The 144,179-nt window shown below is 44.1% G+C and overlaps 2 protein-coding genes across 7 annotated transcripts; both read right to left on the bottom strand.

Annotated features, from left to right (window-relative positions):
- Positions 1–37,528: 37,528 nt before the first annotated feature.
- Positions 37,529–47,327, bottom strand: LOC122931128 (cocaine- and amphetamine-regulated transcript protein-like). The gene is made up of 3 exons (XM_044285083.1): positions 47,196–47,327; positions 42,018–42,101; positions 37,529–37,875 (listed from the first exon to the last, which is right to left on the bottom strand). The coding sequence occupies exons 1-3, from the start codon at positions 47,325–47,327 to the stop codon at positions 37,768–37,770; spliced, it is 324 nt and encodes a 107-aa protein (XP_044141018.1). The 3' UTR covers positions 37,529–37,767.
- A 24,759-nt stretch (positions 47,328–72,086) lies between these two features.
- LOC122931096 (survival motor neuron protein-like) lies at positions 72,087–142,140 on the bottom strand. 6 transcript variants are annotated; one of them, XM_044285064.1, is made up of 10 exons: positions 141,991–142,103; positions 131,919–131,950; positions 119,200–119,271; positions 117,037–117,273; positions 100,201–100,395; positions 87,290–87,472; positions 83,582–83,650; positions 83,340–83,489; positions 74,059–74,133; positions 72,087–72,252 (listed from the first exon to the last, which is right to left on the bottom strand). In XM_044285064.1, the coding sequence occupies exons 4-9, from the start codon at positions 117,268–117,270 to the stop codon at positions 74,068–74,070; spliced, it is 897 nt and encodes a 298-aa protein (XP_044140999.1). In that variant the 5' UTR covers positions 117,271–117,273; positions 119,200–119,271; positions 131,919–131,950; positions 141,991–142,103; the 3' UTR covers positions 72,087–72,252; positions 74,059–74,067. The 6 variants fall into 6 exon arrangements, with proteins under 6 accessions (XP_044140999.1, XP_044140966.1, XP_044141007.1 ...); XM_044285031.1 differs by lacking the exon at positions 131,919–131,950 and having other exon boundaries at positions 141,991–142,140; XM_044285072.1 differs by lacking the exon at positions 119,200–119,271.
- Between the last annotated feature and the right edge of the window lie 2,039 nt (positions 142,141–144,179).

Genomic DNA, 144,179 nt, shown 5'->3' with positions numbered 1-144,179 from the left:
GATCCTGGGTAATCTCCGTCTAGGTGGCATCCTTTTTATAGCGGTCCTGGTACTCCGCAGCCCGAAGATCCCAGATGCAGGGCCTCTCCTGCACCAGGACAATAAGCTTTTCGACGTCAATGACGTGTGGTGATTTTGGCATTTTTGTGCTCCGCAAGGGCTGAAAAGTTTAGGCAGCCAACTTTCTCCCTCTTCTCAGACACCAAACTGACGCAGACAGACGCAGAAAAACGCCTACTTCCTGTCTTTAAATTCCCTGAGTGTTGCTTAGTTAAAAGCGTGAAAAACGCAACGCATGGTATCCGGATGTATTGCGTTTTTCTGGCAGCCCCATTCACTTCTATTGGGCCTGCGTCGCGTGAAAAACGCAAAATATAGAGCATGCTGCGATTTTCACTCAACGCACAAGTGATGCGTGAAAATCACCGCTCATGTGCACAGCCCCATAGAAATGAATGGGTCAGGATTCAGTGCGGGTGCCACGCGTTCACTTCACGCTTCGCACCCACACGGAAAACTCGCCCGTGTGAAAGGGGCCTAAGAAAATCCCTGAGGTATGTTTATACTGGTTTCCTGGTCACTTGTTTAGCACCTGCTCAAAACCTCTGACAGATTCCATTTAAAATGAACATTCCACTAGATCCGTTTTTTGATTTTTAGGTAAAAGTTCTCTGCCGATTAATTTCATACTATATGTTGAGAGGCCAAGGTGATTTGATCGACTTAAAGGGACAGAAGGGCCGACTTAAACAGTTATCAAAGAAGAATTTATTCTCAATAATTATTAGATTTAGCGGCTCATCCCTTTGTTGCTATGGATAAAGGTGCTCTGACTTATGACTCACCCTGTCAATCTTGAAAATCTTACACTCTAAATGTAGACAGGCACCCTTCACTTAGAATTTCTATCACAGTTATCTATAGTCACATTTATCAATAAAAATATATAAACATTTATTTACATTTAGAATGTCTGTCTTGCAGTTATCTGTATTTTTATAGATTTTACATACATGCTGTATTTTTATATATTTTTTATATATTTTTATTGATAAATAAATGTGAATATAGATAACTGCGATAGACCTATTCTAAGTGAAGTGTGCCTGTCTACATTTAGAGTGTTCTCAATAATTGCCTATGGTTATGCCAAGGGCAGAGCTGCATTTACATGTGGTGATCCTCTTCCCTGCATCGGGACCAGTGATTGCTACTTCAATCTCCTAATAAGGAATCATTGTTTGCTGGCAGCAGATTCCCATTTACTCAAGGGCATCTGTTGCAAGCAAATGATTTAATATGCCACAGGAAAGATGCTATCACACGATTGCTTGTCCATTGGGTAAACAGTAACACATTTACGCAAGGCGATTATCGGGAATGAGCGTTTCTAGAAATGATAGTTCCCGATAATTGCTCTGAATGTTGCAAAAGGGCCTTAAGACCAGCCTTAGACGAGCAAGTTGACTGCAGGAAATACACACCGTATGGGAGCGGATGGGATCTCATGACATTATAACGTTTTGTATTGATGTGTGTCCCTGCCAGATGTCGGATCTCCTGAATTGTACTGACTGCATTATGTCAGTACAATTTATTACAGCTGATGTCAGGCATTACCGTACACAAATCATTATAATGCCTTGAGATCCCATCACAAGGGCAGAGTACAGGACTGGAAATCGCGCTCCCACACATTGCATATTTCCTGTAGACAATGCGCTCATCTAATACTCGCCTAAGTCTGTAAATCAGGAATATCGGCCAAAAATATTGTATCGTGTATATATATATGATTTTTGTGAATTCATTGTACTCTCTGATGTCTGTGAGATGAAGAAATATCTTCCGCCATCCATTAAAAATAATATGCCTATGTAGGCTACAGACAAGCTTGAAAGTACCACACACACAAATTATAGGGACAGTGAAATATTAGATATTATACCGTTTTATCAGATCTAAAAAAAAAAAATAGCTGTTGTGGAACTACAATTCTCAGCATGGTCCATGCATTTCTAAAAGTTCCTAGAAGAGTAGAGGAAGTATGCATGCTGGGAGTTGTAGTTTCACAACAGCTGGAGTGCTGGAGGTTGCCTACCCCTGACCTACAGCATAGAAATTATACATAATTATTATTTTTTTTACATAAAATACTAACCTGGCTGGCAAAGAACATTTGCCACAAAAGGGATATCGACCACCCACATCAATTCCTGAAATCATGTAAGAGTTTTCTCACAGATACAAATGTTGCAGATTTCTCAGCACTATTTTTGAAGTTTGGAAAAAATGCATAATAACTGCAATGTGTGAATAACCCTGTTTAAAATAAGGACCTGCTGGTGATCTGCTGATCACTGTAAGTTTGAGGCTGGGTTCACACCTGAGCGTTTTACAGTGCGTTCCTACGCGCTGTAAAACGCTCAATAAGGAGAAACCAATGATTCCCTATGGGAATGGTTCTCACCTGGGTGTTTTACAGCGCGACGCCCCAAGAAGTTACAGGAGCTTCTTTGGGGCGTCTTGTCGCGCGTTCCCGTACATAGACTTTCGGGAATGCGCGACAATGGGCGTTCGCTTGTCTCTGTATGCGCGATTGCAAACGCCAGTACAATCACGCATACAGAGCTCTCCTTTCAGAACGCTCAGGTCTGAACCCAGCGTCACAGCCAAAACCTCGGGTTACTGGCGTTATCACTAGGGAAAGCTTCAGGTATTACATGACTGCTGTGATTAGATGCCACCTATGCAAATGAATGTGGCTCTTTCTAATAAAGGAGGTCCATCCGAAAGGCCCCTTGCAGACGGGCATCATGGATTTTGTCCAGATGCGTTGCGGCAAACCCGTGCGAGTAGGCACGCAATTTCAGTCAGTTTTGTCTGCGATTGCGTTCCGTTGCTCTGTTTTTTCCGCGCGAGTGCAATGGGTTTTGCGCACGCGTGATAAAAAACTGACTGTGGTACCCAGACCCGAACTCGGACTTCTTCACTGAAGTTCGGGTTTGGGTTAGGTGTTCTGTATATTTTATTATTTTCACTTCTAACATGGTTATAAAGGAAAATAATAGCATTCTTAATACAGAATGCTAAGTAAAATGTCCATTGAGGGGTTAAAAAATAAAAAAAATAAACTCACTTGATCGCGCAGCTGGTATCATCTTCTTTCTTCTTCCTGCAAGAACTGCAAAAGGACCTGTGCTGACGTCATCGCGCTCACTACGATCAAGTGGATAAGGTGAGTTTTATTTAAATACATTTTTTTTAACCCCTCAATGGACATTTTAGTTAGCATTCTGTATTAAGAATGCTATCATTTTCCCTTATTACCATGTCAGAAGGGAAAATAATACAGTGAATAGACTTTAATGGGGTCCGGGGTTGCTCATCCCTATTTACTAACATTATTTCCTAGCAACCATGCGTGAAAATCGCACCGCATCTGCACTTTCTTGCGGATGCTATGTGATTTTCACTCACCCCCATTCATTTCTATGGGGCCTACGTTGCGTGAAAAAAACAATATAGAACCTGCTGTGATTTTCACGCAACGCATAAGTGCTGCGTGAAAAACAACGCTCATGTGCACAGCCCCATTGAAAAAAATGGGTCAGAATTTAGTGCGGGTGCAATGCGTCCACGTCACGCATTGCACCCGTGCGGAATACTCGCCTGTGTGAAAGGGGCCAAAGGGTTATGGACAGGCTTCAGCGTATGAGTTTTTTATTTTTCCAAACCATTTTTATTGGATTTTAAGTGCAACAGGCGACTGCATTCTGCCCAAAAACTTCTAGGAGGGGGGTAAATATGAACAAAGGTATATAACGTAAAAGCATACCGTAAGTATACAAATGGAAGAGTAACAATAAAAGCATAGTAATAGGATTTATACAGGCATTTTCTACAAGGGCCAATACTACAGCATAAAGAAGCATAGTAGTATTACAACCATACATAATAGTTGGGTACATTGGACATGTGAAATCCTGAGGGTCCATATCTTTTTAAAATGCACAACCCAATCTAAGCAAATAACTGTTATTTTATCTCTGAGCACCATTATAATCACTGTAGCAACTACCAGCTTAAACATGGGTTTAGCTTTCTCCATTTCTACTCTACATGAATACGAGCTGCCAGAGTAATGTACTGCACGAGTTTAAATGCTGCATTCATAATTCTAGGGGTTTTGTCGGGAAGACTAGAAGGCGAACAAGTAATGGATGCAAAAGGCTGGCTTAGCTTACACCAAAATTTCTTAATTGGGCACAGGCATCAAATATGTAGGTGAGTGCCACCATTAGTACACCCCCTTAAACGTAAATCTAAAAAATCCGAATGTATTGTATGCAGTCTCACTTGTACCATATTTAAAGGGGGTATCCCATGATTAATGAAAATCAGATATCATATAGCACATTACAACTAACAGACCTAGAACCAGCCCTCTAACTAACATGGATCCAGAGATCTCCACATGTGACTTTTCAGCTGAGGCTTAGGAGGTGTGTCCATTCTGCTACAGCTCTCCCTATTACAGCTCAGGGGGCGTGTCCCTGCTTCACCTATCACAGCACAGGGGGCGTGTCCATGCTCTCCCTATCACAGCTCAGGAGGAAGTTGAAGGATGAAACTGGGCATGTGCGACCTTCTCAGTGAGCAGGACAAAGAAAGAAGAAAAATACCGAGTAGGTGGCGCTATACAGATACATTTTATTGAATAACTCAATGGCTATACAACATTTTTAATCACACACAATTACAAAAGTGTTCAGATCCAGGTGCTGGTTTCAAAACGATAGAATATTTTTTGTGGGACAACCCCTTTAAGTGATGTCTCAGTGAGACCTGGCAACTATTTTTTAATTGTACAGCACATGCTGCAATGATGCCAGTGCTAAAAAAAATTAGGTGAAAATAATATCAGATTACAAGTGTAACATAAATGGGTGTTTATCATTCTGTTTAACCCTGTTGAATGGAGCTTATTAAAAGCAATCTGTCAGCACACGTAAGACTACCTGCATACTGCACTGACAAGACCTGCTAATTTCAGCGTTATATATTATATGTGAAGCTCTCTCCATCCTCCAGCAACCTATTAATAGGGAGAGAGCTTATCAATCAGCTGCAGGGGGCCCCAGCAGCTCATGAACATATTAGAATCCTAGGTCACAGTACACTGCAACTATTAACCTGTGACTTTAACTGCTTGCCGACCGCCTGTTGACTATATACATCTGGGCAGTTGTACTTTGCTGCAGGGATGTTTCTGAACATCCTTGCAAAGATGACAGCTGCATCAGTGACCTAGACAAAGCAGGAATAGTTTTTTTTACCGTCCTTGCCTTCATCATCACTATATGCACAGCACTCAGTTTTTAAGTAAGGGCTCATTCACAAGGCCGTTGTTCAGCCGTTCTGTGCATGGGGGGCCGCAATTTGTGGTCCCCAATGCACGGGCACCATCCGTGCGGCAGCCACGATGGATCCAGACCCATTCAACTTGAATGAGTCCGTGATCCCACCATGCCACAAAATAATTGTTCTGTTTTTTGGCGATGCTGAGGCACGGAGAGAAACCCTCACCGAAGCACTCCCTAGTGCTTCCATGGGGCTCCGTGCCTCTGTTCCGCACTGACCTTCCGGAATTTGGACCCCTTCAAGTGAATAGGTCTGCATCCGTGATGCGGGGTGCACATGGCCGGTGCCTGCATATTGCAGACCCACTGTTTGCGGGCTGCAATACGGGCACAGCCCGGGCAACGGCCGTATGCATGAGCCCTAAGGCTAGAACCTCTCTAGGAGCTGTAGTTCCCCTGTAATTGGGCGTAATATGTCAGCCCCAGTTACAGGAAAAACCAGCAAGAAGTAATGCTAAATGAGCCCTAAATATCTTCTAGGACCTTATGAGGGTGCACAAATGTAAAATACAAAAATAATTTAAAAAAATCTACTGGCCCCTCCTCTGCGACTATAACCCCATACATTTGCTATATTAAAACAACCAATATTATTTTATTTTTTTTTTTTAGTATTTTAGTTGTACATTTTTCTATAAACATAAAAAAAAAAAAAAAAAAAAATTCCTGGGTCTAAAAAATTAAAACAAATATACTAAAATAGGGTAAAAATAAAGCCCTATATTTCACCAAAACAAAAGAAGCAAAAATTATTTACCCTAACAGAAAAAAAAAAAATTATGGCTTTCAAAGACACAAGTAATTTAAAAGAAAAAGAAAATGTGCCTGGTAAGGAAGGTGAGCAAATGGCCTTGTCTTCATGTGGTTAACAAAACTACAGCATATTTATATATAGAGAATACCGTGCTAAAATCATAGTGTCTGTATGTCTGTCACTGCCTTCAGATGAGGCATGCAGAAACATGGTGAAAGACTGTCTTTAAAGGGGTTGTTCACCCCTGGGGACTTTTTCTGCAGAGCCCAAAAGCATGACTGGACCCGCAGTGGGCATCATACCTGATTACCATTGCTGGCTTCCCACTTCTTCTTACCCCTGGCTCTCCCATAGCTCCTGGGTCTCCCCATGTCAACACACGTTTTGCCGTGGGTCATGTGTCATTAATTTTGTGGTACTACCGATTATCGGATTTACCGATATTCCTGATTTTCAAAGTTATATGCATCTAACCTTGCCGATATGCCGATAATGCGTCCAGCACTGCTCGCTTATGAGAAAACATGGTGCTTGGTGCACGCCGCCATGTTCAGTGGCCAGAGTCAGTGGAGAAGGAGGGAGGGAGCTACGGAGGGAGGAAATTCCTCCCTCCTATGATGTGGCCGCCGCAGAGTCCAATAAAATGAGCAGGCTCTCAAGCTGCCTGCACCACTACCACCAATGACTGTCTGGCTAATATTAAAGCAGGGACAGGGGAAGGTTTACCGCTGTGCCATCTCAGCTAGTGTGCTCGGCGAATGGCAGCAGCCTCCTCCTCCGGAGTGTCCTCCCCAGAGTCAAGCAGCCAGCATAGCAGGTACCTGGCTACTGTGCCACCAATGGTAATTTTAATACAAATACAGGAGGAGAGTGCCGGCTATACCGACCTCCTGTATCTGCATTAAAGGTCAATTATCATTGGTGGCACAGTGCACCAACCCCCCAGTATTAAAGTCCTTGGTGGCAGTGGCCACAGGGTCCCCCGCCCAACCTAAGTAATTTCATTAGTGGCAGTGGCAGTTCTGATCTGAACCCCAGCAGTGTAATCGCGGGGCTCCGATCGGTTACCATGGCAGCCAGGATGCTACTGAAGCCCTGGCTGCCATGGTGAGCTCCCTGCTGCTGTGTGTACTATGCACAGGGCAGCAGGGACAGTGTAAGATCCTATTCACCCTAATAGAGCTCTATAAGGGTGAATAGAGAATATCGGTGGTCGAGCTTTACCTAGTACTAATAAAAACCTTAGTTTTAGATACAGTATTTGTAACTTTTGGTGTGCTCCATTTTGCATGTGTACTTTTATTGTGAGTTATTACTGAGTTGTTGATCAGCTGCTTCAAGACCCCGTGGCCTCTTTCTATGCCTGTGATGTCATGTTCATGTCACATGGCCTAGGCACAACTCAGTCCCATTCAAGTGAATGGGGCTGAGCTGCAATACCAAGCACAGCCTCTATACAATGTACGGCGCTGTGCTTGGTGAGCTGTGAGGAGGCCACAAAGCTCACCAGCGCACTGTGGCCTCTTGAAACAACTAATTGTCAAACCCCGACCAATTCGTTTTTTCTGACCTATCCTGAAGATAGGTAATTAAAAATGAACGCCCAGAAAACACTTTATATTAGAAAATACAGGTATATGCATCTTATACAAAGTAATCTTACCATCACATGATGCATAATGTAAACTAGCAAGAGTAAACACAATTATTGTGGCTGAAGTTTGTGAATTGTAGCCAAAGTCCCTGCCACTGCCACAGGACGTGTTTCGGCCTGTCCAGCCTTCTTCAACTGATCAGTTAATAAAGGCTGGATGGGCCTAAATGCGTCCTGTGTATGTTTCTTGCATGATATAATAAAAGCATAAACCTTTGAAGCATTCAGCATTTGCCGGGATTCTTCTCTACATGATTATTGGGGACTGCCCCTTCCGGCTGCAGCGATTCCATGGACTGAGTGCTGACCAGATTACTATTATCACTTTAAAGATGGCGCCTGCTCGCAAGTGCAGTGGGCACCATAGCCGCCAGGTTTTTTGCTGTTTTAAATAGCAGAGGCCCGGGGGCTAATGTCTGCCATCAGCTATAAGGCCAATCACAGACATTTAAAGGCTATGTACAACTTTTTTATGATTGCGTTTTACTCATTTTAGAATAAAAATTATCTTTTTAAATTGGTCTTTATAAAAAAATATTAAGCAGTTCTGTCACAAAGGTTTAACCCTCATGCACACGACCGTTGTGTGCATCCGTGGCCGTTGTGCCGTTTTCAGGGTTTTTTCGCGGACCCATTGACTTTAAATGGGTCCGTGGAAAAATCGGAAAATGCTCCGTTTTGCAGCCGAGACCGTGATCCGTGTATCCTGTCCGTCCAAAACATAGGACCTGTCCTATTTTTTTGACGGACAACGGTTCACGGACCCATTCAAGTCAATGGGTCCGTGAATGAACACGGATGCACACAAGATTGGCATCCGTGTCCGTGATCCGTGGCCGTAGGTTGCTTTCATACAGACGGATCCGAAGATCCGTCTGCATAAAAGCTTTTTCATAGCTGAGTTTCGATCGGAGTCCCAGTTTAATCGCTGAGGCTCCGATCGGTAACCATGGCAACGAGGATGCTACTGCAGTCCTGGTTTCCATGGTTACTTAGCCTTAGCAATAGTAGAAGATTCATACTTACCTGCTGGCTGCTGCGATGTCTGCATCCGGCCGGGAGCTCCTCCTACTGGTAAGTGACAGCAATGCGCCGCACAGACCTGTCACCAGTAGGAGGAGCTCCCGGCCGGACACAGAGATCGCAGCAGCCAGCAGCCAGGTAAGTATGATGCTTCTACTCCGCTGCCACCAATGATGGGGGGGGGGGCGCACACTGCCACCAATGCTATTACAATAGAGGGAGGGAGGGAGGGGGGCGGGGGCGCACACTGCCACCAATGCTATTACAATAGAGGGAGGGAGGGGGGGGGCGGGGGCGCACACTGCCACCAATGCTATTATTACAATAGAGGGAGGGAGGGGGGGGGGGGCGGGGGCGCACACTGCCACCAATGCTATTACAATAGTTAAAAACGGGGGGGGGGGGGGGCGCAGTCATGTACACAGTTTTTTTGTATATTCTAACCTGGAGCGTCCCCATCACCATGGGAACGCCTCTGTGTTAGAATATACTGTTGGATCTGAGTTTCACGATGTAGCTCATATCCGACAGGATATTCTAACATAGAGGCGTTCCCATGGTGATGGGGACGCTTCAAGTTAAAATATACCATCGGATTGGAGAAAACTCCAATCCGATGGTATAAAAGAACTCCAGACTTTACATTGAAAGTCAATGGGGACGGATCCGTTTGAAATTGCACCATATTGTGTCAACGTCAAACGGATCCGTCCCCATTGACTTGCATTGTAATTCAGGACGGATCCGTTTGGCTCCGCACGGCCAGACGGACACCAAAACGACTTTTTTTTTCATGTCCGTGGATCCTCCAAAAATCAAGGAAGACCCACGGACGAAAAAACGGATCACAGACCTACAGACCCCGTTTTTGCGGACCGTGAAAAAATACTGTCGTGTGCATGAGGCCTAACTGTTTTCTAGCTGTGTGGATCTTGATTTCACTTTCACTTTGTGCCAGTCATCTACTAACCTTTATCTCTAAATTACTATGAGGTCATAAACACTTATTTAAGGGCCCTTTACACAGGACAAGAATCGCACAGATTATCGCTAACGAGCGTTCATAGTCTTATCCGGCATAGAGTTCCGTCACAGGGGCTCTATACCGGAAAATAACTGATCAGTTTTATCCCCATGCATTCTGAATGGAGAGTAATCCGTTCAGTTTGCATCAGGATGTCTCCAGTTCAGTCGTTTTGACTGATCAGGCAAAAGAGAAAACCGCAGCATGCTACGGTTTTATCTCTGGCGAAAAAAAACTGAAGACTTGCCTGAACGCCGGATCCGGCATTTTTTCCCATAGGGATGTATTAGTGCCGGATCCGGCGTTCAGAATACCAGAATGCCGGATCCTGATCAGTCTTACTAATGCCATCAGTTAGCATACATTTTGCCTGATCCGGCAGGCAGCTCCGGTGACGGAACTGCTTGCCGGATCTCTCTGCCGCAAGTGTGAAAGTAGCCTAACGCTCGTTAGCGATGGTTGGGTGGTGAAAATGTACCGCTGATTACCCGATGAACGAGTAAAACGCTCGTTCATTTGGTAATTGGATTAGTTGTGTTAACACAAACATCCTCGTTTCTCGGATTGTGCTGTGTAAACATGATCTGCTGCGGGGAAACAACAAATCAGTATGGGGAAAAGCAATGGCATTAGTGATCACTCCTCCCCATCTCTGAAAGAGATCGCTGCATGTAAATGCAGTGGTCTCCTCCACCAGCTATCAGCAGATTGTCGGGAAGGAATGCTTCCTTTCTGACAATCTGCTGTAATATCGTCCTGTGTAAAGTAAGATAAGAATTGAGGGATAATGAGTGTTTATAAGGTTAGAGAACAGAGATAAGGTGATCAGGTGAGCTGGCTGATGGGGCAATATGAAAATTTAGATCTTGCTTCTAGAGCATCTTAGCTCTGTACAGAAAAAAGGGTTCCATATTTTTAATAAAGACCATTTAAAAAATTACCTCCAAAGGTGTAAATAGCCTTTACACCCTCAGATGCCGTGGTCAAATGTACGGCAAGTAAGCGGCGAAGATGCTGGAGCCATGTGCTCCCGTGCCCATAACAGCCTTCTCCGGATGAGATAGGGGAAGCTTTTATGTTACAATGATAGCCCGGAGTCTCGCAGCACTGTATATTGGAATACAGTGAATGTTGTGTTCTGTGATGGATAAATAACCATCACAGAATACAATTGGCAATGTAATGATTGCTAGTTATAGTATAGTTATATACAGACGTGGACAAAATTGTTGGTACCCTTTGGTCAATGAAAGAAAAAGTCACAATGGTCACAGAAATAACTTTAATCTGACAAAAGTAATAATAAATTAAAATTCTATAAATGTTAACCAATGAAAGTCAGACATTGTTTTTCAACCATGCTTCAACAGAATTATGTAAAAAAATAAACTCATGAAACAGGCATGGACAAAAATGATGGTACCCCTAACTTAATATTTTGTTGCGCAACCTTTTGAGGCAATCACTGCAATCAAACGCTTCCTGTAACTGTCAATGAGACATCTGCACCTCTCAGCAGGTATTTTGGCCCACTCCTCATGAGCAAACTGCTCCAGTTGTGTCCGGTTTGAAGGGTGCCTTTTCCAGACTGCATGTTTCAGCTCCTTCCAAAGATGCTCAATAGGATTGAGGTCAGGGCTCATAGAAGGCCACTTTAGAATAGTCCAATTTTTTCCTCTTAGCCATTCTTGGGTGTTTTTAGCGGTGTGTTTTGGGTCATTGTCCTGTTGCAAGACCCATGACCTGCGACTGAGACCAAGCTTTCTGACACTGGCTAGTACATTTCTCTCTAGAATTCCTTGATAGTCTTGAGATTTCATTGTACCCTGCACAGATTCAAGACACCCTGTGCCAGACGCAGCAAAGCAGCCCCAGAACATAACAGAGCCTCCTCCATGTTTCACAGTAGGGACAGTGTTCTTTTCTTGATATGCTTCATTTTTTCGTCTGTGAACATACAGCTGATGTGCCTTGGCAAAAACTTCGATTTTTGTCTCATCTGTCCACAGGACATTCTCCCAGAAGCTTTGTGGCTTGTCAACATGTAGTTTGGCATATTCCAGTCTTGCTTTTTTATGATTCGTTTTCAACAATGGTGTCCTCCTTGGTCGTCTCCCATGTAGTCCACTTTGGCTCAAACAACGACGGATGGTGCGATCTGACACTGATGTTCCTTGAGCATGAAGTTCACCTTGAATCTCTTTAGAAGTCTTTCTAGGCTCTTTTGTTACCATTCGGATTATCCGTCTCTTAGATTTGTCATCAATTTTCCTCCTGCGGCCACGTCCAGGGAGGTTGGCTACAGTCCCATGGATCTTAAACTTATGAATAATATGTGCAACTGTACTCACAGGAACATCTAGTTGCTTGGAGATGGTCTTATAGCCTTTACCTTTAACATGCTTGTCTATAATTTTCTTTCTGATCTCTTGAGACAGCTCTTTCCTTTGCTTCCTCTGGTCCATGTCGAGTGTGGTACACACCATATCACCAAACAACACAGTGATTACCTGGAGCCATATATATAGGCCCAATGGCTGATTACAAGGTTGTAGACACCTGTGATGCTAATTAGTGGACACACCTTGAATTAACATGTCCCTTTGGTCACATTATGTTCTGTGTTTTCTAGGGGTACCATCATTTTTGTCCATGCCTGTTTCATGAGTTTATTTTTTTACATAATTCTGTTGAAGCATGGTTGAAAAACAATGTCTGACTTTCATTGGTTAACATTTATAGAATTTTAATTTATTATTACTTTTGTCAGATTAAAGTTATTTCTGTGACCATTGTGACTTTTTCTTTCATTGACCAAAGGGTACCAACAATTTTGTCCACGTCTGTAGGACTACAGGCCTCAGCCTCCCGGACCACGTGCCTAAGGGACATAGAGCCCAACTAAGAGCAGCGTATCCTGCCACCCACCGAGGGAATTCACCCCCACTCAGCTTTGCACACCTTGCGGCCACAATCCGGTTACACTGAAGAAGGCTATTCAGCCGAAAACGTTTTTTTGACTGGAACCGCACTAAATAAAGCTTTATACTGAAACTCAAAGTAGAGTACAGGAGTCCTTCTATATTGCAAATATCTGGTTTGGGAACCATCTCCTAATACCCACGCTATCCAATTGGAGAACCATCCAACCTTATAACGCCACAATTCCATGTGTGACACAGTGAGGGGTTGTGTCTGGCAAGGCAGGTATTTTCCTCCCAGAATGTGCGGCTGGGCTGGTTTCCAGCCAGGTGAGGTCAAATACCGTACCGGAGTTACAGTGCCGGTCCAGGTTTTGGCAGCACCTGGCTGTCCTTAAATAAGCAGCTGGGCTCATCAGAGATGTCTCTGTTTTGGGGATCTGAGGCTTTATGCCGTGCTGGAGGGCTGAGAGCCACATGCTGGGGAAACAGGCCCCCTAAAGCCTGCTATGGACTACTGGAGGCAGAACTGCCAGCAAGGTGACTTGTGTTATGTGAACTTTCCATTGTGTGTGAATTAACACCAAGACTGCAAAGTTACGTGCTGTTTTGTGCAATTGCCTCACGTGTGAGTAAACTCTGACGTTTTGAGTTAAGAACTTGTATTTTGCCTCTGTACTGCGCCCGCTTACCCTATCTACCAGAGCGAAACCCCACAATTGGTGGAGAATGCGGGCAAGAGCAGTGTGGTTAGCTTTAACGACAATATTTTTGGTTTTGGTTTCTGCATTTTTTCAGGCACGGTTGTATGTCGTACATTAAACCAGCTGTGTTACAACCAGTGCCCCATGACAAAATGGAGGCTGTTGTGAAGGTCCTCATGGAGGCTAATCTGCAGCAGCGAGAGACAAACCTGCATCAACGCGAGGCTAATAAGCAGCAGCAGGAGACTATCCAGTTGCTGCTACAATACGTGATGGCTTTGCAGACAGCAGGAGCAACCCCGAGCAGTCCACGATGCCTCGAAAGTAGTCCGTGCCGCGATTCCTAAGACGACCTCCGCAGACGACATCGAAACCTACCTGATGATGTACGAGAAAGTGGCCATCAGGGAAAAGCTACCCGGTGAGCAGTGGGCTGAGGTCGTCGTTCCATTCCTGACATCCAATTCTCAGCGGGGTATTTCGAGTTGCCGGGTGATCAAGCGGCCGACTGCGAAAAAGTAAAAGGTAAGATTTTGGCAAGACTGGGAGTGAATGTGTTGGTCCGGGCCCAGCGGGTACATCAGTGGGGATTTTAGCCAACTGAGGCTCCGAGGACACAGTATTATGACCTACTCCACCTCTTGCAAAAGTGGCTACAGCCTGATGTGCTGAGACCTACGGCTATGCTGGATAGACTATTGGCTGATATGTTCTGGAGGGCTCTGCCACCCCCTCTCCAGCACTGGATCGGCTAGGTGTCTCCTGGCAACGCCCTAGAAATGGTGGACCTGGTGGAGCGCTACAAGGCTACTAAGACTGTTACAGGGTTTTTTTTGGGGGAGGGGGGCAGTCAAACACCGTAAATCTTCATCCCAGACCCGGCGACTTGTACCCACCAAACCCATCCGGGGTGTACCCTCTACAGACCTGGCTCCGATAGTGTTCTGGTGGAGTCAGGAGCTGGGCCATGTAAGAGCTGACTGTCCCCATCAGCTGGAACCCATGGATACTAACTATGGCTACCGTCAGTCGCTATATGCCAGGAAGCTGTGTGCAGCAGGTACCCCAAAAATTCTAAACCACCTGTGCCAGGTGGAGGTAGGAGACACTCCAGCGGAGTCCGCTGGGCTCAGGGAGACTGGTGTCCCTAGTAAGGGCTCCCCTGGTACGGTCAGCGGAGTATACTGGCCGGAAAGTCAGGGTCATGTGCATCCATGGAGACTTAAAAGACTATCCCACCGCCCTGGTGTCTCTAACCACAGGGGCTGGCAGATGGACTCACGAAGTGGCAGTTGCCCCAAATTTACACTACGAACTTATAATAGGGAGAGACTTCCCGGGCTTCCCAGCACTGTGGCCTGCTATGAGAGTGACTGATACCCATGAGACAGGGTTAACCCTAGCAGAGTGGCCTGGCTCAGAAGGGGAGACCAGAACCCTAGATTGGTGTAATCTAGAATCTGTATGAATTTGGGGGCTAATCTTGGGTGTAGTCTGGGGTCTTTATAAATTTGAGGTCTGGTCTGGGGTCTATATGAATTTGGGGTGTAATCTGTGTAATTTTGGGAGCTAATCTGGTTTCTGTATCAATTTGACAGGTGATTGGTGTAATCTAATCTTTTTATTTATTTGGGGTGTAATCTGGTGTCTGTATAAATTTGTGGGCTGTTTTGGGGGTCTAACTAAGGGTCTGGAAGTCTATTAATTTTTGGGTCTGCGTTAATAAGGTTGTCCAGCGATGTGAAATATATTTTTGAAAACTGATAAGAATGCCACAAAAAAGTAGTAATAACTCTGTTAACGCTGCAACACTGTTCTCACCACTAGGGGAGCCCTTGGTGTCATTGCTGGGTGTAGCCAGCTGAGGTGAAGCTCAGGGACAGTGACAGTCACACAGATGTATTGTGTCGTATTTGAAATGCAACTGGAAATTTTTTCTTTGTGCAGACCATATACAGTTGCAAGAAAAAGTATGTGAACCCTTTGGAATTATATGGATTTCTGCGCAAATTGGTCATAAAATGTGATCTGATCTTCATCTAAGTCACAACAATAGACAATCACAGCCTGCTTAAACTAATAACACACAAAGAATTAAATGCTACCATGTTTTCATTGAACACACCATGTAAACATTCACAGTGCAGGTGGAAAAAGTATGTGAACCCCTAGACTAATGACATCTCCAAGAGCTAATTGTAGTGAGGTGTCAGCCAACTGGAGTCCAATCAATGAGATGAGATTGGAGGTGTTGGTTACAGCTGCCCTGCCCAATAAAAAAAACCACACACCAGTTCTGGGTTTGCTTTTCACAAGAATCATTGCCTGATGTGAATGATGCCTCGCACAAAAGAGCTCTCAGAAGACCTACGATTAAGAATTGTTGACTTGCATAAAGCTGGAAAGGGTTATAAAAGTTTCTCCAAAAGAGTTGCTCTTCATCAGTCCACGGTAAGACAAATTGTCTATAAATGGAGAAAGTTCAGCACTGCTTCTACTCTCCCTAGGAGTGGCCGTCCTGTTAAGATGACTGCAAGAGCACAGAGCAGACTGCTCAATGAGATGAAGAAGAATCCTAGAGTGTCAGCTAAAGACTTACAAAAGTCTCTGGCATATGCTAACATCCCTGTTAGAGAATCTACGATACGTAAAACACTAAACAAGAATGGATTTCATGGGAGGATACCACAGAGGAAGCCACTGCTGTCTAAAAAAAACATTGCTGCACATTTACAGTTTGCACAAGAGCACCTGGATGTTCCACAGCAGTACTGGCAAAATATTCTGTGGACAGATGAAACCAAAGTTGAGTTGTTTGGAAGAAACACACAACACTATGTGTGGAGAAAAAGAGGCACAGCACACCATCATCAAAACCTCATCCCAACTGTGAAGTATGGTGGTGGGGGCATCATGGTTTGGGGCTGCTTTGCTGCATCAGGGCCTGGACGGATTGCTATCATCGAAGGAAAAATGAATTCCCAAGTTTATCAAGACATTTTGCAGGAGAACCTAAGACCATCTGTCCACCAACTGAAGCTCAACAGAAGATGGGTGTTGCAACAGGACAATGACCCAAAGCATAGAAATAAAGCAACAACAGAATGGCTTAAACAGAAGAAAATACGCATTCTGGAGTGGCCCAGTCAGAGTCCTGACCTCAACCTGATTGAGATGCTGTGGCATGACCTCAAGAAAGCGATTGACAGCAGACATCCCAAGAATAATGCTGAACTGAAACAGTTCTGTAAAGAGGAATGGTCAAGAATTACTCCTGACCGTTGTGCACGTCTGATCTGCAACTACAGGAAACGTTTGGTTGAAGTTATTGCTGCCAAAGGAGGTTCAACTGCCTTGTTTGAGACCCCTAGTCTAAGTGGTAGGTACAGTTACCACCATTCTTGGTATACATTGTATTTACACTATTGTCTAATATAGACAGTTGGGGAATCCAAAATAAAAACTATCCTCAGCACCTTGGCTCTACAGTAATGACTTTCCGTTATGCAGGGGAGGACTCCAGCATAGGTCTTATGGGCACAATAATGATGCCTGTCTACTGCCTGACTACCTTGCAAGTGGTGTTATTTTGTGAAATGGATACAGAAATAATTTTGTAGTCTATTTTGAGTTCCCATCTTGTGGATTATGAGCAAGAAGAAAGAGTTGGGCTTTGAAGGGACACACTTGGGTACATCCTCTAAACCAGTGATGGCGAACCTATGGCACGGGTGCCAGAGGCGGCACTCAGAGCCCTCTCTGTGGGCACCCGCACTGTGAAAAAAGTCTATGGTGTACCAATATGCCTTAGACTTTTCCTGCCATTCATCAGCGGAGGGCGCACTATGAACAGCACAGGCAGCGCACTGAATGTAGGCAGGCATAGCTAAATGATAAAGTACATGGAATATATACTATATTGAACTATAGTATTCAGGATAAATTGCCGTGTTGGCACTTTACGATAAATAAGTGGGTTTTGGGTTGCAGTTTGGGCACTCGGCCTCTAAAAGGTTCAACATCACTGCTCTAAACTATCAAGCTATATTAGCTGAAGGGCATTTTGGGTTGCTGTTTAGTGATTTACGCCGTTATCCACCAAAATTTCTAAATTATTATTGTATGCACATTACACGCTTTGATTATTTTCTGGATATTCTCCGTGTTCATTTGACATGGCAAGAGACTAATATGAGGCTGTCTATTTCTCCTCAGGAAAGAATCAGTATTAGGGCTCTTTCACACCTGCGTTCTTTTCTTCCGGCATAGAGTTCCGTCATCGGGGCTCTATGCCGGAAGAATCCTGATCAGTTTTATCCTAATGCATTCTGAATGGAGAGAAATCCATCATCAGGATGTCTTCAGTTCCGGACCGGAACGTTTTTTGGCCGGAGAAAATACCGCAGCATGCTGAGCTTTTTGCTCCGGCCAAAAATCCTGAACACTTGCCGCAAGGCCGGATCCGTAATTCCGGCAAATGGACTACACGCCGGATCCGGACAACGCAAGTGTGAAAGAGGCCTTACTTTGAGGTGATTTTTTTTTATTATTTCAGTTTATTTATGCATTTGAATTCAGAAATATGATAGTGTTTTGTTCAACCAACAGGTATTTAGCTACTGGAATGAGTTTCTCTTCATTACATTTTAAGTATCTCTGTGGCAAATCCACAATTCGTGTTATTGTAAAGGAAACGTGTGAGGCTATATGGCAGAACTTGAAAGATGTTGTTATGCCCGAGCCCCCTGAAGCAATGTGGTTGGAAAAAGCTGCTGGATTTTAGTCAACAACTAATTTTTCGAATTGTCATTGGGAAACACATTAGACTTCAAAAACTGCCTTTAAGTGGTTCTCGATTCTATAATTTGAAAAAAAGTATTTTTCAATTGTTCTTCTGGCCCTGGTGGACAGCAACTACTGTTTTACAGTGATAGAAGTTGGGGAATATGGGATCTTCTGAGTCTATCTGCATTTGGAAGTCGCCTCCAGGAAGGTTCCCTTAACATTCCGCCAAATGCTGCTCTACCAGGGACTTTGGGGCCACCAATGCCTTTTTTTTGTTGTTGGGGATGAGGCGTTTGCACTATCCGAAACATAATGTGCCCATACCAACAAAGGAATCTCTTTGTGGTAAAGCGTGTATTTAATTATAGGTTATGTCGTGCACTTAGGGTTGTTGAATGTGCATTTGGGATATTAGCCGCTAAATGGCGGATTTTTCACACTGCCATGAATGTTTATGTTGTTACTGCTGAAAATATTGTGAAATGTGCTTGTGTTTTGCATAGTTTGTTGCGCCTTCATGATAAAGGCCAGGATTCAGACACTTTGACTATTCCCTTCCCGGGATTGCATCACCCTTACCATTCTACACGATGTTCAATGTTGATTCGTGATGAATTTGCTGCCTATTTTATGCCGCCAGAAGGCTCTGTACCCTGGCAGCTTGATTCTATATAAGATGTGATTGACATTTATTTCATCTTGTGGTCTACTGTACCAATGTGTCTTTTTAGCAGCAATAATGCTCATACACTTTTTTGAGATGCAAACACATTTATTCAGAAGAGATAGAAGCGGTCACTTTTGACCAATTTCCTTTTAACATCAAATGAACAAAAGGATTTTGACAGTTAAACATTATGTAATCAGCGTGTCAACTAAGCACTTTATGTGCTGTAAGCTCTATTTTTGTTAAAAAAAAACCAGTCCCTTTTTTTGGGTTTTCTTTGGTGTTTTCTGTTTTGCATACTTTGTAACTTGAGGTATTGAACCTGTTCAACGTTATATCTGGCCAAATGGCTCTTTCAACAAAGTCTTTACCTTGTGTTAACCACCTCCGGACGCCTAACGCAGGATCGCTATGCAGGGGGTGGTCCGCGGATGCGGAGCAAGACAGATCCGTCATGACTCACAATGTAAGTCAATAGAGACAGATCCGTTTTCTCTGACAAAAAGAAAACGGATCCGTCCCCCATTGACTACGTCTTGGCTATGTTAAAGATAATACAACCAGATCCGTTTATAACGGATGCATGCGGTTGTATTATCTGAACGAATCCGTCATTGCTATGTTAAAGATAATACAACCGGATCCGTTTATAACGGATGCATGCGGTTGTATTATCTGAACGGATCCGTCATTGCTATGTTAAAGATAATACAACCGGATCCGTTCATAACGGATGCAGATGTATTATTATCAGTAATGGAAGAGTTTTTGCTTATCCATGACGGATCCGTCTTGGCTATTTTAGAGATAATAAAACCAGATCCATTCATAACGGATGCAGGCGGTTATATGATCGTGACAGAAGCGTTTTTGCTGATCCATGACGGATCCAGCAAAAACACTGGTGTAAAATTAGCCTTAGGCAGTTCAATGTTTTGATACAATGCCCCCCCCCCCCCCCCCCCCCCAGGTTTCAATCGTGAATGCATCCAAGTGTGCCACAGTCATTTCTCCAAACAACCCAGTCTCAATTTTACTTTAATCAACCTTTTGCGGTTGCTGCCTTCTTCAAAGATGAGAACATATTTATGTATTTGGCACATGCAGTGTCGGACTGAGGTGCCTAGTGCTGCCAGTAAAATTTACTTTGGGGGCCCGTAGTACGGACACATTGAAATATTCCCTGCTCACACAGCAGCAAGATGCTACCAGATGATTGAATATGGGGGTCCCTGCAGCACCTTTGAGAAGGTAGGTCCTGGGGATAAGAGGATAATGGAAGCTTTCCTCTATACCTAGAAGTCATCTCAGCTCTGATCCTGTCTAGAACAATAAACTGGGGAGTTTCTTTAATAATCCTATAAGGTTTTTTTATATGGACATAGGCTGGTTGTGGTGCTGTACATTGAATATATGTATGTAGTGCAGTAAGTCTACTGTGTTATGTGCCACTTGTGCAGGGGGTGGGAGACTAGGGGCCCAACTTGCAAAGGGGACCACTGGGGGATTCACCTGTTCCCCTGTGGGCCTGTCCGCATATCCTAAATCTGACCATTAATTTGGCATTTTAAAGTGTTTCTCTTGTAGACATTCAGCTAACCAAGAAAGTGCAGATGGAAACAACACAATTATAGAAATGATTACCATGGATTGTGGAGCTGGTTCCCTCTGGAGACAGCGCTCTACCTTTCATTGAGGCAGATCACGTGATTCCAATTAACTCAATAGTAGCTGCATTTCTGCGCAATAATGAGCTCCCCCTAGTGGTGCCTGCAGGTAATGTTTACTTAATGAAGGGGAAAAAAATAAAATCTGGGGCATAATGGCTACATTTGTGTGTGGAATACTTAAGCGACATTATTATTTAAGGTGCACTTATGGGCATTATTCCTTTTTAAGGGGCAATTCAGGGCATTAATACTTTTTATAGGGGAAGCACCGGGGCATTATTGCTTTTTGGGGGGCCCTGGGGCCCTATTACCTTGTGGGAACACAAAAGGAGCATTATTACTGTGTAGGGCACAGAAAAAAATCTGTGGCAAATCATATGGTACTATTGCTAGGTGGTATAATGTGTGGTATACTATAATCATCTGGAGCACTATATGGGGGGCACTGTTATATTCGAGACACTATTTGTCTATGTGACACTATTTTTTAGGAGGTAATAGTTACGAATCGATGCTACTTAAGAACAGTATTTGGGGGTATCGTGCCACACTGGAGTTACAGTAACAGGGGCAGCAATAGAAACAGAATTAAGAGTATCATCAGGATGAGGAGTTTGTGTATGGGAAAGATAGGGTGGATGATGGAAAAGCGATAGGCCAAAGATGTGGGTTTGCATCTTAGTCTTCTTCTCCCTGTTTGAATCTGTCTTGTCTTGATACCAATTCAGCTCTTCTCAGTTTGGCTTTATTTTCTCTAGGTGCTAGTGTCCTCCTGTTAGGGTAAGTATTGCAGATGACGGTTTTCAGTAGGGGTATCTGTTGAGGGAAGAGTCATATTTAAATATATATGTATATATGCCGTGACATATATACATATATATTTAAATATATATGTGTGTATGCCGTGACATATATACATATATATAGTAGCCCTTGTATATGGGCTCCTCCAGGTGGGTTCTGTGGATATGCACAGAGATGTATGTAGGCCCCCTTGGCGACACGCATCTCTGTGTATACGTATTGATGGAATATATATATGTGTGTGCCCCTTTGATATGTGCCCCTTTAATATATATGCCTCTTGATATATATGGTCCCCCTTGTTAATGCCCCCCCGGAGGTAAGCGTCCGCTTCACAGGCGGGAGGATCAAAGGATCCCCCCCCCCCTGGAAGCGCGCTCCGAGATCCTCGGGCCGGCGCGGTGACGTCATATCACCGCGCCGGCCCACGTATTGAGGCCGGCGGTGCGCATGCGCACGGCGCGAATAGAAAGACTGCGAGCGGGCGCCGCCAAGTTTAAATAGACCGGCGGCGCCCCGCTCAGCAGTCAGGTAAGTACACCAGCAAGTAACATCATCCCCTGGACTGACGAGCCCCCCTGGACGGACGAGCCTCCCCTGGACAACGAGCATTAACCCTAAGTATCCTGCTCTATACCCCCCTGCTACTCTATACCCCCCTGCTGCTCTATACCCCCCTGCTGCTCTATACCCCCCTGCTGCTCTATACCCCCCTGCTGCCATATACCCCCCTGCATTCCCCTAATTAACCCCTTATACCACCAACGATCCCCTGCATTCCCCTGGTTATCACAAAGGAGCCCCTAACCCTCTGTGTTCCCCAAGGATCCCTCCTATTTCCCGCTTCCCTGGTATAGTGCTACCCCTGATACCCTTTTCCGGCTGCCCTGCTTACCCCAGCAGCAGCAGTGTCTGTATTTATCCCTTGTTATTCCCCATAGGGAAAGTATATTGACAGGATTGGGTGGGCCTCTGGTAAAGGGTATGTATGTGTATTATAGTTAGATACTGGGGAGGAATTGGGACTGTGCTAGCGTAGTCAGAACCGTGTTAGTATATTGTATTAGTGTGTGTATTTGTATTGTAGTGCGCGGTTATAACAATATATATCTATCCACTTGTTATAGATATATATAGTTATAAACATAATAATTCCTTTAATGTTGTAAAGCATCGCCTCAATAGTTAGTGTGTTGTTGGCATTGTATTACTAATGTATTATTAATAAATACTGTGTCATTTATACCAATTGTGTAATGTGTGATTACTAGGGGTAGTCAGTAAGGCGCGTGCAGCTAGTTTAGTGATTAGTGTAGGGCAATCAGTAGTGATTTGTTATTCATTAAGGCTTAAATAGGCGGAGTCATCATAAGACGATTACGCCTATTTATGAATATTAATTATTGAGATTTGCATAAATATCAATAATTAATATCCCCTTTAACATTGGCGAGCCAGGCCCACTGCTGTGAGTTTGTATGTGTGGTTTGGTTTTGGAACGGAAAAATCGCTTACGCTGTGAACTAATCAGGTGGGAAGGACGCGGTCAGTGGATCTGAGCGTCCATAGCCTGCAAGTTCAGACAGGTAGAGCGGGTTTTTCTCGATCAAAACCAGACACAGAGCAAACTCTACAGCAGAGAATCTAAAATCTTTCCTGATCTTTGTGTACTAATATTTTCTGATTCCCTTACACGCCAACTGGAGAGAAGTCTTCACAACACCACTGAAGAGAGAACCATCATCGTTGAAACAGAAGTCGTCTAGCTGAACGGGAGAAGGCGTTCCGAATATTGAAGGACCTCCTCCACGCAGCAACACAGTATCAACGACACCAATGAAGATGGCCTCTCGTCAAAAAGTGAGTATGAACTTCACCACACTGCAACACCTCAGCAAACATAGCACATACAACCCCATCATCCCCACCACTTACAAATCCACTGAGCTGCTATGGTCCACTTTATTGGACCAGGCATACGCTCACGATAAACTGTGCATTAATCGTAGTGTGTTCAAAAAAACAAAAAAACGACTCCAAATGCTAGCCAAATTGGTTCATACCTTTGAGGATATCATTTGGAAGCCAGAACATCTAGAAACACTTAACAGCACAACAAAGGCAGAGGAAGTTTCCAACATGGCAAACTTTCACTGCAATTGTTGTGTTGAGAACATTAAACAGTTACACACATTACAAACACAACTACAAGAGAAGTCCCAGTGTACGGCCGAGAGGGGCAGGGAGATCTGCGTGTTAGAGTCTAGACTCTCGGACAAGGAGAGTTTCTACTCTGACATGGACAAGGAACTGCTCAGACTGTACACTGAGATAAATCAGTTCAGGAACAATACGGTATCTATGGATAGCATGATTGTTCAACTTCGAGAGGACCTGGCTGCAAAAACGCAAACCATTGCGGATTTGCAGCAGGTCATCTCGAACCTGTCACGGCCTGGTACTAACAGCATGTTGCCCACGAAACAGGTTTGTGTTTCGGGAACGGCACATGGGGAGACAGCGGCGACAGCGCCAATATCTTCCACGGATCAAACACCCGAGGCAGTAGACACCAGGGGACAGGTGGAACGGACGCTACCTTTTACCCAAACACCCAGGGAGAATAGGGGTAGCAACCGATTCCAGGAACAGGACAACGATTGGAGAGAGGAAAGTGGTTGGCCATTTACCACTTCCAATCCGCCAACGCGTCCGGAAAGACAGGAAGATTTTTATCCTAACCATTTCAGTATGGAAAGGATAAACTTCCTGTTACGGATTTGCAAGGAGATCCCAAAATATGATCCCATTGTAGATCCGTTTACTTCATGTGATATCTTCGAGGGTCACTGTAACAAGTATTCAGTGGCTCATGAATATCGCATGGAGTTATTCAAGTTATGGTTACCTACACACCTAAACCAAAGGTATGAGGTAACGGGGAGGACACAACCCATGAATGGACAGTTTTATGACAAGGAGGAACGTCTCTCCATACTCATGAGACTGGCAACGGGCCATTGGGACGTCACTCCAGATATCCTGTCCAAGTTCAAACCCACTATACATGACAAACCTTTGTCTATGTGTAGTCGGTTTGAAGCCATGTATAGAAGAGTTACAAAGGATCACGGTGTCGGAATTCCACAGGGTATGATACGTATGTTTGTGGAGAAATTCCCATACCTTGATACCGCAATCCGGTTAAGCGCAGCTAGGGAACCATCCCTCACGGATGCTGCTATGATTATTGAGCAGTGCAGACAGGATACACTGCTCAATAAGAAATTCGTCAAAGTGACGGAGCGTGCGCCTGTACCTGATATATCTCAAGATGATCGGGTACAGCACACAAAGGGTAATTCAACTATTCGCCCTACGGCCCCGCCATTGGAAAGGATAGGAAGCATTCGATGCTTCCTATGTTTACAATACGGGCACATAAAGAGGAATTGTCCACAATGGTCACGTAATAACCGGACAAATCCTGAGAGAACGGGCAATAATAACAAGATGAAACCTAATTATGCCAAACTAGTGGGGGAATATCTGGGACATTCACAGGTCCAGACACCAAAACATGTGGCTGTTGTGAATGACCCTGCGCGTTCGGTAAGGAGTGTGGAATCCCTGGAATCCACACTAAGGGTCCATAACAAGAACCCACAAGTGGCAGTATGTACCTCACAGGTACCTACTGGGAGTCTGGTAGAAATTGATTGAAGATCAGGGATCCCTAAAGAACTGGCGCCAGTATGTCCTATCATACTGGATTCTTCAGGGAGACCCCACATAAAAGCCAAAATCAAAAATCAGGACGCAGAAATCATGCTTGACACTGGTGCGGAATTTTCCATTACCAATGTCAAACATGATTTACATCCCAACAGCCCTCAGTGTGTGGTGATCGGATTTGATCACCAACAAGGGGGGGTGAAGGCCCACAGAATAGAAGAAGTAATTGTCCAGATTACCACTCACACGACCCTTAGGATCCCCATGTGGTATTACCCCGGTTCCAACGTTATTGGAACCGACGTAATGACACAAAATGGGTGGATCCTAGATCTGGCAAATAGTATTGTATGGAAGGGTCCCAGACAATCCAAGGTGTTTGCCATCCAACGCCAGTTTCTGGGACCACCATTGCCAACAGTAGATGACTCTACTGAAGTACTTGAACACAAATGGCCTGAGATCTCGCATAATCCAGATCTTGAGCCTATTGTGTATGAGTACCCCGATCTGTGGGCCCAGGGAAAAAACGATTGTGGCAGACTGATTGGAGTTCAGGTGGACATACAAGGTCCCGACCCTCCACCTCAACGCCAATACCGCTTTCCGCCAGAAGCCACCCATTCAATTTTGGACACTGTCCAAGAATTGAAAACTAAGGGGGTGGTCATAGAGGGCAATTCTAAATGCAACAATATCCCTCTGGCCAGTAAAGAAAAAGGACACCAATGCATGGAGGCTCACCATAGATCTCCGGGTCCTCAACAAGTACACCCCAATGTCCGCTCCAGTGGTGGCACAGACTCCCGACATCATGGCCAGAATAAGCGGCAAAAGTCGCATATTCTCAACCATAGATGTTGCCAATGGGTTCTTCTCTATTGAACTCACTGAAAACTGTAGGTACAAATTTGCCTTTACAGTAGGGGACAAACAGTACATGTTCGGTGTACTCCCCCAGGGATTCCACAGTAGTCCCACGTATTTTCACCAGGCATTGGCGGCCGTTCTGAGTGTATTTTCACGGCCAGGATGCCTTCTGCAATACGTGGATGACCTGCTCTTACAAACAGAAACCATAGAAGAACACTTGGTTCTGTTAAAAGAGCTATTGGGACTCCTGGCCAAGTCAGGACTCAAGCTGAGTCCCCACAAGGCAAATTTGGCCAGAACGGAGGTGACTTTTCTTGGAGTCCAAATTTCTTTTGGAGCCAAAGGGATCGTGGCAGCCAGAGTGGAAGCCATGGTAAGGTTACCTAGGCCGGGCACTCTACAGGATTTAAGAAAATTCCTGGGAGTTGCTAATTTCATGAGGGAGTTCATAGAGGATTTTGCTGCCAAAGCAAAACCCCTCTATGAACTCCTCAGAGGAGAAGACCCTTCAATCAAAGGTTGGTCTGATGCACAGGAAGAGGCCTTTTCTACTTTGAAAAGGGACCTCTCCTCTGCCCCTGTATTGGCTACCCCCCATCCTGAAGGGGAAATAGCCATACAGGCGCATGCAGGGACGGAGTCTATCTCAGCGGTCCTCCTACAGCAGATAGGGTATGACACTAGACCGCTGGGATACTTCTCCAGGTTACTTTCGCCTGTTGAACGAGGGTTCGATGAGTGTGCCAAACAACTGGCAGCCATACACTATGCCGTCAAAACCACTGAGCATATTGTAGGCTTCAGGCCCCTCACTTTGCAGACTCCACACTCTCCATTGGCCCTCCTGCTCCGTGATACACTCCCTGGAGTCTCCCAACAGAGATTTGGGAGGTGGATTATGGATCTCAGTGGCCGGAGTCTACAGGTGAACCACAAAGCCAAGTATGTTCTGTCCCAGTTACTGAACCTAACTGGCACCGAACATGACTGTGGCCAACCAGCGCACATCAACGCGCCACAAATTTTCAGGACCGATAAACATCCAGAAGACAGAGTCATCTTTGTTGATGATGGGACATATGTCACAGGTTTTGCTGTGCTGGATGAGACCACAGGTACCCAGAATCTTGTCAAGTTACCAGGTCACATGTCGGCACAGCGGGCGGAACTGGAGGCAGTCAAGAAAGCCTTACTTCTTCAACCCCCAGGGAAACGAACTATATATAGCGACAGTTCATATGTAGTTCGTTCTCTCACCCTGCACCTGGACACATGGAAAAGACGAGGATTTGTGGATAGCCAAAACAAACCTCTGGCTCATTTGTCGGTCCTGAAAGAACTTTGGGAATGGGGCATGGCACACCCGGCGGAAGCAGCCATCATAAAAATCCCTGCGCATCAGAAAGGGGATGAGCCTTTGACGCTAGGTAACAACAAGGCGGATGAATTGGCCAAACTAGCGGCAGTATCTGGGATCCTTCAGGAAACAGACACTGAGCCGCTACCGGCCTACCACATTGCAGTTCGTACCAACCTGAGTAAAGGCCCGGTGTCATTTGAGGAGGAACAAGCAAAAGACCCTCTTCTAATGACACACCTCACATCTCCTCAGCATCCCTGGTCAAGACAGCAAGGGATCCTGTGTTATGATACCGGTACACAACAACTTCCTCTTCCCGTGGTTCCACAGCATCTGCAAGCAGAACTGACCCGATTGAACCACCAACTGTTCGGACACCTGGGCCGGGATAAACTCTTGTCTCTCCTGAGAGACAAATTATACTGGCCGGGAATGTCCAACACAGTAGAGGAAGTAACACAACAGTGCCTGGTATGTGCTCAGGTTAACCCAAGGGCGTCAGCCCTGAAGCGGGTGTTGCAGCGAGTCCCTCCGGCAGATGGTCCATGGTCCGCACTACAAATAGATTTTATAGGACCTTTACCAACAGGAAGTCGTAACTATCGTTACGCACTGGTGGTAGTGGATGTTTTCTCTAAATGGGTAGAGGCCATCCCCACGGTTAACGATTCGGCTACAACCACTGCCCGTGTTCTCTGGGAACAAGTTCTGTCACGATGGGGTATCCCCAGATTGATAGAGTCAGACAGAGGGACCCATTTCATGGGTAAGGTAATGAAAGCGCTTTGTGGTCTTTTAGACATAAAGCAAAGATTTCATGTGCCTTACCACCCTCAGTCAGCGGGCATCGTGGAGCGGATGAACCGGACCATAAAAACACGACTTTCTAAAGCACTACTGGAGAAAGGTTCCTCATGGGTAACCTCTCTGCCAGCCGTGCTAATGGGAATCCGAGCTACCGAGGCTACCAGTACCGGTATCACCCCGTTCGAACTAATGACCGGACGCAAAATGCCCCTATGCCTGCCCAATGAACCCCTGGTGTCAGAACCGGTGAAGAACGCCATCGCCAGAGACCTATTTCTCCAACAGGTACAACTAAACCTGAAGGAGTTATTGCCTCATGCAGCAATACGGCTACACAGACCGTATCTACAGGGGGAAACACCAATGCCCTCTGTAGGAGAGCTGGTGATGGTGAAAATCTTCAGTCGGGCCGGCCCCTGGGATGCAAACTGGGAAGGACCCTATCAGGTCCTTGAAGTAATGGGTGACACCATGCTAAAGGTGCAAAGGCCGATGACGACCAAGAAAAAGTCACGTAGGCGGCAGGGAGTTCTATGGATCCATATCGACCAGGCCAAGGCCACCCGAGCCTCCCCAACTCAATAACAGGAACCCTCACAGAGTTGGGTGACCGGGGGGGGGGGGGTGTATTGGTGGGTCGAGGATGGATCCATGAAACTAATTACACACACATTGAATTAACAGATCACAGGAGGGAGACTCACCAAGGCTACGACTAGCCTGAAAAGATATAGAGATCCTCTGAACATGGCATATCCCCAACTTGTGGCACTGGTGGTAAGCATGATGATGGCGGGCTCAACCTCTTCGGGGGAGGGCCTGGGAGTTAATAAACCCGGCCTTTTAATGGTGGAATGTTTGGAGGGCAAAATCTTGAAACCATACGAGAACTTTTCCTTTATACCAGGACAGTGGTATCTGTATGGTTTCCAGAGGGAGAGTTTTGCCCAAGGTGTAATTCAACATTATACCCCTGTGGAGAATGTGTCTGCCATACAACATGATTTACATGCCCTCTGCCTCAAAGAATTCAGACATTTTCGGGACTCTGACCCTACTCCTATGAGATCCTTAAGATGGGTGTCTAGGGACCCTCACTTGCATCCTTACAAACAAGTGGAAGCCAACACTACCACAGTGTTGTGTACCAAGGAGGGGGTTCTGAGTCCCGAGGATGTCACGGGTGCAGAATATAGTGGCTGGTATATCCTTAAAGCTACCTTCATAAGGAGGGATAGCCAAGATGGGCTGAGGGTAAGGACATATTTTGACAGACCCATTCCGGTAAAGGGCACCCTAAAAGCTTATTGTATGTTAAGAGATTCCCAAATGATTATCACTAGGGAATCCAGTTATGTTCAGGGACATGTGTCCACAGAATACATACGAACCAGTATAATGATGCTAAAGTTAAACTGCAGTAACTCTGGCCAGGTCCTATGTAATGACCAGAGTGGTCCGGTAAAACTGGAAGGCTTTTACCGAGCCACCATTTTAAAAGTACGGACAGATGCCAAGGATCTCAGGTATGCTCAGTTAAAGGGATCTCCATCCATACAGTCTTTTATGATCACCATCATGAGAGACAATTGTGTTCAGGAGGTGACTGGATATTATTTCATCACCTATGCCCACTGGGAACAAGATACCCAGATGGTAACCTTGGACACTAATCCCTGGAGATGGGATTTGGTGTGCAATGGAGTGGATACCCCTACAGTGGATGTATGGATGGACGGTACCCCTATGAATGAGGAATACCGGGGTAGGTATGTGTCTTCCGATTGGAAAGACCCCAGTAGCAGGGATATTAACTTTGACATCAATATAGATGGTTCGTTTAGATGGCCTTTTTGCGAGGCAGTAGATGAAGGGTGCTGGACCTTTACACAATGGGTCTATCTGTCTAAATCCAAACCCGTAGGAAAACTAGTGCTACAGGTTGGAGAAAGTGACCAATGGTATCCGTTCAAAGGTAGAGGGCAAGTTTGTGTAACCGTGGTGAGGATCCCCTATGAAGCAACAGGTCTCCAACCTGTAAAAATGCATTTAGACTCTTGCAACGCCCCTATCCATCAATTGGCAGATCCTATAGCTCCTCAACTGTCATCCCCATGGAAGATCATCACGGGGACAAAATTCGTCCTATTTACTTGGAGAATTTCCGTAGATGACTTCCGAGTCGACCAATGGGATCACAGATGTGGGGAGTTTGTGAGGAACCAAATTGACATGATAAGAGGTTGGATAGAGGCAGGGCAAGAGGTAAGAAAGGATGGTCTCATACACAGGAATCAAAGGGGAAGAAGAGATCTGATAGCCATGGGACTAGGCGGAGGTGCATTGGGAGTGGGCGCCCTGAACACTATGGACATGGAAGTCCTGAGAGGTAAACTTGGGGATGTTGCGCGACACGCCGGAGAAGGATTCGAGACCCAGCTTGATGTAAACCACGTCTTAGAGGGTTTGCAGCATTCGCACATAGATGCCACTACCTCTCTATCTTCTGCTTTACGAGAGAAGTTTAGAAGGTTAGTTGTGGGTCTCTTGGAAGAACAGGATAGAGCTCAGCTCGCTCTGGCGTGTACGCAAGTCCAGAGTGAACTCTCAGGCAACCTTAAACATATTGTATCATCGTTGTACGGCGGCCACTTTCCATTTAACCTCCGCCAACGGATAAGTCCTCTTATATCTCCTTTTGCAGCCAATCACACCAACTGGTGGGTAGTACAGTGGCACGGCTGTAGGAATCTCACTTGCACTGCTTCGTCATTGGCTCCTGTATCTGGCCATCTTAGACAAGGTTACAGTGCAATTAACTTAGGGATTGTCATAAATAACCGGACGGTGCTTCATCCTCAGCTCCCCGCGGGCGTTCTAACCTATGAGAGAGGCCATCCTTATCTGTTAGACACAGAGGGATGTTGGAAGAAAGAGGATGCTATCCTCTGTCAAGGTAGTCAGGATCGGGTGTTAAGACACCAATGTTGGAGCACCGAGGGGTCCTGTGAGATGAAGGCCAGCCCAATACCCTCTTCCCTTAAATACTTGGGACAGGGGTATTGGTGCTGGTACCAAAGGCAAAACATGTCTTATACAATCTATGGAACTAACTGCACTGAGAGAGGAGTACTCCTCCCTGGAGCGTATTGCACCCTTAGCCCCGTCCTAGGTTTAGATGTCGCAGAGATACAAGGAAGAACACCAATCACCCCGGAGAAAAGACTCGACATCCGCCCCGACGTACCCGTGAGACTCCAGAAAATTCCTCTTGGCTTTGGGGTAGAACTCAAACATCTCCTGCTGGACTTCAGCCAAGAAGACAAAATACTTAAGAATCTTCGAGAAACAGAGAAACAGGCCACCATCCAACTGACGCACGACAAGAATAAAATTACGGCAATCACAACCGCGTTGGACAAAGACTCCAAGATCTCCTGGTGGGAAAGTCTGTTCGGCTACAGTCCAAAGGCAACATCCTTCTTCAACCTATTGATTCACCCGGTGATAGTTCTTCTGGTTCTGGTAATAGTCATGTACACGGGACTGTGTCTAATCTACAGGAGGGTCAAGAGACTTGCGGACCAGCTAAACCAGAACCAGACAGAACTTCACGAAGTTAATCGCAGGAGGCTCAGGACTTAGCTCCAACAAAGTCCTGAAGCCAGAGATCGCATGGACATACGGTTTCCTATGAAGGTCGGGATGAAAATCCAAAAGCCATCCTGTGACCTCATAACATTGTGTGTATGCATACACGTATTGTAGTAGATTTTCGTAGGAGGATTCGGGGTATAATCATAGACCACCCTGTGACCTCATATATTGTGTATAGATTTACATTGATTATTTGCATGTGAGTTCCTATGTACCCATGGACACTCTAGGTGCAAATGGGCGACAGCCATACTACAATATGGCTGGACGCACACGTGCATCCTATAGTCATTTCCCCAAGGACACAAGGGTCTGTTAACTACCAGTGTCTTGGGAGGTATAGAGAGTAAGGCCAGGTGGCATGAGTCTCTATGGGTACACACTGAATTGTATTGGACTGTATTGGGAGGGATATGACATGTTTGTGTGAGTGGGGTAGAGTAGATTCCCTAGGGTCAGGCCCCTCATCACTAAGGTATTTGCCGCTTCAATATCGACAATGGTGATTTTTTGTAAGGGTTGGACTGAATGATTGTAGTGCGGGGTTCCTTCCCGCAGGAAAAATTTGGGTACTATGACATCACCTCTCACCAGAAAATCTGACCTGCCTTGTAAAAACCTATGTATCTGTCCCGGAGAGAACCTCTCCAACAACTGAGTCTTCAATTAAAATGAAAGTCATTAAAAGGTCAGCCTACGGCCATCCGTACCCCATAAGGAGGTGCTACATTTATTACCGGCACTAACATTGGGGGTAACGGACGCCAGAAGAACAACACTGGCAAAGAGAGAGAATACGGTCGCTGAATGGAGTGATCTAAAGACTGCAAGGGTGAAGCCATTCCGGAGTCAGGAATAGACTACGTTGGGAGTGGCTGACACCTGAAGATCATAGGATACCAAGAAAGTTATCCAAGGAGAAGGACATGGGGTACTCGGGGGATGGAGACGTTTTAATGAGAGGCAGGATGGAGCACGATGGGTGATGTCTAGGTACCTAAGAGTCAGATCACTTTAGTCCTCCCGGAAATGTCACCAAGGGTAGATAGAAGAGGCAAATGCAGCCCAACCCTTCCCCCAAAATGTTTATTGTCGTATTCCCGACAACAGGGGGATTGTTGAGGGAAGAGTCATATTTAAATATATATGTATATATGCCGTGACATATATATTTAAATATATATGTGTGTATGCCGTGACATATATACATATATATAGTAGCCCTTGTATATGGGCTCCTCCAGGTGGGTTCTGTGGATATGCACAGAGATGTATGTAGGCCCCCTTGGCGACACGCATCTCTGTGTATACGTATTGATGGAATATATATATGTGTGTGCCCCTTTGATATGTGCCCCTTTAATATATATGCCTCTTGATATATATGGTCCCCCTTGTTAATGCCCCCTGTATATATAATATGCCCCCATATGTAATGTCCGTTCCTATATGCCTATGGATGTGCCCCAAGCATCTATAGGCATATATGGCCGGAATCATGCCGCTTGCTGGAGGGGGGAGGAGACCGACAGTTGGACAATCGTGTCCAGCGTCGGCCTCTACAAAGGACAGAGGATCAATAGATCCTCTGCCCTTTGTCACCATCTCCGGCCGCGCCGGAGATGATGCTCCTAACAGAGACATGGGAACAAAGAGTTCCCATGCCCCTGCGAGTGGCTGACCTCCGGCGCTGTAATTACAGCGCCGGAGGTAAGCGTCCGCTTCACAGGCGGGAGGATCAAAGGATCCCCCCCCCCTGGAAGCGCACTCCGAGATCCTCGGGCCGGCGCGGTGACGTCATATCACCGCGCCGGCCCACGTATTGAGGCCGGCGGTGCACATGCGCACGGCGCGAATAGAAAGACTGCGAGCGGGCGCCGCCAAGTTTAAATAGACCGGCGGCGCCCCGCTCAGCAGTCAGGTAAGTACACCAGCAAGTAACATCATCCCCTGGACTGACGAGCCCCCCTGGACGGACGAGCCTCCCCTGGACAACGAGCATTAACCCTAAGTATCCTGCTCTATACCCCCCTGCTGCTCTATACCCCCCTGCTGCTCTATACCCCCCTGCTGCCATATACCCCCCTGCATTCCCCTAATTAACCCCTTATACCACCAACGATCCCCTGCATTCCCCTGGTTATCACAAACGAGCCCCTAACCCTCTGTGTTCCCAAAGGATCCCTCCTATTCCCCGCTTCCCTGGTATAGTGCTACCCCTGATACCCTTTTCCGGCTGCCCTGCTTACCCCAGCAGCAGCAGTGTCTGTATTTATCCCTTGTTATTCCCCATAGGGAAAGTATATTGACAGGATTGGGTGGGCCTCTGGTAAAGGGTATGTATGTGTATTATAGTTAGATACTGGGGAGGAATTGGGACTGTGCTAGCGTAGTCAGAACCGTGTTAGTATATTGTATTAGTGTGTGTATTTGTATTGTAGTGCGCGGTTATAACAATATATATCTATCCACTTGTTATAGATATATATAGTTATAAACATAATAATTCCTTTAATGTTGTAAAGCATCGCCTCAATAGTTAGTGTGTTGTTGGCATTGTATTACTAATGTATTATTAATAAATACTGTGTCATTTATACCAATTGTGTAATGTGTGATTACTAGGGGTAGTCAGTAAGGCGCGTGCAGCTAGTTTAGTGATTAGTGTAGGGCAATCAGTAGTGATTTGTTATTCATTAAGGCTTAAATAGGCGGAGTCATCATAAGACGATTACGCCTATTTATGAATATTAATTATTGAGATTTGCATAAATATCAATAATTAATATCCCCTTTAACAGTATCTTATAGGGGAATGAGGGTCAGTCATGTTGGTATTAGGGTGAGTATTCAGAAATAGATCTATGGAAAGATTCAGGGAGAATTATGCCTTGTTTACACTGCCCAATTTTTTGGCAGATTTTCCGGAATGAATGTTCCACCGACCACTCGATGAAAGAGTGAAACCACAATGAGATGCAGACAGACACTACTTTAATCATCATTTCTGACCAGCAGATTCTGAACAGCTCTCTGCTGCGCATAAACAATGATTCTGTAAGGTGACAAGCGATAGCTGTAACAGTTGCTCGTCCTCATACCGTGGAGGTGATCCCTGCATGTAAATTCTGAGCTTCACCTCCACCCACATGCAGGCAATTGCTGGAAAGGAACGCTTTCTTCCCAACACTCATCTGCTCATCGGTGCAGTGTACATGCGCCTTTCGGGTCAGTTGTTTGTTCATGTCTAGTTATCATCATCCATCTACTCCATTAGCTGACTATCATTACCATCATCCATTTGGGCTATCACCCATTACTGTCATAATATAGCTCCTGTCATCTCTTGGTGAGTTCCACTTTTGTTGGATTCTTGTAGCCTGCTCTTGTTGATATGTGCTTCTTATTATTGCTCATGTGATGGCCTGGTTGTTATACAATTCAGGGCTACTGTAAGTCTTGGGAGAACCTGAGTACTGGTGGAAACTGAGTACCTAGAAAAGGCAACTGCTATAGGTTAAGTCCAGTTCTGACGTCTAGTGTGCTGCAGACGTTTTGTTCTGTGTGGGGGGCTTTTTAGTTGATTAAACAGGACCATGAAAATAACAGCTCCATAATGCAAGTGCTCCACCTCCCTTGCTATATGTCCTTTCCTGTTTTCTCCCTTCAATTCAGAGCTGTGATGTACTGTCAATGGAGGCAGACTATGTGGTTGCTGTGGGGACCCATGGAGTTTGAGGCCTAGCTGGGACACTGTAAAGAGTCCTTGCTCTTCTATATGGAGTTACTGTTTGTTCCCTCCCCCTTTCCTGCACTAGTCCTGGCACTCTGATATGAAGAGGGATATAAATATATAAACACTTCTCACAAAAAGTATTTGGCTTGTGGGTGAAGTTTCAGGTTGAACCTAAAATGCACTCTAACCTTTATAGGTGAATTTAATGTGACCTTCTCTAAACTTTTGAATATACTCTTTGCACAACTTGCTGTTCTCTAACAAGTTGCTCACTAATCACAAAAAGTTAGGGATATTTGGCTTGTGGGTGATATTTGAGGATGAACCTAAAATGCACTCTAGCCTTTACAGGTGAAATTAATGTGACCTTCTCTAAACTTTTTAATGCACATGTTCAGCTGTTCAGTGTTTCAGTACTTTTTGCACAACTTGCTGTTCTCTAACAAGGAGCTCAACCGCAAAATTCACAACAGGTCTTTGATCTATGAATTGCCCAATACATTTCCTGATTCAATTAGAATTGGTATTTAAACAGTCCTATTTAAGGGAGGTGAGAGGCACCTGACCACACCACCAAGCACAGGCGTCATCATCTTGCATGGGCCAGGGAGCATCTACGCTGGACAAGGGACCAGTGGGCCTCCGTGCTCTTTACTGATGAAAGTCAATGCATTCTGAGCAGAAATGATGGCCGCCAACTATGTTGGAGACGTCAAGGAGAGCGCTATGCATCAGCCACTGTTTTCACCAGACAAGCCTTTAGTGGTGGTGGTGTAAGGGTCCATTCACACGTCCGTTGTTACTTTCCTGATCTGTTCCGTTTTTTGCGGAACAGATCTGGACCAGATCTGTACCCATTCATTTTCAATGGGTCCTGAAAAAAAATCTGACATTGTGCTGTCCGATTTTTTTCAGGACCCATTGAAAATGAATGGGTCCAGATCTGGTCCAGATCTGTTCCGCAAAAAACGGAACAGATCAGGAAAGAAACAACGGACGTGTGAATGGACCCTTAGTGTGGGCAGATGTGTCTACTCAATACAGAACTGCTCTACACTTTGTGAATGGTACAGTGACAAGCCCATACTACTTGAATAACATCATTAATCCAGTCATTGTGCCTCTGCATGAACAACACAGGCCTAATTTCATCTTCATGTATGACAATGCGCCAGCTCATCAGGTACCTCAAATGGAGTGGCCTGCACTTTCTCCAGACCTGAATTCCACTGAAAACCTATGGGATCAGCTGAGTCACCATGTAGAGGCTCATAACTCTGTACCCCAGAACCTCAATGACCTGAGGGCCACCCTTCAAGAAGAGTGGGATGCCATGCCTCAGCAGACAATAAGTCAACTTTTGAACAGCATGAGACCTCATTGTCAAACTGTAATTGATGCTCAACGCCACATAACAAGTTTTTGAGACATTGACATCTGTTGGCTATTGTTTCAATAAATTGTTTGAGATGAGGAAATCAACATTGCATGCTTCTACTTAAATTCCCTACTTTCATGATATAATATCACTGTAGCGTGAACTTTTTACGTTTTCCATAAATTTCACCCAAAAGCCAAATATCCCTTACTTTTTTTTTTAGAAGTGTAACAGTAATTTCAATAGGGTTGCACTTTTCCATTTTTTATGGGCTATGAAACATTTTTTCTGGAGTAAATGTGCGTTCCTGCTACCTTATGCCTTTATTTCTCACTAGAAGTAGCACTTCAAGTACATGTCATTTTGCTGTGTATTGTCCTTCAATACTTTAAATTAAGCGTGTGGGTATTATCTAGGCACAGTGCAAACACAGTTTTAAATAAGAACTCATCAAATGTTATACAGTAATTATATTTATTTTAAAAATCTTTTAGCGCATATCCATGACATGTTCTTCCTGCACTATTCCAAGATCACTAGGAAAAAAATTACAATACAGTGACATGTACAGTAAGGTGGAGGAGGTTTGAAATGTGAGGACAAGTCTTTACTGTGTATCTTTCAGGGTTTAAGGTAGAGATGGCAATCCACTAAATTGATTCTTTTTTTTCTTTACCAGACAGAGCTAAGGGGTAACAATGGAAATTGAACCTGGGACAAATCAGAACGCCTCTTCTTGCTTCTCCTTCTTTAATGAAGTATCTCAGTCTTCATCTCATCTGCTTTGGCTGCTTACAAACATTTGAGGATATAGAAATTACAAGAAGTCCCCCTTGGACAATTACACAGCTTCCCAATTCGTGCTCCTTTTCTTACTGCACATTGCTCCCCAGCATCACACTAAAGGAAACCGAGAGATTAACCAGGAGAACAAGAGCAATAAATGTTAAAGCCAACATAAAAGAGTTCTAAAGTCTGTTTACCAGTAACCAAGATCTTACAGGATGAGCGGATGAAAAAAGAGCTCCATCCTGTGAAATATTCACCCCCAGGTTATGAGCTGGATGCTTGAAAGGCCTTTCGTTAAAAGAAAAAATCTCTTTGTACTCTGCTAGTCAGTAGAATGAAAAGATAAAAACTGAGAGTCCTCAGTTGTCGATACCATTTAATGGCTATCTGAAGTAGTCAATGTAATAAATTTGGTGAAACAAATTCATACAAAAAAAAAACTTCTCACTATCCTGTGTATAACAATACCAAATATGTGTGCTTTGTTTGAAGACTTTGGACACCTTCTTCTTCTTATCTTTGATCTCCTGACCTCATAAACACTCATTATAGCTCAAGTCTTGTCAAACTGATAAGAATATGAGAGATCGGTCATGTCAAACTAATTTAATCAGTTTCTATGAGGAGGTAAGTTCTAGACTTGACAGCGGCGAATCAATGGATGTCGTGTATCTGGACTTCTCCAAAGCATTTGACACTGTACCACATAAAAGGTTAGTATATAAAATGAGAATGCTCGGACTGGGAGAAAACATCTGTAAGTGGGTAAGTAACTGGCTAAATTTTTTTATTAGATGTGGGGGGGGCGCCCTAATAACTTTATTTAAACATATCTGGGGGTCATATTGCAAGTGTGAAAGAGCGGGTCTGCAATACACGGGCCCTGGCCGTTTTTGCACCGCATCATGTTTACGGAGCCATTCACTTGAATAGGTCTGCAATTAGGAAGGTGCAGTGCGGAACGGAGGCACGGAACCCCACGGAAGCACTACGGAGTGCTTCGTAGGGTTTCTGTCCATGACTCCGCACCCAAAAAAATAGGACATGCTGTGGCATACTAAGGGCCAGCTCTCAGGGGGGTGCCAGAAGCAATGAGCACTTCCATCAATACAGATGGGAGCGCTGGGAGCTGCAGTCCTGTCGGTTCCTAGCGCTCCTCCCCTTCTTCAGGCTGGCGGCGCTCTGAATGGTGAAGTAGGAAGACTTCTCCCCGCTCCACCATTCAGCCTGCAGACACAGATCGCGCTGCCAGCATGTGTGGGCGGAGCCCGAAGCCCGGAAATCTGCATAAGCTCTGCCCACACAGTGCTGCAGAGCGATCATAGGATAAATGCGCCATTCATTTTCCTATCTAGTGCCCTAGGGCTCCATTTTACTATGATTTTCATGTGATAAAAGGCATTGTCCAACTAAAGGTAAAATCCTAGGGGGAGATTTATCAAACTGGTGTAAAGTAGAACTGGTATAGTTGTCCGTGGAGCTCTGAAAAATCAAAGGGTAAATCTGATTGGTTACTATTAGAGATGAGCGAATGTCATGTTATGAAATTCGTTCACACTTTGTTTGGTGCTAAAAGCAGAATTGCAATATGGATTCCATTACCACGGACCAAAACGCAATTCTATGACAGAATGCCTTTAGAGGCATTCCGTTATTCATTTAGCTTCAATAGAAGTCTATGGCCTGCATAACGGATCTGTCCCGTTTCCGTTATACAGGAGAGGACTCCCCTGCATAAGGGAAACAGGAAGGATCCGTTTTGCAGCCTATAGACTTCTTTTATGACGGACTGAATAACGGAATACCTCTAAAGGCATTCCGTTATGCATTCTGTCATAGAATTGCGTTATGGTCAATGGTAATGGAATCCATAGCGCAATTCTGCTTTTACTACCAAACGAAGCGTGAACTAATTTCAAAATATGGAATTCGCTCATCTCTAGTATCTCAAATTTTCCTTTACAAAAGTTTGATAAGTCTCCCATATATACTCTATCATAGACCTTGTAATTGTCTGTATATATTAATTAGTTATTCTGTGGGACAGTGATGATTTTGCAATCTCCTGCTAAAATTTCATAAATTGTATTATTTTAAACGGGTGAAATTAGAACAGTTTTCAAACTTCGTATGTTCTTTAGAAAAAATGCTATAAAAAATACACCTAGGATTGTATGTGAAACCTAAGGGCTTATGCACACGACCGTAGCTTGTTTTGTGGTGCGCAAATTGCAGACCACAAAACACGGACACCGGCCATGTGCATTCTGCATTTTGCGTAACGGAAGGGCCGGCCCCCAATAGAACTGTCCTACCCTTTTCCGTAATGTGGACAATAATAGGACATGTTCGATTTTTTGCGGATTGGCCATGCGGACATACGGACACGGAATGCATTCTTCTAAACCAGGGATGCTTAACCTGCAGCTCTCTAGCTGTTGCAAAAATACAACTCCCAGCATGCCCTAATAGCTGTAGGCTGCACAGGCATACTGTGAGTTGTAGTTTTTCATCAGCTGGAGGGCCGCAGATTGGGTATCCCTGAACTAAGGGGATTCCCAGCATTAGCGCCAACTGCACCAAATTTATCACAGTACTTCATGCTGGATGATAAACACTCCTGTTTAATGTTATACACCCTATTGGTTGCCTACTTTGTGGCAAAACTATGGCGCACATTTGGGCATCTTAAAGGGAATCTGTCCCCACGATCTTAAAGTATTATCTCACTCAAAGCTGTGCTGAAATACACAGCCCGGACTGCTATGCCATGCTGACATAATGGAATCAAGGCGAAAATTGCTGTGAAAACAACAGAGGCACAACATACAGTAGGGTAAGTATGTCTAAGGCTCAGTGCCGAAGAGTACAACTCCAATTGGAGGCTTACCTTGTGAAATTGTGCTAGATATAGGCACCGACCTAAAAACCAGCATTTCGGGGATATAAATTTCTCCTTCCTTAGGTAAGCAATTTTTAACCTGAGGAAGGGGAAATTTATATCTTCGAAACGTGTTGTATATATTGCTAATTATCTAAACAATAAAAGAAGGTTTCCGACATACCCTGGTCACGCAGTTTGCTTTCGCTAAGCAGTAATGCTCTTTGTGATGCTGACAAAATGGACAGGACCCCTGTGCGCATGCACAGCAGTCTTGACGATATATTTCAGTTCCGCTTTGAGCACTGCCGATGGGTGGAATAGAGGGCAGTAGTAAAAAAAAAACCAAGAGATCTAGGCTCTTGTAGTACTGCAGATAAGGGTGCATTCATATGAACTGGGTACAGCTGTCCTACAGTCATGTGAACGTGGCTAATAGTCCAAAATCCTGGTGACAAATTCCCTTTAAGGCCTCTTTCACACTTGCGTTGTCCGGATCCGTTGTGTACTCCATTTGCCGGAATTACACGCCGGATCCGGAAAAACGCAAGTGAACTGAAAGCATTTGAAGACGGATCTATCTTCAAAATGCGTTCAGTGTTACTATGGCAGCCAGGACGCTATTAAAGTCCTGGTTGCCATAGTAGTAGTGGGGAGCGGTATACTTACAGTCCGTGCGGCTCCCGGGGTGCTCCAGAATGACGTCAGAGCGCCCCATGCACATGGATGACGTGCCATGCGATCACGTCATCCATGCGCGTGGGGCGCCCTGACATCACTCTGGAGCGCCCCGGGAGCCGCACGGACGGTAAGTATACTGCTCCCCCGTTCCCCATTACACTTCACCATGGCAAACAGGCCTTTAGCGTCCTGGCAGCCATGGTAACCATTCAGAAAAAGCTAAACGTCGGATCCGGTAATGCGCCGAAACGACGTTTAGCTTAAGGCCGGATCCGGATTAATGCCTTTCAATGGGCATTAATTCCGGATCCGGCCTTGCGGCAAGTGTTCAGGATTTTTGGCCGGAGCAAAAAGCGCAGCATGCTGCGGTATTTTCTCCGGCCAAAAAACTTTCCGGTCCAGAACTGAAGACATCCTGATGCATCCTGAACGGATTTCTCTCCATTCAGAATGCATTAGGATAATCCTGATCAGGATTCTTCCGGCATAGAGCCCCGACGACGGAACTCTATGCCGGAACAAAAGAACGCAGGTGTGAAAGAGCCCTTAGCCATGCTTTTTATTTGTTGCTAAACCACACCCCTTTTCCACTAAGCCACACCCACTTGTTGCACAAACCCAAACCGTTTTTGCATATGTCTTAGGAATATTAAATGCCACATCAATGAAGTTTGTCATAATCACCACTTACGGAAGGTACCCATCCTAGCTTCTTGTCCAGAGGAAGGATCTTTTTGCTTTTGAGTTTCTCCAGAACTTCCTGCAAAGCTTCTATCTGAAAAGAGAAGTATACACATATTATTTGCATGCTGCTATTTTGTTAAGGGGTTTTCCAGATATGCCAGAGGAAGTCCACCTTCACGGACAGCCATTCAGATCAATTCAAGTGAATGCTCTGTACTCTTACTGCAAATGGATAGACGTAGTACTGTGCAGGGAACATCTATAAGGAACTGCAGTATGGCAGCTCCTTTTTTCTAGCAATTAGAGGGGAATCTAGTGGTCAGTCCCCTACAACAGGAAAGTGATGGCATGTCCTTGTCATATGCTGGCTTTTGCCAAGACAGGAGAACCCACTGAAGTGGACCTGATTTGAGTTGCAAATGCCCCAAATTAATTTTTTTATTGGATGATAACTGTGCTTAAAAATGCACAACAAATGGATAATTAAAAGGCCATCGATTTTACTCAAGACAAAGAGTCAGCACATTGTCATGAATAAAGAGGAGCGAATTTCCCAAAATTCATCTGATTTCATCGATTTGGCTGCCAGATCAGATTTGGTCCAAATAAATTCGATCCAAACTGAAAAAGTGCCCCGATTGCCTTAAAAAGTTGCGTGTCACTCTCTGAGGTCTCCTAGTACTGTCTCCAGACCCTTTCAAGCTTAATGCCAAGATAGCATTAATAGTGTCAAAGTGACAGCAGCAAACGGATGATAGTGGTAACAAACAACCTGTTTGAAAACACTGGTGCCAATAGTGCTGCTGCTCATGCTTCCTTCTCACTGGCGCATGATGCGGAACAGTTGTTTCGTTTTACATTCCACCATTCACTGTCACTACCAGAAGTTTTATTTTTAAGTCCATAGTTATAAAGAAAAACAATCCGAATTCACACAGACTATCGACTAAAAGTGCACTGTATTGCTGGACAGAGTCCGGTATAATAGCTGTGATGTGGAACAGTACGATAGGCACACTATGAGCAACAGAATTTAGTACATTTGAAAAAATATTTGAAGGAAAAAGGCTCACTTGGATGATTATTACCCAGTATAACTGGTGAATAACTGTGATGCAGAACAATATATCAGGCACACTATCAGCACTAGGATTACTATATTGTAGACGTTTCCTGATTGTGTATAATGTGATGAAGATTGGGGTGATTCACATTAATAAGAAATTGAATTGTATAAAGTTACCTGTGCAGCACTCACAGCAATGGCTCCCAGCCTGCCTTAGTCTAAGTAACACAAGCACACGGACTGATTCTGACTACTATATCTCTATAAATTATTTGTAAATTATAAATTATAATTGTAAATCTAGCTATTGTCTTCTCCTTGCTGAGAAACACACTAACTGACACTAAACTCGCTATAGTCTCAGTTTTAACATCTCCCTCTCTCAGATGTCCTATCTCTCCTATGTCTAACCCCAGAAAACACATGCCACATTTCCTGGTCGGCATCTCACCTATAATCCCTCTGTCTTTTGATCTACAGTATAAAGTGGTGGATGCTACTTTGAGCAAATCTTGTAGGACAAATCCAAAAAGTTTTTAATTAAAAAAAGCTGAAGCTTTTGGGAATTTTTTTTAACAAATTTGATTTATGTGTAATAGATTTGTTCATCTCTAGTCATGAGCCATTCCATTATATTACATAACCTTTATCTGAGTAGCACTAAAACACATAAATCTGTTTATTTTATGCACTTATATAGCGCTGACATATTCCACAGCGCTTTACAGACTTTTGCATCACTCTGTCCCCAATGGGGCTCACTATCTAAGTTCCCTATTATTATGTATTTGGAGTGTGGGAGGAAACCGGAGTACCCGGAGGAAACCCACACAAACACGGGGACCCCAGTGCTGCAAGGCACCAGTGATAACCACCTAGCCACCGTTATATTGTTGCTACATTAAAAGAATTTAGACAGGGTTAAATATTTGGTTCCTAACAAATGGGGATGGCGGGGTCGCTATTCAGCCCTATTACTGTCTATTTGCTGAGGTGTCCGCTAAAAGGTCTGCCCTAATGTTGGCTCTGCAGAGCACTCACCCTGACAAGGGCGACCCCAACCAACACTGGAACCTATTCTCTAACCTCTCTATGTAACCCTGTTCTTAATGAAGCCCCTAATCATACATGCTTTACCATGGAGATAACCTGGCTCATCAAGGATCAATCGGGCAGCATGTTCACTCAAGTAGGAAAAAGTGGTGGAATTAACAAGTATTCCATTAAATTACTACACATTGATGAGCAGCACATAAAATTATAAAGAGGTCTCTTACATTGACTCTCAACATTTTGTAGTAAATGAACTTAAAATAAATTTGTCACCAGGAAGATCACTGTTAAGGTCTATTCACACGTCCGTGGTGTGTTGCGGACGAGCAAATTGCGGATCCACAACACACCCGGCCGGCACCCCCTATAGAAATGCCTATTCTTGTCCGCAGCTGCGGAAAAGAATAGGACATGTTCTATCTTTTGCGGAGCTGCGGACCGGAAGATCTGGGCCGCGCTCCGCAAATGCTGATGCAAACAGCACACTGTGTGCTGTCCGCATCCATTCCGTCCCCATGGAAAATGAATGGGTCCGCACCCATTCCGCAAAATTGCAGAACGGATGCGGACCCATTTGTGGACGTGTGAATGGAGCCTTAGACCAAATGCATATACAGGTCCTTCTAAAATAAAATTAGCATATTGTGATAAAGTTCATTATTTTCTGTAATGTACTGATAAACATTAGACTTTCATATATTTTAGATTCATTACACACAACTGAAGTAGTTCAAGCCTTTTATTGTTTTAATATTGATGATTTTGGCATACAGCTCATGAAAACCCCAAATTCCTATCTAAAAAAATTAGCATATCATGAAAAGGTTCTCTAAACGAGCTATTAACCTAATCATCTGAATCAACTAATTAACTCTAAACACCTGCAAAAGATTCCTGAGGCTTTTAAAAACTCCCAGCCTGGTTCATTACTCAAAACCGCAATCATGGGTAAGACTGCCGACCTGACTGCTGTCCAGAAGGCCATCATTGACACCCTCAAGCAAGAGGGTAAGACACAGAAAGAAATTTCTGAACGAATAGGCTGTTCCCAGAGTGCTGTATCAAGGCACCTCAGTGGGAAGTCTGCGGGAAGGAAAAAGTGTGGCAGAAAACGCTGCACAACGAGAATAGGTGACCGGACCCTGAGGAAGATTGTGGAGAAGGACCGATTCCAGACCTTGGGGGACCTGCGGAAGCAGTGGACTGAGTCTGGAGTAGAAACATTCAGAGCCACCGTGTACAGGCGTGTGCAGGAAATGGGCTACAGGTGCCGCATTCCCCAGGTCAAGCCACTTTTGAACCAGAAACAGCGGCAGAAGCGCCTGACCTGGGCCACAGAGAAGCAGCACTGGACTGTTGCTCAGTGGTCCAAAGTACTTTTTTCGGATGGAAGCAAATTTTGCATGTCATTCGGAAATCAAGGTGCCAGAGTCTGGAGGAAGACTGGGGAGAGGGAAATGCCAAAATGCCTGAAGTCCAGTGTCAAGTACCCACAGTCAGTGATGGTCTGGGGTGCCATGTCAGCTGCTGGTGTTGGTCCACTGTGTTTTATCAAGGGCAGGGTCAATGCAGCTAGCTATCAGGAGATTTTGGAGCACTTCATGCTTCCATCTGCTGAAAAGCTTTATGGAGATGAAGATTTCATTTTTCAGCACGACCTGGCACCTGCTCACAGTGCCAAAACCACTGGTAAATGGTTTACTGACCATGGTATTACTGTGCTCAATTGGCCTGCCAACTCTCCTGACCTGAACCCCATAGAGAATCTGTGGGATATTGGGAAGAGAAAGTGGAGAGACGCAAGACCCAACACTCTGGATGAGCTTAAGGCCGCTATCGAAGCATCCTGGGCCTCCATAACACCTCAGCAGTGCCACAGGCTGATTGCCTCCATGCCACGCCGCATTGAAGCAGTCATTTCTGCAAAAGGATTCCCAACCAAGTATTGAGTGCATAACTGAACATAATTATTTGAAGGTTGACTTTTTTTGTATTAAAAACACTTTTCTTTTATTGGTCGAATGAAATATGCTAATTTTTTTAGATAGGAAATTTGGGTTTTCATGAGCTGTATGCCAAAATCATCAATATTAAAACAATAAAAGGCTTGAACTACTTCAGTTGTGTGTAATGAATCTAAAATATATGAAAGTCTAATGTTTATCAGTACATTACAGAAAATAATGAACTTTATCACAATATGCAATTTTTTTTAGAAGGACCTGTATGTAAGGGTGGGTTCACATCACCGTTTTATCTTCCGTTCTTCGGATCTGTTAGAAGAACAGGAAGAAAAAAAAAGATCCTGGAAAAAAACAGGCCTGTAAAAAACGGATCCTGTATAAAAAAGATCGTGAACATCCGTTATGCCCATTTTGCATCCATTTTAGCAATTCCTGTCTGAGATTTGTATATTTTAGACAGAAAAGAAAGGCCTGCATGTAAATGGCAAAAATGGATGCAAAATGTGCATAACGGATGCTTAAAATACAGAATCCATATTTGGTTTTTGTTCTTCTGAAGGATGTACTGGTAATGATGTAAATTAAACGATGATGTAAAAGTAGGCTTAGTGCTATATCAATTAATAAGCTAAATACAAAAATAATTAAAATTGTAAATGGGGAACAAAAAACTTTCTAACCATAGTGCACACTATGGGGCAGACTTACTAAGATTGGTGTTTTCTACACCAGTCTTAGTAAAAAAAAAAAACTGCTGGAGGATGATGGGCCAAATACGGCACAGGCCCCGTAAAAACTGTGAATCGGACGCGGACCCAAAATACGGCCATGAGCATGAGCCCTAAATCTGATGGCCCATGAAAAGTGGTGAGAGAAGTGAAAGGTCGCAAATTGTGCTGTAAATATGGCATGTGCCATACTCTGCATAAAATGTGCTCCTATGAGCCTAGGCAGACGTCAACTTTTAAAACAAGGGAATTTGCTAAATTACAGTTATGATATAACTAGTTATGATATAAGTAAAAGTTCATCATAACTGGACAGCTATACAGGTGGGGTTAAATTCATTAAGTGTCTAAATCGGTAGCATTCATAATCTTACCAGCTCCTTTTCTTCCTGGCTATTGTTGTCCGAGACTTCTGATGATCTGACCCCAACTGTCTCCTCGCTGCATACCAGCAGCATTAACAGGGACAAAGAGACATAGATGAGCGACAGGCGGCAGCTCAACATGGTGCAGGTCCAGTGGATTCCTTTTTCCTGGGCAGTCTATGGTCTACTTTTATACCTCATCTCTACACAACTATTAATAAAATAACGTCAGTCTAATTTCTCCTCCACCGGATTTCTTCATGTTTGTTGTTTGCAGATACATCACCTCTCTTCCTGGCACTCACGTTTCCTATTAACCCATTGACTTAAACAGAAACATATTTCATGTCATTGAATATGAGGCATTGTAGTCATACCCAAGGGAGCCTAGATGGATTAAGAGGTGGGAGGTTTTGTAAGCATTGTATAATTAGAATCAATTTCCTGATGCAAGACGTGTTAACCCTTCTTAGTGTTATTTATTGACTGAAGTTGTAGTTATAATATACTATACATATGAAATATATGATTTACTTTATTCTGAAAGGGAATTTGATAAAATATGAGTTTTCTGTTGTTAGATGATTTTTCTTTCTTCTTGAGGGTTGTGGAAATCATCAATAGACATTTATGTTATATTGATATATACTACTCACAGAAAGTTAGGGATATTTGGCTTGTGGGTGAAATTTGAGGATGAACCTAAAATGCACTCTAACCTTTACAGGTGAACTTAATGTGACCTTCTCTGAAGTTTTGAATGCACATGTCCAACTGTTCAGTGTTTCAGTACTTTTTGCACAACTTGCTGCTCTCTAACAAGGAGCTCAACGGCAAAATTCACAACAGGTGTTTGATCCATGAATCGCCCAATACATTTTCTGGTTCAATTATAATTGGTATTTGAACAGCCCTCCTCATCATGTTGTTCACATTTTGACATCATGAGACCAAGACGACACCTAACAATTGATCAACAGTACCTCGCCATTGCGAGGCTTCAAGCAGGATGTTCTCAGATGGAATTGGCCACTGAGCTTCGAGTGTCACAGAGTGTTACCAGCAGGTTGCAACACAGATACAAAGAGACTGGAAGAGTCACAGAAAGGCATAGAAGTGGACATCCTTTGGCTAAATCCCACACCGATGACTGTTGCAATGCAAACAATGCCCTGCGGAACCGGATGATGAATGCCACACGACTCCAGGCACATTTAAGGGAGGTAAGAGGCACCCAAATGTCACATCAGACCATTTGAAGCAGTTTACATCAGTGTGGCCTGCGTGCTTAACGACCTGCAAGGATACCTAACCACAGATGTCATCATCTTCCATGGGCCAGGGAGCATCTATGCTGGATGAGGGACCAGTGGTCCTCAGTGTTGTTCACTGATAAAAGTCGATTCACACTATGCAGAAATGATGGCTGCCAATGATGTTGGAGACGTCAAGGAGAGCGCTATGCATCAGCCATTGTTGTCACCAGACGAGCGTTTGGTGGTGGTGGTGTTACAGTGTGGGCAGGTGTATCTAATCAATACAGAACTGCCCTACACTTTGTGAATGGTACAGTGACAATCCCATACTACTTGAATAACATCATGAATCAATTGTGCCTCTGCATGAACAGCACAGGTCTAATTTCGTCTCCATGGACGACAAGGCCCCAGCTCATCGAGGTCGCATCATTAGGGAAGGCTGCTGGAGACTGGGTTACCTCAAATGGAGTGACCTGCACTTTCTCCAGACCTGAATCCCATTGAAAACTTATGAACCTCAATGACTTGAGGGCCACCCTTCTAGAAGAGTGGGATGCTATGCCTCAGCAGAACTTTACGTTTTTCATAAATTTTACCCAAAAGCCAAATATCCCTAATTTTTTGTGAGTAGTGTATATAGTTTTTCTTGTGCTTTAATACTTAAAAAAATTAAAACTGAAAAAGAAATTTATTTTGTTTTCCTTATATCACCAGATTCTGACCTTCATAATATTTTTTATATTCATGTCTATGGAGCTACCTGTGTATGTGGGGACTCATTTATATGGGGTGAGCTGTAGTTTTTATTGACACAATTTTGCATTGTGTATGACTTTATGACCACTTTTTATTTAATTCTTTTTGAGAGACGAAATGATGGAAAAACAGCGAATTGGCCATTTAGATTTTTTGCATTGGATAAATATATTTCAATAGTTCAGGATATGGCAATGGCAATTATCTTTTTTTCTTTAAACTTATTTATTTTTAATTTTAATTGGTTTGACTTTTTATAATTGTTTATTTTTTTAAAGTATTTTTAAAGGGGTTGTCTAACTTAAGTAAGTGGCATTTATCATGTACAGAAAGTTAATACAAGCCACTTACTAATATATTGTTATTATCGATATTGCTTCCTTTGTTGGCTGGATTAATTTTCCCATCACATTATACATTGCTTGTTTCAATGGTTACATACGACCCTGCAATTCATCCGTGGTGTTTGTGCTTGCCCAATATACGGAAAAACACTAGCCTATGTGCGCTCCCATGGTCCCGGCCACCAGAGAGGCTGACGCTTTTTCCTATAGTGTGCAAGCACGACCACCACTGATGGATTGAAGTGAGACAACCTTTTTAACCACTTCCCTACTGCCTACCATAGCTCCTGACACCTGGAGGCAATGTCTGTAATTGCTAATAATGTTGATCGCAGACATTTAACCCCTCAGATGCTGCCTCTCTGGGGCATATTCAAATCACCTAGGGCAGGGGTGGCCAACCTTACAGACACAAAAAGAAAAAAAATATATATATGACTACCAGGAGCCACAAGCTATAGATTTACACACGAGTAACCGTATTTTTCGCCCTACAAGATGCACCTAGGTTTTAACAAAGAAAAATAAGAGAGAAAAAAAATATTTTTCATCTGATCTGAGGTCTTATTTTTCATTAGCAGAGAAAAAAATAAAACAAATATTTTTCATCAGACCTCTGATCAGACTCCTAAATCAAATCCCCAATCCTCATCTGACCTAAAATAAGATCCCCAAACCTCATCAGGCCTTCAAATCAGACCCCTAAAATAAGCCCCCCAATGCTCGGAACAGACAACACAAATCAGACTCCCAGTGTCAGACCCTCAGTGCTCAGATTTCCCCCCAATGCTCAGATCTTACTCCCCATACTCAGACCTGGCCAAGCTATGCTCAAATAAGACCCCCACATGCTCAGATCTGCCTCCCATGCTCACATCAGTCCCCCATTGCTCAGATCAGGACCCCCATGTTCAGATCAGCCCCCCATTGCCCAGATCAGAACCTCCCCTCCCCATGACCAGATCAGAACCTCCCATGCTTAGATCAGACCCCCATGCTCAGTTCTATAATTTAAAAAAAATCTCTTCCCTCTCCTGATCAGGCACTGAGCTCCTGCTCGGGCACCTGCTACTCTGCAGGTCTGACACACTCTCCACTATGACCTGATGAGCACAACGTCAGGTCATAGTGCGTGTCTCCACGTACTACGTTCTCACACTGTGTGCATCAGGAGTGGAGAGGGAGCTGGAGCTGCAAAGTAGCAACAGTGCCCGATCAGAAAAAGAGATCTGAGCATAGCGTGGAGAGTGAGCCAGCCTGACTGCTTCCCCGCTCACTTGAAGCCGCACTTGAAGAAGCAAAGAGCCGCATGCGGCTCAAGAGCCACAGGTGTCACGATCAGTGTGGGGGTAAACTCCACTCTGAACACAGGAGGGAAGGGGAACAGTAACTGGGCCTGGAAACTAGGGAACAAACAGGTCACCTCCTAGACAACCCTAATCCGGGCCCTAACTATCTATCAATATGAATAGACCTTGAAGGTAGGAATATTCCTATGCAGGATACCTAGACCTTTATATCCCTATAAGGCCCTAGAAAAGGTTAGGACCAGAAACAACCCATTCCTCCCCAGATGGACAAATGGAAGTCTCTGTCTCAGGCCCAGATACAAACAACAGGGAATATAACAAACACAAACAAACGCGACACTTAACTTCTGTGGAGACGGATGAGCATGAACACCAGAGACAAACTCACACCAGCTCAGCCAAACCCAAATGAAGCTATCTACCGCATAGTCAGAAGGGTGGGGTCAGACTATAAAGGGTAGAAGTGATGACCACTGAGCAACAGCTGAGAAAAGGGAAGTGGTCATTACCCCTATCAACACTGAATCAAGAGAAATCAAGGAGGCTGTTTTATTCCTCCACGCTCTGCCAGTCACCTTGATTTCCTGACATCAATCACCTGAGGGACGGTGACAACAGGTTGGCCACCCCTGCCCTAGGGGAGTTTTAAAGTGAAAAAATGTGTATAATATTGTTTTAAAAAATCTAAACATTAAAATTACCTTCCTTTCCCTATTTTAAAAATAATAAAAAATAAAGATCATTGTTATCGCCATATGCCAAAATGTACATACTATTAAAATATAAATGTATATAAATGTATAATATAATGTAATAAATGTATAGTATAAATGTATTTATATGGTGAATGACCTAACGGAACCCCCCCCCCCCCCCAAAAAAAAATGGCCAGTTCAGCATTTTTTTTCGCCTCTTCTCCTCCCCAAAGAACTGAATAAAAAAAGAACTGAATAAAAAGTGATCAACAAGTCATACACACTGAAAAACGGTACCAATAAAAACTACAGACTACCCCATAAAAAATTAGCTTTATTAAAACACAAGAAAATTATACAAGAGTCATATTGCTGTAATCTTACTAACCTGTAGAATGGAGTGTACATATCATTTTTACCGCATAGGGAACACCATAAATAACCATAAATAACAAAAAGCTGCAGCGTAATCAGGGATTTTTTTTCAATTTCATTCCATTTATATATTTCAGCTTACCACTACATCGTATGTAATACTAAATGATGTCATTAGAAAGTACAACTTGTCCGTCAAAAAACAAGCCCTGATATATCTATGTGAATGGAAATGGAATGAAAAATAAAAGGCTATGGCTTTAGGACAGCTGGGAGCAAAAAATTAAAAGGCAAATTTGGAAAATCTCCTGGTAATGAAGTGGTTATGGTTACCGTATTTTCCAGCGTATAAGACGACTGGACGTATAAGACGACCCCCAACTGTTCCAGTTAAAATATAGGGTTTGGACTATACTCGCCGTATAAGACTACCCCTCCAACACTATTTACTTTGGAATTGTTGTGCGATTTTCAACTTTTGCCTCGGTACCATATTATGCCTTTCCAAGAATCTAGTACAGCAGGATACAGTGGCATTAAATCTGTTGCTGTGATCTGGGCTAGATTTGGCCCACTGAATGCAAACGTATTTTATTTTGTGTCACTACATAACCGTTTTTCAAGTTCAGGACAATGTGGGGTGCCTCTTCTTAATGCACACTTACCCCTTGGCATGCTCTTTAATGTTTTTCATTTGCTTTCCAGTCCCGAACCATCTTTTCTGTTACTCCATATTGTCTTGCAGAAGCGCAGTTATTATGTTCCATGGCAAAGTTTACAACTTTAAGTTTGAAACTGGCTTCATATTTCTTTCTTCTTGCTGGTAGAGCCATGATGGGGTCTTGACTGTTAGCCATTTGTATACTGTACTGTATGTACTGGTGCTGTACTGTATGAACCGGTACAGATACTGGTGCTGTACTGTATGTACAGATACTGGTGCTGTACTGTATGTACAGATACTGGTGCTGTACTGTATGTACCGGTACAGATACTGGTGCTCTACTGTATGTACAGATACTGGTGCTGTACTGTATGTACAGATACTGGTGCTGTACTGTATGTACAGATACTGGTGCTGCACTGTATTCACCACCACATGTATCTGCTCCCCAGATAGACTCTGTTTTTTCACCACAGATAAGATACACACCAAACTTCATTAGAGAGCCGCCGTTCCAATATTAGAATTGGCTGAAGTGCAGATGCTCCTGCTTCGCCCTGCCTTCCCTCAGAATTTCCAATCCAACCCAGTATACAACAACCAGCCAATCACGGCAAGCGATGTACCAGTATTTTCTGTGTACACTGCATATAAAGCCTGCTTGGATTGGGTGGGTCAGCTCTCCCTGCCTGCCCTGCCATAGCAACTGAACAGCTCCCTCGATTACCACGCGAGGGAGCTGTTCAGACCCTGGGAGTCAGCACTACCACAGAAAGCTCTTAGATGCAGCAAATGACCATGGCATCTAAGGGGTTAGATTGCCTCCGAGTGTCTGCTGTGTAAAACAGCAAGCACCCGGTGGCTATGGCTTTAAAGAGACGAGCGCTATTCATACACAGCGTTTGTGCGTTTTGTATGTGGTTTTCTTAAGCCACTGGAAGGACATGCTCGGGAAATCATCTTTTCAGCCTAGCAGTACTCATGGTAAACAGAAGACACAAGGAGGGTGAAAAACAGACATGCGGACCAAATATGGACCCATCACCAGAGAAAGTCTGGATGCAATTACAACTGCTCATTCCTTTCACTGAAGGCACTAGGCCTGTAGCTTATCAGAGGAATGGGCAAGGGTGATGCCACTCCCCTGCTCCTCCGCACAATTCATCTGTATCACTGTCCTGAGGACAGCGATACAGATGAATATGGAGATGAGTGCTTCCACAATGGAAGCACTCATCTCCACTCCTGCTACATCCGGACAGAAAGGGCCCCCCTCCGGTGCTGGGCCCTGTGACGGCGCCTCTTCTGTCCTGAGGCACCCCTTGCCTGGCTGTAGAAACGGCCCTGTTAGTAAGGACGGTCAGAGATGTATACTCCCTATGAATACCCTAGACCAGTGATGGCGAAACTTTTAGAGACCGAGTGCCCAAACTGCAACCCAAAACTCACTTATTTATCGCAAAGTGCCAACATGGCAATTTACCCTAAATACAAATATAGTATATCTTCCATGTACTTCCATGTATCATTTAGCTATAATAACCTGCCTACATTCAATGCGCTGCCTGTGCCGCTCATAGTGCATCCTGCGCTGATGAATGGCAGGAAATGTCTAAGGCATATTGGTTGTCACGGTCCCGCCTGTGACAGGGACTAGAAGATCGAGGAGACTGGCTGCATGTGATTGACAGCCTCTTTGGTTTCACTTTTCTGTGTTGATGCTGGGGATGACCACACCTCTTGTCTCAGGTGTAGCTTAAGTGGTCATTCCATTTCCTCTATTTAGTCTTGCCTCACCCATCATGCTATGCTGTTGATAGCTCCTTTTGGATGTTGGAAGAGCTGGTGTTGGTTCTCCTGCTTGTCCGTATACTTTGGAGTTAAGTGTCTTTCCTTTATTTCTTGTTTGTTGTATTTCCCCTACCTTTTTGGCATTAGGCCTGAGGGAGTCTCCTATTCCTTTAGCTGGGAAGGAACAGGCCATCCGTTGTCCTTACACTATCTCCAGGGCCCTGTTAGGGTGAGATAGGGCTTAGGTTCCTGTGTATGAATATTCCTACCATCAAGGTCTGTTCATACTGTCAGTAGTCAGGGCTCGGATTAAGGACTAACTAGGTGTGACCATTCCCCAATCCCTAGTTTCTAGGCCAAATACCTTTCCCCTCCCCCCTCTGCGTTCGGTGTGGAGTTAGTTCCCACACCACGCTGTGACATTGGTACACCATAGACTTTTTACAGGGTGCGGGTGCCCACAGAGAGGGCTCTGAGTGTCGCCTCTGGCACCCGTGCCATAGGTTCGCCACCACTGCCTTAGACACCTAAGCGGGAGCCCATGGTATACTTTGCATAGTCTATTACACACACAGCACTGTACAAGGGCAGTATAGTGACAAGTTTACTGAAGATGACCTGTCAGCTCTCCCCATAAACTAACACTTCTAGAGCAATTGTTCTTAGAACACAATGGGGGAGACGTATTAAACTGGTGTAAAGAAGAACTAGCTTATTTGCCCCTAGCAACCAATCAGATTCCAGCTTTTTCACAGCTCCTTTGGAAAATGAAAGATAGAATCTGAGCCAGTTCTACTTTACACCAGTTTGATAAATCTCCCCCATTGTGTATTTCCTCTACATCTCCTGGAAAAGTGTTACTATTCTCCATCTGTAGGATGTTTTTCCCCCTACATGGTGTGACAATGAGTAGGGATGAGCGAATTGATTCGTGACCATTCATGCTTCTCTGGCAAACTGATGGACGAGTCTGGGTTTGGTGAATATCAGAGCATTACCTGCCTGACTGTATTGGGCCAACTATAAAGTTTGGTGGAGGAGGGATAATACTGTGGGTTTGTTTCTCAGGGGTTGTCTTTGGTCCCTTAGTTCCAGTGATAGGAAACCTTAATGTTTCAGCATACCAAGATATTTTTGACACTGTATGACCTTTTATGTTCCAGCATGGCATGTCTTCACAGAAGAGTGAAAGCTGCTATAGCTGCAAAGGAGGGACCAACTCCATAATAAACTTTTCCATTCATACATTAAAAGTTGCCTACCTGGCCACTGTTGCAGTCCCCGGTCAAATGCTCCTGGTGTTCCTGGATCACGTGCCGTACATTGTGCACATGATCCTAGCCTGGTTACAGCACACAATAAATGTGTCAATCATCACTGATGGCCTGCCCCCCATTATCACAGTGCATGTGTGAGAATGAATCTCTCGCTAGTGCTGTCAGGCGTCATGACATCAGTCCTCCAGGCTGCCTGAGTGTGCAGGTACTAGGGTTGTAGTGGGTATCGAATTATCGATATCCAATCAATACTTTTATAGCGGTATTGATTTGATACCGGGATTTGACATGTTCTCACGCTTCATGTTCCCCTCAGCAGCACAGGGGAGTGTCACACCTGTAGGTGGGTATGAAAGGTATGACTGCATATGAGTGATCTGACAGCCTCTTTTTGTTTCACTTTGTCTGTGTGTTGCTGGTATGTCCACACCTCCTGTTCAGGTGTAGATCATGAGACCTTTACCTCTCCCTATTTAGTCTGACTTTACCCATCACTCCTTGCTCTGGATAGCTTAATTTGGTTTTGAAAGAGCTGGAGTGTGGTTCTTGTTAAAGTCCTGTTCTTACATCATCCTCAGAAGTTAAGTGTTCCGCTTGTTGTGTTTTGTATTCCCCCCTTCCTGGTTGTTTACTAGGCCTCAGAAAGATGCTGGTTCCTTCACCAGGAAAGGAACGGGTTGTCTCTACCCTGTCATTACATTTACGGCATCCGAGGGTCACCAGGGTTTTCTAGGTTCCTGTTTATGGGCATCTCTACCATCAAGAGTTGCCCATACGGATAGGAGTTATGGCCGAGAGCAGGGTTTTATAGGTGGTGACCCTTTTTCTTCCCTAGCGGTGAGGCCTAGTGTCTTTCCCCTTCCTTCTGGTTGTCTTTTGGTGTTCTCCCCTACTACATCTGTGACAGGGAGAAGGAGAGAGTCTCTCCTCCCCACTGTGCCGCCGCTGCTGCCAATAAGAAGAGAGAGGGGCAGAGGAGGGGAGGGGCTGTGGCCACTAATGATGATAACTTACTCATTAATACAAATATAGGCGGAGGGTGCCGGCGGCAGAATCACATAGCCGGCACCTGGCCTCTATAACAGGGTGCTGCGATCCGCAGAAGTTAACCCTTCAGGTGCGGCACCTGAGGGGTTAACTGCCGCGGATTGCAGCGCCCTGTCATAGAGGTCGGGTGAAGGCTATGTGATTCTGCTGTCGGCACCCGCCTCCTATATTTGAATTGAAAAGTTACTTATCTTCATTGGTGGCGCAGTGTGCCCCCCTTCCCCCAGTACTAAAAACATTGGTGGTGCAGTGTGCCCCCCAACCCCCCCAGTATTATAATCATTGGTGGCAGTGGCCACAGGGTCCCCTCCCCTCCTCTTTATTCATTGGTGGTGCAGTTGCAGCTTCTGATCGGAGCCCCAGCAGTGTAATCCTGGGGCTCTGATCGGTTACCATGGCAGTCAGGATGCTACTGAAGCCCTGGCTGCCATGGCAATCTCCCTGCTGCTGTGTGCACTATGCATAGGGCAGCAGGGAGAGTGTGAAATTCTATTCACCCTAATAGATCTCTATTAGGGTGAATAAGACAAGGGATGAAAAGATTCCAGGTTCTAGCCCCTAAGTGGGCTAATAGTTAGTAAATAAAAAGTAAAAAAAACAACACACAAATTATTAAGTTTAAATCACTCACTTTCCTAATTTTATATATAAAATATATAAACAATAAGTAAATCCATTTTTAACAGATGCGTTTTTCCATTTTTTGTTTCAGTAGTGTTTCCGGTTCCATTCCGTTTTTCGTTTTATTTTTCTGTATGGCATATACAGTATACAGTAATTACGTAGTAAAAATTGGGCTGGGCACAACATTTTTAATAGATGGTTCCGTGTTGAGGAAGGGTTGAGACGTATGCATATATATCCATGCATGCCTGCAACCACGTGCGGGCATGTATGGTATATATATGCATACATTAACCACCGCATCATGGGGTGATGTGCGCAGATGTGCCCAGCATCTGCACACGTCTGCCCATGGTGATCCCCAGGGGCTCATTGTGGCCCCTGTGGGAAATATGTGGTCCCTGGAAGCTGATCCCCCTTATATTAGTATATATGTGCCCCCTTATATGTGTCCCCTTATAGTTAGTATATATTTACCGTGTATATATTGGCCCTGTATGGCAAGTGGGGACATATGCATGTCCCCTGTATGTGATGCCCCAGATATATGCGAGGGTGTGTGTATATATAGATATGTGTGTATGTATTTGCACACGTGTCTATGTATATACACTTATGTCAGCATGACAGTATGTATGTGGGCTTATTGCTGCCCATTCATACCCCCGGTTCAATTCCAACTGTTATCAACAGAGTTGTTTAGAGAAAAACTTGTGCTGATAGCCTGTAGGATTACAGCTGATTAGCATCTAGTCCCCTTTTGTTCAGGCCCAAAGCAATCACACTCTTTGGCACCATTTGTGAGGGGACCTTCTAACCAGAGACATCAAAAACCACACTATGATGTCACATGCCTGAGGAAGGGGCTGTTTTGGGGCTATAATAACCCAAACCGAACAGAGGTGGGCCTCTTGCAACCAGACTAGATTCAGAGACACATGGGAGAGAGCGGCTCCATGATGACCGCCTGGAAGAGGCCTACTAACGCTGGAAGGATTAAGTATATCCCCTGACCCCCGACCGCTATATCTCTCCCCTGGTTAACCCACACCCCTGGTCCTGTAACCCCTATATTTGTGTCCCTGATGTGCACCTTGGGCCCTGCCTTATAACCCTTGCCCCTGATGTGCACCTTGGGCCCTGCCTTATTACCCTTGCCCCTGATGTGTACCCTGGGCCCTGATTACTGGACACCCTGACCCCCCAAAGCCTTGCCTTATTGTATCCTTGTTTGTACCCCTGATCCCACTGGTTCCCCTAATTGTATTTGTGGTTACACCCCCCTGATGACCCCCACTGTATCACACCCCATTGTTAACCCTTTGTGTTTGTGGTCGGCTTACACCCCTGTAAGGCCACCGTTAACCCTCGACGTACCCCATAGGGATAGTATATAGTGCCAGGTGGGTGGGCTGTTGATATTGAATGTGTGAACTGTATAGTTAGTTGATGGGTGGAATTGGGAACGTGTAGTGTAGTTTAGTATTGTATATGTATAGTGCTGTGTATTGTTAGTGTATTGCGTGCTTAGTGTATTTAATAAATACCGTTATATTTGTACCCTTTGTGTAGCGTGTACTTGTTAGCGGTAGCGAGTTAGTAAGGCGCATGCAGCTAGTGTAGCGATCAGTGTAAGCATAGCGAAAGTATTGTGTATTTATTATATAAAGGCATAAATAGGCGGAGTCATCACTAGACGATTCCTCCTATTTAGGAATATTAATTATAGATATTCGCATAATATTGGTGATTAATATTCCCCCTTTACATTCCGCAAAAACGGAACGGATACGGAAGACATATGGAGTACATTCCGTATGTGTTTTTGTTTTGTTTTGGGGACCCATTGCCTTGAATGGAGCTATGGAACGTGATTTGCGGGCAAAATAGGACATGTTCTATCTTTGAACGGAATGGAAATGGAATGCAAACATTCAGTTTTTTTTGTGGAACCATTGAAATGCATGGTTCCGTATACAGACCGTATACGGAACAAAAAAAACGGCCTGTATGCAGAAAGCAATAAACGTTTGTGTGAAGGAGTCCTTAGAAAGAAAAGAGGGTACAAAGAGCAGGACAAATGGTCATTACTCTATGGGGGAGGTTGGGATTTTGAACAAAAAGGGATTCTCCATAGTGGATGATCCTTTTAGAAAAATGCATGGGCATTATGGGGGAGATTGATCAAACTAGTGTAAAAGAAAACTGTCTTAGTTGTCCATAGCAACTAATCAGATTTCACCTTTCATTTTCCTGATAAGCAGCAGCAGGAGACCAACCAGTTGCTGCTACAACACAATGGTTTTGCAGACAGCAGGAGCAACACCGAGCGTCCACGATGCCCGGAAAGCAGTCCGTGCCACAATTCCTAAGCCTGACCCCCGCAGACGACATTGAAACCTACCTGGCGATGTACGACAAAAGCTACCCCGTGACCAGTAGGCTGAGGTCGTCGCTCTGTTCCTGGCATCCGATTCCCAGTGGGTGTATTTCGACTTGCTGGACGATCAAGCGGCCAACTACCAGAAAGTCAAGGGTTCAGATTCTGACAAGACTGGGGGTGAATGTCTTGGTCCGGGCCCAGCGGGTGCATCAGTGGGGGTTCAACCTGGCTGAGCCTGCAAGACCCCAGTATTATAACTTACTTCAACTTTAGCAAAAATAGCTACAGCCTGACGTGCTGAGTCCCACTGCTATGCTGGATCATCTGTTAGCCGTTCGGAGGGCTTTGCCATACCCTCTCCAGCACTGGATAGGTCAGATGTCTCCTGGCAATGCCCTTGAGATGGTGGATCTGGTGGAACGCTTTGAAGCTACCAGGACATGTCCCACAGTCTGTGGCTCTCCATAATTCATTTGCAGCACTTTCAGAGTGCAAGAGCAACATGGAGGAAGGCTCAAGCACAGTGGGTGAGGATTGATAGTAAGCAGCTGTTGGTGGGCGATTCCATCATAAGAGGTGTGAAGTTTGAGGAGAATGGTGTTGGGAGATGTCTATCTGGTGCTACCACTAGTAGGGATAGACGACGGATCCTTAATATTGTTAGGCAAGCAAAGCAGGAAAGGGAGGTGGATGTTATTGTCCATCTTGGGACAAACAATCTGGTTTGCAATGAGGTTTCAAAGGTGAAAGAAGCTTTTCACACACTTGGAAAGGATATATGGGAGGTTGCACCAACAGTTTCATTCTCTGCAGTTTTGCCTGTGCATAAACTTCAGCATGCACATTAAGGAATTCAATGTATGGCTTGGTGAATGGTGTCTGAACCAAGGGTTTGGCTTTGTGTCTCATGTTAGCTCTTGTTGGAATGGAAAAGAACTGTACAAGAAAGATGGTTTGCATCTTTTTCTCAAGGGAACGAATGTCCTTGGTGAACAGTTCCAAGTATTTGCTAAGCAGCATTTAAACCAGGAGAGGGGGGCAAAAGAGTGATAATCCAGCAGTCCAACTTCCCCCCGGAACAATGCCAGAAGATGCCAGTAGCACAAAGGTTAAGAAATGACAAGCTCAGATTCTTGTCTACAAATGCTCGTAGTTTAGGGAATAAGATCAATGAACTTGAGGCTATAATGGCATCTGAGAATATAGAGACGTGGCTGTTATTGAGACGTGGTTCAATGGGAGTAATGACTGGGATATAACAATACCAGGGTTCTCTCTATACAGGAAAGACAGAGAAGGCAAGAAGGGGGGAGGGGTGGCCCTGTATGTGAAAGACAGCATAAAATCTAATTTGATACAAGTTAGCGAGAACAATTTAGAGTCAGTTTGGGTAACCTTGCAGCTTGATAATCATAAGGTAACTCGTGTAGGTGTGATATATAGACCACCTAGCCAAGTCAAAGAATTAGATAATCTACTAGTTGAGGAAATAGCTAAAATGACCTTGAAGGGGGAAGTTATCATTATGGAAGACTTCAATCTTCTTGATGCAAACTGGAAAACCAAAATAGCTAGTGCTGCCAGGAGTACAGATATTCAAAATTCCCTACTGGGATTATCTCTACAGCAAGTAGTTGAGGAGCCAACCCGGAAGGAGGCCATTTTAGATTTAGTATTCACAAATGGGAATTTGGTATATGATATTACTGTAGGAGAAAGCTTTGGATCTAGTGATCACCAGTCAGTGTCCTTTACTAGTCACACCACACAAAAACAAAAGTTTTAGATTTTAGAAAAACTGACTTTTCTAAAATTAGATTAGTGGTATACGAGTCCCTCTCAGATTGGAACAGTTTCATTGGAGTCCAGGAGAAATGGGACTACTTAAAAGTGGCACTATTGAAGGCAACAGAAAATTGCATTAGGTGGTACTCAGCAGAAGTGGCCAAAATCATTAAAAACAAAAAGATAGCATTTAGGAATAAAAAAAAAATGAGGATGACAGGCTAATTTACAAGATTAGGCAGAGAGAGGCCAAATAAGTTATAAGAGCTTCTAAAGCACAGGAAGAAGAGAAATTAGCTCAGTCAGGGGAAAAAAGGCGATAAGGCATTCTTCAGATAGATAAATGAAAAAAGGAAACTAAAACAAGGAATTACCAAATTTAAAACAAAAGAAGGAAGGTATATGGAAGAAGATAAAGAACTAGCTGAAGGAAAAGGAGTTAGGAAAGAAGACTAAATAATCTTTTGATGCATGTGTCTTTACAGAGGAAGAGGTTCTAAGTCAGCTGTCTAAAATGAATACAAATAAGTCACAGGGGCCTGATGGGATACACCCAAAGCTATTAAAAGAGCTCAGTGGTGAACTAGCAAAACCATTAACAGATTTATTTAACCAATCACTGGCAACAGGAGTCGTCCCAGAAGATTGGAAATTAGCAAATGTTGTGCCTATTCACAAGAAAGGTAGTAGGGAGGAATCGGGCAACTATAGGCCAGTAAGCCTGACATCAATAGTGGGGAAATTAATGGAAACCATACTTAAGGAGGATTGTGGAACATCTAAAATCCCATGGATTGAAAGATGAAAAACAGCATGGGTTTACTTCAGGGAGATCATGTCAAACTAATCTTATTGATTTTTTTGATTGGGTGACTAAAATAATAGATGGAGGAGGTGCAGTAGACATCGCTTATCTAGACTTTAGTAAGGCTTTTGATACTGTCCCACATAGAAGGCTTATCAATAAATTGCAGTCTTTGGGCTTGGAATCCCATATTGTTGAATGGATTAGGCAGTGGCTGAGGGATAGACAACAGAGGGTTGTAGTCAATGGAGTATATTCAGACCATGGTATTGTTACCAGTGGGGTACCTCAGGGATCTGTTCTGGGACCCATATTGTTTAATATCTTTATCAGCGAAATTGCAGAAGGCCTCGATGGTAAGGTGTGTCCTTTTGCTGATGACACAGACATTTGTAACATGGTTGATGTTCCTGGAGGGATACACCAAATGGAAAAGGATTTAGGAAAACTAGAGGAATGGTCAAAAATCTGGCAACTAAAATTGAATGTTGATAAGTGCAAGATAATGCACCTGGGGCGTAAAAACCCAAGAGCAGAATATAAAATCAGTGATACAGTGCTAACCTCAGTATCTGAGGAAAGGGATTTAGGGGTCATTATTTTAGAAGACTTAAAGGTAGGCTGACAAATGCTAGCAGAATGCTTGGGTGTATAGGGAGAGGAATTACCAGTAGAAAGAGGGAGGTGCTCATGCCGCTCTACAGAGCACTAGTGAGACCTCATTTGGAGTATTGTGCTCAGTACTGGAGACCATATCTCCAGAAGAATATTGATACTTTGGAGAGAGTTCAGAGAAGAACTACTAAACTGGTATATGGATTGCAGGATAAAACTTACCAGGAAAGATTAAAGGACCTTAACATGTATAGCTTGGAATAAAGATGAGACAGAGGTGATATGATAGAAACGTTTAAATACATAAAGGGAATCAACAAGGTAAAAGAGGAGAGAATTTTTAAAAGAAGAAAAACTGCTACAAGAGGACATAGTTTTAAATTAGAGGGGCAAAGGGTTAAAAGTAATATCAGTAAGAGAAAGTAGTGGATGCATGGAATAGCCTTCTTGCAGAAGTGATAGCTGCAAATACAGTGAAGGAGTTTAAGCATGCATGGGATAGGCATAAGGCCATCCTTCATATAAGATAGGGCCAGGGGATATCCATAGTAATCAGTATATTGGGCAGACTAGATGGGCCAAATGGTTCTTATCTGCCGACACATTCTATGTTTCTGTGTTCTATGAATCTAAAGGAGGGTTCTGTCAGGGTTCTCAGTCCCCAGCAGCCTCTCCATCAGTCCCTAGTGCCTCTCATCTGCCCCCATTGTCTCTCATCTGCCCCCAGTGCCTCTCATCTGCCCCCAGTGCCTCTCATCAGCTCCCAGCAGCCTCTCCATCAGCCCCCAGTAGCTTCTCAGCTCCCAGCAGCCTCTCTATTAGCCCCCAGTAGCTTCTAAGTCTCCAGCAGCCCCCAGTGCCTCTCATCTGCCCCCAGTGCATTTCATCAGCCCCCAGCAGCCTCTCCATGAGCCCCCAGTAGCTTCTCAGCCCCCAACCTCTCCATCAGCCCCCAGTGCCTCTTATCAGCCCTCAGTGCATCTCATCAGCCTCCAGAAGCCTCTTCATCAGTCCCCAGTAGCTTATCAGCCCCCAGCAGCCTCTCCATCAGCCCCCAGTGCCTCTCATTTGCCCCAGTGCCTTTCATCAGCCCCCAGCAGCCTCTCCATCAGCCCCCAGTGCCTCTCATCTGCCCCCAGTGCCTCTTATCAGCCCCCAGCAGCCTCTCCATCAGCCCCCAGTAGCTTCTCAGCCCCCAGTGCTCTCATCAGCCGTCAACAGCCTCTCCATTAGCTCCTAGTAGCTTCTCAATCCCCAGCAGCCTCTCCATCAGCCCCCAGTGCCTCTCATCAGCTTCTCCATCAGTCCCCAGTAGCTTCTCAGCCCCCAGCAACCTCTCCATCAACCCCCAGTGCCCTCACCAGCCCACAGAAGTGTCCATCAGCCTCATAAATATAAAATAAAAACTTTCTGCTCCTGGATCCGGCGGCTCCTTTCCTCCAACGCGATCTGCATCCTCCTGCTGTCGGTTGTGCTGTGAAGGCTGACGTCACAAAGCGCCTTACGCCTGTGCGCAGCACAGCTGACAGCCAGGGCCGGTGCACAGATTTTTGCCAACACAAGCAAAGCTACATTTTGGCGCCACCACCACCACCAGAACTTGGTGGGGGTGATGTAACATGGAGGGGGTGATGTAACATGGAGGGGGTGATGTGACATGGAGGGGGGAGAAATGTGACATGGGGAGGGATGAGAAATGTGACACGGAGAAGAAGAAATGTGACACGGAGGGGGGAGAAATGTGACATGGAGGGGGGAGAAATGTGACATGGAGGGGGGAGAAATGTGACACGGAGGGGGGAGAAATGTGACACGGAGGGGGGAGAAATGTGACACGGAGGGGGGAGAAATGTGACACGGAGGGGGGAGAAATGTCACATTTCTCCCCCTCCATGTCACATCTCTCCCCCTCCATGTCACATCATGGGGAGGGATGAGAATTGTGACATGGGGAGGGATAGGGATGAGAAATGTTACATGGGGAGGGATGAGAAATGTGACATGGGGAGGGATGAGAAATGTGACATGGGGAGGGATGAGAAATGTGACATGGGGAGGGATGAGAAATGTGACACGGAGGGGGAGAAATGTGACACGGAGGGGGGAGAAATGTGACACGGAGGGGGGAGAAATGTGACATTGAGGGGGAGATGTCACATTTCTCCCCCTCCATGTCACATCACCCCCTCCATTTTACATCACCCCCTTAGTGTCCCATTTCCCCCCATGTCCCATTTCTCCCCCTCCATGTCCCATTTCACCCCCTCTATGTCACATTTTACCCCCTCCATGTCACATTTCACCCCCTCCATGTCACATTTCTCCCCCTCCATGTCACATTTTACACCCACCATGTCACATTTCCCCCCCATGTCACATTTCCCCCCTCCCCTCTATTAATTTTGTGTAAAAAACATTATGCTCACCTGGCCCTGGTCCTGTCTGCAGCAGCTCCCCTTCTCCTCTGAGTGGTCCTGGTATCTTCTCTCTGGCCTCCCGACAAGTTGTTGAGGACCTATCACACTCAGCCAATCAGTGGCCGCAGCTGTGTCATGTGTCAGGCCAGTGATTGGCTCAGCATGAAATCACTGGCCTGACACGTGACAGAGCTGCAGCCACTGATTGCCTGAGTGGGAAAGGTCCTTAACAACTTGTCGGGAGCCCAGAGAGAAGATACCAGGATCATACCGGCGGTGTGCAAGTCATTTCACCGCTTCCTGGTCCTCTGCAGCCGTTTTTAACATGCTTTAGGGCAGCCTGGGGGCAATTGCATCCCTGCCGCCCGTTTCAGCCCACCCCTGGCTATGGACCTCATAGGCCCAGTACCGAAGTCCACCAGAGGGCATCAACACATCTTAATCATTCTAGACTACGTCACTCGGTATCACTTCAGCCAAACTCATAGCTAAGGAGTTAATGGAGATGTTTTCCCGAGTGGGACTACCTAAAGAGGTTCTGACTGACCAAGGGACTCCTTTTATAGCCAAAGTGATGAGGGTAAGTTGCTGGACATAAAACAACTACGGACGTCCATTTACCATCCGCAAAAGGATGGTCTGGTAGAACAGTTTAACCAAACATTAAAAAAAGGCAGTGTCTAAAGATGGGAAGGTACAAGGTACTCGAGAAAATTGGAGATGTAAACTACAAGGTACACCAGCCAGGATGGCGAAAGACGGAGCAGGTTTACCATGTGAATTTACTCAAACCGTGGAAAGTTAGGGAAACCTGTACAGAAGACAGCCAATGGCCTGGTTTTCCAGGAGAAGAGGTACCGGCCCCTCTTTCGGATTCAAGAGTGGCTGCTTCCACAGTAAAAATTGCTGACAGCCTCCCCTCTAAACAGACTCAGGAGGCCAGGGAGTTCGTTAGTCGTAACACGGATGTGTTCTCGGACCTCCCTGAACGCACTTCCATAATCCAGCATGATATTGACACTGAGCCTCAGGCAAAAGTCTGATTTTAACAATACCGGGTACCCGAGGCCAGACGACAAGCCATATCGGAGGAGGTGCAGCTAATGTTGCAGCTAGACGTCATTAAGGAGTCAAAAAGTGAGTGGGCCAGTCCTATAGTATTGATACCAAAGCCGGTCGGGACGTTGCGGTTTTTAACGACTTTCAAAAACTTAACAAGGTTTCCAAGTTTGATGCGTATCCCATGCCCCGGTTGCATGAGCTCATCAAGAGGATAGGACAAGCTCAGTAATTTTCTGTTTTGGACCTCATGAAAGGGTACTGGCAGGTGCCCTTAACGGAGGCTTCCAAAAGAGAAAACTGCCTTCATCACGCCTGAGGGGCTGTATCAATATAATGTCTTACCCTTTGGTCTGCATGGCGCCCCCGCCACTTTTCAGCGACTAATGCACATTGTGCTTTGTCCACATCGTCTGTACTCTTCAGCTTACCTGGACGATATTGTCATCCACAGTACTGACTGGGAAAGTCACCTACCCAAAGCGCAGGCTGTAGTGGACTCCGTTCGGAAAGCTGGCCTAACCGCTAACCCAAAAAATGTGCAATAGGGTTGGAGGAGACTAAGTACCTGGGGTATGTCATTGGGCGCGGAGTCATCAAACCGCAAGTGAACAAAATAGAGGCGATACGGAATTGGCCCCGACCTGTCACCACTAGGCAAATAAAGTGATTCCTGGGGATGGTGGGCTATTACATGAGGTTTGTTCCCCACTTTGCTACTCCAGCCTTGACAGGACTATTGAAGGGACACAAGTCAATGATAGTTCGCTGGGATGATCGGACGGAAGAGGCTTTCTCTGCTTTGAAGTCGGCCCTGTGCGGGTCCCTGATTTTGGTGACGCCCGACTTCAAAAGGGAGTTTATAGTACAGACCGATGCCTTTCACACTTGCGTTTTTCTTTTCCGGTACTGATTTCCATCAAAGGAGCTCAATGCCAGAAAAGAACTGATCAGTTTCATCCCTATGCATTCTGAATGAAGAGAAATCCGTTCAGGATGTCTTCAGTTCAGTCACTGTCAGGCGTTTTGGATGGAAAAAATACTGCAGCATGCTGCGGTATTATCTTCGTCCAAAAGGCCTGATCAGTTGCCGGAATGCCGGATCCGCCATTAATTTACATTGACATGTATTAGTGCCGTATCCGGCATTGAGAAACACCTGAAGGACTGATTCGTCCTTCCGGTCTGCGCATGCGCATACCAGGAAAACTGTGAAAAAAAATACAAGACGGATCCGTCTATCCGCATGACAAGCGGAGACGGATCTGTTCTTGCAATGCATTTGTGAGACGGATACGCATCCATCTCACAAATGCTTTCAGTCACATCCAGATCGGCGGATCCGGCAGGCAGTTCCGACGACGTAACTGCTTGCCGGATCACACTGCCGCAAGTTGGTCCGGATGCGTCCCAGTGTATTGCGGCAAACCCGCGTGATTAGGTACGCAATTGCAGTCAGTTTTGACTGCGATTGCGTTCCGATGTTCAGTTTTTATCGCGCGGATGCAATGTGCTTTGCACGCGCGTGATAAAAAACCGACTGTGGTACCCAGACCCGAACTTCTTCACAGAAGTTCAGGTTTGGGTTCGGTGTTGTGTAGATGTTATTATTTTCCCTTATAACATGGTTATAAGGGAAAATAATAGCATTCTGAATACAGAATGCTTAGTAGGTGATCAATTGAGGGTTAAAAAAAAAAAATAATAATAACTCACCTCCTCTTGATGGACGGTGGTGGACCATGTGATTGGAGCATGTGATCTGACGTCACCACAGGTCCTTTAGCCGGTAGTTCATCATTAAAGAAGTAAAGAAGAGACCGGGAACTACGCGATCAAGAGGAGAAGGTGAGTTAATTTTTTTATTTTTTTTAACCCTCAATTGATCACCTACTAAGCATTCTGTATTCAGAATGCTATTATTTTCCCTTATAACCATGTTATAAGGGAAAATAACATCTACACAACACGAACCCAAACCTGAACTTCTGTGAAGAAGTTCGGGTCTGGGTACCACAGTCGGTTTTTTATCACACGCGTGCAAAACAAATTGCACCCGCGCGATAAAAACTGAACATCGGAACGCAATCGCAGTCAAAACTGACTGCAATTGCATACCTAATCGCGCGGGTTTGCCGCAATACGCCGGGACGCATCCGGACCTAATCCGGACACGCCCCTGTGAACCCAGCCTTAGCCGTAAGCTCACCCCAGCCGAGACCCGGTATAGTATAGTGGAGAGAGAGTGCTGATGGTTTCTCTCCCCACAAAACTTAACATTTTCGGTGGAACACAGGGCAGGCCGGTTACAGGGAAACGCGGATGCCCTGTCCCGAGTACACTGTCTGGCGTGTGTTCACCCCCTCAGTATGTGACACAGTGAGAGGTTTTGTCTGGGAAAACAGGTATTTTCCTTCCAGCATGTGCTGCTGGGCTGATTTACAGCCAGGTGAGGTCAAATTCCGGTCCGGACTTTAAGTGCCGGTCCGGGTTTTGGCAGCACCTATCTGTCCTTAAATTGGCAACTGGGCTCAGAAGCCATTTCTCTGTGTTGGGATCTGGGAGCCTTGTGTCTGGATGAAGGCTTGCTACCTGTTTGGCGTGAAAACAGGTTGGTGCTGCTGTGCTCAAAGACTCTTTGAGGCAGAATTGCCGCATGGTGTGAATTACCACCAACACCGCAAGGTGAGTTTTTGCTGGATTATGACTGCTTGATTTGTCACTTGCCTAAAGTGTGAATAAAACACTGAACTGTTTGAGTCAAAGAACTTGTTGTTGCCTTTATACTGCATCCGCTAATCCTGTGTACCAGAGCGAAACCCCACAATATATATATATATATATATATATATATATACATACAAAACAAAATTACTGCATTACTCTTTAAGTCATAAAAATGTGAGGTTCCTTTAGATCAGGGGTGCATAACCTTTTCTGGTCGGGGGCCACACTGAAAGACTGAAGGAATCCCAAGGGCCGAAAAATAAAAGTTAAAGGGGTATTACCAACTGATATACTGTATTTATTGCATATTGTACATACAGTATATACTATAAATGTCTGGTTACACCTCCAGGATTCACATCTAATGGGAGAATACATGAAAAATGCATGTGAGCAGCCACAAGACATAGTCATACATGTCTGTCAACAGATGGTTGGGGGCCACACAGAATGATATCGAGGGCCGCATGTGGCCCTCGGGCCGCAGGTTGTGCACCCCTGCTTTAGATCAATATTGTGTGGGCACAACTGCCAAAAACAAGGGCAACCTACAGTTATCAGACTTTCCTCTCCTGGCCGTAGGCCCAGTCACACTACAGGTGTCACCTTGTCTCTGGTAGATGGTTTACACAATTTTTATCACAACTGTGCAAACAACCTACATTTTTTTAATGATTAGTAACTAGCAATGCAATTTAGAATAATTCATATTTACAATGTTTTCATGTCTTAGCACATACAAGTGCTCTGCCTCATGTACTACTTAACGTATTTTTCATCATATAAGACACACTTTTTTTCCCCTCATGGTGGGGGGAAAATGTCAGTGCGTCTTATGAGGCAAATACTAATGAGTGCTTCTATTATGGAAGTGCTCATTAGTACAGGAGGGCTGGAGAGTGGTGAATGCAGGTCTCCGCATGCTGTGCTGTGTGAACAGCGTGAGGACATAGGCGTGCTCTGGGACCTCAGGTCACAGCGCAGCATGGCAGGAAGACCACTGAATCTCAGGAGTAGGAGAGGTGAGTTGATTTATCTGCTCTGATTAACATCGGGCTCTGATCTGAAGTATGAATGGGGGTCATCCACATCAGGGGCCTGATCTGAGGTCTGAATGGGGGTCTTATGAACATTGGTTTGAGCTGTGGTCTGATTGCGGTCTAATCCGAGGTCTGATTGACATTGGGGGTCTGAACTGAGGTCTGAATAGGGGTTTTATTAACATTGGGGGTCTGATCTGATGTCTGATTAAGGCCTCTTTCACACTTGCGTTGTCCGGATCCGGCGTGTACTCCACTTGCCGGAATTACACGCCAGATCCGGAAAAACGCAAGTGTACTGAAAGCATTTGAAGACGGATCCGCCTTCAAAATGCTTTCAGTGTTACTATGGCACCCAGGACGCTATTAAAGTCCTGGTTGCCATAGTAGGAGCGGGGAGCGGGGGAGAGGTATACTTACCGTCCGCGGGGCGCTCCAGAGTGACGTCAGAGCGCCCCATGCGCATGGATGACGTGCCATGCGATCACGTCATCCATGCGTGTGGGGCGCCCTGACGGCACTCTGGAGCGCCCCGGGAGCCGCACGGACGGTAAGTATGCTGCCCCCCCGCTCCCCGCAACACTTTACCATGGCTGCCAGGACTTTAGCGTCCCGGCAGCCATGGTAACCACTCTAAAAAAGCTAAACGTCGGACCCGGCAATGCGCCGAAACAACGTTTAGCTTAAGGCCGGATCCGGATCAATGCCTTTCAATGGGCATTCATTCCGGATCCGGCCTTGCGGCAAGTCTTCAGGATTTGGCCGGAGCAAAAAGCGCAGCATGCTGCGGTATTTTATCCGGCCAAAAAACGTTCCGGTCCGGAACTGAAGACATCCTGATGCATCCTGAACGGATTTCTCTCCATTCAGAATGCATTAGGATAAAACTGATCAGGATTCTTCCGGCATAGAGCCCCGACGACGGAACTCTATGCCGGAAGACAAGAATGCAGGTGTGAAAGAGCCCCAACAGGGGGTTTGACTGGGGATCTAAGCTAAGGTCTGATTAACATTGGTGGTCTGATCTGAGGTCTAATGAAAAAAAATGATTTTCTTATTTTCGTCCTCTAAAACCTAGGTGCATTTTATAGGGCAAAAATACAATATATATTTGTATATACTGAACAATTTATACCTGTGCACATACCATACAGTGTTAATTGAAATACCATTATGAAAAAATGGCTTCCTTATGGTCATATCTGCCAACCTAATCCCTCAGTATAAACAAGCACATGCCTGATTTATCATTTATGTTGTTTGCTAATGTAGAAAATAAAAAATGGAAAATGGAAAAGATGCATGTTTACATAATCTGGCTGTATCTATGGGGAAAGACACAGGGTCACTGACAATACGTCAATGCTAGTCATATTACTTCCGATTTTTGTTTGCCCCATTATTGACAAATCTCAGACTCTGTATCCATTCAGATTGTGAAAAAAACATAATCACATTCATCTTGGCAATAATCTATTAAAGGGAACCTGTCACAGTGAACACTGTGTCTGGGCTGCAGGCAACATGTTATAGAGCAGGAAGAGCTGAGCAGATTAAACATTTTCAAGGAAAAGATTCAGTATAACTTGTAATTTATACATTTATGCCCTTTCTAGGCTTTGAAGTCAAGGAGGCGGTACTATCAGTGATTGACAGCTATGTCTCCATGCACAGTCATAGGGGGAAGGCTGTCAATCACTGATAGGACCACCTACCTGACTTCAAAGTTCAGAATGAGCAGGCATTTAAATAAATGAAATACATGTTATACTGCATCTTTTCCCACAAAATGATGTATTAATCTGCTCAGCTCCTCCTGCTCTATAACATGCTGCCTGCTGAATATTTCGCATGGCCATGGTGACAGGTTCCCTATAAACTGTACATACACCAAAAGAATAAGCAAATATTTGGAAATAATTTTTATTATAGCACTTGATTTTTTTATATATTTTTGAATATCTGGGTTTCTCAACATCTGTGAGCATTTATACGGAGCTGGGTAAAGGGAGGCGGAGGAGGCTGTCCATAGGGGCAAAGAGGAACTTAGTGAAGCATCCTGCCTTCTCCATGGGAGAGATAATCATTTTGTCCTGAAAGCAAAACAAAAAAAATACAAAGATTTAATAAACTAAGCATTTAGCTTCTTGTACAATTGTAAAATGGTGCAATATTTCTACAAATTACAATGTACTGCGGAGACACTAGTAGCACTGCTCAGTCTTTTTAAGTATAAAGAGGATGTGTAATTGAAGAATAGGTCATCAATATCTGATCGGTGGGGGTTCAGCACCCGGCACCCCGCCAATCAGCTGGTTAAAGAAAAGGCCGCGCTCTGGTTGTCATCAATATTAAAATCCTGGAGAACCCCTTTTATTATAAATCTTAGACAAGCGGTGCGGTCCAGTTCTCCTTTTTGTTTACAAACAGCAGTGGTGACGTAGACTGCTGAGGACAATGAGTGGCTGCAGTGGTCACATGCCTTATCCAGGATTAATAACGCTGTTTGTAAAAACAGTGACAGAAGAACCAGACCAAAGCTGCCGATAATGGTGCTAGAGATGCTTTTTATTTTAATTCATTTTAGGGTTTGTAGATAGGTGGGCAGTTAAGTCTCATGGAGGAGCAAACAATTTTTTACACTAGTAAGCCTTGGAGGACCATGGGGAGCTCACTCTGTGCCTCACTCTGGGAGGCACAGTGCTATGTGGGACAGGGTGCATGGTCCAGAGTGTGGGAGATCATAGCTGTAGTGCCTAAGGCTACTTTCACACTAGCGTTTTAGTTTTCCGGTATTGGGCTCAATATTGAAAAAAAACGATTCAGTTTTGTCCCCATTCATTGTCAATGGGGACAAAACTGAACTGAACAGAACGGAATGCTCCAAAATGCATTCCATTCCATTTAATTGCGTTTCCATACCGGAGAGCAAACCGCAACATGTTGTAGTTTGCTTTCCGTTCTGGGATGCGGAGCAAGATGGATCCGGCATGACCCCCAATGCAAGTCAATGGGGATGGATCCGTCCTCTATTGACTTTCAATGGAGTTCCTGACGGGTCCGTCTTGGCTATGTTACAGATCATACTGTTCAGCGTTTTGCTGAACCCTTCAGGATCCAGTAAAAACGCTAGTGTGACAGTAGCCTAAGCCTTCTGGAGCTGAACTCATTTAACACTCAATTAAAGATGCAGTCTGCAAAGGAGAACACAAGTGATAACATTTTTGTCAACAATACAGATTTTATGCCCATACACAAAATGGCTTATTCTGGAAACAGACCTGCTATGATAAGAATGCTTTAACTTTAAAGGGGTTTTCCTATCCTCTGGATGGGTCATCAGTATCTGACCAGTGGGGGTCCGACACCCAGGACTCCTGCCGATCAGCTGTTTGAGAAGGCAGTGACGCTCCTGTGAGCACCATTGCCTTCTCACTGCTCACCAAAAATAGTGCCATACATTGTACAGCGGCTGTGCTAGGTACTGCAACTCAGCTCCAATCACTTGAATGGGGATGAGCTGCTCCTAGGCCATGTAATCGACGAATGTGCCGTCACTCGGCCTAAGAAAAAGCAGAGAGAAGGCGGTGATACTGCAAGCGCTGCTCCCTTCTCAAACAGCTGATCGGCAAGTGTCCCAGGTGTCCGCCCTATTAGGTCAGGTCATAGGTCATGAGTAAAAAATAAATTTGGGAAAACCTAAGATCACTGCTCTGTTATGGTTTTATGTGCCTAAAACACAGTCCTTTCTAAACTATATTTTTCTATAGTTCTATAAATTACACAGATAGGATCCTCAAGTTCTTAATTCCATATGTCCATGACACAATGAGAAAAACGACGCTGCTTCAGTCAGACTATACATAAAACCCATTCCTGGAAGAGAAAAAAATGCTCACCTGATCACGCTATTTTCTTCTGGATCCTTTTTTAAGGTTGGGTCTCAAAGCTTCAGCGCGACCCTGTTTTAGCCCCTAAACAGCAAACAAATTGGTAATACTATTAAATTAGTAAAATGACCAGCGAAATATTCTCCAAATAGAGAACAATGTAAAAGTTAAAGGTAACTTTTAATTAAAAATGTATCCAGTATAAAAAGACTAAGGGGCACATTTATTAAGACTGGCGTTTTAGACGCCGGTCTTACTATCCCCTATAGCCGGCAGTGGCACCGGCCTCTACATAACTTCGGCGCATCCAGCTCCACTTCTAAATGTAAGACAGCTTCCAAGCTGTCTTACATTTAGACCATTTTCTACGCCTAAACCAGGCGGAGAAAATGTCGAATGAGACGGGCCTACCGGCCCATCCCCTTCCCCACTTTTTTAGACCTTGCATGAGCAGGGAAGAAGTCGCAGATTCTGCCGCACCATGGCGTACGACAGATATATCTGGTCATAAATGACCCCAAAAATCTTCACTGGTTGGGGTGCCATGGTCATCAAAACAACCAATGGTAGGCAAAAAGTGATGATTAAAACCAGCATATGTATAGATGAAAGGAATGGTCTTACCAGGTCCTGTGGATCTGAATCATGAATGAACCAGATGGTATGTCCAGAGAGGGAAAAAATAAATACATCAGTTTTCTAGGCATGTTCTGTGACCTTTGCATAGGTCATTTTAAAAGGTAAGAATAAATAAGCTCTGACAATCACCTATTGTGAATGTGTATAGATAAGACAGGATACACCAAAGGTGATATCATTACATGCAGGATTAGAAAGACAGATAAGCAGATAACTGCCTATTATTAGGTTTAGTGGTCAGTGTGAAAATTGCAGGAGTTTATGGTTTTTGTTTTAATATAGATATTGACATGGGAAATTAAAGAAAGTCACAAAAAAGTCACGATCTCACTCCAAGAAGAGGGTGGAGTAGGAAAACTGGAGTAGATTCTCTAGACAGAAGGGTTAGGTTTAAGATCAAGCCAAATTTATCAAGTAACATAAGACATTTGATAAATGTGGCACAAAGTACTCCAATGCAGACTCAAGCAAATATTCCTCTCATGATAAATTCCCCCCATAGTGTGCTGCTAATTGTTACCTCTGTGTGCAATCAAGCATCCAATTAGAGTAAGAACAGGGACAGCTATATGCATCACCTAATGAAAAGCAGCCTGTGGAATAAGTGGGATAATAAAAAGTGCATTGGAGACAGCCACTCCTTAGGTGGAATAATAGTGCAATCAGACTTGGAGGTGTGGTGACAGGTATCAAATAGAGTAGGTTCCTGACTGACTGAGATTACCTTGCTGTGGAAGGATGGCACAGATGTGTTTTGATCAAAATATATTGGCCAATAACCTGAAATATATTGGCCAATAAACTCAGATTTTATAATATCAGGTAAGGTCTAAATCCTATCATCCCATCTAAGGAGTGGCTGTCTCCAATGCACTTCTATTCCACAGGCTGCTTTTGATTAGGTGATACATATAGCTGAGTTTGCTCTTCCGCTCAAAGTGTCATATCTTCAGTGCTGTCCTATTAAGAGATAAGAAAAAATATTTACAAAAATGTGAGGGGGTTGTACTCACTTTTTGCTATATACAGTCAGGTCCATAAATATTGGGACATCAACACAATGGTAACATTTTTGGCTCTATACACCACCACAATGGATTTGAAATGAAACAAACAAGATGTGCTTTAACTGCAGACTGTCAGCTTTAATTTGAGGGTATTTACATCCAAATCAGTTGAACAGTGTTAGGAATTACAACAGTTTGCATATGTGCCTCCCACTTGTTAAGGGACCAAAAGTAATGGGACAATTGGCTTCTCAGCTGTTCCATGGTCAGGTGTGTGTTATTCCCTCATTATCCCAATTACAATGAGCAGATAAAAGGTCAAGAGTTAATTTCAAGTGTGTTATTTGCATTTGGAATCTGTTGCTGTCAACTCTCAAGATGAGATCCAAAGAGCTGTCACTATCAGTGAAGCAAGCCATCATTAGGCTGAAAAAACAAAACAAACCCATCAGAGAGATAGCAAAAACATTAGGCGTGGCCAAAACAACTGTTTGGAACATTCTTAAAAAGAAGGAACGCACCAGTGAACTCAGCAACACCAAAAGACCCGGAAGACCACGGAAAACAACTGTGGTGGATGACCGAAGAATTATTTCCCTGGTGAAGAAAACACCCTTCACAACAGTTGGCCAGATCAAGAACACTCTCCAGGAGGTAGGTGTATGTGTGTCAAAGTCAACAATCAAGAGAAGACTTCACCAGAGTGAATACAGAGGGTTCACCACAAGATGTAAACCATTGGTGAGCCTCAAAAACAGGAACACCAGATTAGAGTTTGCCAAAAGACATCTAAAAAAGCCTTCACAGTTCTGGAACAACATCCTATGGAAAGATGAGACCAAGATCAACTTGTACCAGAGTGATGGGAAGAGAAGAGTATGGAGAAGGAAAGGAACTTCTCATGATCCTAAGCATACCACCTCATCAGTGAAGCATGGTGGTGGTAGTGTCATGGCGTGGGAAAGTATGGCTGCCAATGGAACTGGTTCTCTTGTATTTATTGATGATGTGACTGCTGACAAAAGCAGCAGGATGAATTCTGAAGTGTTTCGGGCAATATTATCTGCTCATATTCCGCCAAATGCTTCAGAACTTATTGGACAGCGTTTCACAGTGCAGATGGACAATGACCCAAAGCATACTGGAAAAGCAACCAAGGGAAAGATGTGGAATGTTATGCAATGGCCAAGTCAATCACCTGACCTGAATCGGATTGATCATGCATTTCCCTTGCTGAAGACAAAAATGAAGGGAAAATGCCCCAAGAACAAGCAGGAACTAAAGACGGTTGCAGTAGAGGCTTGGCAGAGCATCACCAGGGATGAAACCCAGCGTCTGGTGATGTCTATGAGTTCCAGACTTCAGGCTGTAATTGACTGCAAAGGATTTGCAACCAAGTATTAAAAAGTGAATTCTATTCTGTCCATTACTTTTGGTCCCTTAACAAGTGGGAGGCACATATGCAAACTGTTGTAATTCCTACACCGTTCACCTGATTTGGATGTAAATACCCTCAAATTAAAGTTGACAGTCTGCAGTTAAAGCACATCTTGTTCGTTTCATTTCAAATCCACTGTGGTGGTGTATAGAGCCAAAAATGTTAGAATAGTGTTGATGTCCCAATATTTATGGATCTGACTATATATATATATATATATATATATATATATATATATATATATATATATATATATATATATATATATATTGGGTAGGACTTAGCCAGGCTGATTGGGTAGGAGTTAGCCAGGCTGATTGACTGCATCTGGCTACCACTGATTTTGGATGCTAACACAAAGCAGCCAGTCATAGGTGTATTTGTAGGGTTTTGTCTCCTGGTGAGATAAGATGCCATAGTCCAATTAAAACACATTAGGGACACATTATTTTTGTTTACTGGCTACTTTGCCCTATAGCCTTCCCAGTATATTATGTGAGTGGGATTGGTACCACCTACTTAGGATTGGAACTAGGGCATCCTAGCCAGCTGCTAGGGATGGTCCAGAGGGGTTTCTCTTTTCAGGACATGTGCTCCACCTACCTGGATGTAAAGGTTAGAAAAGGCCAAGTAGGGACAACTAGGGGAAGCTACCTAGCCCTGCCTTGACCCTCTCTGGACATATACTACTTTTCATTTATGCTTTTGATCTACAAGACAATGGTCTGGTAAGACCATTCCTTTCAACCATATGTGAGCTGGTTTAATCATCATTTTTTGGCTACTGTTGGTTGTTTTGTTGACATTGGCAACCCTGTCAGAAGGTATACTTTTTATACAGGATAGATTTTAGTATTTTCTTATGAAAAGTTAGGTTTTACTTTTACATTGTTCTTTATTTGAAGGAGATTTCTCTGGTCAATTTGCAATCTAGCTGTCAACATTTATTTTTTTTGCAATTTACGTGGTCACCACCACTTTATTGTAGTTGTGTTTTTTGCTTTGCTATCACGGTAAGTTAAAAAGCATTTTTTGCTGCATAAACAAGAGGGACACCCTCATACTTCAAAAACCTTACCATCTTCTATATACTTAACTTTCTCACTCCATCTTCCACTGATGAAATACATAAGAAAAAATTGGGCTCCTAGCCTTGATTTTCTGCTGCTGCACCAATCCACTTTTTTCAAGGTGCGTGCAAGACTATCTACTGTATTACAGCAAATCAGGTATAACGGAGAATATTGCTGGATAGTGATACATTAACAGATTTCCAAGCCGATAAAACACAATGGACATTTTGACATTGCAGCCTTGTGTTTTTGATACTGAATACATCTCTCTTTTCTATTTTAACTGTGAAATGAAAGGTTACTTTTCACACTAGGTTAGTGATAGCATGAATATAAATTCCCTGCTCTGACAAGTTACTGATCTCTGTTTACAGCAGTCAAATCCCTGACCAGTGATTACAGATTACAGTCCAGTGACTCCTGACCACTGGAGAGATCACGAATCTTCCCATACTGTTCGCCGTGAGTGCCAGTCATGTGATGAATGCCATTTGCCACAGACTACATTGTGTGTGAGGATATGCGCCGTTTTTGTAAAGCTTAACTAAAAATGGGAAGAGAAGTCACGGCAGTTACCGGTTTTCATAAAATAGCGGTATTTATTGGCTCCAAAGCAGGTAAAAATATGGGATGAATCCCAATGGCCGTTTCATGAGAACAGACTTTCTCATGGCCAATAGGGGAGGTGCAACCACCTTTTTATCCCCCACCCTTGATACACATATGCAACATGTAAAACACTATAAAAAGACATACGATTGCTACAATGTCATTTAATAACTACAACAAACATATAACAAAAAGGAGGATAAATCATTATTTTCATTTACATCCATTTGACCTAAAGACCCAGATTTAGTGATACACAGTGCTTCACACTGGAGTATAGTTTGGTATGTTGATCCAAACTACTACTAGGTGCAAACGGTATCTGTAATCCTGCAAACCTCAATGTAGTACAATCCCCTCCATGTTCATCTCTCACATTCACTAGCGGTATTCACAGAGCACCAGCGGTATTGCGGCACTAGGGGTCTCAGCATAAACATTACACTGGCGTGGTTTATGATTGTGATAACTAAAAATGGTTCACTGTTTGTTATTTCTAATTCCAGTAAGCCTATATTCCTGTTTACAATGCAGATTTAGTGTGGATATATGTACTCTATATGTAAACCAGTGATCTTCAACAGCTGGAGTGTTACAGGTTAAAGATATTTAATATTATACCTTCATACAGTAGTTAGTTATCATAACAGGACCAAAAAAACACTAATGTCAACTAGGGTTGTTGTGGGTATCGAAATATCGATACCCAATTGATACTTTTGTCCCGGTATCGATACGATACTCCAGAAGGTGTGTTTTTCTCCATTATAGTTTAAGGGAGTTGCTGAAACATCTAAGTGCTTCACTATTCTCATGAATGACCATGAAGATAACAGCATACCATACATGGCCCCTTCTCCACTTCCATTACTCCTTTCTGGAATGCCACATAGGGATCACACCTCCATTATAGCAATGTAGATGGGTCCAAGAGATGACTACACAGTGCGACATTAAAGGGGTTGTCAGGGTTCACAGCAGAACCCTTCTTCACCCATGCAGCTCGAGTTGAGCATTGGAGCTTTTTATGCTCCGATGCTCTCCATTGACCTGTTCTGAAACGTGCAGGGCAAGGGCTTTTTCAGCAGATCCGATGAAGTTACAGACCTCACTATGGGAATGCTAGGCATAGTCTTCTGTCTACCAGTGAGCCCAATGATGTCACCGGCACTAATGGGTGAGCTTTAGTGCTGCCCTAGTGCCGGTGTCAACACCAGGAACACTGCTAGGCGGAAGCCTCTGCCTGGCAGTGTAAAAATAAAAACAAAACAGCCCTTGCCTTGCTCCAATGCTCCACTCAGAGGGGCTGCCTGGGTGAAGAAGGGGATCAACCCTTTTAATACCTGTTATTGTCCTCTCACGTGTAAAATACATATGAGCAACCAACAGACACAAAGAAGCATGTTAGCGAACAGATGGTTGGGGGACGCATATGAACATCATCGCAGGCTGGATATGGCCCCCAAGCTGCAGGTTGAGCACCCCTAAACTAAAGTAATATAGAGTGCTGTGAAAAAGTATTTGCCCCTTCCGAATTTCTTCTATTTTTACATATGTGTCACAACTGAATGTTTCAGATCATCAAGCTACTGTGATACCCCAAGTAAACATATAATGCTGTTCTTAAATGATTAATTTATTTAAGGAAAAATACTGTTTAGCTCTACCTAGTCCTATGTAAAAATCTGAATGCCTCCTTAGCTTAATGAAGCAAGCTAGAAGCCTCAAAAAGCAGCACATAATTCCATGTTCTAAAGATATTCAAATACAGATGTGATTTTTTTTTTTTTTTTTTTTTATCTACCAGTCTAGAAAAGGTTACAAAGCATTTGGCTCTGGGATTACAGCAAAATAGTAAAAGCCATTATCCACAAATAGTGAAAACCTGGCTGGAACAATGGTGAACCTTACAAGGAATGGCCAGCCTACCAAAATTTCACCAAGAGGGCACAGACGAGTCATAGTAACATAGTTTATAAGGCTGAAAGAAGACTTCTGTACATACAGTTCGACCTGTTATCCTGCAAGTTGATCCAGAGGAAGGCAAAAAAAATAAATCTGTGAGGGAGAAGCCAATATTCCTCACTTAAGGGAAAATATTCCTCCCCAACTCCAATCAGGCAATCAGATAACTCCCTGGATCAACGACCCCTCTCTAGTAGCTATAGCCTGTAATCTGAAAATCTAGAAGACTGCATGTCTCACTTGATTCAAAGTCAATGTTCATGATTCCACAATACTGTAAGAAAGACACTAGTCTGAAGGTGCCATCTTTTAGAAGACATGTCCTGTTACATCTGGTGTAAAGCTAACACCACATTTCACTATATGAACCTGATACCAACAGTCAAATGTGGTGCTAGTGTGAAGGTCTGGATTTCCTTTGGCAGAACCTAGATAACTTGTCATAACTGATGGAACCATGAATTCTGCTCTATATCAGAAAATCACGAAGCAGAATGTCCGCCTGTCTATTCGCCCACCTCCAAATGGCTCAAAAGAAACAAAGACCTTGCAATAAATCTGAGGTAACAGTACAGTGGAAACCCTAATAACCCCATTTTTGAAACTACATCCCCAAGGAATTCTGCTAGGGGTGTAGAAATAGTGATGTAGTGTAGTGATTGACCCCACAGGTATGTCAAAGAAGTACTGTGCTTTAACCCCAAATTTACACAACAGCGCTTAGAATGGAAGCATCTGAATTTTGTAAGTGGTTTTTAAGAGCTGGAATTTTTATTTTTTGCTGACTGAGCTGTGTGAGGGCTTATTTTTTACAAGACAAGCTGTCGTTTTTATTGGTACTCTTTTGCGGTACATTTGGCTTTTTGATCACTTTTTATTTCATTTTTTGGGACATGAGGTGGGTGGGCAGAATTGCAATTGGATATATATATATGTTTATGGGAAATGATTCAGTAAAATTTTTAAGTTGTTCATTTGAATCTCTGCTCATTCTGAGCTCAGTAGTCGTGTAGGCAGCCGCACTGGTCTCCTAGGCATAGAAAGTGTAGAGATTTAAATGAATAAATTACAAGAGATATCAAGTTATACTGAATCTCCAGTACTGTTAGCGTACTTTCACACTTGCGGCAGAAAAATCCGTTGCCGGAACTGCCTGCCGGATCCATCAAAACATATGCCAACTGATGGCATTTGTAAGACTGATCAGGATCCTGATCCGTCAAACAAATGAATTGAAATGCCGGATCCATCTTTCCGGTGTCATCTGGAAAAACGGATCTGGCATTTAGTTTTTTCTCTTTTTTTCGGATCCGGCATTGCGGTATTTTGAATGCTGGATCCGGCACTAATACACTCCTATAGAAAAAAATGCCGGATCCAGCAAGTGTTCAGGATTTTTGGCTGGAGATAAAACCATAGCATGCTGCGGTATTATCTCCGTCCTGAACAGTCAAAAAGACTGAACATCCTGATGCATAGTGAACGGATTGCTCTCTCTATTCAGAATGCATTAGGATAAAACTGATCCGTTCTTTTCTGGTATAGAGCCCCTAGGACGGAACTCTATGCCGGATAAAAAAATGATAGTGTGAAAGTACCCTTAGGGTACTTTCACACTTGCGTTGTTTGATTCCGTCAGACAGTTCCGTTGCCTGATCAGGCAAACTGTATGCAAACGCATGTAATTTTTTCTGACTGATCAGGCATTTTTCAGATGTATCAGGATCCTGATCAGTCAGAAAAATGCCTGATCAGTCAGAAAAATGCATTGCAATACCGGATCTGTTTTCCCGGTGTCATCAGGCAAAACAGATCCGGTATTTATTTTTTTCACATTTTTAAAGATCTGAGCATGCGCAGATCGGAATACCGGATCCGTCAATGCGGCAATTTGAACTAATACTACGGCACTAATATATCCCTATGGAAAAAAATGCCGTATCCGGCATTCAGGCAAGTGTTCAGTTTTTTTTCGCCGGAGATAAAACCGTGGCATGCCACGGTTTTCTCTTTTGCCTGATCAGTCAAAATGACTGAACTGAAGACATCCTGAACAGATTACAGGCGCCAACTACTTTACAGTGAGGAACGCGATGGGCGGCTGAAATGGTTAGTGGACGGAGCCCTCTAGGTGCTAATGACGCCCACATAGCACCTAGGGGCTCATTAGCATATCTATAAAAGTACGTTTTTAAGGTGAACGGCAGCAGACAGATGATAAGTAAGAACACTGTTATGGACTGCTGACACTAGCACATCGCTAGTGTCAGTCAGCTAAATAGGACCAAATCTGGTGGTAGAAACCCTTTAAAATTCTCATATGTTCATTCAATCTGCATCTTGTTACTTGATAAAAAATAAACGATTAACCCTTCTTTTTTTGAATAATAATACTTTTTCCATAACTCCCTAAAGCTTTTGTACTGTATGTATCAGTCTGTTCAGCTTCTCCACTGCACATTTTCATGGTGACAGTTTTTTTTTTTTAACGTTAACATGAAATACAGTGTGGGTAACAGTTATGCTACAATTCCAGAAAATACTTTTTGAAGCTATTACCTTGTAAAATCCAGTGTGATATCCAGTCATGTACCAAGCCATAAGCATACAAGCTAATACATCTTCATCCTCTTGTTCCTCTTCATCATAATCCTCCCACTCTGTGCTGAAGAAAGGGGGTGGTGGTGGAGGTGGGGGAAGGGGTGCTGACTAGGGGGAAGAAAATAAAAACAAGCAACATTTACAAATGGGTCTGAAAGAACACTGGGAAAATTACAGGGTATGAGGTGACAGTGACATACAGGGGGCCAATTGTGCCAGGCAGGAAGATGAGCTCTCACAGGAGGTGGCGGTGGTGGCCAAAAGCAGCCCTGTAATGACAAAAATGAAAACCAGTAAAAAATAGGACCTTGTTTTCCCAAATTTTCTTGGACTTTCTGCTCCGTATCTTTATAGGGCTCTATGTATAGTTATAGTGTCTCACTACCGGACTAAGTAATGACTAGGCTCCACATTTATTTTTTATTTATTTGACTCAGTTATATAGTGCTGACATATTCTGCAGCGCTTTACAGACATTATCATCAGTGATGGCCAGTTCGCATTGTTCGCCCGCGAACATATGCGCGCTGCCATCTTTTTTCACAAGTCCGGCGAGGCACAGGTAAGCCCTTGCCTGTGCGCGAGCCAGTCTGAAAACAAGTGCGGTAAGCGGGAGCAGGCAGTTTTGAGAACAGCCACCGGGGGCCTTCATCGGGCTGTTCTCAGAACTGCCTGCTCCCGCTGTTTTCAGACCGGCTCGCGGCTGTCACGAGGGTGTCAAGAGCCACGTCTGACTCCGTTATACCCGGGGTCAGGAAGTCGCAGCGGGTGGCTGCGCGCTCTATGTCTAAAGATCACGTTGTTTCTTAGTGATTGTTTTCTGTGTTTGCCTTGCTATCCTTTCTGTCTCACTCAGGGATCCGTAGCTTCTCCTCCTCAGCTGTTTCTTGTCTGCCACTCCCCACCTCCTTATATTCTCCTCTCACACTTCTCTAGTTGCCAGTTATAGAGCTTCCTGCCTGGACTTCTATACTGACCCACTGGAGCTGTGAATCCTGGTTGTTGTTCCAGAGTGCTACCCTCCGGATCCCTGTTGGGCTTTTTGTTGTCTCCTGTTGTCGCCCACCTGGGATTATATGTTGAGTCTGTATTGTCTGTCCTCCCCTTGGTGTTTTCCTTTAGGGCCGCTTCACACGAGCGGATGCCGTGCGTGGCATCCGCTCCGTGAAAGAGTGCCAAGACCCGCTGCAGACTGCAGAGGCACGGAGCGGTAACATGACTGTTAATGCTCCGTGCCTCTCTGTGATCTCTTTACTACGAAATCACAGTTGTCACTGTGATTTCGTAGTAAAGAGATCACAGAGAGGCACGGAGCATTAACAGTCATGTTACCGCTCCGTGCCTCTGCAGTCTGCAGCGGGTCTTGGCACTCTTTCACGGAGCGGATGCCACGCACGGCATCCGCTCGTGTGAAGCGGCCCTTAGAGCTAGTGGTGCGGACTAGTGTTCCCACCGCCCTGTTCACTATCTAGGGCTCATCTTAGGGAAAGCCAGGGTTTTAGGCACGTGATCGGCGTACGGGTGAGGAACCCGTCTAGGGACGTCAGGGCAGCCAGGTGCCAGCCGCAAGGTGAGTCAGGGGTCACCACCTTCCCTCTCACTTGGGCAGGGCCTTCCTCTTTCCCTCCCTCTGTGTCACGTATGTGATAGTCACGCCGATCGTGATAGCGGCACAGGTAAGGGCTTACCTGTGCCTCGCTGGACTTGTGAAAAAAGATGGCAGCCTGCATATGTTCGGGGGCGAACAATGCGAACTGGCCATCACTGATTATCATTACTCACTGTCCACAGTGGAGTTCACAATCTAAATTTCCTATCAGTATGTCTTTGGAGTGTGGGGGGAAACCAGAGTACACGGAGAAAATCCGCACACAGGGAGAACATACAAACTCCATGGTTGGATTTGGACATCAGTGCTAACCACTGTGCTACCATGCTGCCCACATGTCACTATAGGGCTGAATATAACATGATGGTCCTCCATATTTGACTACAGAGCTGTCTATAATGGTTGGTGGGCTAGGTCCAATTTTTTTTTTAAGTGCATCTCATTGTGTTTTTACACTGGCACACATATGGCACAAACATCATATGAGGCCACTTTCATATTTTTCAGGGCCACAGTTCCAAATCAGCCTCTGAATAATACAAATACTACATATATTACTTCCCCTGTTTGACGACAGTTGTAACCATACAATTCTGTGCATTTGCAGCAGTAAAGTTTAAAAGCAACTTGTACAAAATGCCTTTTTTATAAAAATAACTAAAAGCCATAAAATATGTGAGTATACTAAAGAGATCTCAAATACTGGGCTTGACTGGTTACTGAAAAGATCAGATGCATAGAACTATTAATGTGTAGGAACAGAAATGTCTCAAGTATTTCATTAGATGTAAGACTGTAGAAATAGTGGATTTGTTCTTTAAGCCCTTCCCGAACTGTGCCATACATTTCTAGCACTTCAGGGATTTAATTCCCGCATGGCACCTGTTATCAGACGTAACACACTGCTGGCTCAGCTGGCATCCTGCTGAAACAGCTAGGATAAGGCCTCATGCACACAAACGTATTTTCTTTCCATGTCCGTTAAGTTTTCTTTGCGGACCGTATAAGGAACCATTCATTTCAATAGGTCCGCCAAAAAAACTGGTTACTCTGTGTGCATTCCGTTTCCGCATGTCCTTATTTACGTTCTGCAATTAAATAGAACATGTTCTATTATTGTCCGCATTACGGACAAGGGTAGGACTGATCTATTAGTGGCCAGCTGTTCCGTTCTGCAAAATACGGAATGCACACGGACGTCATCCGTATTTTTTGCGGACCGCAAATTACATATGGTCATGTGCATAAGGCCTAACTCTTTGTCACGACCATGTTTATGGCCGTGACTCCTTGGGAGCCGCATACAGTTGCCCGCGGTTTGGTTTGTTGTGTCAACCGCAGCTGGGGGCACTTTGCTGTCTGCCTCAGGTGCGGTTGCCGCGGACAACAGGTATGTGTGCGGTTGCCTTGGAGTTGTAGGTGTGTGTATGTATTGCACGGGATCCAGTCTGTGTGTCTGTGGCAGGTAGGTGTGGAAGTGCTTTTCAGCCTCCTTTCATATCCATAGGCCGTTTATGTCCTCTTCCCTTTGCAGCTTGGCTAGTGAGACTCCTGTTCCTCCGTGCCTAGGAAGAACAGGTCGTCTTACCCTGCTCCTTGTTCCAGGGCAATCCTGAGGGCTAGCAGAGACCCCAAGGCATCTGGTGTATGAGTCCTCCCACCTTCAGGGTTGACTCATATGATTAGGAGTCAGTTTAGGGACGCAATAGGAGGTGACCTGCTCCCTAATACTGTCGTCCTGGCCAAGCAGTGCTTAACATCTTCTGGCCTCGCACGGCTGAGGGTTTTCCCCATCCTCAGCCGTGACACTCTTATTCTAGATGACGTAGTCACTAAAAACCATGACACCTCTGTGGTTTTACAAAGATAGGAGGCTCCTTTTGTAAGCTCACTGATACTTCCGTGATGTGATCATCGGGTGCCATATGGTTGTCATGACAACTGAAGACCTAAGAAAGGCTGCCATGTCTGCTATGTATCAATACCTAACATGCCGCCTGTCAGCAAAACACTGACAGGCATAATACACTTTGCATTATTGAAGTGATCTCCTAGTGGGACTGAAAAAAAATCAAAATCAAACAAGTACACAGAGTTTGACTGTTGGTAAAAAAAAAAGTAATCCTAAAAAAGTACATATAATTGATATTGCCATATCTGTAATGACCCATACTATAAAATACATTATTATTTACCCCACACGGCGAACAAACTAAAAGCAATGCCAGAACAGCTGTTTTTTTGTCCATCCCACCTCCCACAAACCGGCCCAAATAATGCAGTAATATACAATACTCACCTTAGGAGGTGGTGGAGGAGGTAATGAAGGTGGAGGTGGTGGAGGGGGAGGTGGAGGCGGTGGTGGAGGTGGAAAAGCGTACATCCACTCAGACTTCTTCCCTTGTTTCCTCCAATTGCGGGATAAGTCAGGTGAAGAGGTAGAACTCCTCCTTGTGTACAGCCAATCGGTGTCTTCCTCATCCTGCCAATCAAAGCTGGAAAATGTGAAAGCCGGCCTGCCTCTGCTGTATTTAGGGTTCCTATGTGCCTGTTTACTGGAGATAAGTACAGCCTCCCAGTGTATTTTAGGCTAGTTTCACACTAGCAGCAGCCTTCCCTGGCAGGTGAACAGCCTGCCGAATCCGTGCTGCCGCTGGTGCATGGGTGCCGCCGGAAGTCCGCTCCGGCCCCATTCACTATAATGGGGGCAGGCAGGAGGTCCGGCCGCAGCACGGCAAACAGGAGGCCGGAATAAAACTACGACATGTTCACCAGCTGAAACAGCCTGCCGGAGAAGGCTGCCGCTAATGTGAAAGTAGCCTTAATAGTCATAAACCATTTAGTATCAAATAGACCAAGTTATAGCCACAGCATCTCAGCTTATAACAGCAAGGTGTTTGGATTTTTTTGGTGTCAGTGACTGTATTGATAGTGACTGCTATATCCTACTGATTTCATATTTTTTTTTCTATACACGACCTGCTTATAAATGAATCTCCATCTTTTAAAGGTTGTCTGTCATCAGCGACCTCCCTATTCAGTTTCCATAGACACATATCAGTGGTTCACATGATTAAATTGCTATTTTTCTTTTGTTGATCTGAGGCTCCGTTCCCCAGTTATGACATTTTACTTGATAAGCAAATTCGCCGTTTGGTGCATTGAGGGTGTCACTGTTGCTCTTGTTGCACCCACCTCCACTCCTTTCTGTGGCCAGCCCCTCCCTCAATGCGTTGAAACTGTCTGGCCGTGTCAATCAAAGCAGCTAGAGAAGGGCCAGCCATAGAAAGGAGTGGCGCTTAGGTGTAACAAGAGTAATGGTGACGCCCTCATTGTACCAAAGGCATAATTTGCATATTAAGAAAAAGTAACATAACTCGGGAACAGAGTCTCAGGTGAACCACAGCTATGTGCCTATGCAAACAGCTGGATAGGGAAGTCGCTGGTGACAGATTCCCTTTAACCCTATGTCGGGAGGAGCTGAGCAGATATATATATATATATATATAGTTTTATTTGAAGAGGTTCAGTAATTTGTACATTTATATCTCTGCTCTTTCTGACTTCAGTACACAAAGAAGGTGTTATCAGTGATTGATAGCATTCTGTGTAAGTGTGTACACATATATAGCTGTCAGTCACTGATAGTTGTACATGGGAAAGTGTTATCAGTGATTGATAGCATTCTCTGTGTAAGTGTATATACATAGATAGCTGTCAGTCACTGATAGTTGTATACGGGGGAGATGATATCAGTGATTGATAGCATTCTCTGTGTAAGTGTATATACAGTCATGTGAAAAAATTAGGACACCCTTTGAAAGCATGTGGTTTTTTGTAACATTTTTAATAAAAGGTTATTTCATCTCCGTTTCAACAATACAGAGAGATTAAAGTAATCCAACTAAACAAAGAAAACTGAAGAAAAGTCTTTTCAAGATCTTCTGTAAATGTCATTCTACAAAAATGCCTATTCTAACTGAGGAAAAAGATAGGACACCCTTGCCCCTAATAGCGAGTGTTACCTCCTTTGGCTGAAATAACTGCAGTGAGACGGTTCTTGTAGCCATCTACCAGTCTTCGACATCGGTCTGAGGAAATTTTACCCCACTCCTCAATGCAGAACTTTTTCAGCTGTGAGATGTTTGAGGGGTTTCTTGCACGTACAGCCCTTTTCAAGTCACCCCACAGCATCTCAATGGGATTCAAATCTGGACTTTGACTTGGCCATTCCAGGACTCTCCATTTCTTCTTTTTCAGCCAATCTTTGGTTGATTTACTAGTATGTTTTGGGCCATTGTCATGTTGCATGGTCCAGTTCCGCTTCAGCTTTAATTTTCTAACTGATGGTCTCACATGTTCTTCAAGCACCTTCTGATACACAGTAGAATTCATCGTGGATTCTATGATGGTGAGCTGACCAGGTCCTGCTGCAGCAAAGCAGCCCCAAACCATGACACTTCCACCTCCATGCTTCACAGTTGGTATGAGGTTCTTTTCTTGGAATGCTGTGTTTGGTTTACGCCAAACATGTCCTCTGCTGTTGTGTCCAAATAATTCAATTTTGGACTCATCTGTCCAAAGAACATTATTCCAGAAGTCCTGGTCTTTGTCAACTTTATCTCTGGCAAATGTCAGTCTGGCCTCGATGTTTCTCTTGGAAAGCAAAGGTTTCCTCCTTGCACACCTCCCATGCAAGTTAAACTTGTACAGTCTCTTTCTGATTGTAGAGGCATGTACTTCTACATCAACAGTAGCCAGAGCCTGCTGTAGTTCTCGAGATGACACTTTAGGGTTTTTGGAGACCTCTTTTAGCATCTTGCGGTCTGCTCTTGGGGTGAACTTGCTGGGGCGACCAGTCCTGGGCATGTTGGCAGTTGTTTTGAAAGCCCTCCACTTGTAGACTATCTTCTGGACAGTGGAATGGCTGATTTCAAAATCTTTTGAGATCTTTTTAAATCCCTTCCCAGACTCATAGGCTGCTACAATCTTTTTTCTGAAGTCCTCTGACAGCTCTTTTGCTCTCACCATGGTGCTCACTCTCACTTCAACAGTCAGGAGCACACCAAACTAAATGTCTGAGGTTTAAATAGGGCAAGCCTCATTCAACATGCAGAGTAACGATCTACTAATTATGTGCACCTGGTGTGATATACCTGTGTGAGATCTGAGCCAATTTAAGAGGGAATACATGTGAGGGTGTCCTATCTTTTTCCTCAGTTAGAATAGGCATTTTTGTAGAATGACATTTACAGAAGATCTTGAAAAGACTTTTCTTCAGTTTTCTTTGTTTAGTTGGATTACTTTAATCTCTCTGTATTGTTGAAACGGAGATGAAATAACCTTTTATTAAAAATGTTACAAAAAACCACATGCTTTCAAAGGGTGTCCTAATTTTTTCACATGACTGTACATAGATAGCTGTCAGTCACTGATAGTTGTACACGGGAAGGGTGTTATCAGTGATTGATAGCATTGTCTGTGTAAGTGTATATACATAGATAGCTGTCAGTCACTGATAGTTGTACATGGGAAAGTGTTATCAGTGATTGATATCATTCTCTGTGTAACTGTGTATACATAGATATCTCAGTCACTGATAGTTGTACATGGGGGATGTATTATCAGTGATTGATAGCATTCTCTGTGTAAGTGTGTATACATAGATAGCTGTCAGGCACTGAGAGTTGTACATGGGGGAAGGTATTATCAGGGACTGATATCATTCTATGTGTAAGTGTGTATACATAGAAGGCTGTCAGTCACTGATAGTTGTACATGTGGGAGGTGTTATCAGTGATTGATAGCATTCTCTGTGTAATCGTGTATACATAGATAGCTGTCAGTCACAGATAGTTTTACATGGGGAGGTGTTATCAGTGATTGATAGCATTCTCTGTGTAAGTGTATACATAGATAGTTGTCAGTCACTGATAGTTGTACATGGGGGGGGGGGGGTGGTATTATCAGTGATTGATAGCATTCTCTGTATAAGTGTGTACACATACAATAGAAGACAGGAAAAAACTGAACCTTTGTGGTGGCGCTGTCAGCAGGAGTCAGATGCAGGTAAGTATCGGTAAAACAATACTATTATACATAATCTGCCATCACTGATAGTTGTACATGGGGGAGGTGTTGTCAGTGATTGATATCATTCTCTGTGTAAAAGTGTATACATTGATAGCTGTCAGTCACTGATAGCTGTACACAGGGGAGGAGTTATCAGTGATTGATAGCATTCTCTGTGTAAGTCTTATAGAGACATAGCTGTCAGTTGCTGATAATTGTACACGGGGGAGGTGTTATCAGTGATTGATAGCATTCTCTGCTTAAGTGTGTGTTCAGAGTAGGGTTGCATTGGGTATCGAAGCAATATTTTACGATACTTCGATGCCTGGTTTGTTTGATGCTGAGATTGTCATTTTTGCGATACTAAGCTGTGCAATTCCAGCCACTGTTTTAATCTGCCCCCCAGAAGTCCATGGGGTCAGGGAACAAGTTATGTGCCAGAGAGAGGTCACAGTCATTTAGAAAATGAGACAATTTTAACAGACAGCTGGCCAGAAGTGCTTGAATGCATGAAACTGTGCCACATTTGGATGAGACAAGTATGGCAGCTGGCAAAAAGTATGAATTTTATAAAGAAGAATACAATTTTGGTGAAGGCACAGAAATGCCCCACATTAGGAGAACGATGAGACAATTTTTACGGACAGCTAAACCAAGATGGCAATGTCTGATTAATAAAACTTAGTTGAAGGTGCGAAAGTGCGCTACAGTGGCAGAATGACAAGACCGTTTTTACGGGGAGCTGGCCAGAGACAGCAATGCCTGCAGTTTAGATTAGAGAAGATATCACATGCACAATGTGGTGCACCCAATGTTCTCATCAGTGTCAGTGGAACCGGGGGAATGCACAGCAGCAGCCGTGAAGGCCCCAGGGGTGAGAGTCAAGAAAGCGCACTATGAGGACTGAGCTGTCCAGTCTCTGCAGCACCTCCTCTCTCTTGCTTGCTCTTTACTTCACACTTTCCTGCTACTCACTAGTCATGTGACCAGGCAGATGTGATGTCACCGGAAGAGGCAGGGCTTCTGGTCACTGTACACTAGCTATGTAATGTGATTATTGTTTACACATGTATAGTGGTCAGGGGGGAGATTATTTACATGGAACTGTATAATACAGAAGACTAGGGAGGAGAGTGAAGTTATTTACATGGGACTGTATGTTAGAGAAGACTGGAGGGAACAGAGTGATGTTATTTACATGGGACTGTATGTTCAAAAAGACTAGACGGAAGGAAGTGATCTTATTTACATAGTACTGGATCTTAGAGAAGACTGTAGGGAGGGGAGTGATATTTGTTTACATGGGACTTGATGTTACAGAAGACTAGAGAGAGGGGAGTGATGTTATTTACATGGGACTGGATGCTACAAAAAACTGGAGGGAGGGAAGTGATGTTATTTACATGTGACAGGATTTTACAAAAGACTGGAGATAGGGGAGTGATGTTATTTACATGGGACTGGATGTTAGAGAAGACTGGAGGGAACAGAGTGATGTTATTTACATGGGACTATATGTTCAAGAAGACTAGACGGAAGAAAAAGTGATGTTATTTACATAGTACTGGATCTTAGAAAAGACTGTAGGGAGGGGAGTGATGTTTGTTAACATGGGACTTGATGTTACAGAAGACTAGAGAGAGGGGAGTGATGTTATTTACATGGGACTGGATGCTACAAAAAAACTGGAGGGAGGGAAGTGATGTTATTTACATGTGACAGGATTTTACAAAAGACTGGAGATAGGGGAGTGATGTTATTTACATGGGACTGGATGTTACATAAGACTGGAGGGAGGGAAGTGATTTACAGTTAATGTGAGGGTGAATTAAACATTTTACTGTACCTTCTAAAATGTTAGATCTTAATTAAGGCCCTGTTCCTGGCAGTGATCTGCCGAAGTTTTGAGGAGGTGAAGTCCTCTCCATAACTTCTGCGCATCCAGCGCCAGTTCTAAATGTAAGACAGCTTCTGATGTAAGACATTTAGACCATTTTCTATGCCTAAAACAGGCGTAGAAAATGGTGAATGAGACCGACCTGCTGGCCCATCCCCTTCACCTCCACACCCACAATTTTAGACCTGGCATGAGCAGGGCGAAGTGGCAGATTGTGGTGCAACTAACCATTTTGCGCCATCTGCCTCTGAAATACGCCCAATTTAGACGTATTTCAGTATAGTAAATGACCCCTAAATGTATAAATTACATGATTTACTAAATCTTATCCCACAAAACTATATCTCAATCTGCTCAGCTCCTCGCACTCTGCTGCGTGCAGACTGCACTGCATTTTGTGGTGACAGATTCTGTCTAACATATCTTTACAGCATCTGGAGTACCAGCTACAAATCCCCTGCATAGACATAGATTTAACCCCTTAGTGACCACTCATACATATTTTTACAGTGGTCACTAATGGGCTTTAAACCTGCACATATGCTTGTTTCCGGGTGTCCTGTGCCAAGGTGCAGAAGTTGTTTAGTGCATCTGCTCTAATGGCTGAGGTTGGAGAAATCTCCACTTTTACCCTTTAGATGCTGCGGTCAATATCTATTATACATTGGCCCCCGTGAATGTGACAATGGGTTCCTGATGCCTTTACATGTCAATTAATGTGGTCTAATGAAGGCCCTCAGCTCTGCCTTCTGTATATGCCAATTAGGTCTTGCAGGTGGATGCCCTACTAGATTGCCTGCCATTTTGCCACTGACAGCATAGTAAAGTAGCACAGTGCATTATGGAATTAAACAAAGGATTAAATGTCAAAGTCACCATGTGCGACTAATACGTGGTAAAAAGATAACAATTAAAGTTAATTAAATAAAAATCCCAAAGTAAAATAAATAAATAAAAATCCGCCTTTTTCCCTGAAAAAAAGTTTTTAAATGGAAAACACTGAAAGCATAAAATCCTCTCCACATATTTGGTATCGGCACATCTCTAATGACATTATTTATCCCACACAAAAATGTCATAATAAAAGTTAAAAAAAAAGTCAGAATTCCTTTTTTCTTGGTATACCAAAATGATACTAGTGAAGACAGTTGTCCCACAAATATGCTATAGCTCTGTCGAAAGAAAAATAAAAAAGTAAAAGAGTTATGGGTCTTGGGATGTGGCAATTTATTTGAAAGAGTTTTTATTGTTTAAAAGTAGTAAAACTTAAAAAAAAACTATATTTGGTACTGACCTAAAGAATAACGCTATCCCACACCGTGTCCCACAGTAAAAAAAAAATTTAAAAAAAAAGTCAATGTCAGAATTGCAATTTGTTGCCTGTCAGACAAAAAAGGGAATATAATGTCTTATGTACCCCGAAATGGTACCAATGAAAACTACTGTAAGTTATTCTGCAAAAATCAAGCCATTACACAGCTCGAAAGAAATAAAGACAATATTAGGGCTCTTCAGATGTGGTGATTCAGAAACATTTTCTTTAAAAAAAATAAAAATGTTTTTATTGTGAAAAAGTAGTAAAAATTAAAAGAATAAAATTTTATAAATATATATATATATATTTATATATACACAGGTGAAACTCGAAAAATTTGAATATCGTGCAAAGTTCATTTATTTCAGTAATGAAACTAACATATGAGATAGACTCATTACATGCAAAGTGAGATATTTCAGTCCTTTATTTGCTATAATTTGGATGATTATGGCTTATCGCTTATGAAACCTCAATGTCACAATTTTGAGGTACCCTTTGCTCAGTGGGTATAGATTAATTAGCTGACTACAGTGTGACACTTTGAGCCTAGAATATTGAACCGTTTCACAAAATTCTAATTTTAAGCTGCATTACTGCAACTCCTTTTAATTTGCATTACTGAAATAAATGGACTTTTACACGATATTCTAATTTTTCAAGTTTCACCTGTGTGTGTATATATACTGTAATTGTACTGACACAGAGAATAGAGTTATCATGTTATTTATGTGGAAAAAAACTCATTTAAGCCATATTCTTATCAGTTTGATAAGTGTTTAGCTATAATGATAATTTATTTGAGGTCAGGAGATCAGAGATAATGCTTCAGATAAGCCATCAGCTGATGCGACTGTGACAGCTGACGAGAAGTGACCAACAAAAAAAAACTATTCTTAGCCCAAAATGAGTAAAATTCAATCCTAAAATTTTTTCCTAAAGGTGTCCATAGCCTTTAAGGGCTAATGCACACAACCGTATGGCGTTTTCAGTGTTTTGTGGGCCGTTTTTAACAGATCTGTTTTTCAGTTTTTTGTTTCAGTAGTATTTCCGGTTCAGTTCAGTTTTTCTGTATGGCACTGATACGGAAGACATACGGAGTACATTCCGTATGTGTTCCGTTTTTTTGCGGACCCATTGACTTGAATGGAGCCACGGAACGTGATTTGCGGGCAATAATAAGACATGTTCTATCTTTCAACGGAATGTAAATACTGAAACGGAATGCACACGGAGACACTTTAGTTTTTTTTGCTGACCCATTGAAATGAATGGTTCAGTATAAGTAATGCATACTGAACTAAAAAAACGGCCAGTATACTGAATGCAAAAAACTTTTGTGTGCATGAGCCCTAAGTTTTTTTTATTATTTTAAAAACATCCCTGCATTTGTCAATTTAAAAAAAATAACTAGGAGAACCCCTTTAAACCATAAAATTCTGGTTGACTACAGCTGGCACTGAGGTAGCTTTTTTGCGAACTGTTGTAGTACTGCAGTCTATGTGTAAGGCCTAGTTCACACAAATGTTTTTTTTGCGAGTGTATGGGCCGCTTTTTTGTGTTCCGTATACGGTTCCGTATACAGAAACATTTATTTCAATGGTTCCGCAAAAAAAAAATGGAATGTACTCCGTATGCATTCCTTTTCCGTTCCGTTGAAAGATAGAACATGTCCTATTATTGCCCGCAAATCACGTTCCGTGGCTCCATTCAAGTCAATGGGTCCGCAAAAAAAACTGAACACATACGGAAATGCATCCGTATGTCTTCCGTATCCGTTCTGTTTTTTTCTGAGCCATCTATTGAAACTGTTATGCCCAGACCAATTTTTTCTATGTAATTACTGTATACTGTACATGGCATACGGAAAAACGGAACAGAAACAGAAATACAACGAAAACAAAAAACGGATTCGTGAAAAACGGACCGCAAAACACTGAAAAAGCCATATGTTCGTGTGAACTAGGCCTAACAGTTTAAAGTAAGTGCTTGCTTGTTCAACACTCTTGCTGCCAGTCTGTTTACTGTTAAATTGATATCTAAGCAGTGATTTGGAGCACCGCATAAGAAAAAATGAAGCTACGACACCTATAAAGATATATTAAGAAATCAGTCACCACAGAATTTTGAACCTATTTAGGCTACTTTCACACTAGCGTTCGATCGGATCCGTTCTGAACGGATCCGCTCATATTAATGCAGACGGTGGCTCCGTTCAGAACGGATCCGTTTGCATTACCATGAAAAAAAAAAAAAAAAAAAAATCTTTTTTTTTGTTTTTGTTCATGATAGTGCAAACGGATCCGTTTTGACTTTACATTGAAAGTCAATGGGGGACGGATCCGTTTGAAAATTGAGCCATACTGTGTCAACTTCAAACGGATCCGTTCCCATTGACTTACATTGTAAGTCTGGACGGATCCGTTTGCCTCCGCACAGCCAGGCGGACACCCGAACGCTGCAAGCAGCGTTCAGGTGTCCGCCTGCTGAGTGGAGCGGAGGACAAACGGTGCCAGACTGATGCATTCTGAGCGGATCCGCGTCCACTAAGAATGCATTGGGGCTGGACGGATCCGTTCGGGGCCGCTTGTGAGAGCCTTCAAACGGAACTCACAAGCGGAGCCCCGAACGCAAGTGTGAAAGTAGCCTAAAATAAAACTATTGTTCAGGGGTGCACCTTAACTTCAAAGGGGGTCTGCCAGCAGCTTTGCTAGGTAGGAGCCGTGGGCAGCTGTTTAAACATACCTTTGTCCATGCTTTTATTAGTGGCATCACTGTTCAAAAGAAGTTTTAAACCAGGGGGCACTACTCCCGTAAATGCTGTGTCTCTGAGGACTTGCAGGAGCAGTGCACACTGGATTCAAGTTTCTTTTGCACTGTGACGCTGCTAATAAAATAATGGAAACGTATATTTAACCAGCTCTCCATGGTCCCTACCAACCACTTTCACTTTCAGCAGTTTTGCAGGGTCAAACTTTTGACAGACTCCCTTTAAAGACTGTGGGGGAGATTTATCAAACTGGTGTAAAGTAGAACTGACTTAGTTGCCCATAGCAACCAATCAGATTCCACCTTTCATTTTTCACAGCTCCTTTGGAAAATGAAAGGTGGAATCTGATTGGCAACTAAGCCACATCTACTTTACACCAGTTTGATAAATCTCCCCCTTTGTTCTCTCTACCCTGAGATGTGAATCAACCTTTTTACTTTAGGCACTTCAGTCTAATCTTACAAAGGTCAGTATATCCATCCGCAGGTAGCACATTGCATCATTCTGAATCTCGCTGAAAACTCAAGGTCTCTCACCAGACCCCATTCGGCCCCACACATATCAGGCTGTGTACCCCTGAGCTGTCCAGTCCTAGAGGTGCAGGACTCGCCTGCTTCTGGCTGCGAGTGCGTGCGTGGACATTGGATGGAGGCATCAGATCAGCCAAGTTCTGCTCCTCCTCATTCTTATATCCCTCATACACCACCACACAGGTGCCCAACACCTCATCCACAGAGCGAATAACGGCTGAGTATAGCTGTCCGTCCTCAGACCACTGTACTGAACAACGGTCACCAACCTTCCACTAAATGAGAGAGAAAAATGAGAGATGGTGCACTTGTAGGTTCTGTTAGAAATCTAAGAAACATATTAGCAGCAAAAGAAATATACAATACTACCGGTCCACCAGTTTGGGGAAAGGAATATTAGTCATACTTAGTCAGGTAATACGGTTTGGAAGGTATTTCCACTAGCGTGGCCTTGAAAGTGTCATGAAAACAAAATGTCATAGTTTTGTCACTTTTGGGTCATTAGACAGATGAACAAAGCAGATGGGACTTTTTGGAGGAAAAATACGGTGAAAGGAAAAGGAAGAGGCTTCTGCCGGGGTTATACAACAACATTGGTTGCACGACATAACATTGTGACAGCGACCTACAGCAATTGTGACATGACTGTCGCTACATATTCAACCCTGCTTGATTTTTAGTCACAGGTTGGAAGTTACATGCGGAGAGGTCATCCTAGACTGAGATTTGCTTGCAGCCTGCCTGCGATTTTTTTTTTTTAGTCCCAATTCACAAATCTAGCATAGTTGCTTGACAGCAGATTGCAGCCAAACCATATAATTATTTTTTTGTCGCACAACTAAAGTTGCAGTGCAGCCCTAGCCTTAACGGGGGTTGGGACACTGATGGCATATCACTACTAGCATATGCCATGAATACCACTTCTGGGACCAGCTCCTATCCAGAGAACAGTGAACCCTGAAGCCAAGGAGAGCACACTGCTCATGCACTTACAGGAGTTACCAAAATAACCAAGTGAGCCAGCTCAGCTATTTTTGGATGTCTCCTAGTGGAGAATGGAGAGCGCACAGAGCAAGCACGGCCGACTCTCTATTCACTTCTATCGGATTGCTGGAAAAAGGAGATCCAGCACTTGGCTTTTTTCAGAATTCCCATAGCGGTGAATCGAAGGTGGCTGTGCATGCGTGGCTAATCTCTGTTCATTTCGGGGGTCGTGTTCTGGAGATAGGAGCGGGTCTCAGACACCTGCACCTTTCTGATATATATCCTAGTGATATGCCATCAATTTCCCAGATGGGAATACCACTTTAACCCTAAGTTCAGACCTGAGCGTTTTACAGCGCGTTCCTACGCGCTGTAAAACGCTCAACACGGAGAAACCAATGCTTCCCTATGGGAATGGTTCTCACCTGGGCGTTTTACAGCGCGTACGATCGCGCTGTAAAACGCCCGACGCTCAAACAAGTTCTTGAGCTTTTTTGGGGGCGTTTGGCGCGCTCCCGCACATAGATATTCGGGAACGCGCGACAATGTGTGAACGCCTGTCTCTGTATGCGCGATTGTAAACGCCCGTACAATCGCGCATACAGAGCACTCGTTTAAGAACGCTCAGGTCTGAACCCCCTGTTAGGGTACATGCACAGGTTCAGGAATCATGTGTGGAGAACCTGCACTGAAATCCGCAGGTGTTCGCAGGCAAATCTGTGCGGTCAATCCGCATCAATTACATGCAGATTTTCCGCATGCGAATTTTACTAAGTGAATGGAGAAAATCCGATCAGGTCAAAATCCGCGCGGAAAAAATCTGCATCGTGTGCATTGAGAATTTCAAATTCTCATAGAATACAATGTACATGACCTATGGTGCGATTTTCCGCACCCAAATCTGCGCGGAAAATCTGCACGCAATCCTGATCGTGTGCATTTAGCCTAAGGTGTTAAACATAAACAGAAGCGTCCAGTGTAAAAAGTGTCACCAATGGGGCCGATTTATCAAAAGTGGAGTAAGGCCTCATGCACACAACCGATGTTTAGGTCCACATCTGAGCCGCAATTTCGGCGGCTCGGATGCGAACCCATTCACTTCAATGGGGCCACAAAAGATGCGGACAGCACTCGTTGCTCCGTTCCGTGGCCCCGCAAAAACAACACACCATGTCCTATTCTTGTCCGCGCTTTGCGGACAAGAATAGGCATTTATATTGACGGCCGCCCGTTCTGTTCCGCAAATTGCGGAAGGCACATGGGCGGCTTCCGTTTTTTTGGCGGACCGCAAAAAACAGCACGGTCGTGTGCATGCGGCCTAAAGGAAAACTGTCTTAGTTACCCATAGCAGCCAATTAGATTCCGTCTTTTATTTATCAGAGCTCCTTTGAAAAGTAAAAAATTGAATCTGATTGGTTGCTATAGGCAACTACGCCACTTTTCCTTTACTCCACTTTTAATAAATCTCCCCCTGTATGTACTAAATACAGCTGAAAATGCCACTGGATGCCATGGGTTTAGCAGGGTTCATCAACGTGTTGGGGTAAAAGGTTGTCAGAAAGGGTAAATTAAAAGAAAGAACCTGTGACGACACCATAGGAGGTGATATCAATGACAAGACTAACAAGAAAGATTTAGTCACCTGTTTAACAGGTGGGGTGCTATCCCCACTACTCCCCACAGACACTATTTCATCCAGCTGATGCCTCTCCGTATTTCCATAGCCATTATACTGCACCACACACGTCCTTGTTTCTCTATCAATGGATTTTACTGTTGCAGGATAGACACATCCATCTTCTGACCAAACAGCACTACAAGGGTCTCCCACCTTCCACTAAAAATCAAGATAGAGATTAAGTTAAGAAACATAATACAATTTCATACAGTCTTGTGCTACAACAAAGTAGAGCATGCAAGCTCCTTAAATATGGCGCACCTCTGCACAATGTACTGCATTACCTCCAATTCTATAATGAATCATAAAAGATGGCATGTGCGAACATGTGGGTACCCTATCACTTAGTACTTTGTAAAGTGCCATTTGGCAGAAACTAGACGTTTCTAAACGTTTCTTCAAGCAAAATAACTGGTGGACTTTGCTTTTTCAGAAGAGTTCTAGTTCCGAGATATTTGGTTATCTTGGCCATGCCACTACGTTAAAGTGGTTGTCTGAGGTATAAAAAATGAACCCCCAGGTCATAAAATAATAAAACATATACTCACCCCTTGCTGATTCCAGCAACGTCCCTCTGTTCCTCCCCAGAAGAATGTTTTTTTTAGCTGCAGCAATAACGTGTTCGTATACTTCACATGACCACTGAAGCCAATCACTGGCCTCAGAAGTCATGTGCCATATACAACCAAGCCGCACCAAAAACAAATATCTAAGAGGTGTAACACACCTTACATCTGGAAAAGCTTATTATGTGAAGCATAATTAGTTGGATCAGGAATTACAGGCTAGGATCTGAAAAGTGATGATTAGATTGTGGTGAAAAGAGCAGACAAAGGAGCTGGTGATGAATATGGGCAGTACGTCAAGAGCAGCTAGTCAACTTTCTAATGTCTGTGTATATAAAAAAAAAAATGAAAGGGCTTCTGGCAGCAGATTTGTACCTATGACACTGGCTGACCTGGTACATGTGCGCTTGGCAGCTGAAGACTTCTGTGTTAGTCCCATGTTCATATGTAACCACATTGCTGAGAAAAAAGTTTTAATAAATGCAAATGAGACTCTGGGAGCAACGGGGGCGTGGATGTTACACTTAGAGGCTCCACTTTCTCTGCAGCTGCCGAACCCTCTCCAGTTTGATTGACAGGACCAGGCAATGTAAATGTCATCACACTTGACCCTGTCAATCAAAGAACAGGGGGAGCGGCATTTGCAGGGAGAGCAGAGCCTCTAGGTGTAACGGCAACGCCCCCATTGCTCCTAGAGGCTCATTTGCATATATTAAAACTTAATTTCTCTCAGCAGTGCAGGCACATATGAACATGGGACCAACACAGATGTCTTCAGCTGCCAAGTGCACAGATTCATAGGTACAAATCTGCTGACAGATGCCCTTTAATGGTACCCCCACAGTAAAGGTAAAACACAGAATGAATTCAATGTTGAAAGAAGCATTAAAGGGAACCTGTTATGAACTTTATGCCATCCATACTAACGGCAGCATAAATTAGAGACAGGTGATTTGAATTCAGCGGTCAGTCATTTATAAGTTAAAGTGGTTGCCGAGAACCAACATCACAATCATTGCAGACTGGGCCTGGAAAAGAGTCCTGGCCACCTGAGAAGAGTCATGTTATCCATCAGCTCTCCCCGGTGATTGACTGAGGCCTCATGCACACGACAGTTTATTTTCACGGTCCGCAAAAACGGGGTCCGTGGGTCCGTGATCCGTGACCGTTTTTTCGTCCGTGGGTCTTCCTTGATTTTTGGAGGATCCACGGACATGAAAAAAAAGTCGTTTTGGTGTCCGCCTGGCCGTGCGGAGCCAAACGGATCAGTCCTGAATTACAATGCAAGTCAATGGGGACGGATCCGTTTGACGTTGACACAATATGGTGCAATTGCAAACGGATCCGTCCCCATTGACTTTCAATGTAAAGTCAGGAGTCCCTTTACTTTCACACTTGCGTTCATATAATGCAGACGGTGGCTCCGTTCAGAGCGGATCCGTCTGCATTATATTGTTAAAACATTTCTAAGTGTGAAAGTAGCCTCAGACGGATCCGTCCAGACTTTACATTGAAAGTCAATGGGGGACGGATCCGTTTGAAAATTGAGCCACAGTGTGTCATCTTCAAACGGATCCGTCCCCATTGACTTACATTATAAGTCTGGACGGATCCGCTTGCCTCCGCACGGCCAGGCGGACACCCGAACATAACTTGAAGCGTCCCCATCACCATGGGAACGCCTCTATGTTAGAATATACTGTCGGATATGAGCTACTTCGTGAAACTCAGATCCGACAGTATATTCTAACACAGAGGCGTTCCCATGGTGATGGGGACGCTTCTAGTTAGAATACACTACAAACTTTGTACAAGACGGCCCCCTGCTGCCTGGCAGCACCCGATCTCTTACAGGGGGATATGATAGCACAATTAACCCCTTCAGGTGTGGCACCTAAAGGGGTTAATTGTACTATCATATTCCCCTGTAAGAGATCAGGGCTGCCAGGCAGCAGGGGGCAGACCCCCCCCCCCTCCCCAGTTTGAATATCGTTGGTGGCACAGTGTGCGCTCCCCATCGGGCCCCCCCTTCCTCCCTCTAATGTTAGAAATCGTTGGTGGCACAGTGTGCGCCCACCATCGCCCCCCCCTCCCTCCCTCTATTGTAATAAATCGTTGGTGGCACAGTGTGCGCCCACCATCGCCCCCCCCTCCCTCTATTGTAATAAATCGTTGGTGGCACAGTGTGCGCCCACCATCGCCCCCCCCCTCCCTCTATTGTAATAAATCGTTGGTGGCACAGTGTGCGCCCACCATCGGCCCCCGCTCCCTCTATAGCAGTAACAACATTGGTGGCAGTGTGCGGCCTCCCATTTCCCCCCCCCCCCCATCATTGGTGGCAGCGGAGTTCCGATCGGAGTCCCAGTTTAATCGCTGGGGCTCCGATCTGTAACCATGGTAACCAGGACGCTACTGCAGCCCTGGTTGCCATGGTTACTTAGCAATAGTACAATAGTAGAAGACTCATAGTTACCTGCTTGCTGCTGCGATGTCTGTGTCCGGCCGGGAGCTCCACCTACTGGTAACTGAAAGGTCTGTGCGGCGCATTGCTAAAGAACAGTCACTTACCAGTAGGAGGAGCTCCCGGCCGGTCACAGACATTGCAGCAGCAAGCAGGTAAGTATGAATCTTCTACTGTTGTACTATTGCTAAGTAACCATGGCAACCAGGGCTGCAGTAGCTTCCTGGTTGCCATGGTTACCGATCGGAGCCCCAGCGATTAAACTGGGATTCCGATCGGAACTACGCTGCCACCAATGATGGGGGGGGGGGGGGGGAAATGGGAGGCCGCACACTGCCACCAATGTTGTTACTGCTATAGAGGGAGGGGGGCCGATGGTGGGCGCACACTGTGCCACCAATGATTTCTAACATTAGAGGGAGGAAGGGGGGGCCCGATGGTGGGCGCACACTGTGCCACCAACGATTTCTAACATTAGAGGGAGGGAGGGAGGGGCGATGATGGGCGCACACTGTGCCACCAACGATTTCTAACATTAGAGGGAGGAAGGGGGGCCCGATGGGGGGCGCACATTGTGCCGCCAACGATATTCAAACTGGGGAGGGGGGGGGGGTCTGCCCCCTGCTGCCTGGCAGCCCTGATCTCTTACAGGGGAATATGATAGTACAATTAACCCCTTTAGGTGCCACACCTGAAGGGGTTAATTGTGCTATCATATCCCCCTGTAAGAGATCGGGTGCTGCCAGGCAGCAGGGGGCAGTCTTGTACAAAGTTTGTAGTGTATTCTAACTAGAAGCGTCCCCATCACCATGGGAACGCTTCTGTGTTAGAATATACTGTCGGATATGAGTTTTCACGAAGTGAAAACTTAGATCTGAAAAAGCTTTTATGCAGACGGATCTTCGGTTATTCCACGGACCCATTGAAAGTCAATGGGTCCGCGAAAAAAAACGGAAAACGGCACAACGGCCACGGATGCACACAACTGTCGTGTGCATGAGGCCTGACAGTCTTCTACCTAGTTTTCTCCCTATCTCTGTAGGAGAGAACTGCCAGTCATCAGCAGGTGGGCAGGGAGACAGGAGATCATGTATAACCAGGACTCTTCTCAGGTAGATTTGACTCTTTTCAAGGCCTGGGCTGCAATGATTATGATGCTGGTTCTCAGCAACCACTTACTTTTAGATGATGTGTGACACACCAATGACATCAGCATTTCTGTCACCTCAGTGAGGTCAGCATAAAGTTGAGCAGAGATTATTGATATCACACAGATTTACTTAAGTACTAATGATCATCCACTGGTCCCTATCTCGTATTTGTTGCCCAAAGTAAACAAAAATTTGTCTAAACCCCCTGAAAGACCTATGATATCTGGAGTTAATTCAGAGTTATACCCTTTAGCATGCTATGTGGACAGCGGCAATGTGCATTATGCATTTTGCAGACCGCAATTGCGGACAAGAATAGGACATGTTCTATTTTTTTTGGGAACGAAATTGCGGACCCGGAAGTGCGGGTCCGCAATTCTGTTCCGCAAGATGCGGAACGAAATTGCGGATGTGTGAATGGACCCTAATTGTTTAAAACATACACTTTCTACAAAGGGTCACATCAATCAATGTATCTGAGGTTTCGTTTCTATGTACTCTGGACATACGTAGCCTATATACAAATATTTCATATAAAGAGGGAATGGCATCTGTTTGATCCTGCAAGATAAAGCCATCCAGCACTCAAGCTTCAGAATAGAATCCATAGGCTTCACTGATTGATTAAAATAACATGTAGTTGTCACGGTGTGGTTCACTGTTCACTGTGACAAGTTTGGCCGTGTAGGCTGGCTGCATGCCCTCTCGCGTACTGGCTGAAAGCTGTCTCCTGTGTATGTTGGTTGCTTGGGGCTGCATGCTGGCTGTGGTGTTTTGTGGAACTGCCACCTGTGAATGTTTGCTCTCCCTGTGTCTGCTTCTCTGTGCAGTTCTTATCATTGTTGCCATGCAGGCTGGCTGCAGGCTCCTTCGTGTACTGGTTGCAGGCTGACACCTGTGTATGCTGGTTGCTTGGGACTGCATGCTGGCTGGGGTGTAGTGTGTGAACTGTGTCCTGTGTTTGTGGATTTCCGTGTCTGCATCTCTGTGGCTCATGTCTCTGGTGCCGTGCAGGCTGGCTGCATGCACTGTGTACTGGCTGTGGGTATCCCCGCGCATGCTGGCTGCGGCCTTGTGTGTGAACATGGCCTAGTATGTATACATGTCTGTTGTGTCACGAGTTGTTTGTGCTCTGGCGTACTGGCTACGGTGGTCTCCGTGTATGCTGGTTGCCAGGGGCAACGTCCTATACTGCAGCCTGTGTGTTTTGTGGTTCTGTACTCCTGTTCTGATGGGGTTAACTTCCCCTGATCTGTGCCTGGGTGTGGCTTATCAGGTGCCCTCGTTATCCAGCTATATCCAACTATGAGTTGTGTGGCAGGAGGTCAGTCTTTGGCCTCATGCACACGACCGTTGTTGTGTCCCGTGTCCGTTGTTCCGTTTTCTGTGATTTTCTGCAGACCCATTGACTTTCAATGGGTCAGTGGAAAATGCACCATTTGTCATCCGTGTTTCCAGTCCGTGAAAAAAATAGGACCTGTCCTATTTTTTTCACGGACAACGGTTCGCGGACCCATTCAAGTCAATGGGTCCGTGAAAAAACACGGATGCACACAAGATTGTCATCCGCCTCCGTGATTCGTGTCCGTTTTTTTTCCTATCATTTGCAAGGAGAACTTTTTAGATTTTTTTCACTTTCCTTCATGTCTGGTGATCCTCCAAAAATCAAGGAAGACACACGGAAACAAAAACGGATCACGGAACAACGGAACCCCGTTTTGCGGACTGTGAAAAAATACTGTCATGTGCATGAGGCCTTTCTTGTGTCTTGCTGGGTGTAGCACCTCACTGCTCACCCAGGAGGTTAGTGTATCTTCTGTCCAGTGCCTTACTGGGTGTAGCCCCTTGCTGCTGACCCAGTTTTTTTTTTCATATCTGCCCTAGTTTGTGGTGTCACCTGGTAATGTTGTTGCTGCATTGTCTGATGTTGTTGGAACCCATTCTGTGATGGTGTTTGATGTTATGTCCTTGTCTGATCCGTACCTGTCCTGTATGATGTTTGTTATCTTTGTCTGTTCCTTGTTTCGCCTAGCAGTGCGCAACTGCATCTGATAGCCTGGCAGTGCCTACTGCTTCTGATCCTTGTCTGTTCTTGTCTGCTTGTAGATCCTTTCTGATCTGTTCCTATCCTGTGTTTGTCCTGCCTTTGTAAGAGGGTCACTGGCTTCCCTGGAGGGGAAATCGCTAGTCTGTGTGAAGCTCTGCCTGAGACCGCCATGCTTCCATTCCGCTTGGGGTCCAGGCATTTGCTTCTGTGCTGGTTCCCTTTCGTCTTGTTGTCTGTTCCATGTCCGGTGTTTGTATGGGTTCCAGTTCTGTTACTGCGTAGTTCTCTGCAGGTAGGGGCCAAGTGTACCGGGACCTTCCCGGAGGTGCGACCAGTAAGCCCTTGGCCCAGTTCATCCCCACCACCAGGGGCTCTGTGAAGAACGGGGCTCACTGGGTCTCTGCCTCTGGTCTGCTGGTGCACTTGGTTCTGTGGTAGTGCTACCACTATTGCCTACCTACTGTCATGTGCTTTTATTACACTTGTAATAAAGTTCTCTGTGGATCCTTGGTCTGTTTTGCCTGTGTCCTGTCTGCTTGACGTCTCGGAGGTCTGCCTTGGGCCTCTGGCACGTAACAGTAGCACAACGGCACGTGTTTTTCCTACGCGTTTCGAACCCTGCAGTTCCTAATCATGGCCCCATGTCATGAGCCTAGTTTAACCACCTCACATCCGCCTATAGGATATAAACGTCCTATGGGTGGATGTTTATCTCTGAATGGACGTTCTGGAACAGTTATTCAGAGATTGCAGCTGCACGCTAATCGTGTAGCTGCCGAGCGGGGGGCCCGCTCTGTAACACCAGGCCAGCCCAGAGAGAAGGCAGGGACAGTTCCCAGGTGTCCCTGCCTTCTAAATCGCTGCATACAAAGTGCTAAGCGAGCGTTGTCTATACAGATCCGGAAGCGCTATGGTCATGTGACCGCCAGGGCCAGGAGAGTGCAGGCGCTGTCGGGTCTTCTACAGACCTCGATCAGCCCTGCACTGAGCCCTGCACTGAGCCCTGCACTGAGGCTGTACAGCGTTATATTCTGCTGTACAGCCTCTCTGTGGGGTGTATTTCCCCTGTTACAGGAGAAATCAAGGGTGGAAAAAAAAAAGTGAAGGTAAATGTCCCCCAGAGGTCTTGTATTACCTTATGGGGAATGCAAAGTGTAAAATAAATAAAAAATAAAACAATAAAGTGTTTGAAAAAAAAGGTTTCACATGTAAAAAATAAATAAATCCCCAATTAAGTAAATAAAATAAAAAAATGTAAAAAATAGAAAGAAATTAATATAATAGACATATTTTGTACTGCCGCGTCCGTACCGACCGGCTCTATAAATATATCACATGATCTACCCCGTCCGATAAACACCATAAAAAAAATTAATTAAAAATGTGTCAAAAAAAGCAAATTTTGTCACCTTACATCATCAAAAGTGCAACTCCAAGTGATCAAAAAGGCGTATGTCCCACAAAATGGTACTAATAAAACCGTCACATTATTCCGAAAAAATGAGCCCCTAAATAAGAAAATCGCTCAAAAAATTAAAAAAAACTGACACTCAGACAATGGAGACACTAAAATAAAAAAAAATTCTTCAAAACGGCTATTGTGTTAAAGTGAAATAAAGAAAAAAAAGCAGACATATTAGGTATCGCCGCATCTGTAAAAACCAGCTCTATAAAAACATCACATGACCTAACCCCTCAGGTGAACACCATAAAAAAAAAAAGAAAAACAGTGCAAAAAAAAAAAAAAGAATTTTGTCACCTAACATCACAAAGTACAACACCAAGCGATCAAAAAGGCGTATACCCCCCAAAATAGTAGCAATCAAACCGTCACCTCATCCGGCAAAAAATGAGACCCTAAATAAGACAATCGGTCAAAAAATAAAAAAGCTATGGCTCTCAGACTATGGAGACACTAAAACAATTTTTTGGGTTTCAAAAATGCTATTATTGTGTAAAACTTAAATAAATAAGAAAAAGTATACAAATTAGATATTTCCATGTCCGTAACGATCTGCTCTATAAAAATGTCACATGACCTAACGCCTCAGGTGAACGCTGTAAAAATAAATAAATAAAAACTGTGCTAAAACAATAAATTTTTTGGTCACCTTGCCCCATAAAGTGAAATAATGAATGATTAAAAAATCATATGTACCCAAAATTTGAACCAATAAAAACCAACTCTTCCTGCAAAAAACGAGCCCCTGCACCAAATGATTGGCAGAAAAAAAAAAATAATGTCGTTCAGAAAATGGAGACACAAAAACATAATTTTTTTTCAAAAATGCGTTATTATGTAAAACTGAAACAAAGAAAGTAGACATATTTGACATCATTGCGTCCGTAACTACTTGGTCTACAAAAATAGCACATGATCTCCTCTGTCAGATGTTGTAAAAAAATAAAAATAAAAACAGTGCCATTTTTTGGTACCTTGTCTCACAAAAAATGTATTATAGAGCAATTAAAAAATATATGTACCTCAAAATAGTACCAGTAAAACTGGCACCTTATCCCCTAATTTCCAAAATGGGGTCACTTTTTGGGAGTTTCTACTGTAAGGGTGCATCAGGGGGGCTTCAAATGGGACATGGCATCTAAAAACCAGTTCAGGTAAACCTGCCCTCCAAAAACATAAAGTAGACATATGGGGAATGTTATATGTTTCTGTTTTAAAAGCAGACAAATTGAAATTTTGAAAATTGCTAATTTTTCTAAATGTTTGGTAAATTTGGGATTATTTTATAAATAAAGGTGAAATATATTGACCCAAATTTACCACTGTCCTGAAGTACAATGTGAAAACAATCTGAGAATGGCTTGGATAGGTAAAAGTGTTTCAAAGTTATTACAACATAACGTGACACATGTCAGATTAGCAAAATTAGGTTCTGTCAGGAAGGGGGAAATGGCCCGGATGTGAAGTGGTTAAGTAATGACAAGATCCAGTTTTTGATGTCTTTGATGGATGTTACTTTGACTACAACATTTTCATTTTGGAGATTATTTCTGCTTCCAGCTAGAGATCCTTGACAGTCACCTGTAGCATCAAGTTAGGGGGCATTCACACTATAGTATCCGTTTTTCAGACCGCAAATCGTGGAACTGCAAAATACGGATGCAGGCCTTATTAGACTATTTTCATGTCTTTTTTTTTGAAACACCATTTGTTATGGAATCTACTTTTGCAGATCAGATGATACTTTGGCTCTGCTATATGGATTATGCTCCTGAGGTGGGGGGAAAAAGCCCAAGTAAAACAATTTTTAACTAAGATGTACTGGAACTACGATGTACTCTGTCTACTGATAAGAATGATGATGTCGATAAAATTACACTTTTATTCCTTTGCTGGCAGGCAATTCTGAGCACCAGGAGGCGGGCTTTATCAGTACGAGCACCACTATGTGATGCCTACCGACACCTTAACGCACACTGTCAATCAAGGGAGGGGGATTGTGTTTAGAAGTCGGTAGGTGTTGCATAGCGGTGCTCGTACTGAAAAATCCTGCCTCCTGGTGCTCGAAATTGCCAGGAGAGGAATAAAAGTACGATTTTATCAACAACCGTAGTGTTGACAATGAGGAGAAAGGTATTATTTTAAACTGCAGGATCACCCCTACAAAGCTATGTGCCTGGTTTAATAGGGGTGATTCGGGTGACAGAGCCTCTTTGAAGCATACCTAATCTTTCAAAAAACTTTGCATTAATCAATAGTACAATGTGTACTGTACAAGAGGAATGACACTATTTCTGACCATTATATGACTTGTAGCTGGCATTTTCTGCAGTTTTCTCATCTGTACACTGTATTTCTAGTTTGCAGTTCTCCCATATCTAGCTCCCATCCACTGAACACAGAAAGTAGAGGAGAATATGCTTTCTAACTCTCTATCTCTCTCTCACTCAGAAGCAGTCCCAGGATCATAGAATACATTATATAGAGATATACTGACTTGACATGTACTGATATGAATAAACCACTTGGTCTGATATAGAAACTGTACATTTAGCTTGTGCAGTCTCTTTGTCTGTGCATCATTTTTACCTTCCCACTCAGCTCCTGCTCACTCCTCCATAGACTTCTATAAAGTTATGTAATCCAATCTCTTAGTGAGCAGGCAGCCTTCTTGGTCTCACAAGATAGTTTTTATAAATTTCAGAGACATAGTAAGTTTGCAAAGAAGGGGGAGGGCAGCTGATAACTCTAGAACATGACATTATTTTCTGGTAAGGTATATTGCATAGTTCCTTATAGCCGCTTATACTATTGATTTATGCAAAGTTGTGAAATAGTTAGTGACCATTTAAGCACTAAAGTAGGCCTCATCCTTAAGGGGTTAAAGGCATCCCTATGAACCAGTGTTTTAGGGCCAGTAGAAACTGTAGTAGTGATGAAGAACATGCACTACAGATAGGAATGTTTATACATTAAAATCCCTGTGCGGGAAAGTTTATATACAATATATGTGAATTTTGTTTAAGAAGTTTGTAAAGCTGACCCTAACCAGCTGGGCTAACCAAGGGATGGGGTGGTTAAAACAGGACTTGAGATTGGGACTATTGGGATGACAGAAGGATCTTAAAGCTACATATGATTGCTACACATTATTGCGAATATGATTTGAGGGATTATGTACAAACATTAAGGGATGCTGACAAAAGACACTTAATATGGCAATGTTTTCAGGGAACAACCATGATTTGTATATTAAAAAGGTAAGGCAAGTTCACATCTGTGCTGACTTTTCTGTTATTGTGGAATGCTCCTTTGAAGAAGCACTCCAACAAAAATTCTATTCTCTGACCCGCTAGAAAGGTATATGCTGGAAACTAGTAAAGGTAATCTTCTTACCATTGACTGTATTTGTGAGTTATAACCTCCCTTCTGGTCCTCAGCTGTGTCCTATGACCAACACAGTTACTCTTCAAATAACCCAGCATCTTATGTGTGGACAGGAACCAAGTTTCTCTATGTATTCCTATGGGAGTCTCAATGTCAGTCTCATAGCAATGAATAGAGAAGTAACTGACTTCCTGTCCTGTGTCAGTTGGAGATCAGAGTGTTGGTCACATGACACAGCAGAGGATCAGAAGGGAGGTTATAACTCACTATACAGTCACTGGTAAGAAGATTATCTTTCACTACCATTTACATCATGTACCTTTCTAATGGCCCAGAGAATAAAGATTTTTATGGAAGTGCTTCTTTAAAGGCAACCTGTCATCATCAACGTTATGCTGATCTCACTGAGGGCAGCATAAAATAGTGACAGAAATGCTGATTTCATTGGTGTGTCACTCATGAGATAAAGGTAAGTGGTTGCCGAGAACCAGCATCATAATCACTGCAGCCCAGGCCTTGAAAAGAGACAAATCTATCTGAGAAGAGTCCTGGTTATACATAATCTCCTGCACTCTCACCCATCTGCTGATAAATGAGTTCTCTCCTAGAGAGATAGGGAGAAAACTAGCTAGAAGACTGTCAGTCATCAGCAGGTGGGCGGGGAGAGCAGGAAGTCATGAAAAACCATGACTCTTCTCAGGTGGCCAGGACTCTTTCTGCAATGATTGTGAGGCTACTTTCACACTTGCGGCAGGACGGATCTGACAGGCTGTTCACCATGTCGGATCCGTCCTGCGGCTATTTCGCCGTGCCCGCAGACCGCCGCTCCGTCCCCATTGACTATAATGGGGACGGGGGCGGAGCTCCGGCGCAGCACGGCGGTGCACGGAGAAAGCCGCCAGACTAAAAATCCTGACATGCAGTAATTTTAGTCCGGCGGCCTTTCGCCGTGCACCGCCGTGCTGTGCCGGAGCGCCGCCCCCGTCCCCATTATAGTCAATGGGGACGGAGCGGCGGTCCGGCGGCACGGTCGAAATAGCCGCAGGACGGATCCGACATGGTGAACAGCATGTCGGATCCATCCTGCCGCAAGTGTGAAAGTACTCTTACTTTTAACTTTTAAATGACAGACCGCTGAAATCAACTCTCTTGTCTCTACTTTATGCTGCCGTTAGTATGGGCAGCATAAAGTTGATAAAGTTCCTTTTAAAGGGGGTGTCTCTTCACAGCAATCAATGTTAAATGAACAAATGATATCCCTATCATCAACTTTGCAAATACCTTGCTTTGTGTACTTTATTCCTCTATCTTGGTTTTTTCCAAAATATTTTACTTTTACTTTTGCTCATTGCCAGGGGATCCGGCCACTGCTCTCACAGTAACAGCTGTGGCCGCACAGGCGCGGTGCCACCAGTTCTTGCTGCTTGTACTTTTGGCTGGAGCTGAAGCGTGGTTCGCTCTCCTTCACTTTGTTGGCTCTGGGAGCTAGTGCGCATGCGTGACCATCCTCCATTCATTCCTATGGGAATGCCGGCTATTCTTAAAATGGGAATGAATAGGAATGAAATGAGGTCGGCAGCGCATGTGCACTAGCTTCCGGCCAACTCGTAAATCTGCCGGCATATTGTCTTTGCACAAACTACCTGTCATGGCTGCATGACTCTTGCTACAGCCCTGTAGCGGATCCGTACTGACAGGTAGTTTGTGTGCTCTAACAAAGATTCCCAACCCCATTATATACGTCCATGTCTCAGTTAATTCCAACTTTGTAACATGAGACTTTGTACTCCTTCAGTTTACAGTCTGACAATGATTTCTGGTTCGGAGCGTGCCCGTACATAATGGGGTTGGGGTTACAGGATTCAGGGGCTGCTTCTCATTGGGTATCAAACGACCCCAGAAAGCCTGAAAATGCACACTGGACTGACAGAGGGTGACTGAAAATGGCTTGGTGAGACAACCCCTTTAAGTCATGTTTCCATTATTTTGGGAAATAAAAGTCCTGAAGATAGGATTTAAAAGTAACTGAAACCTGATGGAATTAATAGAAACAGCACAAAATAACCCATTTACGTGGAGATTAAAAATTTATAATTTTTTCTGTTTTTGTGAGAGAGAAAAACAAAAGGAAAATCAGGCAATCCCCTGATATGAGCTGACCTTAAAACAGACAAAATATGGTGACCTATGTGTTTGTGAAGAATTGCTACAAAATTCATAAAGATTTATAGTAGGAACATGTGAATATGTGATTGAGAAACAAAGTAGTTCTATTAAATATTGCTTAAAAGTGCAACGTGGGACATTTACTAAAGCTTTTACGCCACAGTTGTAAATATAAAGTTGCAAATTATGGTGCACGGCATATTTGCACCATAACTTCTGACTTTTTAAGGAGGTGGGGCTTCGAGTGGCCAGCCAGATTTACTATAATTTCCAAGCATAAATTAAGAGCATCTCAGTCAGGGAATTAAGACTGGTGTATGGGAAGTAAACGTCCCTGAGTGTATTTCTATTGGTTGAGGGTTCAACACTATTTAAGCACCTGGAGTGTTTCACTATTCGAGCTTGAAAACGGGGATCTATGGATCTTATAGACTATAAGTGATTTTAGCTGGCCACCATTTATGAACTGTACCTGCGATAAGAACCATAATGGGATATGTCTCTACACTGTAACTATGGTAGATACCACGTGATGAATTAAGGGCAAGAAGTGTTTCCCATGCAGTCTTTACACGGACACTGCTGAGGAGCGTGATCATTGCAGCCAAGAAGATGCTGTCATGTCTTCATTGATGAGGAAGATCTGAGTGCTTGCACTTGGTGCAGCAGGGGATGAAAACTTTTTATGTTTGTTTAAGACAATTCCTGTCTGTGGGAGCAACCTTTCTTTATTATAACTCGGACAACCTTTATAAACAGTCTTTCTTGAAGAAGTCGAAGGTTGATTTTGAAGTATATTTTGGTCATTGACTTCTTTTCAGCTCCAGTTTTTTCATTGACTGTAGGATACGGGCGTCCATCATTTGTAGACATTTAATAGATTTAAGTATTTTCATTATCTACGCTGTATTTTTCCAGTCTTAAGGCTGTATTAGATTAAATGATCCTGCAGCCAATTCTTGGGAGGGAATCGTTCCTTCCCGGCTATCGCTATATCGCTAGCGGAGGAGACTGCTGCTCTTACATGCAGCGATCTCCTCCTCAGTATGGGGAAGAGTGACTGCTAATGCCATCACTCGCCCCCATACATAATTGTTATTTGCCAGCAGCAGATCGTGATTACTCTATACGATCTGCTGCTGACAAACAATTATTTTTAAACCTGTTGAAAGATTCCAATTACCCGATAAACGAGCGTTTGCTCATTCATCGGGTAATCCGTGGCAGTATTAAACTGCCGGATCATCGCTAAGGTTTGTTAACAATGAACTGGCTAACCACTGGCCAGTGTAATACAGCTTTTACCGATTGGCAAACAACCATAACTACAACAGCACTACCACCAGGTATTACAGTTAGCAACATCTTCATTTCTTGAAACATTTCTCCTTTTTCTCTCCAAATGCTGTAGAACGTTTGATCTTTGTTTCACTGAATCACAGCACTTTGGGTGCTGATGTCTTCTCTAACAGTGAAATGTTGACAGATTGTAGGTAAGTTTTTTTGGTTTACTGATGATTCTTGCATGCAGATCATGTTTGTGCAAGTAATGCTACACAGCGGACCAGGTCACCACTAGCCTTTTCACACCTCAATGTTCCTGTAGTGATGATGTTGGGTTATCTGCTTTGCATAACTGACCAATCTACAAGCAGTTCTATCAGAAATTTCTTTGACCTTCCAGATCTTATTTTGATATCCACAGTTTTCATTAACTCCATTCACTAGAAACTGAATTCAGGGAGTGACTAGATACTTATTTTTTTATAGTCGAGTACTACATTATCTTTATTTTCAGGACTTCAGGATTCACTGAGTTTTCAGAATATCTGAGTTTTCAGATAGGCCATAGAGACAAATCAAAAGTTTTGATCGGTGGCAGTGCTGAGATCCCTACTGGATCACTAGAAAGAGGAAAGAGAAGCACTCGCATATCGAGCTCTCTTTCATCATTGCAGCAGATGGACTGAATACAAAGTCCAGGAGACATCTCAATCATCTCAATTTTCCATCTCCTGCAGTGAGGAGACAGAGCTCATTATGTGAGAGGTTCTATCTACTCGTTCTAGCAATAGGTGGGGATCTCAGCTCTCAGAACCCACCAATCAAAACTTTTGCTATGTCTCTATGACATATCAAACATTTTCGGAAAACTAGGTGACCCTTTCAGTCAGTGACTTCAAAGGGTTATTATTTATCCCTCTTCTAGTATAGTATCAACATATTCCGCAGCGCTTCAAAGACAATGTCATCACTCACTGTCCCCAGTGGGGCTCATATTCTAGATTCCCTATCAGTATGCCTTTGGTGTGTGGGAGGAAACCACAGTACCAGTGCTAACCACTGAGCCACCCTAGCCCTTGGATTAATTCTGGTATTGCAGCCATTTTCATTCAACTAACATTCACAGGTGTGGCGCTGTTTCTAGGCAAAAAAATATGGATCCTATTTTCTCATTCTGGACACCCCCAGATTACGCCTAACGGTGCACATTTACTAATGTGAGTGCACCTAGACTCTGGAGTAAATGTTTAAAAAAAGTATCTGCCCCTAACCTGATAAGGGGTGAGGCTTCCCAGAAAAGGGCAGTGACTTTACAGGAAAGGAGTATGGCTTAATATGCAACATTTTCACCAAAACAGCTCCACTATTCCTCCATAAAATTGTACCACAAGGTAAGTCGGCCAATATTTGGTATAAAATTAGACAAAAGCGTCTAGCCAGCACCAATCAGATCATCCAGCCAGAGCCGCTGTGATAAATCTGATATGGTGCAGGTCTAGACAGGCTGTCTAAGATTCATCTAAGATTAGTAAATTTGCCCCAATATGTGTAAGTACAATAAAGTGAAAAAATTGACCGGTCACAGAATTTATTATATTCTGGAGCTGTCTAAAAATCAAGGCTTAAAGGGGTTGTGAAAAAATGAAGAGGGGAGGGGGGTTTAAGCAACCCCCCCCCCCCTTCCCCCCACTTGGCCGGACCTGTAAAGAGAAGCTTACTTACCTGCTTCCAGGTGCTGGCTCCCAGCTCCTTCTCTTCATGGCCTGCAATGCTCCCTCTGAAAACATCTGGCTTGACACCGCCTGCAGCCAATCAATGGCCACAGTGGAGACTGGCTCCTCTTACATCATTACAAATGTTCACATGATGCAAGGGGATCTGGTCACTCTACTGCGGCCATTCATTGGCTGCAGGTGGTGTCAAAGGGTCAATGAGCTTTCAGAAAACTTTTGATATATGTCAAAGAAACCCCCACTGATCCCTAGAATGAAGAGAGAGAAGCGCTCTACTGCTACTGCAGGGAAGGAAACGAGGCGGACTCAATAGGCCTCCATCTTCTGCAGTAAGGAGCACTTCTCGTTCTAGAGAAAAGGACTTTCTACTTCCAAAATCTACAGAACATGTCATTTGACAAAGCATCCCAGCCTGTTTGCATAGGACTGTATTATTAAAATATTTCACTTAGTGAGAAAACAAACTCTATACAAAAAGCATCAACACATATACAACTGTGAATTAGTCATAGGGCATTTGCAGATTTTCAGTTGAGTACTCACTTTGGATGCAAGGCAGCGAGAAGTAGGCTGTGTGGTTGCTGCGTGGGTGAGAGGTGGAGGAGGCTGCGCCTTCTTTTTCTTGCTCCACTTCTCTCCGTCATCTTTTGGGTGATCCCTGTAGCCATCTCTGTCCCACTCTGATTCTCTAGGTGCCTCTCGTTGACAATCTTTTTGGGTATCACCAGGTGCAGTGGCTCCTTCTTGTCTCCGATTCTTATCACTGCACCTAAGCATATCCTGGAGGGTAAGGAATAATACCGTTAAAGGGGTATTCCTATCCTATTATTATTATCAGTGATAGCCAGTACTAAAATTTTACCAAATATATTCCATTAAAAATGCAAAGTTCTGTAGATATTTTCTCACCAACTTACAAAGTTATAGCCGTGCTATGAAGAGCTGCCCTTGGACAACTTTAACTTCCAGCAGTGGTAACCATGTACGGGCAGGTCAACTGTGCTCCCCTAACTCTCCTGCCCATAATTTCAGGAGCACATATTTCTTGTGCAGGCACTCTTAGTCCATCGCACTCACACTACAGTAGCTCGCGAAATTAATAGGACCTAAAAGCTGCAATACAGTGCTATAAATCACCTTGCTGATATGGCACCATTAAAGAGAATGGCAGCGCTGGCAATGTGTGCTAGGCAGTAGGTGCTATTGTGATACTTCACCCCTGCTGCTTGGTGGTCACAGAGACTCAAGCTACAAAACCCACAGTCTGGTACAATTCTAACAGCACAGATATGTCCAATGAAAGGAAAGTGATTGCTAGTAATGTATCTGTTTTTATAGGGGAAAATTAGTTTATATCACAAAGAGGTGGGAAAGACTAACTTTTTTTCGATTGTAAACTGACCTGATTACAGGCATAACTCGAAGCTCATGGGCCCAATGCAGAATCTGTAATAGGGACCCTACCTGCCAAATGTCCCTTATACTAACGGAGTCTTATGCAGTAAAAAGGCTATTAGGCTCCTCTCAGGAACCAGGGAACCTCTGCACCCCCTATAACTATGCTTTTAGTGGCTGCAGCTGTGAGGTGTGGTATACGGTAGGCCATCATTGCAGTCAAGTAAATGAATTCTTGCACCGAGGACAGGAGCGGCAGCGCTGGAAAAAATGTATGCAGTTTTGGGGGGCAAAGCTAGAAGTGGGTTGGAAGCATAAGAACTGTACTTCTCCTTCCTGTGGGATTCATTTCTGACTTTGGCATCAAAAACTGCCACCAAAACCTGAGTGTGACACCACCCTGAGTGGCTGTAGGGAGCTTTTAAAGAGGTTAGTCAACCCCTTTAACAATTTTTAGGTCAGTGAAATATAACCAGGCATTTCAGCAACTGTCGATCTCAGAAGGCTCACCTGAATTTTAGAAACCCAATTTCTCTAGATAATGAAAGCAAATGTGAGGAACAGAGGAACATACGCTTTACCTTCCTACACACTGCCTCCCTTACAATAATATAAATGCAACTTTTGGGTTCAGCCTCAAGGCTCAGAGTCACATCTAGCTGATTGATCAGGATTGCACAAAGTGTGAGGTCATTCTTCATTCCATTCCAGGAGACATAGCTGCAATTCTGATTTTAGTCTTTTAACAGTCCATATGAGTTTAACCAGAGCAGAGTATAACGTGATGTTTTGCTGGAGACTAGGAATTAATTAGGTATATTCCCCTTAGGGCTCCTGCACACGATCGTATCTGTTTTTGTGATCCAAAAAACACAAATACCGTCCGAGAGCCTGCCACCATTTTTTTTTACTCCTTCAGAAATGCCCTGTTCTATGTTTCTGCAGGGCTGCAGGACAGACTTATAGATGCGGAGAGCACATGGGTGTGCTGTCTGCATCTTTCGCGGCCTCACTGAGATGAATGGGTCTGCATCTGATCAACAAAAGATACGGATCGGATGCGGACCAAAACTACTTGGGGCCTGCCGCCATTTTTTTAATTTATTTTTTACTCCTTCGACGGACAAGAATAGTACATGTTCTATATTTTTGCTGGGTTGTGGAATGGACATATGGATGCAGGATCCTTTGCAGCCCCATTAAGATAAATAGGTCCACAAAAAACGTGGACTGGATGCGGACCAAAACTACGGCCGTGTGCATGAGCCCTTAGAGAGAAAGATTAGGTAAATGCAGTTAGGTGTTAGGTACCTGGAAAGATTGGACAGCCTTTTCATAGGATTTAATAAGAGCAGCATCGTCCCACTCATCAATATCTTCACTCTGAAAGACCCGAGAGAAGATATTTCAAGACACATACGTTTCTCATCTTCTCTTAATTAGCACACATATCCATTAGGGCAGGGATGGCCAACCTATGGCTCTCCAGCTGTTGCAAAACTACAACTCTCAGCTTGCCCAGACTATCAGCCTACAGCAGGGCATGGTGGGAATTGTAGTTTTACAACAGCTGGAGAGCCGAGGGTTGGCCAGCCCTGCATTAGGGCAAATACAGTCATTACTTAGCACACAGACTTCGTCATATCCATTCTTGTAATACACAGTCCTAACCAGCCTCTGAGATCAGTACACATACAGGATCCCCTGCCTTTAATGCTCACTCATAAGGACAGTCATCATGATAGAAAACTCAACAATCTTCCCAAAGTACAGTCACCAGGAAATGAATCACTCTTCATTTCATAATATACAAGTAGAAGATCGTTGGTTTAAAAGCCTCTTACCTATTTATAACCAAGGCCATTTATTCTTATTTTCTCCAACTTGCATTTTATGGCGAAGTACAGAACTTGTTATATCTTTTTGTACGTCCGTTCGGCAAAAAGATAGAATATGTCCGCAAAATGCAGATCATCTTTGAGTTTAATTCTGTTCTGCCGAACGGATTGAATGCAGAGATGGAGATCTTTGGTTTCCTCTAAAAGGGTGGCTGCCGCCCCCCGATGTGTAACCGGTGAGGCTTTATGAATCCTTCCGGTTGCCCCTTGGGGAGCGGCCGCCCCTCAATAGCAACTACACCATCTATAAGCACAATCGACAAGCCCTATACATGAAACAAAGAGAGAAGTTATAAGGAGAAACTAACATCTATTAGGACCCCAAGCCTCACCATATTCAAATCACCATCATATTTACAAAGCCCCATATGCGCCAAATTTTGGGCGCTCCTATTATATTGACACCATACTAGACTCACAGGTTAATATATGCCTTAATTCAAATCAGGCTTTTTCTTTCTTTCGCCGTATCCAGATTTGCATTTTCTCTCCCCCCCCCCCCCCTTTTGGAAATATACAGGGAAGGCAAATCCAGGTAGCCACTGGGTCTATCATATTATGGACCAGTGATACAATGGATACCTCCCACTATATGTCAATAATCAGGAAATACCATTACATACCACAATGAAAATATACGAATATTTAAAATTATAATATAAACACTAGAAAACCTCAAGACTGTACGAGATACACAAAAAAAACCACAAAAAAATCATTTATCATAATCTGCATCAACAACCACTACTTCCCTATACCAGAACTAGCGAACATCATCTCTCCACACTACATAAATCTAAAATATGAAATCCCGTGCTTTGCTATAGTCCATGTTGTGTTTTTTTCCCTTTTTTTGGTACATATGGGATGATAAACCCGAAATATCTGCTGGGTCTTTTACACTACGGACCAGCAGTATAATGGGCCCATCCTACTATGTGCCTACAACTAGGAAACATCAGGACCACTACATGTCCACTAGTAGGATACACCAGGACCACTGTATAATCACAATTAGAAAACAGAAAATAGACCGATTTTACATCCGGAATTAAAACAAGTCCTCCATCCATTAAATATTATTAATTAATAAATACCATAAATACTACTAATTAACAAATACCCATACTATAGAAACCCATCTGAGACATATCCAACCAAATAAGCTATTCCCTGACACCACCAAAATAAAGGTGTTTGACCTACGAGACAGGTAAAACAAAGACAAAATCAGAATACCCATAAAATCAACTGACCTACAAAATTAACCACCTTATTAGAGTGATTGGTCCCAATCAGGCATCCCTACCTATGCTTTTATATCATTCCCACCCTTATATACAACATATATATATATTTGTGATCCTTCCAGTCTAACTTTTATTTCATTATCTCTATCACTTCAATTTTCACCTTTTTTCAAACTGAATATGCCAAATAAGATGGGTATAAAGTAACTAATTGAACGCATTAACTTTATTGATAATGAGAATTAGCTAATAAATGAGTTGATTACTGCTGCCCTATAAATACCACAGCATCCACCATAATCCTCCACTTTCGGGACTGCGTCCCGAAACGCGTTTAAGCAGCTGAGGATTATTGTATCAATCATCACCTGAAACAGAGCAGGAGGAATACGGAGAACAAACTCTGAAAAGTTCGCGATCACGGGACCGCTGACGTCATCCACCAGACGCGCGAACCATGCCCCCCAGCGTCCTAGGCAACACGAGGGACGCTATCGACTCTGAACAGGATCGAACCTACACAGCCTTCCAGGAACCGCCGATCACTGCCGGAGGAAGAAACACAACCAGCGCTAGGAAGGGTAAGTGACCTCTGTAGCCAGAGACAGTGCGGGACGCCGCACTCAGGCACAGAGCTCCGCTTCCCTCCACAGCTTGGCATACGAATACAATAATAACTTAGATTGCCTAAAGAATTATAGCTATATGCACATGCCTGCTGCATTATTAGAAACATATTGAAATAGCGCAATATTGTTCCCGGACTGTGCGGCGACTGCCATTTACAATATTATACAAACAGAGTCATCATCCTTTGCTCAGCGTTTTTTTTTTTTTTTTTTTTTTTTTTTTTTTTTTTTTTTTTTTTTTTTTTCCTCTACAAAGGACTACCTCATCATACAAGATATCTTTTATCAATTTTATCTTTTAAACAGTGGCCACCATCATATGGAAAACAATTTATGAAAGACTTTATAGACTTATTTTTTCCAGACTAATTTTTCCCAGACTTCTTTTCCAGATTTTTTCCTGATATTTTACAGGGTACTTATTACCCAGTGGTGATCACCCACTACTCATATTTCCTATCAAAAGACTATTCTTTTAACTATACTTCTATTTTTAACTTCCTTCATCTCCACACTTATTTTTATACTTCCACCCATCTTACCACGAGAACTATAAATAAATTATTTAATTGTACCCAGATTTGAGTGTGCCTGCTTACCCTTGTTTTCCTATGATTGTATACTCCTGACTGGGTGAGTCAGATTAAGCAGTCCTGCACCTCTATCATTTGCCTAAGCGGTAGAGCCGTCTATCCTATTTATTTACCATGATTGGGTATAAAAAGAGCTTCTCAGAGTGACAGTGTCTCTCAGAAGCCAAGATGGGTAGAGGATCACCAATTCCCACAATGTTGCGCAGAAAGATAGTGGAGCAATATCAGAAAGGTGTTACCCAGCGAAAAATTGCAAAGACTTTGCATCTATCATCATCAACTGTGTATAACATCATCCGAAGATTCAGAGAATCTGGAACAATCTCTGTGCGTAAGGGTTAAGGCTGTAAAACCATACTGGATGCCCGTGATCTCCGGGCCCTTAAACGACACTGCACCACAAACAGGAATGCTACTGTAAAGGAAATCACAGAATGGGCTCAGGAATACTTCCAGAAACCATTGTCAGTGAACACAATCCACCGTGCCATCAGCCGTTGCCAGCTGAAACTCTACAGTGCAAAGAAGAAGCCATTTCTAAGCAAGATCCACAAGCTCAGGCGTTTTCACTGGGCCAGGGATCATTTAAAATGGAGTGTGGCAAAATGGAAGACTGTTCTGTGGTCAGAAGAGTCACGATTCAAAGTTCTTTTTGGAAATCTGGGACGCCATGTCATCCGGACCAAAGAGGACAAGGACAACCCAAGTTGTTATCAACGCTCAGTTCAGAAGCCTCTCTGATGGTATGGGGTTGCATGAGTGCGTGTGGCATGGGCAGCTTGCATGTCTGGAAAGGCACCATCAATGTAGAAAAATATATTCAGGTTCTAGAACAACATATGCTCCCATCCAGACGTCATCTCTTTCAGCGAAGACCCTGCATTTTTCAACAAGATAATGCCAGACCACATTCTGCATCAATCACAACATCATGGCTGCGTAGGAGAAGGATCCGGGAACTGAAATGGCCAGTCTGCAGTCCAGATCTTTCACCTATAGAGAACATTTGGCGCATCATAAAGAGGAAGGTGCAACAAAGAAGGCCCAAGACGATTGAACAGTTAGAGGCCTGTATTAGACAAGAAGAGAGCATTCCAATTTCTAAACTAGAGAAACTGGTCTCCTCGGTCCCCAGACGTCTGAGTGTTGTAAGAAGAAGGGGAGATGCCACACAGTGGTGAAAATGGCCTTGTCCCAACTTTTTGGGGATTTGTTGACACCATGAAATTCTGATTCAACATATTTTTCCCTTAAAATGGTACATTTTCTCAGTTTAAACTTTTGTTCCATGATTTATGTTCTATTCTGAATAAAATATTAGAAGTTGGCACCTCCACACCATTGCATTCAGTTTTTATTCACGATTTGTATAGTGTCCCAACTTTTTTGGAATCCGGTTTGTAGTTAACGGCATGTTGCTGCTGGAGCAGCCTATCAAGCATATACAAGGTGAAGTTCCAGCGCTTCGGGCTGTCACAAATCAAGACGTCTGACAGGCAGGTGGTGTCGCCGCTGAACGTCAGCAAGGCGAGCCATGACCGTGCAAGATCTTCTAAAATGGCAAGAGATTTTCCTGGCCTGTCGCAAGACGTCCTGGACCCGGGGTATTTGGCAACGAATCGCTGCACGACTAAGGTCAGGACGTGTGCCAGGCACGGCATGTGCGTCATTTTGCCCTGTTTAAGTGCGCTCAGCAGATTGGCACCGTTGTCGCACACCACTTTACCAACTGTCAAATTGAGCGGGGTTAGTCACTGATCGGCCTGTGACCGCAGAGCTGAAAGCAGTGCAGGACCGGTGTCGCTCTTGGCTTCCAGGCACAGCAGCTGCAGCACAGCATGGCACTCACCTGGCACGTCGAATAGGTTCTGGGAAGCTTGGGGGGTGCAGCAGAAGAGGAGGTAGCAGTGGAAAAGGAGGAGTCAGCCCAGGATGAGACGGAGGATGTAGTAGGAGGAGGAGAAGAAGAGGCAGGTCTGCATGCAATCCGTTGCGGTAACACCAAATCCACATGGATGCCACGGGTTACATTCTTGACGGCCATCAGAAGGTTCACCTAGTGGGCAGTAAAAGTTATGTACCTTCCCTGCCCGTGTTTGCTAGAACACGTCTGTGGTCAGATGTATCTTGGCACCGACACTGTGTGCCAGAGATATATTCAATTGCTGCTGAACGTAGCCATATAGCTCTGGGATGCCCTTCGGGGAGAAATATTTCCTTCCGGGGACCTTCCATTGCGGTGTGCCAATGGACACAAATTTTCTAAAGGCGTCCACCAGTTGATATGGCAGTAGTTGGCGGGCTAGCAGTTCCGACAAGCCAGTGGTCAGCCTTTGGGCAAGAGGGTTATCCGGCTTCATCAACTTTTTACGCTCTAACATTTGAGCCACGGAAGCCTGTCTTCTTCCAGATGAACGCGACAACGTCACTGTGGAAGGTGGAAGGGAGGACAAATGGGAGGAAAAGAGGCGGACGTGGAGCGCCGGGAGTGTGGCTTTGTGGGTTCTGACGATGTTGCTCCCACTGAGCTCGGTGATGGGAGGCCAGGTGCCTTCTTAAGGCGGTCATCCCTAGGTGAGGGTTGGGCTTACCGCTACTTATGCATTGACAGCACAGGCTGCAGATGGCAACACTACTGTCAGCAGCTGACACGTTAAAATAAGCCCACACTGCGGAGCCATGTGCCGGCGTCCTGGGAGCGCAAGATGTGATCGTGCATGGTGGATGGCTCGCTCCAGATACATTTGCAGTCTGCTTTTTTCCTCCTGTGCACTGCGAGTTCTGCGTGCTTTTCCTCCTTCTCCCTATCTGCTGCTCCGTCTCTCCCTCTGAACTCCCCTCCTCTTCCTCTCTTGTGGGCACCCACTTGACGTCCATCGACACGCCATCATTGTCACCTTCACCACCACTGACATTAGAGATTTTGGAGTAGGAAGTAACAGCGGGGACCACACTCCTTGGGCTGATCTGGGTACTGTCGTCAGACTGCTGGGTGGCGGCCGTTGCTATCTTCTCTTCCTCATTGGCAAGAATGGCTGCGCATCAGTAAGGTCTGGGAATGGATGGGAAAATAATTCCTCTGACTCGAGTGGAGGGGCTATGGTGGTGTGTTTGAGTGAGCCACTCAACCAACTCTGGTTCATCCTTTGATGCACCTTTTCCAACTTCCCACTTAGGCTGCGGCCTGGTGCACCTGCCCGACTCCTACCACCCCTGCGGAACGGCCTGCCTCTTCCTCTGCCTGTCATTTTCAAAATGACCCTGTGCCAAAGTCCCTAGAGAAGAGCAGTATTTGTGGAAGCAGGAATATCGCAGACCTCAATCAGTATTTTGTGGAAGCTGGTATATCGCACCCCTCAATCAGTATTTTGTGGAAGCAGGTATATAGAACCCCATAATCAGTATTTTGAAGAAGCAGGAATATCGCACCCCTCAATCAGTATTTTGTATAAACAGGTATATCGCACCCCTCAATCAATATTTTGTGGAAGCAGGTATAAAGAACCCCTTAATCAGTATTTTGTAGAAGCAGGTATATCCCACCCCTCAATCAGTATTTTGTGGAAACAGGTATATAGAACACCTGAATCAATATTTGGTGGAAGCAGGTATAACCCACCCCTCAATTTGTATTTGTGGAAGCAGGTATATCAAACCTCTTAATCAGTATTTTGTGGAAACAGTTATATTGCACCCCTCAATTTGTATTTTGTGGAAGCAGGTATATAGAACCCCTTAATCAGTATTTTGTGGAAACAGGTATATAGAACCCATGAATCAATATTTGGGGAAAGCAGGTATATCACACCCCTCAATCAGTATTTTGTGGAAGGATATAGAACCTCTTAATCAATATTTTGTGAAAGCAGGTATATCGCACCCCTCAATCAGTATTTTGCGGAAGCAGGTATATAGCACACTTGAATCAATGTTTGGTGGAAGCAGGTATATCGCATCCCTCAATCAGTATTTTGTGTAAGCAGGTATATCGCATCCCTCAATTAGAATTTTGTAGAAGGAGGTATATCAAACCCCTTAATCAGTATTTTGTGTAAGCAGGTATATCGTACTCCTCAATCTGTATTTTGTGGAAGCAGGTATATCAAACCCCTTAATCAATATTTTGTGGAAGCAGTTATATTGCACCCCTCAATTAGTATTTTGTGGAAGCAGGTATATAGAACCCCTTAATCAGTATTTTGTGGAAACAGGTATATAGAACCCATGAATCAATATTTGGTGAAAGCAGGTATATCGCACCCCTCAATCAGTATTTTGCGGAAGCAGGTATATAGCACACTTGAATCAATGTTTGGTGGAAGCAGGTATATCGCATCCCTCAATCAGTATTTTGTGTAAGCAGGTATATCAAACCCCTTAATCTGTATTTTGTTGAAGCAGGTATATCAAACCCCTTAATCAGTATTTAGTGTAAGCAGGTATATCGCATTCCTCAATTAGAATTTTGTAGAAGCAGGTATAGCAAACCCCTTAATCAGTAATTTGTGGAAGCAGGTATATCGTACTCCTCTATCTGTATTTTGTGGAAGCAGGTATATCAAACCCCTTAATCAATATTTTGTGGAAGCAGGTATATAGAACCCCTTAATCAATATTTGGTGGAAGCAGGTATCTCGCATCCCTCAATCAGTATTTTGTGGAATCAGGTATATCGCACCCCTCAATCAATATTTTGTGGAAGCAGGTATATAAAACCCCTCAATCAGTATTTTGTAGAAGCAGGTATATCGCACCCCTCAATCAGTATTTTGTGGAAACAGTGTAACATCCCAGAGTTATGTTACGAAACTCTTTTACCCTGCTACAACCTGTTAAGTGTATCTGCATTGTCATCCTGTGTAATTTAACATCACATCCTCACTAATGTGCATTGAAACCCTTGTTAAATGTATTTGCTGTAATTTTCATGTTCACCAGCAGGTGGCAGCAATGTGTTAGCAGGGCCTTAGTAACAGTTTAGCATTTCTAGACTGGAATAGTACATTCCAGTTTATATCCCCCCTCTTTGAGCAGAGTGGGCTCGCCCTTGTCCTGCCTCATGGGGAGGGAAGGAAGTTCAGTTAGTGTTCCAGCCACCCCGGTGTGCATAAGGTCAGTGAGCATTATTCCAATCCGGCTTAGGGCTCTTTCACACTTGCGTTCTTTTCTTCCGGCATAGAGTTCCGTCGTCGGGGCTCTATGCCGGAAGAATCCTGATCAGTTTTATCCTAATGCATTCTGAATGGAGAGAAATCCATTCAGGATGCATCAGGATGTCTTCAGTTCAGGACCGGAACGTTTTTTGGCCGGAGAAAATACCGCAGCATGCTGCGCTTTTTGCTCCAGCCAAAAATCCTGAACACTTGCCGCAACGCCGGATCCGGAAATAATGCCCATTGAAAGGCATTAATCCGGATCCGGCCTTAAGCTAAACGTCGTTTTGGCGCATTGCCGGATCCGACGTTTAGCTTTTTCTGAATGGTTACCATGGCTGCCGGGACGCTAAAGTCCTGGCAGCCATGGTAAAGTGTAGTGGGGAGCGTGGGAGCAGTATACTTACCGTCCGTGCGGCTCCCGAGGCGCTTCAGAGTGACGTCAGGGCGCCCCACGCGCATGGATCGCATGGCACGTCATCCATGCGCATGGGGCGCTCTGAAGTTATTCTGGAGCGCCCCAGGAGCCGCACGGACTGTAAGTATACTGCTCCCCCGCTCCCCACTACTACTATGGCAACCAGGACTTTAATAGCGTCCTGGCTGCCATAGTAACACTGAACGCATTTTGAAGACGGATCCGTCTTCAAATGCTTTCAGTTCACTTGCATTTTTCCGGATCCGGCGTGTAATTCCGGCAAATGGAGTACACGCCGGATCCGGACAACGCAAGTGTGAAAGAGCCCTTACTGCATATTTTGGCATCACGAACAGGATCGAGCTGTGTGTCAACAGAACCGGATCCAATTGTGTGCTTAACCGGATCGAATTGCATGTTTCACAGTACTGCAAGATCTGAGGATTGTGGAAAAACCCTGAAAATTTACTTTACGTGCACTCCAGCACTCAAAGGGTTAATTCGCCATATTCGCAAAATGGTGCTGCTTCTTCATGCCCAGAAGCGGGAAAAATCAGGAACGCCCTCTAAAGAGCGCGAAGATGCCAAATACAGACGTGGACAAAATTGTTGGTACCCTTTGGTCAATGAAAGAAAAAGTCACAATGGTCACAGAAATAACTTTAATCTGACAAAAGTAATAATAAATTAAAATTCTATAAATGTTAACCAATGAAAGTCAGACATTGTTTTTCAACCATGCTTCAACAGAATTATGTAAAAAAATAAACTCATGAAACAGGCATGGACAAAAATGATGGTACCCCTAACTTAATATTTTGTTGCGCAACCTTTTGAGGCAATCACTGCAATCAAACGCTTCCTGTAACTGTCAATGAGACATCTGCACCTCTCAGCAGGTATTTTGGCCCACTCCTCATGAGCAAACTGCTCCAGTTGTGTCCGGTTTGAAGGGTGCCTTTTCCAGACTGCATGTTTCAGCTCCTTCCAAAGATGCTCAATAGGATTGAGGTCAGGGCTCATAGAAGGCCACTTTAGAATAGTCCAATTTTTTCCTCTTAGCCATTCTTGGGTGTTTTTAGCGGTGTGTTTTGGGTCATTGTCCTGTTGCAAGACCCATGACCTGCGACTGAGACCAAGCTTTCTGACACTGGCTAGTACATTTCTCTCTAGAATTCCTTGATAGTCTTGAGATTTCATTGTACCCTGCACAGATTCAAGACACCCTGTGCCAGACGCAGCAAAGCAGCCCCAGAACATAACAGAGCCTCCTCCATGTTTCACAGTAGGGACAGTGTTCTTTTCTTGATATGCTTCATTTTTTCGTCTGTGAACATACAGCTGATGTGCCTTGGCAAAAACTTCGATTTTTGTCTCATCTGTCCACAGGACATTCTCCCAGAAGCTTTGTGGCTTGTCAACATGTAGTTTGGCATATTCCAGTCTTGCTTTTTTATGATTCGTTTTCAACAATGGTGTCCTCCTTGGTCGTCTCCCATGTAGTCCACTTTGGCTCAAACAACGACGGATGGTGCGATCTGACACTGATGTTCCTTGAGCATGAAGTTCACCTTGAATCTCTTTAGAAGTCTTTCTAGGCTCTTTTGTTACCATTCGGATTATCCGTCTCTTAGATTTGTCATCAATTTTCCTCCTGCGGCCACGTCCAGGGAGGTTGGCTACAGTCCCATGGATCTTAAACTTATGAATAATATGTGCAACTGTACTCACAGGAACATCTAGTTGCTTGGAGATGGTCTTATAGCCTTTACCTTTAACATGCTTGTCTATAATTTTCTTTCTGATCTCTTGAGACAGCTCTTTCCTTTGCTTCCTCTGGTCCATGTCGAGTGTGGTACACACCATATCACCAAACAACACAGTGATTACCTGGAGCCATATATATAGGCCCAATGGCTGATTACAAGGTTGTAGACACCTGTGATGCTAATTAGTGGACACACCTTGAATTAACATGTCCCTTTGGTCACATTATGTTCTGTGTTTTCTAGGGGTACCATCATTTTTGTCCATGCCTGTTTCATGAGTTTATTTTTTTACATAATTCTGTTGAAGCATGGTTGAAAAACAATGTCTGACTTTCATTGGTTAACATTTATAGAATTTTAATTTATTATTACTTTTGTCAGATTAAAGTTATTTCTGTGACCATTGTGACTTTTTCTTTCATTGACCAAAGGGTACCAACAATTTTGTCCACGTCTGTATGTCCCTCTAGAAGTGGGAAATCTAAAGCCTGCCCACCAAGAACTTTGCAATGCGAGCCAAGGGAGTGCAGACTCCTCCCTCTGGGCTCCACCCTCACTTCCTGAAAGCACTCCGACAGTGGAGCCAAGGAAGATGGCGCTCCCTCCTCCAAAATGGGATCATATGGCGATCCAGGGAGAGCTTGTATACGAGACCACCGTACCTGAGATCCGGGTCGCGCAGCTTATCAAGAAAGTGGGCCCCTGCACATTTGGAGCGTCCCCAGAGCCAGCGCCTGCCGCAATCAAGGAAGAGACAGCCGCCGCTAACCCAGCTGAGAAGGCCGCTGTTACCACTCCTGCGGAAGAAGACGCGACTCCAGCCAAGTCCTCGGAGGCTGTGGATCTTTCCACTACTTCTGCTGACAGCGTCGAAGGCCCCCAAGATGGCCGCCGATGCTGAACCTGTTCCCGCGGAGGATGCCGCTGACGTAGCTGCCCAGGCTTTGGACCAGCCTGCACCGCAGACGGCGATCGGACCCCGCAATGACCACCAGGAGGCACCGGAACTGGCCGCGACATCAGGTACCTGCCCCTGCACCGCTCCCTGAGGGTCCCGAAACAGCTAACAGGCCTAGGCCTGCTCCGCCAAGGACACTTACTGGTGCGGCGGAGGCGGCCGGAGCTTCCACTCCGCCACCCAGTGCCTCTACTACTGCAAAATCGGGATGCCTAAACCCCAAAGTGCCATGGGAAATTACCGCCTATGCCCAGACGGCTTGGGAATACAAGTCTGCCATAGAAGAATGGGTCAAACAAGTAGTAGATGACCCCCAGCCAGGAGACCCCAAATTGACCAGGCGCACTGGGACTGTGCTCTGGTTTTTAGTTGAAAGGGGAGTGGGATTTCTCCAGGAATGCCACTCTGGTTCAGAGATCTTTGTGGGCTCAGTCAAGCGACATTACCTGCCACAGGCCCGTCACAACCTGTACGCCGGGGACCAGGTTGAATACATCCCTATGCGTTCAGTCCAAGGCCCCTTTGTTGCCGTTGTGACCCTGCTGGCTAAGACGTTAACCCCTGCAGTCACCCCAGAGACCTGGCAAGAAGACCCAGGCTCTGCAGGGAAAGTCAGATCCTTACGAGAGACCCTAGACGGCAGGTTGCGTTTCAAAGAGCAACCCCAGCCAGAACCTGCACCACTTATCCCTGACCTGGCTGCACCACCAACACTACGGGTGGGTCAGATAAATAACTCTGTGTTAACATTTAACCCCATAGTGCAACCTTATGTCCTTCCTTGGAAGCTGCCCCAGGCACCTGCAAGTAGCCTTCCAGAACCCCTTCAGCCGGAGGTTTTAACCGCCTCTGCACCGGCTAGGAAACCCCGCCTTGCAGCATGTCACAGCTGCATTCTCCAGTACCCAAGGACACCACCAGAGGTCAGTGGCGTACCACTACTGCTGCAACCATGAGCTACCAGAGGCAAGAGCGCCCCTGATGCGCTTTATTAGCTCCAGCAGCAAGGAGGACATGGATGTTCTTCTCTAAATGCATCCTCTTCAACAAATGAGGAACTATTTGGGAGCCACGTCGTGGACTATTCCTGACGGGTGAGGACCCGTTGGCATTGCGTGTCTTAACGTTTTTATTTTCAGGTTGCCCTATTTAGTCCTCACCCTGATGGTCATGAGCTATAAGGACTCCCTTCATCAGCATTTAACCCCTCATGTCCAAGTTCTAGTTGTTTTATCCCCTTTCTCAGGTTACATGATAACCTCATGGAACTATGGTTCTTCAATATGTGCTTTTATATAACATTTTATACCTCCTTGGATTACAATTAACTTTTATCCCTGTGGATTACGATTGTCTTTTTACCTGTTTCCAGAGGATTCAACAGTAAGCAAGCACTACAAGAAAAAAAAAAGGACTCAAGTTATTTTTGAGCCTACTCTTGCATTAATAAAATTGCACTATTTTTCTAAAAATGTTTATTGCAACGTTAAAAGCTTGCACCCAAAGAAAAGACTCAAACGTGTACCTGAGCTCTTTGCGATTTCCTATGTGATACTTTTGCACTAATTACCAGTTTACCGGTTATGCAACATTTAAGTATACCATGCCCATTGTGTGTATCCTTTTCTAGGTGCCGCAATGTGACCTTCCTGCACTATTTGTGATAATTGCACTTAACCAAAAATGTAGCAACTTACTCTTGTATGTCTTATTTGACAGCTCTTGTTCTCTCATTCTTTTATACGGACGCTTAAAACTAATGGCCTACTCTTAGTGCACAGGTAGGACCAAGTGGTGAGTCCTGGCAGGTCCAGTAACTACACAGGTAACCCCGCTGCTTCGGGAATGGTTAGCAGTCATAGACCCCTCCTTCCCGTTTGTTTCATGTTCAGGATTGCTCCCATCCTGAGGTGTTTTATTTCCAGGAGTTCCATGGGATTATACTACCCTCCTCCTGTGACATTGCCAGAAGTGCATGGAGACGCTAAATACCTCTCCTTCTGAGCCTTTGCCTAAGGTATGGTACTTAGAGACACATTTTAGCTACCCTTAGTCACCATAGTGATCGTGCTATAAGCCAAATTTCTCAGACTTTGGTGCAGGGAAGGGAATACAGGATAAAGCCACCCTTTCATTTGCAGGCATTCCATTACATAATGGAAGGAATACAGAGTAAAGACACCCCCATGCTTTCTTTGGTGTTTTAGGGCCAGAACACTTCAAAGTCAGTCAGTAATGTTTGCTTAGTGCAGTATTTGGTTCACTGGTTATACCGAGAGAGGGAAACTGTGTGTTGGACACCCTACTCATGCAGGCAGGAACCTGGGGATAGCCGTTTCATGTTTGTCTTTGTATGTCATATATGTGTAATTCATGCAGCACTTTGTACTTATTTGGGTACCCCAGAGCTGGTTCTTTCTCTCCCTCCTAAGCATAAGCCGAAGGTGGCTTAACTCGAAGTAAGGGAGAATGTAACATCCCAGAGTTATGTTACCAAACTCTTTTACCCAGCTAAAACCTGTTAAGTGCATCTGCATTGTCATCCTGTGTAATTTAATATCACATCCTCACTAATGTGCATTGAAACCCTTGTTAAATGTATTTGCTGTAATTTTCATGTTCACCAGCAGGTGGTAACAATGTGTTAGCAGGGCCTTAGTAACAGTTTAGCATTTCTAGACTGGAATAGTACATTCCAGTTTAGATCCCCCTCTTTGAGCAGAGTGGGCTCGCCCATGTCCTGCCTCATGGGGAGGGAAGGAAGTTCAGTTAGTGTGCCAGCCACCCCGGCTAGGGGAAGGCTGTGCTGGTAGGCGCTCCCAGTTCTAGGGATTCCAGACCAGGATCTTGTCTCGGCTGAGACCAAAGGTCATCATTCCCAGTCTGAGCCCTTCAGCCTTAGCTGGTGGAAAGCAAGCAGCCACCTCCAGAACTCCAGGAAGAAGCATACCCTGTGAGCTAACTGAGTACCGTCCAGAGACCAGGAGAAGCCAAATTCCTCCTCAGCTAGTCAGTCCCATACACAGCAGAAGATAGACAGAGCAGAAGATATACATTCCTGCCACATTTAAGAGCCACAAGCAGACGACTTATCCTGTAGAGAGCACCAGGCACATGATAGAAGCAGAAGACAGATTCCTGCCATACATTGTCAATACCTGCTGGGACCAAAGACTATTGCTGTATCTCGTGTGGATTAATGCTGCATCCAGTAAAGAGCAGTTTGAATTATATTCCAAGTCTGGATCTCAATTATTGCTACCAAATCCCTCAATTACTCCTACTAGCAACACTCATTTATTGCAAGTGAGCCAGGATCCAGGAGTCCAGCCGTACCAAGGTAGGAGACACCATTGACACTATTACTACTATCACACAAAGACATTATACCACTATGGCATTCCTAGCCTGGTACGTGAGTTGCAACACCTTAAAGGGCCCTGAGACTGTACCCTGCGCACGCTGCAATTAGAGTCACGAAAAAAAACTATTAACTATTACTTACACCTGACCCAGTCATTGCATATTATCCGGCTTACTGCAACAGGTATATAGAACCCCTCAATCAATATTTGGTGGAGCAGATATATCACATCCCTCAATCAGTATTTTGTGGAAGCCGGTGTACCGCAGGCCTCAATCAATATTTGGTGGAAGCAGGTATATCGCACCCCTCAATCAGTATTTTGTGGAAGCCAGTGTATCGCAGGCCTCAATCAGTATTTAGCGGAGGTAGGTATATCGCACCCCTCAATCAGTATTTTTTAGAAGCAGGCATACAGAACCCCTTAATCAATATTTTGTAGAAGCAGGAATATCGCACCTCTCTGACACTGTGCAAAAAGGATGAAATTGATAGTGCAACTAATGAATGGGATGAATGGGGACCAATAACAGGCCGGAGCCATGTCCAGTCGAAAATGACACAAAGGTGTGTCAATGAGTCCGCATATCAGAGTGTGTATATAAGGGCTACAAGTGACCACAGCTACTGGCTGCGATAGACACTGATACAATATACATCAACGCCACCCTACTGGCTTTGTGTCATTTTCGACTGGACATGGCTCCGGCCTGTTATTGGTCCCCATTCATCGTGTGTATATATTAGTTGCACTATCAATTTCATCCTTTTTGCACATTATCGGTTTTACTTCTCCCCACTGTGCATCTTGGGGGCTATATATACATGTTTTACCCAGGGATATTTACATCATCATCATATTGAGCTGAGTACCTGTGCGATTCCTTCTATCAGGGGGATCAGGAGTGAGGAGATCTAGTTATCTCCTCCTCCTCTTCTTTTGTTTTCACCTTGTCTATTATCTTTTGTATTAATAAAGATTTACTACAAATTACATGTGAATATTTTGGTATCATATATGGGGGCTATTGGGTTGGTCTGGATAGGCGTCGGTTACTTTTATTCTACAGGTCAGTACGAATCGACCATATCTTATATGTATAGTTTTTCTTGCGTTTTGATAGTGATAAAAAAAAAAAAAATGGGGAAAAAAAAATCTTTTTTTTATTGTTGCTAAATTTTGACCCCTATAACTTTTTGTAATTATGTGTACGGAGCTGTATGGGGGCTTATTTTTTTGCGGGGCGATTTGAACTTTTTATTGATACCATTCTGGAGTGTGTATGACTGTTTGATCACTTTTTATCAATTTTTTTTGTAGAAAATGAAGCGACCAAAAATGGCGAATCGGCCATTTGGACGCTTTTTTCTGTTTTGATGTTTGCTATATAGGGAATATATTTTTATACTATGGGCGTTTTCACTCATCGCGACACCCATGATGTGTATTTTTTTTGGTTATTTTATTTTGGGAAAAGGGGGGCGATTAGAATTTTTATGTTTTGTTTTTTTTTTACACTTTTTTATAGTTCCCATAGAGAACTATAACATGTAATCATTAGATTGCTATTATCATAGAATCCAATGCACTAAGGGACATGACTAGTACAATGCTTTGGTATACCTTGTACATAAATGCATAATAGCCTACGACTCTGGCACAGCCTAATAGGAATACAGTCATTGCAGGCCTGGGGGCCTTTGTCGGCCGCCATGGCAATGTATTTTCACCCTGGGATCGTGTGTGTAGGGGACTGAAGGTGACAGAGGGGTCCCTCTCTTCTGTCTAACTGCCTAGATGCTGTGTACGCAGATGACCGCGGCATCTAAGGGTTTAAGCATCCGGAATCAGTCAGTGTGGGGCTCCCGCAGGGAATCTAGGGATGTGCAGCAAGTTCTGAACAGACTCTACGCAGGCTGCGCTGGTACACCGCTCTAGACCCAAAAAAGTCTCATGCGTATAAATGCACATGAGACTGTATGCAAGGCGTGAAGTTACTTGCACAGACGCCTGTAGAAGGGTTACTGTGGCATTTCAGAGACACGTCAGAGGCATCTCAATCACCCTGGAGAAGGTTTATAGCAAGGACTCCCTGACTGCTCCACCAGATGACTCCTGGTATCACATCTACATACCTCTTGTGCGGGAATTAAATTTATCTTTCTGAAGAAAGGGAATTCTACTCAAAGTCGCAGGGGCACAGTCCAAGCCTGCAGTCAATACGTTTTAATAGCCAAAAATCAGATGATAGATTGTCTTTACTTCCTGCATCTTCATTTACGTCAGTTCCTTAGTATATAGCTACTACTATTTATTATCTGAGTGATAAGGAAGAAGAAGTGGAAGGAAATAAATCTTCTCTGTAGTCTACAACAACCTTCTCTGCTCCACAGACTGTACATGGAGACTGTGCCAGAAGGAGTAAGAATAGCAAGCCATATTTCCCATCACCTCCTCCCACCTATTTCTTCTGCTTCTAAAGGCAGTCATTTCGTACGCAGAATGTCCATTAGGATATTGCTGAAATAATTAGCTTTTTGGGGAAATCACTATTGTTTTCCCCAAGAAAGGCCACTGCCCAAGTGATCTGAATGAATCTTTTCATGATGATCTTAGTGCGCCTGTTTATGAAAAGATCTTTCATATGAAAGCTGGACATGCCAACCTCCATCCGACAAATCATTAAAAGGGTTTTCCGAGATTTTCCTCTGGATAGGTCATCAGTAGGGATGAGCGAACTTCATGTTTTGAACTTCAGGTTCCGGTTTAGCCTGAATTCCGTCACCATGGAATATAACTGAATTCTATGACAGAATGCACCACGGAAGGCTTTAAGGCCTCATGCACACGGCCGTTGCCCGGCCGTGGGCATATTGTGGCCCGCAAATAGCAGGTCCACAATACACAGGTACCGGCCGTGTGCACCCCACATCATGTGGCTGCCCTACGGTCAGCTAAAAGCACACTGGTACAGAAGACCCTGCACCCATGTGCCATGCAGAACTTTTAGCAGAGCAGGCACAGGCAGGAGCCTGAAATAGCACATTGGTACAGGAGACCCTATGTGCTCCTGCCTGTATAGTGCTCGCTGCAACCCCACAATGGAATCTGTGCCCCTCTGACATGTCAATAATGTAAAAGTATACTGAGTCTAAAGTGCAATAGACACCAAAACAGCTAAATAATAAAGTAGTAGTGACTTCCGTGCTGAAGCTAGTCATTGGCTGGAGTGGTGCATGTGACCATGCCCATGCACTACCAGATGTGAACACTGCAGGAACCAGAACATGGATACCCCAGAGGACTGGCACAGGCAAGTATGAATCTTTAGCTTCATGGGACACTTAGTAAAATGTCACTTTTACCAAAGAACCCCTTTAAAGGCTATGTCGACCTTTGGAGGCATTTTTTTTATTATTGCATTGCACTTCTTTTGAGCTAAAAATCATTTTTTCAATTGGTCTTTATTAAAAATATGGAATCCTTTTTTCTTTACAGAGCTGAGATGCTGTAGTGGCAGTCTGTGGACGTTCTGTCTTTTCCGTCATCTGGGAAGCTGACAGGCTCCTTATCTCTGCTCTCTGAAATTATAAAACTCATCAAAGCTCAGTCTTTATCTTCCTGATAAGACAGTGGCTTAAATAAGTGTTTATGACCGCTTAGTAAATTAGCGATAAGAGTTATTAGATGACTGCCACAAAGTGAAGGTACCAGTCACACAGTTAGAAAAACAGTTAACCTTTTGTGACAGAACAGCTCAATATTTTTAATAAAGGTCAATTGAAAATATGATTTTTAGCCAAAAATGAGTAAAATGCAATCATAAACAAAAACTGTCTCCAAAGGTGTACATAGCCTTTAAAGGGAACCTGTCACCAGGATTTTGGGTATAGAGCTGAGGACATGGGTTGCTAGATGGCCGCTAGCACATCCGCAACACCCAGTCCCCATAGCTCTGTGTGCTTTTATTGTGTCAAAAAAACGATTTGATACATATGCAAATTAACCTGAGATGAGTCCTGTCCCTGACTCATCTCACGTACAGGACTCATCTGAGGTTAATTTGCATATGTATCAAATCGGTTTTTTGACACAATAAAAGCACACAGAGCTATGGGGACTGGGTATTGCGGATGTGCTAGCGGCCATCTAGCAACCCATGTCCTCAGCTCTATACACAAAATCCCGGTGACAGGTTCCCTTTAAGGCAGTCTAGTATAAAGCCAGTAATTTTATATCACAGGTCAAACTACACTGCAAGCTGACACACAGCAAAGAGAAGAAGGGGCTGTGACAATAACATGCATGGAAGAGAGGGGCCCCATACCACAGATCAGAATGGGCCACCCTTTATGGTGCCACCCAGGAAATAGAGGCCTGGTGTTTGTTTTCAGCTCCACATGTTTTCCATGAGCCTTCAGCCAAATCCCACCCCCAAGTTCTCTAAGAAAGCAGTTCATTTCAAGGGTGACAACACTTTGGTATGAAAATAGGTGCTGTTAGGCCTCTTTCACACGGGCGTCATGTTTTTTGCCCGGATAAGAGGCGGGTGCGTTGCGGGAAAATGCGCGATTTTTCCGCGCGAGTGCAAAACATTGTCATGCGTTTTGCACTCGTGTGAGAAAAATCGCGCATGTTTGGTACCCAAACCCGAACTTCTTCACAGAAGTTCGGGCTTGGGATTGATGTTCTGAAGATTGTATTATTTTCCCTTATAGTTATAAGCAGGGCTGTGGAGTCGGTAGATAAATGCTCCGACTCCTCAGTTTTTTGTACTTCCGACTCCGACTCCTCTGTATTTAATATGCGAATGTATTTTATACATTCCTTGAAGGAAAGAAAGAAGTTCTTCTAAGCTCTTCTAGCACAGAGAGGTAGTTGGGCAGAAGCTGCTGCCTTCTCCTTTGTGTGCTGATCTTCTGCTGAAGATAGGGCAGTGGGAGGATCCAAGAAGGGACATTTATTTTAAAACATGATTTCCCTAGAAGAATCCTATAGTCATGTTTAAAGTTTAAGATAACATTCTGAGTTTACACGTTTTATAGCCTTAGCTGAATGACAGCAGTTTTTTCCAATGGTTTACAGCAGGGATGTCAAACTCGTGGCCCTCCAGCTGTTGCAAAACTACAACTCCCATCATGCCTGGGCATACTACAGCTATCAGGGAATGATGGGAGTTGTAGTTTTGCAACATCTGGAGGGCCATGAGTTTGACATCCATGGTTTACAGCTTCAGTCTTGAACTATTGACCCTCCATTCCCTTCACTTATACAAGTGTCTCTAGTCCTGCAAAACACATATTTACTTAATCCCTTATCAGTGAGAGGCTAGGTAAACCATGGGCATTGTGTTCCCTGTAACATCAGAACACAACACAATGGAAAGTATATGTATTGCCACTCCTAATTGTGCATTGCGTGCCATATAGTGAAGCATATGAAAAGCATGCTTCTTCACATCACTGAACGTGTTTGTTTTGCGGTTACGTGAGGCACTGCATGCATTGGCCTTTATTCTTACAGTAGAGAAGTCATTAATTATAACTGTTTATGAATTCGGACATTTAAACTTGCTTTTTTATTTTTTTATTCCAATTTAAATTTAGTAGGAGTCGGAGTCGGTTCATTTTTTGCCGACTCCGACTCCAGGTACCCAAAATTGACTCAGACTCCTCGACTCCGACTCCACAGCCCTGGTTATAAGGGAAAATAATAGCATTCTGAATACAGAATGCTTAGTATAATAGTGCTGGAGGGGTTAAAAATAATAAAATAGTTAACTCACCTTCTCCTCTTGTTCGCGTAGATCCCGGTCTGTTCTTTAGCTGTGGACTGAATGACCTGAGGTGACGTCAGATCACATGCTCCAATCACATGGTCCATCACCATGGTGATGGAGCATGTGATCTGACATCACCACAGGTCATTCAGCCCACAGCTAAAGAACAGACCGGCCTCTACGCGAACAAGAGGAGAAGGTGAGTTAACTTTTTTATTATTTTTAACCCCTCCAGCACTATTATACTAAGCATTCTGTATTCAGAATGCTATTATTTTCCCTTATAACCATGTTATAAGGGAAAATAATACAGTGAATAGACTGTCACCTAGAACCCATGCGTGAAAATCGCACCGCATCCGCACTTGCTTGCGGATGCATGCGATTTTCACGCAACCCCAGTCATTTCTATAGGGCCTGCGTTACGTGAAAAACGCACAAAGAGGAGCATGCTGCGATTTTCACGCAACGCACAAGTGATGCGTGAAAATCACCGCTCGTGTGCACAGTCCCATAGAAATGAATGGGTCAGGATTCAGTGCGGGTGCAGTGCGTTCACCGCACGCATCGCACCCGCACGGAAAACTCGCCCGTGTGAAAGGGGCCTTAGGGTTCCGCCACACGTTCAGGTTTCCTGATGCAGTTTTGGAAGCCAAAGTCAAGAATGGATCATAAAAGGAAAAAAAGTATAAAGGACAGATACAACTTTTCCAAATTCACTACTGGTTTTGGCTTTCATCATGAAACCTGAACTTGTGGCCGCACACTTAGTGGGTTTCACCCTGCATCAGTTAACCATCTAATCAATAATCAGCTAAACCCAATACATTCAATTTCCATGTATTTTTTTTTTTATCTTTCATTCCTGGTAACACAAACTCAAACATTTAGCAGTAAACATCTTAAAGGGGTTGTCTCATCATGGACAATGGGGGCATATCCTTAGGATATGCCCCCATTGTCTTATCGGTGCAGGCCCCACCGCTGGGACCCGCACCTTTATCGAGAACGGAGCTGGAGGACTCCGGTCTGGCCACCGCCAAGCTGGCTCCCCATAGAAGTGAATGGGAGCGTACTGCGCATGCGTGGCCAAGCCAGGGGTCGAATATTTTCGCCAGCCCCACAGAAAATGAATGGAGGGATGCTTTGCATGCGCAGTGCGCCCTCCTTTACTTGCGGGACTCCGTTCTCGATATAGGTGCAGGTCCCAGCAGGCAGGTCCCAGCAGTGGGACCCTCACCTATAAGACAATGGGGGCATATCCTAGTGATAAGCACCCATTGTCCATGATGAGACAACCCCTTTAAGTCCCTTCAGTCACATCATGAGATCTGTCCTCCCATATGGCTTTCTATTATGGATCTCGGTACAAGGGACGCCCAGTCAACTTTTTGGATATTGACATGCCGCTTTGACACAGCCAGCGATTTCCATCCAAACCAGGTGTGGGTCAAAAACACAGATGAGGAGCAAATCCTCCCATTATATCTTATGTCAGTGCAGTCTCCATCCTAGCTCACAATAATGCCTCATTCACGCAGTCAGTGTTCGGTCAGTGATTTCCATCAGTGATTGTGAGCCAAAACCAGGATTGGAGCCTGGAGATTCAGATCTTTCCCTTCTACCTAATGTCTGTGGAGGCTCCAATCCTAGTTTTGGCTCACAATCACTGACGTGTGAATGAGGCATAACTGACCAAATACTGACTGTCCACAAGTACATGGCTTGCGTGCTGGGTGATCAGACTACAAGAGCACACAGCGGAAAACACTTGATGCTCCTGGAACAGTCCTTTAAATTGAAGCATTCTTTTCGATACTAGACACACGAAACATATACTATAGGGCGAGGTATAAAATGGGGTGACAGAGCAGGTGACGTGTGAATACAATTTACTTGTAACTGCATTGTGCATGGACGGCGTCCTGTGATCGCAGCACGTACTGACAAATATGACGGACAGGCAAGTTATCTACAAAATAGCAAATACATTTCCAAGCAGGCATTTAACCCTTAACATTCCCTAATATCTGCTAATTTGACAGCATCTCAACCCGTCTTGCAATGAATTTGTGACCAATGGACTAGTTTACTGTCTGCCTCTTCCATGTTGTTGCTAGGCAGATGAAATACGTTTCCTTTACTCCCCAACACAAGCCAATCTGTACTAGGCTTTCCTATGGAGTATGCACAGATGCATTAACATGCCCGCCCTGACTGCATCCCTGCATCACACAACCACTCACCCGTACATCCATGACCACAACATGTACACTGGGCTATTTGTCACCTGGGAGCTGTCCTTGTGATACACTATCTCCCTGTCACAGGCTGCCATCCTCCGGTCAGTGCTTTAGGCTCATCCCAGCCACCACCGGCACCCCATCCTGCAGCCCGTCTACCACATGTAGAGATCTCTGGGAAATGTAGTCCTCTGTCCGCAGATGAAGATACGCTGCATCACCATCAAGCATCATCTCCCAGAATGCATTGCACCGCACAAGCCGCCATCCAGAGAGCGGGACCGGCGGGACAGCGCCACCTGGCGCCCATACTGACGAATTAATCCTATGTTCGGTGGCTTCCAGTATGCACTGTGTGAAATCTGTGACATGGCCTAATGCCATGCGGCGAATCCCAAACAAGGCGCAAATTCCACCCAAAGTTACTTCTCTCAATCCAATGCTGGTGGCACATTATATCCACATGTCATGTATGGCATTGCTGGCCAAAATAATACCCATAACGCGTATTGTATTGTATGCCACTGGTTTCCATGTGGACGCACCCACTAGTTTGCCCCTCTAAGTAACCCCTTAAGACCTTGCGATTTTCTGTTTCCTACTAGCAGTGGCCATAGCTTTTTTTTTTTTTTTTTTTTTTTTTTTGCCTTCACATATATTTTTTTTCTCTTGGCATACAATGTATGTAGTGGGGAAGCTGGGGAAAAAAAAAAAAAAAACTCCAACATTTGGGACACGGCCGTGGCCAGAATGTTTATTTTTATTCTGGGGAAAGGGGGTGATTAGAATTTTTATATTTTCTTTTAACTTTTTTTTTCAGATTGCCATTTCTATTTAGCACTGGGATTCAATATATTGCTAAATAGAAAATTCTGTATATTCCAATGTAGTGCTGCCACCCGCAGGCCTACATTGGAATATACCTGTGGACATCTGCATGGAGGTTGTATGTTCGCCCACACTCCAAAGACATAATAATAAGGAACTAAGGGCTCTTTCACACCTGCGTTCTTTTCTTCCGGCATAGAGTTCCGTCGTCGGGGCTCTATGCCGGAAGAATCCTGATCAGTTTTATCCTAATGCATTCTGAATGGAGAGAAATCCGTTCAGGATGCATCAGGATGTCTTCAGTTCCGGAACAGAACGTTCTTTTGCCGGAGAAAATACCGCAGCATGCTGCGCTTTTTGCTCCGGCCAAAAATCCTGAAGACTTGCCGCAAGGCCGGATCCGGAATTAATGCCCATTAAGCTAAACGTCGTTTCGGCGCATTGCCGGATCCGACGTTTAGCTTTTTCTGAATGGTTACCATGGCTGCCGGGACGCTTAAGTCCTGTTTGCCGTGGTAAAGTGTAGTGGGGAGCAGTATACTTACCGTCCGTGCGGCTCCCGAGGCGCTCCAGAGTGACGTCAGGGCGCCACAAGCGCATGGATCACGTGATCGCATGGCACATCATCCATGCGCATGGGGCGCTCTGACGTCATTCTGGAGCACCCCGGGAGCCGCATGGACGGTAAGTATGCTGCTCCCCCGCTCCCCACTACTACTATGGCACGGACTTTAATAGCGTCCTGGCTGCCATAGTAACACTGAAAGCATTTTGAAGACGGATCCGTCTTCAAATGCTTTCAGTTCACTTGCGTTTTTCCGGATCCGGCGTGTAATTCCGGCAAATGGAGTACACTACGGATCCGGACAACGCAAGTGTGAAAGAGCCCTTAGACTACTTTCACACAAGCGTTTTTACTGGATCCGGCAGGGTTCAGCAAAAACGCTTCCGTAACTGATAATACAACCGGCTGCATCCGTTATGAACTCCATTGAAAGTCAATGGAGGACAGATCCGTCCTCATTGACTAACATGACGGATCCATCTTGCTCCGCATCCCATGACGGAAAGAAAATCTCAGCATGCTGTGGTTTGCTCTCAGGTATTGGAACGGAATCCATTTTGGCGCATTCCGTTGTGTTCAGTTACATTTTGTCCCCATTGGCAATAAAACGAAAAATTTAAACGGTAGTGTGAAAGTAGCCTTAGATTGGGAGCTCCATTGGGGACAGGTTGATGCTAATGTCTGTAAAGCGCTGTGGCATATGTTCACGGACCACAAAACACACAACGGTTGTGTGCATAAGGCCTAAGCATGTTGCACCAGAATTATGGTGTAAAATGCACCAAAAAGAATGGCATTTTGATTTGTGCCAAATCTATCAACTGTTTTCTCCAGATTTTTGAG

This window comes from Bufo gargarizans, chromosome 1 (genome assembly GCF_014858855.1).
Source record: "Bufo gargarizans isolate SCDJY-AF-19 chromosome 1, ASM1485885v1, whole genome shotgun sequence".
Taxonomy (NCBI): Eukaryota; Metazoa; Chordata; class Amphibia; order Anura; family Bufonidae; genus Bufo; species Bufo gargarizans.
This window is presented reverse-complemented; position numbering and strand designations above follow the sequence as displayed.

Coding starts and splice junctions, on each gene's coding strand:
- LOC122931128 (XM_044285083.1), bottom strand. CDS start 47,327: ATGTTGAGCTGCCGCCTGTCGCTCATCTATGTCTCTTTGTCCCTGTTA. Junction 42,102..47,195: donor GCCAGGAAGAAAAGGAGCTG/GTAAGATTATGA, acceptor TTCTCTTTTCAG/ATAGAAGCTTTGCAGGAAGT. Junction 37,876..42,017: donor AGCTAGGATGGGTACCTTCC/GTAAGTGGTGAT, acceptor GGTTTCCTTTAG/TGTGATGCTGGGGAGCAATG.
- LOC122931096 (XM_044285031.1), bottom strand. CDS start 142,038: ATGGCAGCCTGTGACAGGGAGATAGTGTATCACAAGGACAGCTCCCAG. Junction 117,274..119,199: donor AGGCTGTCCAATCTTTCCAG/GTACCTAACACC, acceptor CTTACCCTCCAG/GATATGCTTAGGTGCAGTGA. Junction 87,473..100,200: donor GCACCCCACCTGTTAAACAG/GTGACTAAATCT, acceptor TTTGATTGGCAG/GATGAGGAAGACACCGATTG.